This window comes from Marmota monax, unplaced genomic scaffold, assembly GCF_021218885.2.
Source record: "Marmota monax isolate L192 unplaced genomic scaffold, Marmota_monax_Labrador192_F-V1.1 WCK01_AAM20220418_F8-fsc00106, whole genome shotgun sequence".
NCBI classification, from domain to species: domain Eukaryota; kingdom Metazoa; phylum Chordata; class Mammalia; order Rodentia; family Sciuridae; genus Marmota; species Marmota monax.
In genome coordinates, this window is record NW_026695218.1 from 9,847,720 (window position 1) to 9,952,271 (window position 104,552).

Below are 104,552 nucleotides of genomic sequence, written 5' to 3' on the forward strand. Positions count from 1 at the left end.
AGGGGACAGAATGTGTTCAGCCCCTCTGACAATGGAAACCTGATGCATGTGAAGAACCAAAAAGGCCTGCAGGCCTGGAACACAGAGCTACCGGCAGCGCTCCAGGGGAGATGAGCTTGCAGAGAGAGGAGGGGCCAAATACACAGACCCTTACGGAGGAGTTTTGTCTTTATGTTCAAAGCAATAAAAATTTATGGTTATGTTTCAAGCATGGGCATAACTTAATTGCAGTATATTTGGACTACACCTCCTTTATGTCTCTGAGTACATAGCTGGAAGGTTGTGAATTTCCTGTTGCCAAGATCGGCATTCTTCTCCCCGAGGAGGATAAAATAGAGCCAACACACAAAGAAATGCAAAAAGGAGAAACTAAAAACTCTCAGACTGCTCTGAGGTCTTTAGATTGAGGCAAAGCTAGCTTCATCTCTGCTCTTTCTTTGTCTGATGACACAAACTAACAAATTCCTTTGATACTTTCTTTCTTTTTTTTTTTCTTTTTTTTTTTTCCTTTTAACTAGAGATTGACAGGATGAGACACGAGACTCATCTTTTCCTAGAAGGTCTAAAAGAACTCAGCCTGTTTTTATCTTGGACTCATTTTCTCTGGCAATCCCTGAAAAGAATTTTGCCTGCCTTTGCAGGCTGCCCCCCTGTGTGTAGCCTTTCTAGGTTACTTTGTTTTCATGGCGTCTCTTAACAGTGGCTGCCCTTCACTTCAAGTGTACCTCCATGAAGTAATGAAAGGTGAGTGTGGACTTCCAGGACCTTGGTTGGTTTGTGTCTTGCCCTTGGTTGCCAGCTACATTACTCAGTCTTCCATCACTTGACACAATGCCTAAGAAAATCAATTTATAAGGGAATAGTTTATTTCCACTCATGGTTTCAGAGATTTTTGGCCACCAGAATTATCCGTTGCTTGGCACTGTTGCTTTGGGCCTGTGGTGGCACAGTATATTAAGGTAGGAGCATATGGCAGAGGAGGCTGCTCATCTCATGGCAGCTGGGAACACAAACAAGAGAGAGAAGGGGTTAGGGCCTCTTCAAGGGTACACCCCCAATGAACCATTTAGGCCCAAACTCCTAAAAGTTCCACCATTTCCCAGTAGCACCCCAAGACAATCATTAAGCCTTTAACACATGGGTCTTTGAAGGACATTTAAAATCCAAACTATAGCACCAGCCCAACCTACCCTGCTTCCCTCTAATGACTGTGCAACACAGAAGACTCTCTGGCCATCTTTCTCTTCTCCTCTGGTGTTTTTATCTTCATAACTACTTAGGATTTTCCTGTCCTGATTCAGTTTCTATCTCTTTCCCAAACTTTTCTACTGTGCTCATTCAAATTAATTTTGCATGTTAAGTCCTTCCATACCATCAACCTCTCCACTAAATGCTTTCAGTGGAAATATTTCTTCCCTTCCTTCTCTTAACACAAAACTAGATTTTCCCATGGGATCTCCACTTCTAAAATATATTTAAAGTCTGTTGAAACTCTACCCCCACTATGTCATTTCAACATTCTTACCCTTTAATTTCTTTTGTATTCCTTTTTATTTATGTGCTCTATTGGGAAGTTCCATGTTATTTTTGCCTACTGTCCCATTATCTCATCTTTTTTTTTTTTTAAATCTTTCCTGGAAACCACATTTTCTTGACTTTTATCTAACAAAAAAAAAGTGCAGATATTATCTGAAATTTTGTTCTGTTTCTTGCAACAAATCTTTTCTAAAAACATTTTTTCTTTGTTTATTCTGTGTTACAATATTCCTTCAGGTCCTAGAAATTTTTTTTTCCTTGCAGTGCTAGGGATCAAACCAGGGTCTTGCATGTACTAAGCAAATCCTCTATACCATTGAGCTACACCCTCAGTCCCAAGTCTTAGAATTTTTTTTTTAAATAGGATTTACATGGGTCTTTTTTCTCAGTTTACTAATTCCTAAAATAAAAGAGTTTGGGGACTCAGTGTTAGAGTGCCTGCCTAGCATGCACAAGACCCTAGCACTGGAAAAAGAAGGAGGAGGAGGAGGAGGAAGAAGAAGAAGAAGAAGAAGAAGTAGAAGTGGAAGTCTGGTTTTCTCTTAGAAACTGGGTGGGTGGGCTCTCATTAACTCCCCTCACTCTCTATTTGTAGGCAAGAGTTCAAGTACCTCAGGTTGAAGGGTGCTGGGCCTATTCAGTAGTCCAGGTATCTCAGGGGAACCAGGGCCAGGTATAATCAAGAGAGAGGAACTTTGCAAGTATCTTCTGCATTTTTAGTGAAGTTGCTATGCTATGCAACTCCTGGTGGTTCATCAGCCCTACTTAACATCCAGAACAAGTTATCAACATCCATAACTATTGCCACAGCCATGACTGATGATAGGCAGGCAACCCCCTAGCAGCCCAGCAGATCTTCCCTTCCCTCTCCCACATCAAGCCCCATTAAACCAAGCCCACACCTCTTCTATCTGTGAAGAGCTTTTTTTGGTGTGGGGAGGGATAACTAGGGATTCAAGTCAAGGGCACTCAACCACTGAGCCACATCCCCAGCCCTATTTTGTATTTTATTTAGATACAGGGTCTCACTGAGTTGCTTAGAGCCTCACTATTGCTGAGGATGACTTTGAACTCATGATCCTCCTGCCTTAGCCTCCTGAATCACTGGGATTACAGACACCATGTGACCAGCTTGTGAAGAGCTTTTCTGACACTCTAAACTTCTCCACAGAAGCCACTAAATACTTGCTATCTCATTATAGGCCCCTGAGTCTCCAATGCCCCCTGCCACCACTGCCCACAGATCCCACTGGACCACAATGACCATAGGAACTCCTGTCATAAGCAAGAAGGCATGGTGGTTAAGGGTGGCCACAGCTGTGAATCCTGGCTTTGCTACTTGCAAACACATGGCCTTGGGCAAGATATCTAACTTTCCTGTTTCCTCATCTGTAAAATGGGAACATCAACAACAACAATCCCATAGGATTATAATGAGGATTAAATGAATAGATATTTGCAAAGTGGCTAGAATTATGCCTGTCACATAGTAAGCTAGATCTTTTTAAATAAGTAACTTAGACTTTCCATACCACCAGACCTATTTCCTCTATGCTTGGCATTGATCATGGGGTCCATAGTCTTCTCCATCTGTTTTCCTTCTAATTTTTAATTTGAAATGTTTCATGCAAATAGGAATGTATATTGAGACTAATAAAGTCAACACCTATGTGCTTATCAGTCAAACTACTTTTTAAAATATTTGCATAACAGATACATATAGATAGATATAGATAAGTAAATTATAAGAATTAAAAGTGAAATTAGCAATGAGGAGAAATTGTTCTTTTACTTAACTTGGAAAACAAGCAAAACTTCCAAGTCTTGGGCAGGGTGGCAATAGGAAAACACACAAAAGAAGACTTGGGGGTTGGAGCCACAAAGAAAAATACAATAGGAGTGGAGGAAAGAGGACCCAAACCTCATGGCAGGCAGAATGTACAACATCTCCACTGAAGGTAGGAATGGTGGAACACATTACGAACTCTACTCTCCTTGTTTAAGTTAAAGTTGTTTGCTATACTATAATGACTTCTCTTGTTGCCTCAAACTTTCAGTCAACAACTGCCATTCACACAAACTCCATTGGGTGCATGGTATTGCAAGAGAGTGTAGGAACCAAGATGGTACCTAGTAGGATGACAAGGTTTAGAAATGGAAGGGAGAACTCTACACAGAGAAAGAATTCCAGCCAAGGTTAAATAGAGAAATGTAAGCCCCTTAGAGTTCTCAGAGGAGCTGGGAGAAGGTTGTCATATTTCCTGGCACATGTGGATGAAGGTCCAAGACCATTTTATTTCAATCTTAAAGGGCAAAGAGGAGGCTTTTGCAGACATTCAGTGGCCAATAGTGAATTTATATCTTAAACATGTTTGCCAAAGTGGGAAGAAATGATAGAACTTGGCCTCCAATACAGGGTCCATTAGAAAACTAAAGATACTTTCATGTGTTCTCTTAAATCTCTGTCTACTGAATCTGTTCCTCTTAGTTCAGGCAACAGTATCTAGCAAATGTGGGTTGGAATGCATTTATTATGTTCTAGATTATTCATACACAAATTAGGCTGCCTTCATCTTAGCACTTAAAAAAAAGGAATATTCTTTCCATTACTCCTTTATGCAGTTATCAGGCTATGTGAAGGACTTTCCTGGGTTCCAAAGGAATTGAGATCAAAACTAAAATGATTTAATGCCCTCAGAGTTCACAGTCCAGATCTGATGGGGATGAAGAGCTGGGGAAAAATAATGTTATGCCAACAAGTGCTACAGAAAACCAGAGAAATGTGATAGATCTTCCCAAGTAAGAGTATCACAAAAAAAGGCTGGGTCTTGAAGGACAGGTGGGTCTGAGTAGGAGAAAACCTGGTCCATATTGACTTGTTCCACTGTCTCCTTGGCATAAGCACATCATTAACCCATGAGAGCCCCACTTCAAAGAAGCAAGAGCTCAGGATTGTCACTTGAGTTTGCCTAATGTTTAGCAGAACAAAGAATTTACTACCTCTGTGACTTTCCAAACATGGTTTGAACTCCTCCTCCTTTAGTGGTTTGAACAGGGCCAACTAAACTTTACCTTCCACACTCTTTTCTTCTAATCAAACTTCCCAGGATCCTTATCCAACCACATAACTAAGAGACCATTGCCACAGACCTAGGAGATTCAAGCACTGTTCTCCAAAGGAAGAAACTGCCTTGGGGGATGTAGGTCTGTCTTGGAGATCCCTGCTATGCCATCAGAACAGTCCAAGTCCTTGGATATACAATGCCCAGAGCATCTATAATAGAATTGTGACTGCAACCTGCAACCACCTGCCCAGCAAACCAAACCTTATCTACCACCCAGGAAGCCAGCCTGCTGTAAATCAGACTTGTGGGAGGCCAGATTGCTATCTCCAGTGACAACCCAGAAGCTAAACAACAACTTCCATAGCAATCATCTCAAAATGGCCAGGATTTGATTAATAACCAAAAGCTTCCCTAATTTTTGTCTCCACTTCCAATTTAGAACCAACCAGAGAAAGTCAACTATACTCTCCTAATGAATTATATAGGATGCCTTGTTTCTCCTTAGCCGGGCTAGGCTTCCCCAGGCCAACAAGGCAGGCCTAATGCTTTCCCCATTTTCCATTTACAATTCTTTTCCACTCCTCTTCCTGACTTTGAGTCTCTGCTAAAATGCAAGTCATGGTGGCTGACTCTTTATCTAGCAAGTTCAGAATAAATAGCTTTTGCTTTTCTCACTTGATTGGTCTTCAATTATTTCTACAATCCACTAATGTCACATCTCTAGGTTACAGGAGGCCCAAGGTGCCATCAGCCTATGGAGGTTCCAGGGGAGGCTCAGTATTCAGAGACAAATAGGCATGAGGAAACTGGTGCTAATATGCACTCGAGGCCCACATACCTATAACTTGCCTATACTCCAGCCAACTCCTTGGCTACCTACCAACTAGTTCCTTCCTTCTTCCTCAGCCACCACAAACAGCTCACTCTTTGTGGATCTCCAGGGACAATATCTGTCTCTTCCATGTCTGCCTGTCAAGTACATTTTAACTTTATTATTTCCATGCAAATAGTGGAGAAAGCCAACCTTGGCCATGCCCCATAGCTCATGCCCATGAGGAACACACAGCTCCCCTCTGAGTACCTGGAAGTCTTCCCATGCCATGAGGGGTTTTCTGGTGCAGGTGAACCCAGGGGATTTGCTTTCCCTCTTCTGTCCCTCCATTACAAATGTACTCATCTAGCCCTCTGGTAAATACTCTTCCTGGTCCCAGTAAGGAAGAAAGAAAATCATGCTGATCATCCTTCTGGTCATTGTCAACATTATCTAACCCCACCTCCTCTGGTGTTCCATAGAGCTGTCCCTGCAAGTCTACTAAGAGTTTAACTGGAACTTGATGGTCCTACCTCTCTTAGGTTCCTAACCAGAAGCCACAAGCCCAGAAGTCCTAAATCCCAGAAGTGCTGCTGGTAAGATGACAGCTCTTCTCCCCCCTTCAGCACATCTTACATTATTTCAACACAGACCACCTAAATAATAACTCTTCCCAATCCACCATCATGCCCCATGCCCCACCAAGTTATGTTGACTTAATGACATAAGTAAATGTGCATATTTGGACTTTAAAAGTTTCCTGGGCATAGTGGCATGTGCCTGTACTTCCAACTACTCAAGAGACTGAGGCAAGAGAATGGCAAGTTCAAGGCCAGCCTGGACAACTTAGCAAAAGCCTGTCTCAAAATAAAAATCAAAAAAGGTAGAGGATTTGCCTAGCATGCATTAAACCCTGGCTTCAGGCCCCAGTACCAGGAGAAAAAAAGTTGAAAGCAACCTTTTTATATTTCCAGGATCAAATACCTTCAGTGGTCCTGGGCCTGATGGGGAATGAGCTGCTTGTGCTTGGCCTGTCAGATCTGAGCTGTCTTGACTTGATGTGAAGTGCCACTCACATTCTAATATCACCAAGAGAAACTATGTCTAGCCCACTTGTATCATACTTCTCGTTGAACTTTGGTGTATTGTTTATATCTGCATCACATGGTGTTTGAAGTACACAAATATTTATTATTTATAGTAGATGAAATAAATCTTCAACAATTCTATATTTCTCCATAAAGCCCTCTCCTAATCCCTGGTCCTCTCAGGAGACTGGTGTCCTTATTTGGCCCTCTAACTGCCCACTATTTGGGCAGAACTCCTCAATCCTCACCACCTCCACCAAGTCTTTTTAAGACTCTGCTATGATTTGGATGAATGCCTTCCAGAGGCCTGAGTGTTAAAGGCTTGGTTACCTGCTTATGGTGCTAGTGAGAAGTGATGGAAACTTGAAGAGGCGGGGCTTAGTGGGAGGAAGTTAGGTCACTGGGGCATGCCCTTGAAGAGTATAATGGGACCCCAGACCCTTCGCTCCCTTTTTCTTCCCAGATGCCAGAAGTAAACAACTTCCCCTGTCATGAGTTCCCACCATGATATTCTGCCTCACCATAGGACCAAAAGCAATGGGCCAATCAACCATGAACTGAAACCTCCAAAGCTATGACCCAAAATAAACCTTCTCTCCTTTTAAATTTGATTATCTCAGGTGTTTGTTACAGTGACAGAAAGCTAACTAACACACCTTAGAACAAACCTTTCCTCACCTCTAACTCTCCAAAATGTGGCTACCTGGTATATTTCTCAATTAGCAAGGGTTTCTCAGTCTCTTTGGTAAAGGATGTTAAAGGGTGTAAAATTGATGAGAACCATAGATATGGATTAATTCAATTCTGCCCATTTTAGAGATAAATAAACAGTTCCAGAAAAAAAAAAGAAAGCCTAAGACCAGCATATATCCAAAGACTTCAACCAAATTTCCCAAAATGGACTTTCATTATAATGAGAAGCAGAGCCCTTTGAGTTAAGAGTGTGAATGACAGGGTCGGGTGGGGTGGTACATGCCTATAATCTCAGTGACTTGGGAGGCTAAGGTAGGATGATCTCAAGTTCCAGGCCAGCCTTGGCAACTTAGTGAGACCCTCAGCAAATTAAAAACACCATGTCTCAAAAAATATAAAAGGCCTGAGGATGGAGCTCAGTAGTAAAACACCCCTGGAGATTTGGTTCAATCTCCAGTACAAAAAAAAAAAGTGTGTGTGACAGGCTCAGGCCCCTCCTCCCAGACAAACTGAACACTACCCCACAACTGTCCTTCCTTATGGAGGCTCCTCACCACTTCAGCTCCCAAAGCCTGACCCACAGAAGGTTCCATGAATCATTATCATTACCATCATTATTATTTTTATTATGACAACCAAAGTAATAAGAGGGAGAGAGAGGGAAATACAGAATTCCCAGCAACAATAATAATTATTTACCTCATACCTCAGAACCATTAACTACACCCCTGAGACCTAATAACACTGTCTACAATTTACAGAAGAGAAAAGGAAGGAAGGGAAAAGGGAGTGGCTCTGGCACTGAGTTAGCTGAAGGTCAACTTGTCAGAGGTAAGCTGAGAACACACAAAAGAGCTTGTTGCTCAGTCCAAGATTGAACCCGTAGATCAATGTTTCAACAGAACCTATCTGTGTGTCCTACACAATCCCTCAGCTCAGGCTTTCCAAACTCTTTGGACCATTACCCATGGTAAGAGTTGAAGGCTATGGGAAATGACAACACCCAAGACAGGGTATTAACAATCCCTGTGGAGAAAGGCAAAACATTGACCCTTCACAATAAATCTTTCCCCAGTGATAGGACAATCCCTGGGAAGGAGTATTCATCAATTTTAAAATGGCAGTCCCTGGGAAAAGGACAAGCACTGATCCTTTCCCAATAAATTTTTTCCTAGTGTCAGTACAATAGACCCTGGAGGGAAAGAGATAAGCACTGAATGCTGGACCCTCCATCCTTGCCCAATAAAAACATTGCATAAAAACAAGTTTCAGCCGGGCACAGTGCCACATGCTTGTAATCCCAGCAGCTTTGGAGGCTGAGACAGGAGGATTACGGGTTCAAAGCCAGCCTCAGCAATGGCAAGGCACTAAATGACTCAGTGAGACCCTGTCTCTAAATAAAATACAAAATAGGGCTGGGGATGTGGCTCAGTGGTTGAGTGCCCCTGAGTTCAATCCCTAGTACCCCACATCCCCCCCCCAAAAAAAAAACAAGTTTCAAATTCTCACAACTTGTTTATTGAATGCCCAAACTGAAACATTCTGTTAAAGAGATTAAGTCATCTGTCAGTGTAATCTATAAAAACCCAAACCCCTTCTGTAACTGGTGGGCTATTTTCCTACCTAGAAAGTGAGCCCCCCTGATGCCTAACTCTACTGCTGAATAAAAGGCATGACTGATCTATGAACTCGGTTCCCATCCCAGTTATTTGTGCATTTATTATGGTGCCAAAACTGTTTTGGTTATTTTTTCTTACAAGAGTTAATAATTTTACACACCTTTTACACACATACACACACATACACATCTGAGATAAAAGTTTTCACAAAACAATCCTTTTATCCTTACCAGCACAATATACTATTTCAATATTTTCTGTTTCATTCTAGTCTATTCTAGTTTGTTTTTTTAAAGTACTAGTTATAGGCTGGGGCTGTAGCTCAGTGGTAGAGCACTTGCTTAGTACATGTGAGGCACTAGGTTTGATTTTTCAACACCACATAAAAATAAATAAAATAAAGGTATTGTGTCCATCTACTACTAAAAATATTTTTAAAAAATAAACAAAGTACTAGTTATGATCACCTAAATGTATTTCAATGCACATTAATGAGTTATGACTTACAGTTGAAAAAAATATATCTTCAGAGTCAGGCATGGTGCACATACCTATAATTCCAGCAACTCAGAAGGCTGAGGCAGGAGGATCACAAGTTCAAGGCCAGCCTCAGAAATTTAGCAAGATGGCTGGCAAGAGGCACTGACACAATTTTAGACCAGTAAGTTCCATAGGAGCCGGGGAGTATGTATGGGTTTGGGAGTCATCAGATCTCATTTGAGTCCCTTTTCCACTGTTCTAGCTCTGTGACTTTAGACAATTTATTTGACCTTTAAAACCACTTTCTCCTGACAATGTTGAATTTCATATGAGCCCAGTGGTTTTGGAAAACAATAAAGGTTAGAAATTCCTTTGTGTCCCAGAAAAACAGCCTACTGATAGGAACCATATTTTCCCGTGTGACCTAGAGAAGACCCACAGATGCCTCCCTTGATAACTAGGACCAGGCCAGACATAGTCCCTACAAATTCCCATTCTTTGCCTTAAAATGACAAGCTGAACTGCTTGTCCTCATTGATCAATCAGAATAAGGGGCTTGTAAACCATATTTTGGATTGAGATTTTCTTCTCTCTCCAGGCCCTGAACTTGGTCTACTCCTAGCCTGAGCCAGCATACAACCCTCCTTTAAGATCCCTCCCAGACAAAGCTGGCCTCAGAATAAAATCTCCTGTCTCCTCTCTGCTGATCATGCCATCCTTTCATCCCACTTCCCCACACTTGGTTCTTTCTTGCTTTGTTTACTCATCAACAACTGGAAAACTCTTGCCCAGCTTTTGAGGCTTGCAAATCTAATGATGACAGGGTGCTCTCTATTGCAATAGCATCCTTCCTTAGGGCAATAGTCCTCCTTCCTGTTGCAACAATCTTTTGAATTAAAATATCTTCTTACTAAACCTGGATTTGTTTTTATTTGACACTTCCCTGTCAAAAGGATAAAAGTAACACCCACCACCCTGCAGAAAGGATTAGAGATTCCACCCATAGCACCTAGAATATCTATCCCCCAGTATGTGCTCAATTAACAGATGCTACTGTTATCATTATTCAAGGCAATATCCCAGATAAGAAAGATGAGCTCTACTCAGCTCTCAGTGTAGGTCCAGCTCCAGACCCCACTCTTCAACAAGGAGCATTACCGCAATGTGATGGTATTAATAGATGAAAGTGATCACAGGGGACATTTCAAAAGCCGCATGCTTGCCCATCTGCCCAATCCCCTTGGAACTAGACCACCAGTTTCTCCAAGGAAGCTTTGTTCTCTGCCCACCAGAGTTATTGCCAGGTGAGAATAAGAAAAAGAGCTGATTTGGGTGGAACCCTCTCAAGTATTGTTGGGTTTGTTATATATGAATCATAGAATTTCCCACAAGGAGAACTCTGTTGCTTTTTCCGGTGAGCATTGGCTCATATGTTCAGTGATTTGACTCACAATAATAATCCTCTGTGTTAAAAGAGATTTTCTTCTAAGAATCCAAAAATACTATTTATACTTCCCTGAAACTGGCTAGGGGTTACAGATTTGGGTCTCAGATTAGAAACTGAGACCCAAAAGAGGAAAAGTCTCAATTAGAGTCATCAGGCTGGAGAGTCAAACAGGGTTGGGAACAACTTCCAGGCAGGTCCCACCAGGTAATCCCCACCCTCCACCCCTCTCTTCCGTCTGTGACTCTGGTTAAAGTTATTTCTCCACAAGGGGCTTGATTTTTCTCTGTCAATAGCCCCTGTTGACAGATAAAAATCAAAGAGTTCAGCCAACATCCCCTAGTGAGGTCTGTGTTATACTGAAACCAGTGCTAAGGAGAATGCAAAGAACAGCACCCTGGACAGTCTCCAGAGGCTCACCATCTAGGGGGATAAAAATAAAGAAAAGAATAATGGGCTTACTGAAGAGGTGCCAGGCCTGGGTTACCATTTTTTGTGGGGGCACATAGAGTTTGAGGGAAAAAATTGAGAATATATTTTTCAGTCTGCCTAGTCCCCATCATTCTTCACACACAGGTCTTACACCAAGTCAACTTCACTTGCCCATGCTCCCGCCAGGGCAAAAGGTGGGTGAGTTTGAGACCCCTGTTTTCTGAAAGGATAATAAGATCACAATGGGAGGGGTCAGATAACACAACACTTTGGGAGCCCATGGGGGCAGGACCTCCTTGTGTGGCTTTTGAGTCAAGGCTTAAGGAGGATCCCACAGGAGAAGGGAGTTGGGGCAGGGCTGGGGATACACAGGAGCCCAGAGGCTTGAAAAGGGATGAAGACACATTTAAGGGACTATAAGTGGCTGGACATGGGTGGCACATGGTAAGGAAGATCTGGAGAGCTGGTGTGAACAGGCAGGTTATGGGCAGATCCTGATGGGCTTGACGATCCATCCCAAGAAGGCAGAACTTTCCTCTGGAAAGCTGGTGGGGGACTTTGAGTGGACAATGGATGTGGGGGAACTATCAATAACACCATATTTACAGTTTAGAAAACTCATGAAGGTTTGGAGCACAGATGGTCATAGGGTTCAACAAAGGTAGTTTTAATAGTCTTGGAGGGATAAGGGTGCTGGACCCAGGGAATGGCTAATGTCATTCAGGTCCCACTCCAGGAAGAGTGAGTGGTTGCTGAGGTCCATCTGGACACAGAAAGCAACCAGAAGAGTGCCTTCTCATAGCCTAGAAATGGGAAGATAAAGAGCTGGTTCTGGCATCCTGAGAAGAGAAGTAGAACTCCCATTTTCTTAGTCACTGAAGATGCCCATGGAGCATGCGTGTGTGTGTTTTCCTTTTTTATTTTATTTTATTTTATTTTTTTGGAGATGCTGGGGACTGAACCAAGGGCCTTATGAATGCTAGGCAGCACTCTACCAACTGAGCTATATCCCTAGCCCCTCCTTTTTTTAATATTTATTTTTTAGTTTTAGTTGGACACAATACCTTTATTTATTTATTTTTATGTGGTGCTGAGAATTGAACCCAGGGCCTCACACTTGCTAGGCAAGCGCTGTACTATGAGCCACAACCCCAGCCCATGTGTGTTGTGTGTGTGTTGTGTTGTGTTTTCCAATTGTATTCTTCATCTAAGGAACATACTTGGCTAATACAAATCTCAGTCCACAAGCTTCCATATAATTTTATTTTTCTAAGTCTATGAAATTTCTAAATTTGAGCTACCGTCTGCCAGGTAATCTCAATCAATTTAGAAGCCTGCACCAGAGCTACATCTCAGTGACAAGATACTTGGTGGGAGGGTAAATCATATCACCTGCCCACACTGGCTTCTCCAAGGGAAAAGCTCATGCCAGCCACCACAGGATCTGTCCAAGTCTAGCCCTCTGGGCTCTGTGTTTGCTTCAGCTGCCTGGAGATCATTAGGCAGCTCCCCTTCTGGGCCATAGGACAGAGTGCTCCCAGCCTATCTGAGGCCTGTCTGGTTTCAGGTTGCTCTGGGGCAGCTCCGAGGCACATTGAGCCTTGGAAAACCCCTGAGGCTGCCCAAGACCCTCTCTGATCATAAACCTAACCCATTGACATTACCCCTCTGGAGTCTGAGCCTTCCCTGGGACTCCACTGTGGGAAGCCACCCTGAATGAACACACCTTTAAGTCCTGACATAGGGGGCTCTGACCAATTACTACATTTTGTAGTGACTTAGATGTAGTCTCAGCTCAAAAAACAAGGCATGCCTCCAGGTGCAGGCGTCCCTGCTGGGGTTGAGTTACACTCACCTGTTCCCTTGTAATCCTACCCCTTCTGCTTTTTTTTGGATAGAATGTTTGAAGAAACAGCATCCCCCCAAATAAAAGCCCACTTCTGAACATGTTTGCCCTCTCTTTCGCCCGCCTCTCATGACTTTCCCTTATTCTCCTTTTTGGGGAGCTTGAGGCCGGGAGCCAGGGAAAGCCCTCCTGAAGCTTGTGTAAAGGTATTTTGTGTCTGAGTTTTAATTTGCATCACCCCAAATTCACATAAGCTGCCCCAGAGCAACCTGAAACCAGACAGGCCTCAGATAACTTAAGTTCAGCCACCCACGCTGGTCAGGCGCACTTGTTCAAACCTTAACATTTGTATTTTAATTCCAGTCCTCTTCTACTTAACCTTAACCACTGACTACATGCTATGTTTCCCTTTATTTTTGCATAATGACATGAAAACACTTATAAGCAAAGTATCCAAGCATATATATTTTATTACTGCAATGTTTTTTTTAAAAACAACACATAGGGGTTTGGGGTTGTGGCTCAGAGGTAGAGCACTCGCCTAGCACGTACAAAGGCCCTGGGTTCGATCCTCAGCACTACATAAAAATAAATAAACAAAATAAAGGTATTATGTCCAAATATAACTAAAAAATAAAATATTAAAAAAACAACACATAGGAAAAAAAGATTGGAAAGACATAAATCCATATAAATAAATCAATACCATATACCATATAGATGGACATGGAAAAACAATCAGAAAAATCATGGAGCTGCCACATGAACCCTAGACTGCTTATCTTCAGATGATAGGGAAGAAATAAACATTTATCATTTATAAATAGAAGAAAGGAAGGAAGGAAAAGGAAAGGAAGGAAGGATCAAAATACTGTTGGGTATAGTGGTACACACCTGTAATCCCAGCTACCCAGGAGGCTGAGGCAGGAAGATCACAAGTTATAAGCCCAGCCCATAAAGCTTAGCAAATAAAAATTCAAAGTAAAATTTAAAAGAGCCAGAGATTCAGCTCAGTGGTAGAGCACTTACCTAGCATAAATAAAACCCTGGATTCATAGTAGGCTGGGCGTAGTGGCATATGCCTGTAATCCCAATTGCTTGGGAAGCTGACAGGGTAGAAGGTGCTAAGAAGATACATGAGACAGAAGCATACATGATGGAAGGGAGCCAATCAGAAAAGACTTCTCTGATACCAGGATTGCAAGTTCAAAGCCAGCCTCAGAAATTTAGCAAGTCCCTAAGCAAGTTAGCAAGACCCTGTCTCAAAATAAAAAATAAAAAGGGCTGGAATGTCACTCATTGGTTAAATGTCCCTGGGTTCAATCTCTGGTCCAAAACACAAAAACAAAAACAGGGGCTGGGACTATAGCTCAGTGGCAAAGTGCTTGCATTGCATGTGTGAAGCACTGGGTTCGATCCTCAGCACCACATAAAAATAAATAAAGACATTGAGAGTCCATCTAGAACTAAAAACAATATTTAAAAAAAAAAAAAAAACTGGCCCAGCACAATGGCAGACGCCTATAATCCCACCAGCTCAGGAGGCTGAGGAAGGAGGATTGAGAGGTCAAAGCCAGCCTCAGCAAAAGTGAGGCATTAAGCAACTCAGTGAGATCCTGTCTCTAAATAAAATACAAAGAATTAACTGAAAGATTTAACTGTTATCATTGTATTATGTCCCTCCTACACCTGGCAGTGAATGCCTTGTGTGTATCTTGAAGTCAGACTAAAAATAAATAAATGACTGGGTACAGTGGCATATGCCTGTCATCCCAGAAGCTCTCCGGAGGCTAAGGTAGGAGGATAGAGAATTAAAAGCCAGCCTCATCAAAAGTGAGACACTAAGGCTGGGATATAGCTCAGTTGGTAGAGTGCTTGCCTCACATGCACAAGGCCCTGGGTTCAATCCCCAGCACCACAAAAAAAGAAAAAAAATAGGGCTGGGGATATAGCTCAGTGGTTGAGTGTCCCTGAATTTAATCCCCAGTACCCACCCCCTCAAAAAAAACCTGAATTCAATGTCCAGCACTGCAAAAAAAAGTAAAATAGTAGGGTAGTATGGATTTTTACACTTTTATCTATTTATTGTTGCTTTTCTCTGGTTTCCAATTATTTTTAGTAACTTGATTAATTACTTTTTAATGAAATTAATTAGTTTATTCAGTCATTAAACAAATCTTTACTAAAGAGTTAGTATGTGCCAGACACTAAGCAAAGAAATTGGAAACAGCAATGAAAAACACACATGGTCCCTGTCCTCTTTGAGTGCTTAATCTATCAAAGAAAAATCTGGGACAAGTAATGAGCTGTAGTGACAGGTACTGTCACAGTACAAGGTGCTAAGAAAATACATGACAGAGAAGCATACATGATGGAAGGGAGCCAATCAGAAAAGACTTCTCTGATACCATAAAGCAAGTTTCAACAAATCAAAAGACCAAAATTATACAGAGTAGTTTGCTGACCATAATCAAATCACAAAAAAATTACCTAAAAATTACCCATCTGTTTGGAAATTAAAAAATACTTTTCTAAATAACCTATGAATTGAAGAATTTGTAATGGAAATTAGAAAATATTTGAAAAAAAATACTACACATTGAAACGTGGCAATAGCTAAAGCAGTATTAAGAGACATTTATAGAATTAGAATGCATATACTAAAAAGGTAAAAGACTGAATAAAAATAAACAAATACAATTTTTAGCATCTTAAGAATACATTAATGTCTTGCAGTTCACAAACAAATTTTTTAACAAAATGCAAAAAGAATGACCAATGAAGGGGAAAATTACAACTAGGACTACACTTAAATTAAGATTTCTTTCATCAATTCATATTATTTAAAAAGTGAAAAGGCAAGTCACACAATAGAAAAGATATTTGTGACACTTTCAATTGACAAAGAGCTCATTATAAGACTATATAAATATATTCTACAGGCCAAATAAAAGATGACTCAATTGGAAGATATACAAAAACTTAAGCATGGCAAATTATAGCAGCCCAAGCAAATAATAATAATGAAAACTTTAGGGTGGTAAATAGTAGGCTAAAGAGATGTACATAGATTCAAGAGACTTTTATGTGGTATGATATATCACAAAACATTTGCTTTATTTATTTTATAAAATAAACATAAAATAACCATTGAGAGTTTCAAATGTATTTTAATACTTTTTTTAAGATAGAGATAGGAGAGAGAGAGAGAGAGAGAGAGAGAGAGAGAGAGAATTTTTTAATATTTATTTTTTAGTTTTTGGCGGACACAACATCTTTGTATGTGGTGCTGAGGATCGAACCCAGGCCGCACGCATGCCAGGTGAGCGCACTACCGCTTGAGCCACATCCCCAGCCCAATAAGACTATATAAATATATTCTACAGGCCAAATAAAAGATGACTCAATTGGAAGATATGCAAAAACTTAAGCATGGCCAATTATAGCAGCCCAAGCAAATAATAATAATGAAAACTTTAGGGTGGTAAATAGTAGGCTAGAGAGATGTGCATAGATTCAAGAGACTTTTATGTGGTATGATATATCACAAAACATTTGCTTTATTTATTTTTATAAAATAAACATAAAATAACCATTGAAAGTTTCAAATGTATTTTAATACTTTAGGCTTCTAAAAGGTTGAATACCTTGTTCTGCAGAAAATACTGTCCTTTGGGTGAGTGTTGTATTTTCCCCAGCAAGGCTTCCTAATCTACCAAGGAGTATCATAATTTGAAAATGATAACATAAGAAATGCTCATTAAATGATCTCTTTGATCCATAAATATTCATCCAGAATTCTTCAACCAGAGTTGGCTATAGCTAGTTCTTTGGCTGTCACCCACTACTAACCTGAGGATTAGAAAATGTGGCAGCAATGAGCAAAATTCACTCCTCCCCTCATCCCAGCTCTTCAGGTCCCCATTTGTCCCACCCACATCCTAAATATAATAGGGAAGAGCCCTGATCCATCTAGGGCCATTGTCTCTGCTGGAGTGACACTCCAGCAGATCTGCCACTGTTGGGCCTCCCCCAAAGACCTGAGTTCAGTGGAGATCAGAAGTGCAGTAGAGATCAGAAAGAAATCAAGACTACATAACTAAGCACCCCAGATCCTAAAAGAACTCAGACTTGCTTCCAGTGAGTCAGTCAAGGCTACAGCCAGATAATCCTGAAACCTCATTATCTATTCCCAGAGCACCAGTATAATAAATACAATCAGGTATCTGAGCTTCCTAACATGAGATTAAACTCTGCTTTCACCATGCTTCCCATTGATGTCCAAAGCCAACTGGATCAGGAATCACTTTTCATAAAAACTAAAGAGCCATTTATTTGGGGGCTGGGGAGATAGCTCAGTGGTAAAGTGCCTCCTAGCATGCGTGAGGCCCTGAGTTCAATCCCCATCACCATATAAAAAATAAACAACAACAATAAAAATTACATTTTTAAAAAGCCATTCATTTTGCATATACTAGTTTGCATAAACTGACAAAGACATATTACTGGAAGACTTTTTAACTCATTTTAGTATAATTAACTGGGCTCCTACACCTAGAAGTTGCCAGAAATATTTAGTCTGACATTTTAGGAATACGGGGGCAAAGTTTTAGACTATGCCCTAAAGAAGAAAGAAAGAACTTTCCATGGGATTTATAACTTAATATACATTGAGATTCCTATTCCAGCCACTTCTCCAAAACTTCAAAGCTTGTTGGAATTGTTCTGTTTACAACAGCCTCTCAGGCCTGGACAAAAGAGATTTCTTACTTCTACAGTAAGAAATGGATGTCAGCCCATCAGGGTTGGTTGTCTAGCTTGCAACCTTTGGCAAGTGACTTCACCTCTTAGGCCTGAGATTTCTGCCCCTGAGTGGGGGAAAGTGCATAACAAAGTAACCATCCCAGAGAATTGTTGTGGAAATTAAATCAGATAATCCATTAAAAAAAAAAAAAAAAACTTAAAACAACACCTGGCCACTAGCATCATCTGGGTTCCAGCTGCTGCTGGGAGCAGTCTGTAGCCTGATTTTAAGTGGAAAGAATGTCATGGACCCTGAAACATGGATTTCCAGGGGGTTCATTGGCACGTGGGTCTGATGACAAAAGAACAACTTTGGGATGATGGTCTTTTCTTTATTGATGCTAGAAAATCAAACCAAAGACTTCGGCCGCCGGAGGTAAGTACTGCGCTACACCCCAGTCCAAGAACAACTTTCTTTTGGGGGAGGAGAGGGGACTGGGGATTGAACTCAGGGGCACTTGACCACTGAGCCACATCTCCAACCCTGTTTTGTATTTTATTTAGAGACAGGTCTCACTGAGTTGCTTGGCATCTCGCTTTTGCTAACGCTGGCTTTGAACTCTCCATCCTCCTGCCTCAGCCTCCAGAGCTGATGGGATTACAGGGCGCGCGCCACCGTGTGGGCAAGAACAATTTCCTTGAAAGGATCATGGTTGGAACCCATAGGACCTCATTTCCTTTGTGTCCCACTCACCCGCTAGTCTCCTTCCCCGCTCCAGGCACTTCCCCAAGGCTTCAATCTGGTTTGCTCTCTGTTTTGCTCATGACAGCCTACGGAGCCTGGCCTCCGAGACTCTTGTATGCCCAGCGAAGGCCCGCTCCTCAATTCAATCAGATTGAATGCAAAGGCTTTCCTGGGGCACCTGGATTGCCCGTGGGGCCATCTCCTATAGCACTGTTATTCCAATACTACCTGCAACTGTCAACTTCCCCTTCTCCACTGATGCTACCTTCTGCACCCAAGATCCTACCTAGCACAGTGCCCACAATGTGTTTGATAAATGAACGTTTAGGATAGTAAAGATGGGGGGGGGGCAGTGGGGCATGCTAGATAGAACCACTCCAGAGTTCAAAAACAGCCTCCTGTTGCTTTCACATACATGCTTCAACACTGATTGGATATCTGTACCCCCAGCCCTGCCCTTGATGCTAATTTTTTATAATATATATATATATATATATATATATATATATATATATATTTACCTAATTTCACTTCTAGATATTTACCCAAGATTAAAGAAATTCTGTGTCTTGCAAAAGACTTGCTAAGAGATGTTCCTAGTGACTGCTTTATTCATAATAGCTAATAATTGGACAAGACAAAAATGCCTTCCAACAAGGGAAAGGATAAAGTGTGGTTGCCCATTCAAAGTGATACTCCTCGGCAGCAAAAAAGGAACCAAAAACATGGTTCTACTTCAAAAGCATTATGCTAAGTGGGGAAAAAAAAAAAGCTAGACACAATGAGTATATGCTCAATAATCACATACACATGAAGCTTTAGAATGGGAAAAATGTAATCTATAGTAACAGAAAGAGCGGAGTTTGGCAATGGACACGGCTTGTTAAAACTCATCAAGTTGTACACCTAAGATCTGGGTGTTTGTATGTTAATTCCACTTTTTTTTTTTAAGAATTTTAAGGATGGAACGGAAGAAGAAGTAATGGAGGAGAGAAAAAAAGGGGAGGCAGGTGGGCAACCAGCCGCAGCGCGGCGGGCGCACATCCCCGCGGTTGCAGGTGGCTGCTGAGCGCGAGCCTGCGGGAGGCGGACCAGGGACTGTGCGGCGTGCGCAAACGCTGGTGTGCAGTTGCTCCCTTTGGACGCCAGGGGGCAGCACGGGCCTGGGGAGGGCGGGCCGGAGAGCCGGGACGCGGCGGCGAGGGGCGGAACCTGCGCTGAGTCCATGTGGGCGCCGGCACGGCGTTGCGCGGGGTCGCCATGGCGGAGGTGCAGCAGCTCCGGGTGCAGGAGGCGGTGGACTCCATGGTGAAGAGTGTGGAGAGGGAGAACATCCGGAAGATGCAGGTAACAAGGTGGGGGCCGAACTGAGGTCCCCTTTCCCGCGGTCTGATTCCGAGACTCCCTCAGCTGTTGCTCTATGCCCGGCACCGCTGTCCCATCCCTGCAGACCGGGTCTGGGCGCTTCTGGGGTGACCGTGGCGTCCTTCAGCCCGCCTCGCCCTCAGGCAGGGCTTCTGGAGCTTAGGTTTATGGGGTGAAATCCTTGGCCCGGCCACGCGCTAGGCCGTTGTCCACCCAGTTCGACCTGGGTGAGAGGGTTCCACGGGCCAGAGTTAGAAGGCTTGGGTGTGGGGCGTTCGTCCCGCCCCTCCGCCCATCCTCTCTGGCTCTGCCCCTTACGCAGGTGAACAGCCCGAGACCTAGAAAGGACACGGCCAGGATGGAAGGTCAAGTAGAAAAAAATCTCCCGGTCTCCCCAATAGCCAGGTCATGCCCGGTTCTGTTGCCCCGAACCTTGCATCACACAACGCTAGTTTGTGTACTGTTCTGCTTTGACCCCCCCTAAATGTTTTGTGGTTGTTCGTCCCGCCTCCCTCACCGGATTGTGGGTTTCCTTTATACTGTCCCTTGAGTCAAGGATTAATTGGTCGAATGCCATTTGGTGGAAGTAAGATTACTAGGTTGCCGACCTCTGTACCTGTGGGCTACCTGGTTTCACCTGTCCAGTTCTTCCTTCCCTGTCCACTCAGCCATTGGTACCAACAGGTACCAATGAGCTAGCCATAAGAATGCCATGAAACACTGTACTAAGCACAGGATAATTTTCTTGGTCGTTGTTTTAAGGTCCTGATATCTATTCTAATGGAAGGTAAAAGCAGGTTAAGAGGGACATGTAAATACACATGTAACCTCCTAAGCCTTGTATTACTCCTTGATCATCTCTGTCCCTCTGAAGCTTTTCTACCTGACCAGGCTCTGTCCTCTCTCCCCAGGGCCTCATGTTCCGGTGCAGCGCCAGCTGCTGTGAGGACAGCCAGGCTTCCATGCAGCAAGTACACCAGTGCATTGAGCGTTGCCATGCACCTCTGGCTCAAGCCCAGGCCTTGGTGACCAGTGAGTTGGAGAAGTTCCAGGTGAGGAATACCCCAAATAGAGGTGTCTAGTCCTTGATGTACTCTGCAGGAGATAACAAGTGTTTGTTCAGAGCTTTTGGCTTTAGTGTCTTATTTCCGTTTAAATTTGTAATGGTCCTATGGCTAATCAATCTTCCCAGGGTTTGAAATTTTGAAAAGATCCTGAAAGTTGAGTATTAAGTTGAACTATCTTTTTCCATAAAACAATGATGTAAAAAGGAATTACCAGACCTGGTGTGGTGGCACAAGCCTGCAATCCCAGCAGCTCAGGAGGCTGAGGCAGGAGGATCACAATTTCAAAGCCAGCCTCAGCAATTTAGCAAGGACCTAAGCAACTTAAGAAGACACTGTCTCAAAATAAAAAAGGACTGGGGATATGGCTCAGTGGGTTAAGGGCCCCTGGGTAAATCTTCAGGACAAAAAAAAAAAAAGGAGTTGCCAGGGGAGTTTATGACCAAAAGCCCTTATACTTTTTGTTGTAAAGTTTGGAGTGATTTAGACACGTACAGATACTGTGTATGCTATGTAGTATAAAATCTTCTAAAACGTATGTTGATCCATTTTTAAGATAGAATTCCCAGGAAAGTAGAATAAGACAGTCTTTAAAGGTACACGATTAGAGGAAAACCCTGCATTTATTTTGTGAACTTACAAGACCCACCCAAGACTACCCCTGCTTGCCTCACCCAAGGGGCAGTTCTGGTGTCACTGGGAGTGGTCATTTATATGAAGCATTTTTGTTGACTGATGCCTGGCTCAGAAACGCCCCCTGACATTCCTAAGAGAACTGCCTTTTACCTTTTCATTTTATTCCCTTCTTCCATGTATATTTAGAGCCCTCTTCTGAACCAGTCTCTCATAGCCTGAGAGTCCATTCACAGGAAAAAGAATCACACCTAATCAAGCATGATGGCACATGCCTATAGTCCCTGCTACTAAGAAAGGTGAGGGAGGTGGGAGGATCACTTGAACCCAGGAAGGAGTTCAAACCCAGCCAGGGCCAATATAGTGAGAGACCCCACCACCACCACCTCTCAAAATAAATTAGTTTATGTATGGTACATTTTTTACAATTGTGCTATACAAAAACTCTTCAAAATTACTGCCATTATGAAGGGATAATTTCTCCAAGATCATGGAAAACCCTCCAAAGGATTTCTTTGTTCATTTGACAGTTAATTTTATAGATGAGGTCTTTGAAAACTTGGTTCTTGGATTACTATATAACTTTCTCCTTCCATTCTCTTTGTAGTCTTGATTCAGGCAGACTTCCACCTTCCACTGTACCAGAACTGCTCTTGCAGTTTGAGTGCACCTCCTTGGGGATAAATCCAATGATCATTGTGCAGTCCTCATCTTAATCAACCTATCTGCATCATTATGCAGTGACTCCCTCACCTCTCTGAAGCACTTTATCCTTTGGCCATCAGAGCACCTCTCTCCCTTTCCCTCTTTCTTGGCCTCCTTTGCTGGCACTTTCCTTTCCAACCTCTTGAGCGTTGGAAATGCCCAGGCTATACTGGAACCCTGTCTCTTTTTCTAATTTTTTTCTAATTACTTGTCTGGTCTCATTGTTGTAGTATCATCTGTATCGGATAACTCCTACATTCACATCTCAGGACCAGACCTCACTCCTGAACTCCAGATTCATATGTCCAATGGTTTCCTCAACAGGTCCACTTACTGATTTTGTTGGTCTCTCCCCTCACTAAACTGCAAGTTCCATGAGGGCAAGAACTTGTATCTGTTTACTCATTGCTATATTCTACAACATTAGAAAAATGACTGGCCCTCAATAAATATTTGAATTGAATTGAGTGTTCCTCTGTCACAAAAACAGACAATAAAGAATCAAGATGTTTCAAGATAGTACAGCGGTTTCCATATAATTTATCCTCTTGTTCCCCTTCTTTCTAGTAATGTTTGTCTGGATCTTCCTGGTGTGACCTTCTGTTTCACCCAAGACAATCTTAATTAATTGAACTTTGTATCCCTTTAACTGATCCAGATATGAATGCCAAGACTAGCACATGATGAGCACTTAGTAAATGGAACCCAGCCTCTCAGCCTTCTCTTCCTTCTTGCTTTAGGACCGCCTGGCCCGGTGTACCATGCATTGCAACGACAAAGCCAAAGATTCAATAGATGCTGGGAATAAAGAGCTTCAGGTGAAGCGGCAACTGGACAGTTGTGTGACCAAGTGTGTGGATGACCACATGCAACTCATCCCAACTATGACCAAGAAGATGAAAGAGTCTCTCTCATCCATTGGGAAATAAAAGTTCTTGCCAGTGACCATTGGGGCTCAGAGCAGGAATCTATTTTAAAAGGATTGGGAATTTTTAGTCTCTTAAGCAAAGTTTATATGAATGAAGAAACTAAGGATGGCAGCAAGTTTAAGGCATATATCACTTGACTCTAGGACACTGGTTCCTTTGTGTCTTGATCCAAGAAAATGAAATGGGGAAAAAAAAAAAATGGTGCTAAAATTTGAGTGAAAGGATGGGAGAGCCTTTTAGAGCCTAAATTTTACATGGCAAGTGGTTATCCTGACAGTAGAAAGCCAGAGTTCTCTAAGGTACCAGATTCTTACAACACAGGTATCTACAGGATGGCAGGTTCTTCCAGACTGCCAGTGACCTGGTAGAGTTTGAGAAGAGGTGTTTTTTGTTTGTTGCCAACCTCCTGTTTACCAGAAGTAACATACCATTTTCCATAAGCTGTAAAACAAAATCCAGGAGATCACTAATCTAGGAGAGGGAAAAGATTACCAGATCTTTATTTTATTTGGTAGTTTTTTATATACAAGGCATGAAGTGGACTTAAGATGTGAATCTGAGAGGGAGAATAGTTTGAATAAGAACTTGGAAAGCTTCAAGCTTCCTTGTGTATACCCTTTATGGCCATCAAGATACGGATTTCTTGACATTTTTATTGCATCTCTCAGCTGGGAGACCACTGCAAAAACATAAGAGGCAATGTCACATTAAGTATGGGAAGCAGAGACCAGCATTCTGCAGCAAAGTGACAGAATAATCTTTTCCCCTTTAAGAGAGGAATTTTGATTGTGATACATATACTAGTATCTGGAAATAGTAAAACAGTGACTGTTCACTAGCTAAGGGAATTGTGAAGTACTGTCCTTGGGAAAAAAAAAAAAAACAGCTTTTCATAGAACAGAATGCAACAGAAGCCTAAATCCAGCATTGCTTATTTAGTTCCCTGAATTAACAGAGCCTTATGGAGATAATCCCCTGGCAACAGGAAAGTTAAAAAGTAAACAGCTTGGGCTAGGAAAAACTGTGACACCCACTCCCACTTTGAGAGCAAAGGAGGGACAACCCACACAGTAACCTTTACCATTTTTGCCTGGGGCCTTTGCAACATGCAGTATTCCTGCCCCAGCATGGCACCTTAACTTCTGGATAAGGAGCATGTTGTCTTTTTTACAAATTTATTACTTGAAATGATAGTATAGCCTGTCTGTTTGCTCTGTCAAGGCTGTAATATATTTTCCTAGTGGTTTGGCTTTAAAATAAATAGTTTCATTATCTCCCTGTGATGATGTTTCTTTGTATCTGGACAGTGATATTGTCACTTTCTTAGTATGTTTCTTCTCATGTGTGAAATTTTTTAAGATGTATGGAAGAGTGGAAATTAATTATATGTTCAGATGTAGGGCCAATTCACAAAGGGAAGGCTAGGACATGATGACTTGAAATCCATTAATGAAGAAAAGAAACTTAAAAAAAAACATGTCAAGTTTCTAGTTTCAACAGTAACAGCAAGTGATGGAAAAGTTACACTGTTATTACCCTCCAAGAGAAAATTCAGTGCCTAGGATTTTTGAGTACCATCATACATCAAATATATGATGTAATTTGTCTTTACTGAACATTAGGAATGCATTTAACTTTAATCTGGATTTTACTATTTGGGATAACAGCAGAAAACAAATGGGAATCTATTTTTTAGACATACACTTGATGTGGAAAATCAATACTTCCTTAGAGAATATCTACGCTGCACTATGCGTTTCATACATTGGGTCCGTCGTACATTGAATGGAGTTCTGGAGGGAGTGTTAAAAGAATTATTGGGGACTGGGGTTATGACTCAGTGGTAGAGCGCTTGCCTAGCATGCATGAAGCACTAGGTTTGATCCCCAGCACCACATTAAAAAATAAATAAATAAAGGTATTGTATTCATCTACAACTAAAAATATTAATTAAAAAAAGAAGAAATTACTGGGCCATCAATAGGGACCACATTCCAAGGCTCTAGGTTCAAATTCCTGGAGACAGCAGCCTTACTTCTAGATCACTAATTTGGGTGTTACGGGAAGCTTAGGAACACAGCAGGAATTCCTGCCAAAGAACTATCATAGGCCCACTCCTCCAGAGCTCATTTCCATTCGGCATATATAAGGAAAATAAGCAACATGATCCACAAACGTAACAGTGGCCGAGGTTACCCAGAACCAGACACCTGACTTACCTCAACTTTAAAAAAAGGAAAGAATCAAGGCCCCTCCTCCCAGTCAAGGCCAATCGCCGACGACGCAACCGGAAACCGGCGCCTGACCAACGTGCTTGGACTTCCTGTAAGTATCGCGAGGTGAGATGTAAAAATTACTGACAAACGATTGGCTATCGGGCCGGTGACGTCAATCGTAAAACGCAGAGTCTACCGCGGTAGCGTGAAGGAGGCCGCCAATTCCGATTCAAAGCATCTTTGAGCTTGAAGAATAGACAATATGAGCAAAGCTCATCCTCCCGAGCTGAAAAAGTGAGTATGTGTGAGCTCCGCTCGGAAAGGGCCGCTTCCATGCGTGCCCCAAGTTTCTTTAAGTCTTCTCCATTTCCCGCCATTGTGACTGGCGTGTGTATGCCGAACGGGGCCCAAGCCCCTTTCTGTCCATTTCTTATTCGGTCCTGAAGCCCCTCGAGATTCACACCAGGGTCTGGCTTTCGAGCCGGAAGCCCAGGAAATCGAAAAGACAAAAATGCATAACTATTTCTTTGAGCTTTTATTAAGAAATTCCATTCCTTTTTCTTTCTCCTTTTTAAATTTAAGTTCATTTGTAATTCATACATAGAAATCCTACTTACAAGGGCTGGGGTTGTGGCTCAGTGATAGAACACTCGCCCTGGGTTCGAATTCTCAGCACCACATAAATAAATAAAAGTATTGTGTCCATCTACAACTAAAAAATATTTTAAAAAGAAGAAGAAAGAAAGAAATCCTACATATGAATAGGGTACCACGTGCTGTTTCGGTACATTCTTGCCCTGTTGTAATTAAGTTAAACTTGAATGTGGTGCTATATCTTGTTCTGGTGTTAGAATCGTGTGAGAACATTAATTTTTCTAACCAAAAAAGGCTAGTCCTTTGGAGTTTTGTTCTGCGCCTAGTAGAATCACCATAGATGTCTTTAAGTAGTTCCCGGTTTAAAGCTTAACCTCCGCAAAACTTTTTGCCTGAACTTAACGTATGTCCTGTCTACGAAGTACTTGTCTTCTTTATAACCAAGTAGTAATTTATACATCGTTCTTTATCTGCATGTGTTAATTGGATTGCACAGCCATATAATCTGCCTTTTGTATATTCTGTTTTTTAGTGATCCTGAAAAAAAAGATAGACATAAAGAAGCGTTTGTATTTAAATGTACATTTTTATCAAAGCAACTACTGTGTGCAAATCCGTGTGTATTTTAATTGAATTTGTTAAAGAATTATTAGCTGGGGATAAGATTGGAGGTAGAGTGCTTACCTAACATGCGAGGCATTATTAAACCATAAGTTCCAGCATTAAGAAGAATAGAGATTTTTGTGACAACGTTTATTTAAAATAAAAATTATTTTGTTGATGAGCTGATGAATGAAGTCTTGTAGGTATCCGAATTCATCAGAGACTGGTAAAATGGTGATTATTTTTTAGCAAAAGGACTGTTCTCATGTGTAATTTTAGATTTCCTTCCTGTTTCTTAACAAATATTTGAGAATTTCAGAGAATGAAACTAGTTCTCATTCTTAGATGTTATGAATTGTTAAATCCTATCAGATATTCCTGCAAATGAGTAGATTTCTTCTTTCTTTAGTTTCCTGCAGATACTTTCTTCTATTTTTGTATTCTTCTCCTAGCTCATCATTTCTCAGTGATTCTTAAATGGGGCTGAGGAGTTTAGTGCTGCCAGCATCTAGTGGGTCAAGGTTGGGGATGCTGCTAAACATCCCACAAGATATTGGATGGCCTTCAACAACCAAGAAGTATCTGAACCCAAATGTCAGTAATGCTGAGGGTGTAATACCCTAGCCCAGCTAATTGACCCTCCCACATCTTAAAGTTTGCTGCCATGATAAGTCTTGCCAATGATTGACTGTGTTTTAACAACTTACCACTGTCTGCAAAATAAAGTCCAGATTTCATATCTTAGCATTGAGTCCCTCCACCTAAACTCCAAGCATCAAATCTTAACAACCACTGATATTTGAGTGTCTTTTTCTTCAGTCAAATTGAACCGTTTGTGTTGCACACACTTTCTCACTAACTGGGTGACTTTGGGCAATTTACTTAAACTTTCTGAGCCTTGGTTCCCCATCTATAAAATGGTGGTAAACAATATAATTCTCAGCTCCACATAAATAAAGGTATTGTGTTCATCTATAACTAAGAAATATTTTTTTAAAAAAAGAAGAAAGAATCAAGCTCTTGTTATAATTTGCTGCTAAACATAGGTCCTACTAAAATGTATGATTTTATTCATTATACTTAATAAATGTATTTTTATTTGTAAATGTATTTATTCCTGCCTACAGTCAATCCCCATGTGTTATTATTTCTTTGAATTCTTCCATGATACCTTTACATTAAAATTGAATGGGGCTGGGGGCATAGCAGGGTACTTGCCTAGCATGTGCAAGGCCCTGGGCTCAATCCCCAGTACCATTTAAAAAAAAAAAAAGTTGTTTTTTTTTTGTTTGTTTGTTTGTTTGTTTTTCTTTTTAATGGGCCAGGTACCATGCCTGTAATACCAACTACTTGGGAGGGTGAGACACCACACAAGTTAAGACCATGTCTCAAAATAAAAAGGGCTGGGGTTGTAGCGCAGTGGTAGAGCGCTTGCCTAGCATGTGTGAGGCACTAGGTTCAATCCTCAGTACCACATAAACATAAAGTAAAAGGTATGTGTCCATATTCAACTAAAAAAAAAATGTTTTTTTAAATTAAATAAAATAAAAACAAAAATGGCTGGGATCGGGCAGCTCAGTGGTAGAACAACCCTGGCAATCCCCTGTAACACCACCACTCCCCCCAAAAAAATTGAACAAAATTTCATATTTTCTGGCCTTTAACTTAAAGTGGTAGGAATTGATTTGGCTGCATGGCTTAATGTTCACATACTATCCTACTGAGATGGGATTTTTCTTATTTAACTGAAATTTCAAAAGAATACATTTATTGTTTTGTGTTGAGAACTGCCCTTAATACTTAAGCTTAATGTTTTAATATTAACCTATTTTGTCCCAAAGTCCCAGATGTGAAACACCTATAAGAATTTAAATATAAGGGCTGTGGTGTAGTTTGATGGTAGAGAGCTTGCCTAGCATACACAAGGCCCTGGGTTCAATCTCCAGTACTGGGGAAAATAAAACTTAGATATAGCCAGGCATGGTAGTACATACCTATAATTTCCCAGCTACTTGAGAAGCCAAGGCAGGAAGATTACAAGTTAGAGGCCAGCCTGGGCAATTTAGCCAAATCCTACCTCAAATCAAAAGAGCTGGGCAGGCTGGAGTTGTGGCTCAGTGATAGAGTGCGTGTCTAGCACATGTGAGGCACTGGATTCAATCCTCAGCACCACATAAAAATAAATAAATAAAAAGTATTGTGTCCGTCTACAACTAAAAAAATTTAAAAAAAAAGGCTAGGGGTGAAGCTCAGTGGTAAAGTGCCCCTACTTCAATTCCCAGGACTACCCAAGGTGGGGTGGAACTACTTAAATAAGTGCATAGTTATATTGTGATAAAAATATAATTGTAATATGATATTAAGTAATAATATAATCTCTAGAGTTCTGACCTATTTTAATGAACCTCTGTCAATTTCATTGAACAAGTTGTAAAATTGAAATCTTGGGACTTAATAGGTTAAATAAAACAATACTACTTATTATCTCAGGTATAAAATTAAATACTTATTGAATTGGATATAGTTTGATTGCTATTTTGGAAATAACCAGAACATAACCAGATTTTTGTTTTTCTGTTTTGATTATAAAATCCAGTCATTGAAAATTGGGTCAGTGAAGCAACAACATGGTATTGAAACAACAGTAATACTTTTGAAATTCACATTTAAGATTCAATTTAATGTAGATTAATATAGTCTACACATTCTGTTTTATTGTCTTGCAACATCCCAAATTTTGTTATTTTGTATGATGTCTAATTTAGGTAACCTTTTGATCCATCACCCTTTACGATAATATAAGATTTTTACTATTTTAAACTTCTTATTCCAATTGTATAAATTTCAGCAAATTATTGTACATACTTCTGTGCTTGTTTTTGCTTAAAATTTTTGAAACAGTTATATAATTTTTACCCCTTTGTTTTTTTCAGATTTATGGACAAGAAGTTATCATGTAAGTTTGTTGCTTTGTCTTGGTTTTTTTTAATTATTCAGTTGCTTTTTACATGTATCTTTAGTGTCCAGTGTTTGGAGCCACTTGATAAAAATTAAGCACACAGAACCTCTAATTCACATCCATTCATTAAGTAGGTTTATCAAAATGCTAACCAGACAACTTTATTTATCTAATTTCTAATAGCACTTAAGATTTTTGGATAATTTAATATAAACCCTTCCTCACTTTGATAAAATTAACAGAAATTTTCTGTGCTGTAATATTTGAAAATTCAACTCATCAACATTTTTTTCGTTTTAAAACAAGCTACAGGGCTGGGGTTGTGGCTCAGCGGTAGAGCACTGGCCTAGCTCTTATGGGGCCCTGGGTTTGATCCTTAGCACCACATATAAATAAACAAAATAAAGGTATTCTGTCCACCTAACTAAAAAAAAATGTTTTTAAACAAGCCACAAAGGATTTAGACAAGGAGCGCTTACTCTGTTTCTTGGTAATGTATAAGAAAAACAGATTTGTTAAACCTAAATAAAGGAGATGGGGTTGTGGCTCAGGGGTAGAGCACTGCCTAGCAGTGTGAGACACTGGGTTCGATCCTCAGCACCACATAAAGAAATAAAAATATTAAAAAATAAAATAAAAATCTGACCCATGCTATACTTGAAGTACATAGGAATTAAGAGCATTAGGCTTTATAGGTAAGCAGTCTTTAGTTTGATTGAATCTCAGCTGTGACAAACTAACCTTGAAGCTTATTAATTTACAACTTCAGTTCCAGTGCCCTTGGATAAAGTAAAGATATTATTACTGTTGAGGGTTCTTACAAATTAAAATGTAGAATTAAATATAAAATGTTTAGGCCAGTGTTTGACATATAGTAATGATAGTGGGTCAAACATCTCAGCTACCTGTGTCTTATCATACCTGGTTAGTAACGAATGGCTGTTAATGGATGGTTTTATTAAAACTTTTTCCCTTTTTATAGTGAAATTAAATGGTGGCAGACATGTCCAAGGAATATTGCGGGGATTTGATCCCTTCATGAATCTTGTAATAGATGAATGTGTGGAGATGGCAACTAGTGGACAACAGAACAATATTGGAATGGTGGTAAGTAAAGAGAAGACCTCCATTGGAGATTTCATTTTTGCTTTAGAATATGTATTTTGTTCCCTTACAGTAAATTTTGGAGTTAGAGTAGTTGACCCCATAAAAGGCAAATATCAGGGAAGGTTAAGACTTCCCATTTCCTTTTTGGTTTATCGTTCCTGAAAATAAGTTTTCAAGTACACAAAATCTTATAAGGTCCTGTAGCATGAAATAGCTGTTAAAAATCATTTTTTAACTTTATAAGAGAGACCTATAGTCAGTTCTTCAATAAAGTAGTAAAGTAATACTTGAATATGTATATGAATCCCCAAGGCACCTTATTAAAATGCAGAGTCTGATTCAATCGGTGTGGGATAGACCTTGAGATTTTATTTTATTTGTGTAAGTAGTTAACTTTAATTTTCTGATTTATCACACCCAAAATTTAAAAGTAGTCGAGGTAAAAGTTGCAAGGGATAATCATGACAGCCATTCACATGGGAGAAAAGAAGGGTGTGTGTGTGTGTGTTAATTAGACCCTTATTTTAGGGTAAACATTCCTATATTCATTAGGCCAGAGTTATGTGGCTACCAAAGAAAGTTTTGGTGTTGTGTTTTTGTGAATGTTTTGTTTTTATTGGTGCATTATAATTGTATATAGTGATGGGACTCATTTCATATGTGTACATGCACACAATATAACAATGTACTTTGGCCAGTATCATTCCCCAGCACTTTCCCCTTTTACTCTGTAGTCCCTTTCCTCTACTGATCTTTTGATTTTCATGAAATTCCTACCTCCACCACCTTTCTTTTCCTTTTCCTTTCTGGCTTCCATATATAAGAGAAAACACACAACCCTTGGCTTTCAGAGTTTGGCTTATTTTGCTTAATATAATGGTCTCAGGTTCCATCAACTTCCCTGCAAATGACATGATTTCATTTTTCTTTATGGCTAAGTAAAACTCTATTGTGTATACATACCACATTTTCTTTATCCATTCATCTGTTGATGGAAACCTAGGCTGGTTCCATAATTTGCCTATTGTGAATTATGCTGCTATAAATATGGGTATGTATTTCTATGATGATTTAATTCCTTAGGATAAATACCAAGTAGTAGTATAGCTAAGTCATATGGTGGTTCCATGCCTAGTCTTTTGAGAAACCTCCATACTGGTTAAGAAACTTCCATAGTGGTTATACTAATTTACAGTCGAACCACAGATGTAAAAGTGTTCCTTTTTCTCTCATCCTCAGTAGCATTTATTATTGTTTGTATCCTTGAAGACTGCCATTCTGACTGGTATGAGATGAAATTTTAGTGTAGTTTTGATTTGCATTTCCCTAATTGCTGATGTTGAACATTTTTCATATATTTATTGGCCATTTGTATTTCTTCTTTGAGGAGTATCTGTTTAATTCATTTGCCCATTTATTAATTGAGTTATGTGGGGTTTGGGGGGGTTTTGAGTTTTTTATATATTGTAGATACTAATCTTTTGTCAGAAGAGTAGCTAGCAAAGATTTTTCTCATTGTGTATGTTCTCTCTCCACATTATTGTTTCCTTTGCCGTGCAGAGGCTTTTTAACTTGACGCCATCCCATTTACCAACTCTCAGCATTATGTCCTGAGCTTTAGGTGTCCTATTGAGAAGTTTGTTGCCTGTGTCTATATGCTAGAATATTGACCCTATCTTGTCATCTAGGGGTTGCATAGTTTTTGGTCTAAAAGCCTAAATTTCTTGTAAAAGGTGAATATAAAGACCTCCAAAGAACCCAGTGCAATTGCATGTACATGTAATCCCACGGACTCCAAAGACTGAGCAGAAGGATCACAAGCTAGAAGCCAATGTCAGCAACTTAGCGAGATCCCATCTTAAAAATAAAAGGGCTGGGCACTGTGGCGCACATCTGTAATCCCAGGGGTCTCAGTAGGCTAAGGCAGGCAAATCACAAGTTAAAAGCCAGCCTCAGCAACTTAGCGAGATCCTGTCTTAAAATAAAAAAGGGCTGGTGATATGGCTCAGTGGTAGAACATCCCTGGGTTCAATCCCCGGTACCCCAAAACAAAAACGAAATTTGACCTCCAAGAAATAGTAAGGGTTAGCCTTGGTGGGTTGGGTTTTTTCTCTCCCACTTCTTCCCTGTTGTGCTAGGGATTGGACCCCAGGCTATATTTCCAGCTCAGTGGATATATAATGTTTGGTTTTTTCCTGAAAGTTTGAGCACTAGAGGGACAAGGATAGACCCAGCTTTGACAAATTTGCCTGTTTTTTTTTTTTTTTTTTTTTTTTTTTTTAATTGTGGTCCTGGGGGGTTGAACCCAGGGTCTTGAACATGGCTAGACAAGTGCTCTACCACTGAGCTACATCTCTGGTGCTTTTTTAAATTTATTTTTTGAGATAGAGCCTTGCCAGTTTGCCCAAACTGGCCTTGAGTTTGTGGCCTTCCTGCTTCAGCCACCTACACAGCTGAGATTATAGGCATGTACCACCGCTCTTGGCTATGACTTGTTTTTTTTTTTTTAGTCATTGCGAGGTTTATGTTAGTACTTATCTCAGATGTGTTTCCATTATTGCATTTTGAAAAGCAAATCAGTAGACTTGACTGAAAAACAGGTTGCACAACACCCCAAATTTTCCAGCAAATTGATCTCTACCTTTCAGACACATACCCCTAGAGCTTATGTCAAATAAAAATATAGTGGAATTAAAACTACTGAATTTGGGCTGGGGTTGTGACTCAGTGGTAGAGCAATTCCTAGCACATGTGAGGCACTGGGTTCGAACCTCAGCACCACATAAATATAATTAATTAAAATTATGTCCATCTATGCCTAAAAAAATTTTTCTAAAAACATACTGAATTTGCACCCCCATTACCACCCCAAAATTAGGAACTTCCTCCTGCTGAGAGTGAAATCTGAAGGGCTACAATTCTCCCAAGCCTGACAGGTGCCAAAGAAACAGGAGAGCTGAGGCCTGCCCACAGTCCCCTTTTGCTGCCCAGTCCTGTCTAGCACAGGCTAACTAAAAATGCATATATGTTCATTGCACAGCTCCTCTCCTACTTATTTTCAAGGATTTAAAAGGCAATATATGAAATCATGTAAGTTTCTATCTTCCTTCAAAGATGGCTTTGAATAAAACCTATTTTCTTACCAGTTTGACTCCTAATATTTCTGGAGCAGCAATTATTGTAGCCTAGCCTCTTTTCCCCCAGACAGTATTAGAGTCTCTGGGTAACAGAATCATTAACAACCAGGTTCTAATACTCACCAAAAGACTGTCACAGTGGTGCACACTTGTTATGACCTGGTGACTCTGAAGGCTGAGGCAGTAGGATAGCAAGTTGGAAGCTAGCCTGAGCAATTTAATTTAGTAAGACTCTTAAAAAAGGATTGGGGGGTTGGGCTGGGGATGTGGCTCAAGCGGTAGCGCGCTCGCCTGGCATGTGTGCGGCCCGGGTTCGATCCTCAGCACCACATACAAACAAAGATGTTGTGTCCGCTGAAAACTAAAAATAATAAATATTGAAATTCTTAAAAAAAAAAAAAAAGGACTGGGGGTGTAGCTTGTTGATAGAGCACCCCAGTGCCACAGAAAATAAAAAAATACATACTCCCAAGCTTCCTTCTAGCCCTTCTTTAAAAGTTAGGAAATCTTCATTCTAATAGAGGATAGATTATATTTTGCATCTCAACAAATGATTCAGAAACATCTTTGGCATCTAAATTTTGATTCTAATTTGAGAAGGGTTTTGTTTGTTTGTTTCCAGATAATCATGTGCTCATTAGAATTTTATCATATAAGGAATTGAACTTGGATCATGGGTCTTTCTGTCAATTTTCCCCTGAATCTTGCTGGACTTAATTTTCTTTACAGAGAAATTGGTTAAAAACAAGAGTACCTACTTGCTATGTTAGGCAGTCAGCTCTTTTACTTCAAATATTATGTGACCAAAAAAAGTTTTTCTCAGTAGACAGTAATTCTTTTAGCTGAGTCATCACTTTCACACAGTGATGATAATACATCAATTATATTTAATAAATAAACATTTTAAAGAAAATGCAAAAATGGGAGTGAACTTTTGACTTCTAAAGTAGGAAGAAGGGAAACAGGTTAAATTTTTTTTTCCTCAGATATTCTTAACAAAGGAGACAGTTACAATATCTTGTCCAAGTCGGTGACCCATTGTGTTTTCTGAGGGGAAGGGTTGTGTGTGTGTGTGTGTGTGTGTGTGTGCGCGCGCCGCATGCATACTCATGCATATGTGTTTTCATTCTGAGGGGGAGAAGGATAATTACCTAATAAGTCAACTATCCTCTTCTGAAACACCCTCCTCCTCCAAAGCTCTTGGTAGTATCACCTGTCTTATTTTCTTAAGATAGGATGACTTTGCTCCAGGTCCCCCAAAGAATATAGTAAAAATTCTGTGTATTTTGATGCTGCATGGTTCAGGAGCTCTTGCTAAAATTTTGTATGTATGTTTTTGTGTTTGTGTATGTGTGTGTAAGAATTGTGCTGTTGTAGGATCATCTTATTAGACAACTGCCCTGTGAAGAGGCTGCAAGCCAGAGCAACACTTAATAAAAGGAGGGATATTGATTCTGGATCTGATGTTTCTGGTTAATTGGTAGAATTGAGTCTTGAACATATGGCAAAAGAAGAAGGGCAAAGGTGTTCAACAAGTAGCCTATTCCTAAATACTATGTGATGAGGTTCTCAGATCAGAAAATCTTAGTTTTCTAAAATAACCTCTTTATCACCTTCCACTTCTAGGGTAGAAGTGTCAGACATGGACAAATTTATGAGAAAACTGGGAAGGAAGAAAGCTAGTTGTTTTTCATGTTGTGATCATTGTAATATTTTTTCATCATCTGTTGGTCAAAGGGGGATAAAAAAGGATGTGCTCATGGTAGAGCAGTTAACCTAGCACGCTTGAGGCCCTGAGTTCTATTCCCAGCACCATTAAAAAAGAGTCAGGAATTTTAAAAACTAGGTAAACTTACTGTTTAGCTCTCTACATTTCTCTCCCTGACTTACTAAAGTCACAGATTCCTTTAGTCCTCTTTACCGATTTTAGGGCATTGTTCTCTTAAATCCGCTCTTTAATTCTTTGACGTCTTTCACCATACTAGTTGCTATTAATTCCCAGGCTCTGAGACACTGTCTCACACCTGTTGTGTACCCTTCCAGTCTCATGCAGAGCTCGTTTGTTTATTTCACATATATTTTGCCCTATGTTAGAGGTAGTGCACCACAGTCCCTGCTTTCCTAGAATTTACGTTTCAGTGGAGACAATGTCATAGTGTGTGTACAATTAAAGTTACCTGAATGAGGGGAGAAAAGAGCAAGTTTATAACTATTTTCACCTTTGGTAATGGTCTACAAGCATGGCTCCACTTTGAATTTTACTTAGAATGCCTCCTTTTTTTTTTTTTTTTAAAGTTGTCAGTGGACCTTTGTTTTATTCATTAATATATGTGGTGCTGAGAATTGAACCCAGTGCCTCGCACATGGTAGGCAAACAACTCTGCCACTGAGCCAGAACCCCAGCCCAAAATGCCTCTATTTTTAATAAACACTTGGATAATCATATTTTTTATCATCCCACTCCTGTCCTTTCATTCTTCAGTTCTAGTTCACTGATCTGTGATCTACAGATCTTCGTGATCCATAGGGTCCATCAGAGACTTCTTATTTCCAGTCCCTTCCGATTTCCACTTGTTTTTCTATCCCTCTTGAATTTACTTACCACCATTTCATCTATGTTCTCATAAATATCCCCTCTTATCATTATTGATAGCATATTTACTAAGTCAGGCACTGTATTCCTAGGGCCCTTTCTAACTTCCGGCCTCTAAGCACCTTCATTCATATTTACATATGTTGTTGCCAGGACTGTTATTGTCTTTCCTCTAATCATTAAGTTTTATTTTAACTGGCAAACTATTGGTTTGCCGGTTAAATGCCCTCCATTTTAAGATTGGCATTTGAGACCTTTTAAGATTGGATACCAAGTATCTTGGTTTCCACCTTCCTTCATGACTTTCCTGTGACATTCAAATTAAACTCTTTCCTTATTCCCTTATACTTTGTCTTCATCCTCATTCTGTTGAGTATTTACCCTGTCGAAGTTCTACCCACTTTCCTAAGTAGGTCCAGCTGATATTGCACAAATTCCCTCCTAAGTTTTTTCACATATGTATGTACTGACATATATACCCTTCTTTGCCTGTTTTTCCCATTGATTTTTAGATCTGAAGGACAGGACTGTGTATGTTTTGAGTCCTGTAACTTTAAAAGGTGAATTGAATCAGTGGGGATTTGGCATCTCAAAAAGTAATTATTGGCTGGATGCAGTGGCACACGCCTATAATCTCAGCAGCTCAGGAGGCTGAGACAATAGGATCATGAGTTCAAAACCAACCTCAGCAATGACAAAGTGCTAAGGCAACCCGCTCTCTAAATAAAATACAAAATAAGGCTGGAGATGTGGCTCAGTGGTTGGTTGAGTGCCCCTGAGTTCAATATCTGGTACCCCCTGCACCCCCAAAAGAAAAGAAATTATGTATCTCTTCCAAAGGACTTAGTATACTGTTTCATGTCAGGATTAAAAGATTTATTTGGTCGCCCTATGACTTGAAAAAAGTCTCACAAACTGATATGTAATGTGGAGAATCTATTAATGATTTGGTAGAAATTATCTACTGAATGAAATTTACTTTTCTCTTTCCAGGTAATACGAGGAAACAGTATCATCATGTTAGAAGCCTTAGAACGAGTATAAATAACGGCTGTTCAACAGAGAAATCCGTGTCCTCCCTCCAGAAGCCCTGTTTAACTGTGACTTGAAAATTGGGTCATATACACTTTCATATTAAACTTTTTGTTAAATAAACTTCAATAGCAAAAAGCTTTGTCAGATGTTTTGAATGTAGACATAGAATGTTAGCTCCTAACTTTTCTAACGTGAATTTTCATGGTTGAGACTGATTCTAAAAAGTATATTTATACATTAAAATAGGAGAATCTTACTGAGTGTGAAACATTACAAGGATTTTTCTGCATTTTTTAGTGCTGAGGAGAGAGAAAAACAGTCAACCTGAATGCATGAGTGGGGTTACTATGAAACATGTAAACTGGTAACTTATACTCTGACTTTTCCAAATGTAGATTATCCTTTATCCAAATGCTTGGGATCAGAAGTGTTTCAGATTTCAGAATATTTGTACAAACAGTAAGTTATGGGATGAGACCCAAAGCTAGTGTTTGCTGCATTTTGACAGCAGCTAGTCGCATGAGACTGGTATGAGTGCTCCAAAAAAAAAGTTGTAGTATTGCAGATAATGACTGCTCATTCTGTACATCTACATTCTAAGTATAGTGCAACAGAAGTAAAACACAGGACGTAATAATATAGTGGTTTATTTCTTAAACATAATCATTACGTGGAGAAATTTTGAAGAGTAGAAATAGAATTTCAGAGAAAAGCATTCCAGTGTATTGTGCAGCTCTTAGAGTAGAGAAGAGCAGTGAGAATGCTGTCCACAATATATTTATTTAGTTCATGAAATTTTATTTATGGCTCACAAGCTCAAATGAGAGGTTTATTACAGATGGTTGTATTATAAGCCTAACCTTAAACATTCCAAGCAAATGCTTAAGGCCTATTTTTATGATCTGAAAAAAGCCTGAAAATCAGTTAAAACTATGTATACATGAATACATACGGGAATATGTAAGTTTTTTAACACAATGAAGAGTATAGATATAGTATTTCCTATTTATAGAAACTATAAAACAAAAGAACAGCCAAAGGGATCAAACTAAATCACAGTAAAATGAGTTGACAAGAAGTCCAGTATATTCTTTAGCATTTCTGTTTTCACTGCTGGTAATTTTTGCAGCCATACAGAACTAACTTGTAGAACCAGTTCTCCCAAGTGTGGTTCCTAGAACAATAGCATCACCTTAGAACTTAAATAAAAGTTTTTGTATCCCACTACAAATGTGTTGAATAACAAATCATACTTAATTCAGTTGGAGAACCACTGGAGTAGAGTTGTCTTCGTTCCACCCCTACATCATTTCTCCCAGTCTCTTCTGTTAAAAAAAAATAATAATCTCCTGGAATAGCAAAACCTGATAGTATTTTTGTTTTAATAAAATTATTCTTTGGGGCTGGGGATGTGGCTCAAGCGGTAGCGCGCTCGCCTGGCATGCGTGCGGCCCGGGTTCGATCCTCAGCACCACATACAGAGATGTCATGTCCGCCAATAACTAAAAAAAATAAATAAATATTAAAAATTCTCTCTCTCTCTCTCAAAAAAAAAAAAAATTATTCTTTAATGCTGTAGTTACATTAAAACTAGTGGGCCTGGAATAGCAGGCTTTAATAGTAATTTTTCTTCTAGAAAAAAACTATTATTTTTAATACTGTAATTATACTGAATCTACCTAATACTCCTGCTAGAACCTATTTTGGTTTTGAGGAAGCAATTTCAGATGCCCTACTGGAATTTTAGTCAGTAGGTTTGATATGAAACATTTTAAATAGGTATTCTTACAAGAAAAAATATATCCCATTGTAAAACAAGTGTACAAATGATAAAAGTTAAACCGGTTTATATCATTAGTATTTACCAATATTTACAGTAGTCTTCCCTTACCTGTGGTTTCATTTTCCAATTTTTAGTTTACCCTTAGTCAACCACGGTCTGAGTGTACCAAATGGAAAATGACAGAAATAAGTTAAAAATAACATTTGTTATATTATTTTTTTATGATTATTATTAATCTCCTAATGTGCCTAATTTATAAATTAAACTTTATATGTGTATAGATATATAGGAAAAGACTGTCTTTTGCTATGTATACTGTCTACAGTTTCAGGAATCCACTAGGAGTATTCCAACATAATTTCCCTCAGATGGGGGAGGGACTATCAAAGCATATAACAATGTTACATTCACTACAAATAGTCTTCATTAAAACCACAAAAGGAGAAAATAAATGCCTCTTAACATACTTGATAAGAATAAAATTAGAAAAAATATAACCCTTCAACAAATGATAAACTTAATTCCTGCCTCTATCAACTATATCTTGGCAGTTTTTTTCAGATATCAATATTCAGAGACATAGAGGGAAGAAATAATGGTTAAGAGTCAGCATTTTCTCACATCATTTTGCTAAAGTAGCTACTGCCATAATCTGGCACTTAACCTGGTTTCAGTTATTAATGCATAAGCTTTATATGGGTTCTTTTCTACCAGCGACTATGACATTGATTCATGATCTCCATATAGCAGATGTAGAACTGATTCTCAAGTTTGGTTGTGTACAGGAAGCATTAAGCCCTACAGTTGATTCTAACGGGCAGTCAAAGTTGAGAGCCACTGCCACTGAGATTTTAGCAACCAACTTTTCACCTCACATGTTACAGTAACTGATGCATTTAACATTCCAAAACTATCTGAACTTGGTTAAGTTTAGTGTCATTCTAAATGTCCTTCTCTAATGCCAGCTGCTCTAGGTTTATAGAAGTTGCCTCTGCTGTTAGGCTGTCAGTGTTTCTTACTATTAAGATTAATTCTGAAGTTCTCATTGAGATTCCTTGCAATGGATCTGCTCTGATGTTTTGTGTTTCTTACTACTTTTAAGGCACTTTTTAAAAACCCTTTATAGACATTTTAATTCCCCCATCTGTGCTTCTCTAGTTGCACACTAGAAACTTTAAACTGACAAAGTGGTATCCTTAGTCCTCCTTTTAATGACAAGGTGGTATCCTCAATACTTTAACTCCTAATCTCTAGTTGTGAGGGCCTATCAGTAATTTTTAAAAGCTCCTCAAGTGAGAACATTAGAACACAGGTTGTGGTTCAGTGACAGAGTGTTTGCCTAGCATGCCATTTTTTTAATTTTAAGATTATACTATCTATGACTTCTGAATTTTACCCCTAATAAAATCAAAACATAAACAATCAAAAGTCAAGGTTTTAGGCATTTACATCAAGAAGGCATATAAATTACTAAGACCCAACTTCCAGAGTGATTTTATCTGACTATAAAGATTTTATTCAGCTGTGAAGCTCAAATAAACTAGTACCCAACTAAGATGTCTTTTAAGTTCTTCCTCAAATACTCATCTTAAAACACTTTTGATCAAACTCCAGGGTCCCACCCCTGAACCTACTGAATTAGAATCTCAAAGAGAAGCTCTTGAAACCCTTGTTTAACGAACTCCAGGTGATTCTTATACTCAGACGAGCTTGGGCAACACTGCCAATGGATATTGCAAGAAATTTTGGAGATGGATAAAGGCAAGAGTTATCCAAACCTTGTAATTTTCTTGGAACACAACAGGATTACTTTGTAAAATGATGAAAATGGCAAAATATCTGATTCAAAATCATTTCTGCTCAGATTTTGCCTTTTTCTTTTTTCTTTTGCCAGTGGTACTCATGGGGAACCAGGAGAGGAAAAACGAGAATGTTATTTCATAGCTCCGTTTTAAGTTTCTCATAGAGGCCATCTTGGTCAATCATGTCTGCGTTCCCATTCCAGCGGTGATAGGCAAGGAGTGCAGCATTATGGGCTGCAATGGCACTCATTTCCATGGCACTTGCTGCAAACTCTATACCATTGAGGTAATACAGCCGATCGTGGAGTATGATGGAGGGACATTTCTCCGGGGGCTTATAGTGAGGATATGCAAGCCAAGACTTCTTCACAGCATAATCATAGGACAAAAAGAGCTTAAAAATTTGCTGTTTAGTAAGAATTTCTGGGGAAAAAGTCTTCCAAACATATGTTCCATCTGTTGATGGTTGAGGACTGTCCTTTTCTCTTACAGAGGACACAATCCCAACGTTGTTAATAAACAGATCTGAACTATCAGTGGTCAAAACTGTAGACAGGCCAAACTGATCTTTGGCTCTAGAGCTAAATACAGTTGAATTCAATTCTCCCTTAACCAAAGTTGTCACTATATGTTGGTAATACTGATGAAATTCCTCAATTGGAGGATCAAAGTTGAGGAAAGTAATGTTGGACATTTTTTGATTCAATGGAGTGGCCACCAAGACGATGTCATAGAAGTCTGAGTGGGTCTCGGATCCACTTTGGTACACCACTTCATACATCTTTGTGGGATTTCCTAGAAAGAAAAAGGCAGCACACATTTCTTAGTGTTTCTAACATACTGTATTTTATACCATCTAAAAATAATTCTAAAACTTAAATAGTTTCTCTTTAATTCCAAGAAGTTAAAGAGTTTTAGCCCTTAAGCTAACTAAAGGTTCCTTGCAATTTTATTACATTGAGGACAGTTTCCTATTCAGAATCTCAATAAATACAAAATATGGCATTTTTACTCTTGATGAGATTGCTTTTTAAATCCAAAGAGTCATGCCATTGTATTTGAGAACATTTAGGAATATTTCTACATGGTATAACATAAACAATTTAAAATTCTTTTTGAAACAATGAGAGATGCAAAAGGAGTTTTTCTCACTGAACAACCATTTTCTGCAGGGATAATTAGAAATAAAAATTCAAACTCACCTGTCTGCTTGGTCCTTGTTTTCTCTATATACATTACTGAGCCAGATATAAGATTGCTTTTGGAAGCCTGGAGGAGCCGTGAGCAAACAAGTTTATTACCACCTTCTACTGCCCAAAGGCCAGAATCAGCAGCAGTCAGTGACACTGCCCCTGTTGTCAAAAGGGGGGAAAAAAAAAATGTGTTTTCATTCTGACTTTGAAAGAAGCCCAATAACCACTCTCCCTTTCCAATTAAATGTTCTGTTCAGAATGTCTTCTGACACTGCCAAATGGCCCTTTGGGGCAAAATCTTACTCAGTTGAGAACCAATTAACTATTGGAAGCTAAGAACCTTCTCCTAAAAATACACACCTACAAATACATAATTTTGCTAACAATGTCTGAATTTGGGGGGTTTTTTGTTGTTGTTGTTTTGGTACTGGGAATTGAATCCAGTAGGCCTTAACCACTGAGCCACATCCCCAGTCTTTTTAATTTTGAGACAGGGTCTCGCTGAGTTGCTCAGGACTTCACTGAGTTGCTCAAGACCTCGCTAAGTTGCTGAGGATGGCTTTCAACTCGCAATTCTCTCAGCCTTTGGAGCCATTGGAATTATAGGGGTGCACCACCATGCCCAGCAATGTCTGCAATTTTGAGAAAGACAGCCTTCTCCAAACCATGGCCCAAAGTGAGGAACCATCCTAACACCATCAAGTTCTTTTATGAACAATCATGCAACACTTTTTCAAGGCCTGGCTTACCCACAAAGGCATTGATGTCTGTGCTTTGACCATAATTGACCCTCATGACGGGAGCAATCATTTCATTGAGGAATTTCTCAGAGAAGCCTGCTTTCTGCAAAGTTTCATGAAGCGTTCGGTTAAGCAACCCAAGGAAGTCATCTCCTCCTACAGCATGGAGTAATTTTTCTACACTACTGAAGGCATAGTCATGAGACTGGTAGCGGTAGATCCTTGCAAAAAGAAGAAAAATACCATTAAGCACCAAAAAAGATGGGGGACAGGGATATATAAAGATAGAAAAGAACATCATAAAAGTCAAATTAACTTCCATGTTTCCTTCTGGTGAGTTTCTACCTATCCTCTGAGACACGGCTTAGCCATCACCTTCCCCAGCTCTCCCAGAAGCTTTTGGCCCTCCCGCATCCTCCACCTCTTCTGAAGTCCATTGTCCTTTGAACACACTCTTCTTTTTCTGCACTGGGATCACCTTATAAAGAAATGGGGCTGGGCATGCTAACACACACCTATAATCCCAGTGGCCTGGGAGGCTGAGGCAGGAGGATTGCAGATTCAAAGTCAGCCTCAGCAACTTAGCGAGGCTATAAGTAAGCCCTAGTGAGACCCTGTCTCGAAATATAAAAAGGAATGGGGATGTGTCTCAGTGGTAAAGCACCCTTGGGTCCAATCTACCCAAGTCTTGCTTACTAAACAAAAGTCCAGATCATTTAACCTGACATCAAAAAAAGGAATTGCATGCAGGTGTGGTGGCACACACCTGTAATCCCAGCTATTCAGAACACTGAGGCTGGAGAATCACACGTTCAGGCTGGCCTGGGCAACTCAGTGAGACCCTGTTTCAAAAATATAAAGGGCTAGGGATGAAGTTCAGTGGTATATCACCACTGGTTCCAATCCCTAGTACCTTAATTAATTAATTAATTAATTAAAGAAAAAGTAGAAGCAAAAGGCTTTGTCTAAAGATGACATGCAAGTAGAAGGCTTAAAAGCACAACTTGACATTTCTGCCCTCAATCACTCACACATCCTCCACCTGTGCACTTCTGACCCATTCACTGATCTTAACTATCTCTGCATAGTCCCCTCAGGACTGTATAGGCTCTTCCCTCTCTCTGGACTTTCCATTCCAATCACAGAACAGCTACATCTCTTCCAGAGAGCTTGAGTCCTGCCTTCTCTGCAAAGTCTTGCCCAACTTCCCAGTCCACAGGAATGTCACCATCTCCAAAAATCCATAAAATTTAATATCAATGCCACTCCCAGAAAATATCACCTGACATTTCTTTGCACTCCATGGATTTATAAAGAACATTTACACAAATTAACACTTGTAGTAATTCAATGAATGGTTGTTCAGGTTTTGCAAGGGGTATAAAGACAAGAAAGACATGGCTCCTTTCCCTCAAGACAGGGCACACACACACAGATAAATATATGAAATAAAGGAAGAAATAAGAGCCAAGGAAAGATACTTCTCAGTGAACATAAGAGAAAAGCTTTTATATAAAGTTTCTTCTCAAATAATAATAATAATAATAATAATAATAATAATAATAATAATAATAATAATGTTTTTAGAGAGTAAAGGGACAATATTATAAACTTTTTTTTTCTTTCAGTACTGGAGATTGAATCCAGGGGTACTCTACCAATAAGCCACATCCCCAAAGACTTACCAATATTTTTTGACACCAATCTCACTAAGTAGAGGAGGCTGGCCTCAAACTTTCTGACCCTCCACTCAGCCTTCCGAGTAGCTGGGATTAGAGATGTGCACCACTGTGCCTGGCTATATGCATTTCAGTTTTACCTACTAAGAATGTAGTGTACAGGGGCTGGGGATGTATCTCAGTGGTAGAGCACTTGCCTTGCATGCATGAGGCCCTAGGTTCAATCCTCAGCACCACATAAAAATAAATAAAAATAAAGGTATTGTGTCTATCTACAATTTAAAAAAAATTTTAAAAAAAGAATGTAGTGTACAAAATGTAAAATAAGGTTTTATTAGAAAAAAATTATTGGATTCAGTGCCAAAACAGAAATACTAAAACAACATCATCCAACCATATCATTTGAGTTTTAGTTTTAGGAGCTAGGAAAAAACTAATATGAAAACACTGAATTCTTGGTAGAGCACATGACTAGCAAGTGCAAGGCCCTTGGTTTAAATCAAAAGAAAGAAGGAAGGAAGGCAACAAACACTGAGTTCTTCAGAAAAATAACCAACTGAATAGAACGTAAGATGAAGAGTAATCTTTGGCTAATAGCATGACAAAATAATAGCCAATTAAATAACCTATAAGTGGTGCTATTAGTCAATTAAATAATCTGCCAATGAACTTCACCCCCCCTCAATCAAGCCTCCTGAGATAAGTCCATCTGGAGGGTGAGACAAGACCTCAAATATGAACACTGAGAATTGTACCTATTATACAACAGTAAGTGCAACTAAAAAATCAGACATGTAAACAGCTGGTCATTTCTACTGGTAAGATTGCTTATAGTCTTTTTTTTTCCCAAGTGACATTTTTATAACCCTTAATATTTACTTACTTATTCAGTCAACAAATATTTATGAACTTTGAGCCAGGCACTGTTCTAGGTGATGAAAATACAAAGGTCAACATAACATAGATAAAAAGAATCACTAACTTCAGGCAGTTTGTGTTATACTCGAGGAAACAGGTAATAAAATTCAAGAAATTAAAGTAAGTTATTTAATAGATAAGAGGATAAGTATTAAAGAGAAAAATAAATCAAAGAGAAAAGGAATGCATGGGGCAAGCAAGGTTGTAATTGTAAACAAGATGGCCCAAGAAATAAGTCCAGCGGTCAGGGAAGTCTCACTGACAAGGCAACACCTGAACAAAGGTGAGGGAGGGCAGATGCAAGCCATGCAAACATCCGGGGGGTAAATATTCAGGTAGAAGTACAAGTAGTACAAAGGCCAATAACAGAACCTGGTTTCTTGAATAAACAGTGAGGCCAGTGCAGCTGAAGCACAATGACCCAGTAGGACAGGAAACATACATTCAGAAAAGGGGCAAAGGACTTAAAGCACTTCCAGAATGGTTAATGAGGATCTCTGAGAATCAGCTCCTCCATGAGAGCAATGAGTGAGGACACTGGAAAAAACTGTCAGCACTGGGCTGGGAATGTAGCTCAGTGGCAGAGCACTTGCCTAGCATGCATGAGGCCCTAAAATACAAAAATAAAATGTCAACATTTTCAAAGTCGACATTTCTTTTTCAGAACTCAGGAAATAAATCAAACCCTTACCTAACTATAGGGAGTATTTATTCAAGGAAAATGGCTATCTCAATAAAAACGATGAGCTCTGTAGAATTACAATTTGCCTATTCCCATTCCCCTCTTGTCAGCTCTGCAGTAACCTTAAAAAGCAGCAAACTTGCAACAACTATGAAACCACCAAGCTAGAAGCCACTGGAAAAGGCAGAAATGATTTGGAGCTCCTAAAAAAGCATAATCCCCAAAGAAATGTCACTCTTTGACCTATCTGGGAACTCAGGAAAAGCACTATCTTCAGGGCTTGTCTTTATTTGATCTGATTCAGACCTCACTCTGTACAAACCAGCTCCCATCCCAAACTATTTGTCAAAAAAAAAAATCATTGGCAACTATTTAACATCACTGCCGCCTAAGGGTTGTGATACCATTTGGGGCTAATAAGAAGCTGACTAAAAAACTATAAAAAGATACTAGGGAATGAAAATGTTTCCAGGAATCTAGAAAGTCATGTGATTGTGCAAGGCTGTCTGTCCTGGGCCAAGGAAAGTCCTGAGACAGCTTCCATCTATCCGTCAAGTTTTACAGACTTTGAGGCTTAGAGTAAGCAGGAAATTAAGGCTAAAGTAGAGTTTTAAACTATATGCTGGAGCACTGAAAATATACACCAACATACATACTTAAGTGGCCTTATATGACAAAGAATACAGAACTGGTCCCAGAAAGTCAGTAAACAAACCAATAGTAGCAACAACAAGCAGTCTTGGGGTCCAAGAGAATCAACAGTTTCCAGAGCTGCCCACCACGCCCAGTCCAAAGTCTTTAAGTCAACTATCATAAATATGTTCAAGTAACTAAAGGAAATCATGTCTAAAGAACAAAATCAAGTATGAGAATAACATCTCACTCACCAAATATAGAATCTCAACAAAGAGGAAAAAGTGATTAAAAAAAAAAAAAAAAAGAATCAAGCCAGGCACAGTGGCACACATCTGTAATCCCAGCGGCTTAGGAGGCTCAGGCAGGAGGATCACAAATTCAAAGCCAGCCTCAGCAATTTAGTTAGGCACTTAGCTAGACCTTGTCTCCATAAAATACAAAAAAAAAAAAAAAAAAAGGCTGGGGATATGGCTCAGTTATTAAACACCCTGGATTCAATCCCCAGTACCAAAAAAAAAAAAAAAAAAAAAAATCTGGAGTTGAAAAGTATAGTTTACCTGAAATGAAAAACTCACCATAGGGACTAAACAACAGATTTAAAATGGTAGAAGAACCAGTACACTTGAAGACAGATCAACTGAAAGTATAGTTTAAGGAAACGAAAGAAAAAAAAGTTTAAAAAAATAAGCAGCCACAAGACCTATGGGACAACATGAAGTTTACCAACATGCAAACACTGAGAATCCTAGAAGGAGAAAAGGAAAAGAAAGGGACATAAAATTATTCAAAAAAATAAAGGCCCAGCCAGGCACAGTAGCGCACACCTCTAATCCCAGTACCTCAGGAGGCTGAAGCAGGAGGATCACAAGTTTAAGGCCAGCCTCAGCAACTTAGGCCCTTTCTCAAAATAATAAATAAAAAGGGTTGGGGGGATAGCTCAATGGTAAAGCACCCCTAGCTCAGTCCTTGTACCAAAATTAATTCCCAAAACTTCCCAAATTTGATGAAAAACATTAATCTGCATATCCAAGATGTTGAACAAACTCTACCCATAAAAGGGTCCTCAGTTAATCTTAACAACTGACTTCTCACTAGAAACCATGGAAGCCAAAGATACTGGGATGATAGGCTGATATCCTTCAAAATGACAAATAATTAGGGCATTCCCAAGTAAACAAAAAACAGAAAATTCAACACTAGCAGATCTGCCCAACTCTTGTAGGCTGACCAGGAGGCTGGAGGAAAGGGGATTCCCATGAAACGGAGACACAGAATAACCCTGCCTGAGCCTGCAGTTCCTTCCCCTCCCAGCTTAGGGGCTAGGAGCATTTCAAAAGAACCAAACACCTCTCACTTATGTCCCTTCCTCAGTTACATGGCTACACCACTGACCACCCTCTTGAATGTAAAGGGAGAAATTTAGCTGCAGGCACCTCCCAATTCTACCTTGGAGTATTACTACCCAACCAGTGGCAAGCAGCCCAAACAGGTGGAGGTAACACTTTTGTCCTGGTAGAGTGGGCTCTCTGGATGCCAGGTGGAGCACTGATTCTGCTACCACTGCAATCAGAACCAGCCCACTCTCCTCAAGAAGTTCTGAGAAGCTAGTTGGAGGTTCACATTTTACCTGATTGCCTTCGTTGCTGGGATGGCCATCATTGTGGGTAAGCCCTGGTCTATGGCATGAGGAAAATTTGGGAGAGATATCCCATACAGAGCCTCATCCCTTCTCAGTACTGGTACCACGGTTGAACTTTCCTTCTTCTGGTCACTGTTTTCAGCATTGCCTCTGACATCAACCAAAAGCTTGTTTGTTTCTTTGAGTGGAGGTGGGGACCAGGGATTGAACCCAGGGGCATTTAACCAATGAGACACATTTTTTATTTTGAGACATGATTTAAGTTGCTAGGTCCTAGCTAAATTGCAGGATCTGGCCCCAAACTTGTGATCCTCCAGGCTCAGCATCCCGAGCCTCTGGGATTACAGGTATATGCTATCACATCTGTCAAGCTTCTCCTGTTTTGCCAATTACCTGAGTGGGAACTCTCATCTTGGCTCTGCCTAACTCTTCAGACTATAATCAGCCAAGATGTTTAACTACGTGACATCTTCATGGTTTGGGCTATTGTTTTTTATCATCACGGGACTGGTCATCCCGCCCTTGTAGATGCTGCACTACACCCGGGTATACCCGCTGAAACTCTAGCCTGCCTTCCTTGATTACTTCTTCTTCATTGTCATGATGAAAGTGCAACAGATGCAGACATAGGGTCCCAGCCAATGGCGACCCCATCCACAATCACAACCATCATAAGAATAACTGAACAAGTGTCCTAGCTGCCTCCCAGATTAATGCATAAAGCCAAGGAACTAGCCAATCTTGCCCATAGGGTCACTTCGTGCCCTAGAGAGATCTAAGGAGAAGGGGGAAAAAGACTTCTCTGTGTCCTCCCTCCTGCTTTGTCAACGAGTCGCCTTTAAAACAAATTCTAACCAGGCTATCCCCAGGTAGAGAGAAGTCTGGTTATCTACTTTATTAGCTAGTTTTATTTTCCTTGTTCTCTACGTTATCTTTTCTATTGCTTTCAGGACCCTTCCTCAGTTCTGGGAGTAGGGATTACAATTCACATTCCTTATTCTTGAAAATTTGGTCCTGTTTGCCTGTGACTCCCTCACTTCCAGATCTAGGTTGTGCCTTAATGTGGGTCTTATTCTGCCAAAATTGGACCAAGGCTCACTTTTCTAAGCTCCCTGACTTGGGTCAAAAACCAAAGCTAAATATGTACAATATGTCAAAATACACTCTACTGTCATATGTATCTAAAAAAGAATTTTGAAAAAGGAAAAAGTTAAACTGACTCTTATTCCCTCCTGAAAAAAAATGAACTAAACACAGGAGGGTACATAGGACCCTACCTCTGCCAATAAGTGGTGACGACACCAGGACTGCTCAGATGACTATGATGCTACTTCTCTGCCAGCTGTGCCACAGCCACTGGTCCAAGATCTTCCAGATTCCTCTCTCGGGCCTCTTCCCCTTCCTCTTCTCTTCAGCTAGGCTAGCTTATTTGGAGTACAATGGCAACTAGTCCTGATTTTTTACTTATTAAACATTTGGAGTTTTGGTTTTAAAGCCAGAATTACAGCTACCACTGGCACTTCAGGAGAGGACCATTTCAGACAAAAATATACTGCTAATTTTTTTTAATATGTATATTAACAATTAATATATTAAAGAATAAGTAAAGTTTGGCAACAAGTTAAAAAAAAAAAAAGAGGCTGAGATAGAATATTAGGCAAAAGCTTGACTCCACATGAAGAAGACCACTAGTAAAGACATTTACAGAAGTAAATATAAAAGGCAGTTTGAAGGCATATTTGTTTGTAACTTTTATTCTCCTATTTCACTTAAAAGACAACTGCATAAAGCAATGATGATAAAACTGTGCTAATGTGATTATAATAAAGAAAGATAGAATTTGTATAACTACAAAAGGTGGGGGTTACAAAGCCATGATAGAGTGAGTTGATATTAAAATAATAAAGTTATTTTAATTAGTTTATTTTTAACAATCAAGGTTGTCCTAAAATATTGTTAGAGAATAATTCAAAAAATATATAACGAGCCAGACATGGTGGCATATGCCTGAATCTCAGGGGCTCCGGAGGCTGAGGCAAGAGGATCTCAAGTTCAAAGCCAGCCTCAGCAACAGTGAGGCACTAAGCAACTCAGTGAGACCCTATTTCTAAATAAAATACAAAATAGGGCTGGGGATGTGGCTCAGTAGTCTAGTGCCCCTGAAATCAATCCCTGGTGCCCAAAAAATAATAATAATAATTAAAATGGTACTCAAAAAAAAATCTACTTAAAGCAAAAGAAGGCACCAGGCACAGTGATGGACAGCTTTAATCCCAGCAGCTCAGGATTCAAAGTTCAGTCAGTGTACAACAAAAATAAATTAAAAATAAAGACAGAAAATCTAGACCTGTTGGGTCTTCTGTACCATGGTACAAATTTTGGCTGTGACTCTATGAAATAGAGAGCACTGAAGGTTTCTGAGTGAGGAGTAGTATGGAGAATCTTTAGCTAGTATCCTGAAAAGAAGAATGGCACAAGGATACAGCAAGGAGATGTTCAAGAGGTATATTAGTTTCCCTGTTATAATAAACTCGATGGCTTAAAATAACACAAAGGCATGATAGACAAGAACTCCACTAAACTACATCCCAAGCCCTTCACTACTATGCATAACTGGCACATGCTGGCTGAATACCAACATTCTCTTCAACTGTTGTTGTTGCTGCTCTTTGTTTGTTTGGCACCACAGATTGAACCCAAGGACACTTATCACTGGGCCACCTCCCCAGCCCTTTTTATTTTTTACTTTGAGACAGGGTCTCACTAAGTTGCTGAGGCTGGCATCAAACTTGCAATTCTCCTGCCTCAGCCTCTAGTGTTGCTGGGATTACAGGTGTGTACCACCATGCACAGCTCTCCAACTGTTTTACAGAGTATGAGAAAACCATCAAAACAAAACTTACATGATACTGATTCACACAAAGAAAGAGATGTATGATGAACATAAAGATCAGTGTATACAAACAAATGTCAAGGATGGGGGCCATCCTATCCAGTAGTTATATAAGCCCACAGACTAGTGCATTCAAGGAGTGACCCCTATCATTTCCTGTCTTTGCCCTGAAGAAACTGTCTCTTTTCTACTTACTTAAATAAATCCTACTCTTTTTTGGGGGGGGCGGAGTGAGGGGTACTGGGGATTAAACTCAGGGGCATTCAACCACTGAGCCACATCCCCAGCCCTATTTTGTATTTTATTTAAAGACAGGGTCTCACTGAGCTCCCTTTTGCTATAGCTGACTTTGAACTCGAGATCTTCTTGCCTCGGCCTCTGGAGCTGCTGGGAATACAGGTATGTGCTGCAGTTCCCAGATAAATCCTACTCTTCTATGCTTTAAAAAAAAAAAAAAAAAAAGATGGGAGCCATCAGAAATTTGACAAAGGCACCAAAAATATATCTTGGAGAAAAGATAGCCTTTTTATAAGGCTGGGAAAGATGCTAGAAAAACTGGATAGCTATATGTAGAAAAATGAAATTAGACCCCCTTCTCTCTCACCCTGCACAAAATTCATATCTAAATGGATCAAAGACTGAGGAATTAGATCAGAAACTTTACAACTGCTAGAAGAAAATAGGGTCAACACTTCATTACATAAATATAGGCACCAACTACCTTAACAAGACCCCTAAAGCATCAGAAATAAAAATCAAAACTCAATAAGTGAGATGTCATCAAACTAAAAAGGTGCACAGCAAAGAAAACAATTAAGGGCATAAAGAGAGAACTTACAGAATGGGAGAAAATCTGGACCAGCTACTCCTCCAAGAAGGAGGAGTATTTGTATATCCAGAATACACAAAGAACTTAAAAAACTTAACAAAAAGAATTGAATTGGGCTGGGGATGTGGCTCAAGCGGTAGCACGTCCGCCTGGCATGCATGCGGCCCAGGTTCGATCCTCAGCACCACATACAAACAAAGATGTTGTGTCTGCCGAAAAAAACTAAAATAAATAAATAAAGAGACAGAGTTAAAAAAAAAAAAAAAAAAAAGAATTGAATAACCCAATCAATCAATAAAAGAACTAAAGAGAAACTTCTCAAAAGAAGAACACAAATGGCTGATATACGACAAAATGTTCAACATCTCTACCAACCAGGGAAACGCAAATCAAAATTACCTAAGAAGAGCATGGTGGCACACACCTGTAATCCCAGTGGCTCAGGAGGCTAAAACAGGAGGATTGTGAGTTCAAAGCCAGCCTCAGCAAAAGCAAGATGCTAAGCAACTCAGTGAAACCGTGTCTCTCAATAACATACAAAATAGTGCTGGGAATATAACTCAGTGGTCAAGTGCCCTTGAGTTTAATCCCCAGTACAAAAAAAAAAAAAAAACTACACTAAGATTTCATCTGACTTCCATCAAAATGGCAATGATCAAAAATAGGAACAAGAGGGACTGGAATTGTAGCTCAGTGGAAGAGCACTTGCCTAGCATGTGTGAGGCACTGGGTTCAATTCTCAGCACCACATACCAATAAATAAATCAAAGTCCATTAACAACTAAAAAATATTTTTTAAAAATAGGAAAAAGAATAAATTATGGCAAGGTTGTAAGGAGAAAGGAACACTTGGACATTGTTGGTGGGACCACAGACTAGTACAACCACTCTAGAAAGCAGAATGGAGATTCCTCAATAAACTAGGGATAGAACCACCATATGACCAAGCCATCCACTCTTTGGTATTTTCCCAAAAGATCTAAAATCAGCATACTACAGTGACACAGCCACATCAATGTTTATGGCAACCAATTCACAATAGCTAAATTATGGAATCAGCCCAGATGTTGTCAATAGATGAGTGGATTAAGAAACTGTGGAGTGTGTGTGTGTGTGTGTGTGTGTGTGTAGAATGGAATACTGCTCACCATAAAAATGAATGAAATTATGGCATTTGCTGGTGGAAATGAAGGGATAGAAATGAAGACTATTATGCTAAATGAAATAAGCCAAACTCAGGAACTCAAAAGTTGAATGTTTTCTCTCATATACAGAAGCTACAGTAAAATATAGGGAAGGGGAAGGGAAGGACAAGATAATATAAAGAACCAATCAAATATAAATTAATAGATAAGCAAAAGGAAGTCAAGTAGAGTAGAGAAAGGAGAGTGAGAGGGGGAAGGAGGACAGGAGGAAAAAGGAGGGAATCATGAACTGAAATTGATTTCTAGGCATGTATGAGTTTGTCAGAAGGAACCTACTACTATGTATAACTATAAAGCTCTAATTAAAAAAAAAAATTAAGATGGAGGAAGTGCAGCAATACCATAAAGTCTGAGAATCCTCTTTCTATTTTTTTTCTTTGGTGGAGTAGGGGTACTTGGATTGAACTGAGGGGTGTTTAACTACTGTGCTACATCCTCAGTCCTTTGTATTTTTTTCTTTTGAGACAAGGTCTCACTAAGTTGCTGAGGGTCTCACTAAGTTGCTGTGGTTGGCCTTAAACTTGAGATTCTCCTGCCTCAGCCTCCAAAATTGCTGAGATGGGAATTCTTTTTTTTTTTTTTTTTTTTTTTTGGTATTGGGGATTGAACCCAGGGGTGCTTAATCACAGAGCTACATCTCCAGCCCTTTTTATTTTGAGACAGAGTTTTACTAAATTGCTGAAGCTGGTCTTGAACTTGGCAATCCTCTTGCCTTGGCCTCCTGAGTCACTGGGATTACAGGCATGTACCACCGCACCCAGCTGAGATGGGAATTCTTTTCAAAATCCAAAACAGTACAATCTAGGAGCTATAGAAGCTCAGCAGTAGAATAATTGCCTGACATACTCAAAGCCCTGGGTTTGATCCCTAGCACTTGAAGAATCAGAGAGAGAGGAAGGAAATAAAGAAAAGACTAAAAAAGAAAGTATCACCTGCATTCTTGCTACCCAAGAATACTGTCATTTAATACTGACATTTAAATTCTTAGGGCACAAGCCTGATACTCTACTTCAGACTGTTGGTTCAATGAAATATCATATCACTATTAAAACTCATTCAAGGGGCCAGAAATATAGCTCAATCTGCCTAGCATATGCAAGGCCCTGAATTCAATCCCTGGGAGGGAGGGAGGGAAGGAAGGAAGGAAGGAAGGAAGGCAGGCAGGCAGAAAGAAAGATAGAAAGGGAATGAATGAAAAGAGAAAAAAAAAAAAAAAAAACTTCATTTAAGCTTAAATGAGTTTTCTTATAGCTTTTCAATCATCTACACACCAGCACAGTGCTGACACTAAGACTCTAATTCAGACTACCTGGTAACTCAGCTCCACCACTTACCAGGTGGGTGAACTTGTACACTTAAAACCTCTGGATGCCTCCACCTTCTATATCTATAGAAAGAAGCCAATAATAGTACCTACCTGAGAAAGTTGCCATGAGAATTCAAACAGTTGACTTTCATAGAGCACCTAAGAGTGACAACACTAAAGAAGCATTTGTGAAGTACATTTCAGAAGCAAATAACAAACTACAACTTCAATTCCCAATAGGATCAATGCATGTTTTCTACAAAACAGTGTGCCTAAGAATCTTACAAACGGGGCTTGCAGTTAGATACAGGACTGTTCCTAAAAGTCTTAAATCAGATGGAAAGGGGAGAAAAATTACCTCATGAACTTGTCCAACACATCTTCAACCCACATGTGCATTCGGAGTGACTGAAATCCATAGCGCCAAACTAGTTTAATCATGTTCATTATAAACCAGCTGCTCTCCTCAAACACCAGAGTCTGTCCATCATACACCCCCAGTAGGCCACCCGAAGCCTGAACAGTGGAGAGACCTGCAAAAATAGAGAAAGGACAGCTAAGTCAGTGGTTTCCAGGCTAATCAAATGAAAGAAAACAATCCAGAGGATGTCCCAGGAACACTGTGAATTTGGGGCTTTCGTCAATTCTCAGGAGATACATTAAAGGAGCTCTATTCAGAAGAGCATGATACACTAACACTCACTGCACTGTCCAAAAGCAGATTCCCTAAAGGATGGGTCAGAAGATCATGCAGATGTATCTTCATTAGACTGGCTGTTCTTAGTCACAGAGACAGAAGCACAGGAAGCACCCACAGGGGAGGCACAAGGTAACCAAAGAGAAGAGGCATTCCCATTCCAATTTGAATCTTCTTTTGCAAAACTGGATTTTTCAGGTAAGTGGAAGGAGGCCAAAATTTCACAATATTTCCTAAAGAAAGTGCCTGCAGAGGCCTGCCAGACTTCCTCCACAACCTGTCCAGCACCTCTGCTTGGCAAGGCAGCAGTGAAATATCCTGAGCAGTGAGCACATGTCAGCACCCATAGCTGTGTGAATGACCTTAAGCCAGGCACTCCAAGCCACTGGGTCTCATTTCCTCAGCTGTAACATGAGTACTCTAAGGTCTCTGCTAGCTCAAAACATTCTCTGATTCTTCGCACAAACTGAGAGGTTTAAGAATTGACAACAGCAGCTGGGCAGGGTGACACATGCCTGTAATCCCAATAGCTGGAGAGGCTGAGGCAGGAGGATCGCATGTTCAAAGCCAGTCTCAGCAAAAAAGCGAGACACTAAGCAACTCAGTGAGACCCTCTCTAAATAAAATACAAAATGCGGAGGGGAAATGGCTCAATGATCAAGTGCCCCTGAGTTCAATACCCAGTAACTACCCCCATCCAAAAAAAAGAATTGACAACAACAGCCATCTTCTCAACCGCATGGCTGTAATTCCAGATAACAGAAGATACAGATAACTAGTCTCCCATTACAGGAGAATGACTCCTAAAACAGCACCAACTGCTATCTGGACAGTAAGGGAAACTATTTCACCAACTTCTTTGTAAATGACAATAAACAAGGCAGAAAAGTTTCAGTTCTCCCTATGATAAAAATATCCAGGGTTGGTCATACTGAATTCTGCTTAGCTCTAAGACCAAAATTACATACCCAGGTCTTTGACAAAACGCTTCATGTGCAGATTTAAAGGATGTATGACAGAACCTCCTGCCTCATATTCTTGCCCTTCCACAGTCAGGGTGGCTAAACGGCCCCCCACCTCTTCTCTTTCAAACAGGTCAATCTTCACATCTTTCCCAAATTTCTGCCGCAGATAATACGCTGATGAAGTGCCACCAATTCCAGCTCCAATAATTGCTATGAGAGGAAAGAAAGAAGTTTTTTTGTTTTTCTTTTTTTCTTACCAGTGTGGGTTTTGTTTTGCCTTCAAAAGGTCACAAGCTAATAACAGAGGTTATGCAAGGCTACTGTCAACAATTTAGGGAAGCCTGAAGGGGAAGGTTCTGTTGAAAGAACTCCCAGAATGTGGACAGAGGCTGCTCCCAGTCAAATGCAGATTAAGTTACAAACTGACATCAATTCAATTCTTTTCCAGATGCCCAAAGATTCTCACAGGTCTGTGGAGGCACCAGTGGGCCTGCAAGCCCCTTTTCCGTGTCCCAACTCATGGATGCATTTTAAATAAAGGGGCCGCCATTTTTGCCTAGCTTTGTTCTTTGTCTCAAGGGTAGACTCAGTGTAGACAGGTTAAGGATTCGGAATAACAGAGCTTTAATTGGTGGGTAAAGGGACCAGAAGTAAAAAACCAAGACGACTGAAACAAACAGAATAGATTATTTCGGCAGCTGCAGCAACCCTAGGCAAAGAAAATGAGCAATCCCAGGGCCTCAGAGCAGGCCGACCTCAGCAAAGTGGAGAGGGTGAGAGGGGGTTTCAGCCTAACAAGGGAAGCAGACAGGGTCAGCTTGTTTGCACTGCTCCCTGTGCTGTGTCTGGGCGAGCCTGAAATCTGCTTGGCAAGAGCAGCCAGGCGTTCCAGGACCGGTCAAAAGACTGGCCTCCCGAAAGGGCAGCATAAAGGAAGGCAGAAATAAGGAGCCTATCCTCCCCAGAGCCCCAGGCCTCCAAGACTAGGGCTGCAGGGACGCTTGGTCCCCATCACAGCCCATGCTTCAAGTGGGCATCTCTCCAAGCCCAGGAAGCGCAAGCCGTCTTTAGGAAGACGGAAAGCTGACCAGAAGTGTGAATCGTCAAGGAGCGACCTGCCCGCCCTGCCTGAATCCTGGCTTTCGGACCTGGGCGCACTACGCTCCAGAGCCCTCCCGCGCCGCCCCCTTCTGGCCTACCGATCTTCTCCGGTGGAGCCCGCAGCTCGGCGCTACCGAGGCACCCCCAGCTGCACAGCAGCAGCCACAGCCACAGCAGCGACAAGCCGAGCTCCCCGGCGACGTGCCCCATGGCCTTCCCCAGCGCAGCAACCGGCCTCCAGTTCCCCGCAGTCCCCACGCCGCGGCGCGTCTGCGCGCTCACTCGCCCCGCCCCTAGACTGCCAGGCCCTCCGAGCCCCGCCCGGCTCCTCCCCGGCCACGCCCCTGACAGGCCACGCCCCTGCCCAGTCCCTCGCTTCCCAAATCCACCCCAACTCCCTATCCTAGGCCACTCAGTCCCCCAAGCGCGCTACTCTTCTCGGAAACCCACCCTCCTTCAGAAAAGATCCAAGGCAAGGTTAGAAGCTTGCCCCATCTGTTCTCCCTCCCGATAAAACACCTTTCTTCGCTAGTGCGCTCTCTCGTCCCCTGGATCACACCATCACAGAGAACGCACACAGCTGTCAGAAACTGGCCAGGGGTGCAACAAATGCTTATTGAATGATCATTTTATTCCAGGGCCTCATGAGACAAATGGGTAAATGGTACTGGGTGAAAAGAAAAATAAGACTGGCGATGGGGCAGTGCAAGGTGGAGGTAGCACAATATAGTGACAGAAATGAATAAAAGTAGTGTATCTGTAAAAGACCAGAATGTGCATCTCAAAATATGCCTCTTTGGCATAAAGATTATTTAAAACTGAAGGCAACTGTAAAAATGTAGGTACAAGAAAAGCTCTCTGTCCCACCAAAATTGCCTAAAAGTAGGACACAAATTTTCAAACACAAAGGTGTCTCTTCTTCCCTCTCTACCTGGAAGGATAAGAGTTACTTTCTGAAGACAAATTTAGATCTTAAAAAAAAAAATTATAGGAAACCATTAGTCTGGACAGAGTTCCTGCAATAGGTCCAATAAACCAAACCAAACCAAATGGAGTCACTCATGCTAAAGTTCCTTGCCACCAAGCTGAAACTATGTTATCTGACCGGACTTCCAAGAAATCAGGAGAGATATAACACAGCTAAATTTTCAAACAGGCTGGTTATAGCAGACAAGAGAAAGAAGTTCTCTTTGCTTTAATCTTTCAAAGAGAAGTAACTTTGAAATGACTAATATGCTTTTTGTCCTCTGTTTCTGCTTTCCTCAGCCCTTTTCTGTCTATAAAGCCAACCTCCTCTGCTCAGCTCATTGGATATTCATTCTATTTTACAGAATGAGGCATTTCCCAACTCTAGAATCACAAATAAAAGCCAATGGAAGGGGCTGGGATTGTGGCTCAGAGTGAGAGCGCTCGCCTCGCACGTGTGAGGCACTGGGTTAGATCTTCAGCACCATTTAGAAATAAAGGTATATTTTTAAAAAGCCAATGGAAACCTTTAAATTTGTCATAATTTTGTCTTTTGGCAGGCTTTAATCAGCCATGACCAGAGGAATCTATATCTAACTTTATCCAAGAGCTTTTCTCTACCATTTATTTGCCTTCCCACAATTTGCTGCCCCTAGAGACTCAAAAATCCTTTTCCTTGTCTTGTCATTTCTTTAAAAATGTACTGTTCTTAGGGGCTGGGGGTTGTGGCTCAGTGGTGGAGCACTTGCCTGTCATGTGAGAGGCACTGGGTTTGATCCTCAGCACCATATAAAATAAATAAATAAATAAGGGTATTGTGTCCATCTACAATTAAAAAATACTTTTTAAAAAAATTTACTGTTCTTCACTGAAGATGCTATAAACCTGAATTCAAAGTCACCTCTTAGATATTTACTCATTTCTCTGGGTATCTTCTACATATACATGTGGTAAACGTTTTGTTTATTCTTCTCTTGTTAATCTGTCTTTTGTTACAGGGATCTGTACCAACCAAGGAGAAGGACACCAATCAGAAGGATAGAGGAAAAATTATTTTTTTCTTCTCCTACATACTGATGTTGTTAACACAAGAAGACCAGGATGAACGCAAACTTCACAGATCAGATCAGCACTTTATTCAGGAACAAAGTTTAACACAGGAACAGGGGATGCAGGGATGAAATGATGCCGTGGTGGGACCCACTTTCCTAGTGGAAAATGAGCCCCTGAAATAGGAAGGGACTGGACTTATATAGGTTATCCTGAGAGGTGGTCTAGTGAGCATACCAGTTTTCTTGGGCACCCAGGAATTTGGGGTTTGTTCTATAAGTGAAGGGGTCAGTTTGAGTGCTGAGAAATTTGAGCTCTTGGGTCAGGGGTCTGTGCTCCACATCTGGAGAGGATTTACTCCAAGGAAGGTCAGTGCCCCTGAGAGGCTATCACCTCAGTGTGAGGAGACACCTCTTTCCTGCCTGCAATTAGCATCAGAGAAGCATTTGTCTTGGGAAATGAAAGCTGTCAACGCATGGCTTTCTTTTTACTCCCTTTTTCTCAGGCCACATTATTTGGGGGATTCTTCATTTTCCATCTATTAGATGCCATTCAGTAGAACACTATGCATTCATTAATAAGAATGTCTGGTCTATAACTATTTTCCCAATACTATTAGTTCAGGAAAACCGGTGGCTGAGTGATGGTTATAAAATGAGCCCATTTCTATTATTACAATACTTTTACCCAAAGAAACAAACTAACTGACAACTATAAGAGCATAAAGATGGGTTGGGATTGTGGCTCAGTGATAGAACGCTTACCTAGAATGCATGAGGCACTGGGTTCCATCCTTGGTGCCACATAAAAATAAAAACTAATAAAATAAAGGTATTGTGTCCATCTACAACTAAAAAAATGAACAAAAAGAATGGACTGGATGGGAGGAATCTGAGTTGTATACAAAGAAAAGTTGAGCTTAGCTTAGACACAGAGTAGAAAATTCAGAGCAAAAAGCATTTATCCATTAAACAAATGTTGTGTTCCATTCTAAATGGTCTAGATATTTTTGAAAATCAGACTCTTTAAAAGCTAAAAGCTTGGGGTTGGAGTTGTAGCTCAGTGGTAGAACGCTTGCCTCGTACGTGTGAGGCACTGTGCTCAATTCCCAGTACCACATATAAATAAGCAAATAAAAGGTCATCAACAAGTAAAAAGAGGGGGCTGGGGATATAGCTCAGTTGGTAGAGTGCTTGTCTCGTATGCACAAGACCCTGGGTTCAATCCCCAGCACCACAAAAAAAAAAAAAAAAATTCCTCTAATGAAGTTGATATCCCAGTGGGAATGTGGGGGTAGTAATTAGAGTAAATAAGTAAATAGGTAAAAGATCTAATATAGAGACTAGGGTGAGAGGAATGGGAAATGGGTTGCAAGTTTTAAATAGGATGGTCAGGGTTAGCCTCATTGAGTAGGTAGCACTTTAGCAAAAATTTGTAGGATATAAGAGAAGATAAGAGATGCCTTGCAGATTTGAGGGTCAACAAGGAGGCTAGGCTGGAGAAGTCCCTGGGGCTAAGTAAGGGAAATAAGTATAGTGCCCAGGGTTAAGCAACAGATTCCAGTTCTTCAAACAATGGTCCAAGCCTAACAGGATTGACTACCATAGCAACTCATCTAGTCAAAGAAGCCAACAAGGAGTATTTGCTGGGTAGTACTGCAGAAGAAAAAGCAATAGTTCAACAGTGGCTGGAGTACAGGGTCATGGAGTAGATAGACACCCCCAGTTAAGAGGATATCCACACTCTGTTGAAGGATCTGAATTTGTATCTTGAAGATAAAGTCTACCTTACAGGATATAACTTTAACTTAGCAGATATTCTACTGTACTATGGACTTCATCGCTTTATAGTTGACCTGACAGCTCAAGAAAAGGAGAAAGATCTCAATGTGTCTCGCTAGTTTTGTCACATTTAGCATTACCCAGGCGTCAGGCAACATCTGTCTAGTGTTGTCTTCATCAAGAACAGACTATACACTAACTCCCACTAGAAGGCACCATGCCACACACGGCGTGATTAAAATGTTTTAAATGGAAAGTGCATCTGGACCATAGTACTAATGTAAATTGATATGCTGTCATTGTTTATTTGTTGGTAGAATTTTTGAAGTGTAAAACTGTGTCTGAATGTTTTTATTTGTTCTTTAGTTGAAGTTTTGCAAATTTTGATGTAAAAAAATTCAACTGCTGTCCCCGCAAAAATCAAGTGAAATCAAGTTATAAATTACCTGGTTTTTAAAAGATTAAATTTATTTTAATAAAAGTTGCAAATCAGTGGCTTAGTCTTTAATACAAAAAGGCAGTACTTTCAATGGTTGATGTACTTGGCTATTTATTAACCTCTCTTTCATATTTTAAAATTCTTTTTCCTATGGATATTTACCATACTTTGTTTATTAAAAACTGTGATAACTTATCCCAAGGATTGAGAAAGGGAAGACAGATGTATTTGATTTAAATATTTATGTGAGCTAGTAAACGTGGCTGAAAAACTCAAAAAAAAAAAAAAAACAAGGAGGCTAATGGAATAGAATAAGGAGGACAGGGTGGAGGTGTTAATGGAAGAGATATAGGTATTAAGGAAATAAACACAGATTTAAGAACATAACAATATCAAGATTTTTCAATATCATTTTTACTACATCTTTTTTTTTTTTAGAATTTTAATATTTATTTATTTTCTTAGTTTTCGGTGGACACAACATCTTTATTTGTATGTGGTGCTGAGGATCGAAGCTGGGCCAGACGCATGCCAGGCGAGTGTGCTACCGCTGGAGCCACATCCCCAGCCCTTTTCACTACATCTTGATATTACAAAGAAAGAAACTAAACCGTCTTTTACTTTCCATTTTCAAAATTATATTATTCCTATAATACTTCAGAGCATTAAATACAATATGCCCTCAATAAATGTTTATTAGTTAATTAGAACTGGCCATGTAATCGACTGTGGCCCAAGGGTTGTATTTGGAAACTGATCTCTGATACTGAAACCTTGTGAAAGAATTGACTGAATGGGCATTAGATTTAATTTTGCAAATTAGAAAATTTGCAAAATGGGAGGCAGAAGGCTTTTTCATTCTGCACCCTTGCCCTTTCAAAATAATACTTTTTTTTTTTAATATTTATTTATTTATTTATTTTAAAGTTGTAGTTGGACACAATATCTTTATTTATTTATTTTTATGTGGTATTGGAGTTTGAACCCAGGGCCTCGCCTGTGCTAGGCAAGCGCTCTACCACTGAGCCACAACCCCAGCCCCAAAAATAATATTTATTAAGGAAATTCCAAAAGGTTAAAAAAAAAAAAAGAATCATGGGGGAAAATGTTACCACATACCTAAAGGAAAACTATAAGGTAATGTAACATTTAGTAGATGAACACAATACCTTTATTTTATTTTTATGTGGTGCTGAGGATTGAACCCAATGCTTCACACGTGCTAGGTAAGTGCTCTGCTAACCTAGCTACCACCCCAACCCGGTAAGGTAACATTTAGTCAAAGGAATGTTGTCCATAAACATAGTCTAGGAAGCTAAACACTGAAGAGATTCTCTCCTTGACCAAACTTTAACCAGGCCCTCTTCTGAGCACTTTTTTTTTTTTTTTCCTACTTGGCTTCAATTTTGGCCTACAAAGACATTGTAACATTGTTTCAAGTAACTCAAAGCCATAATCCTACCTCTGAAAGTACCTGCCTGAAAAAACTAAAGACGGCTAAGAATTTACTGCTTGTTTCAACCAACATCTGAAGATAGGGCTTATTGTCTCCCAGCCTCCATGTGAGGTTAGGAAGGTAATTTAAATGTAGTTAACAAACTCAGTCAAGAGTCAGTTAATCAGCATGATTGGTTGCACGTGGGCCAAACCTTACTCGCTACATTTAAAAAATTGTCACCACCCTACCCTATAATTTGATATCCTACTCACCCCCTTCTCTAGTCCCTCATTCTTCCTTTAAAAGTAGTCAGGCATAGTGATGAGTGGTTAATGTTTAAATTATATATATTTTATTTTAGGCAAAGTAGAAAATTCAGAAGCAATATAAATGGAACATTCGGACTGGAGTTTGGTTCAGTGGTAGAGCACTTGTCTAGCATATGTGAGGCCTGGGTTTCATCGACTGCCAACTCTGCAAAAAGAAAAAGAAAAAAGATAAACAAACATGTGATTACATAAAATCTATCCATTTTCAGATGTCAGAGGATAGCATTTTAAAGTAAAATAATAAACAATAATGCATAAGAAAAGTATTTACCATTAATAATAAAAGAGAATTTAATATAACAAGCATACAAAAAGCTCTACAAATTGATAAGAAGAGGTAAACTGCTTCATCTCTCAGCTTTCAGATTCCTCGTCCAAACACTTATAACTAAATATTAAGTTGGTTACTGGATCAGCCTGAGCTATCTTAAAGAGGTACATGAGGCTCTGCTTTGATGGGAATGGACCATGTGGGAATTATATCATACTAAAAAACAAAAGCTCATTCTAGAGTTTGGCAGGCCCATATCCACAGTAACTCGGAGAAAGCTCCTGAGCATTACTTTCGTGCATTTTCTTCTGAGACATTTTCTAGAAAGATGTGTATGTTATTCCTCTGTTTGCAGGGAGAAAATTAAAGGCCTAGAGACAGGAAGAGATGGAAACAGGCTGGAGCAGAACAAGAGTTAACTGAGGAAACATCTGAAGTCATGAGTTCTTGAACCCTAGTCCCCTCTCCATCCTCTCTTTCCTCAAGGAGGCCCTCTGACCTTAGTGGTGAACAGTTTGCTATACTGCATCTTAAGAACCCGCATGGCAATCTGAAAGGTGGCTTTCAGCTCCAGCAGCTCCAGCTTGATAGGTCCCAAGCAAAAAATGCTAGGGAGCAACAGGTCTAGCCAAAGCAGTCTCATAGATATAAGTCACTCATTTCAAGCCAATGGTTACCCTCCTCAAACCCCCTAGCACTGAACATGCCTAAAGATTAAGAGTTGGTCTATAGCAACAGTTGTCACGGAGCATTTAAAACTCATGATTTTCACCTTCTAAATTTTGGCCAAGAGACTGAGGCAGGAAGATCACAAGTTAGAGACCAGCCTCAGCAACTTAACTAGAACCCCCTCAATTAGGCAAGGCCCTGTCTTAAAATAAAAAACGAAAGGGGGCTGGAAGTAGAGCTCAGTGGTGGAGTGCTTGCCTCATACATAGGAGGACTTGGGTTCAATCCTCAGGACTGCATAAAAATAAATAAAGTAAAGGTATTGTGTCCATCTACAATTAAAAATATATATATTTTTTAAAAGGGGCCAGGTCAGGTGGCAGCCGCCTATAATCCCAGTGACTGGAGAGACTGAGGCAGGAGGAATATAAATTCTAGGCCAGCCTCAGTAATTTAGCAAGGCCCTCAGCAACTTAGCAAGACCTTGTCTCAAAAAAAAAAAAAAACCAAAATAAAAAAGGGTAGGGATGTGGCTCAGTGGTAAAGCCCCTCTGGATTCAACCCCCAGTAGCAAAATAATAATAATGATAATAATTAATTAAAACAACTAGGGATGTAGTTTGGTATAGAACATCCCTGAGTTCAATCCCCAGTACTTAAAAATAAATAGATTTGAGCTAGGCGCAGTGGCGCATGTCTATAATTGTTGAGAGCCACAGCCCAAGGGGCCCCAGCAAACTTCCAGCTACCAGCAAATTTCCAGCTGCCAGCTGATGATTGGCTCACAGTGGCCCCAGCAAACTTCTAGCTGCCAACTGATTGGCTCCTCTGCAGTGATGCTCATTGGGCTGTTTCCCCGCCCTTTCAGACCATGGAGCTGCTCATTGGGGGACTTTTTTTGGCTCTGCCACCGAGACCCAGCCAATCAGCCTCTAGAGCAGGAGGAGTGGGGGAGGTTGAGAGGTTTGTGGGAAGGCGGTGGTGGCAGTTGGGCTCTGAAGGTTTTTCCTGAGGAGCTGTGTGGTTTGGTGTGTGTTTTCTAAAAATAAAGTTCGTTTCTTTTGACAAGTGGCTCCTGAATTGTGCCCAGCCAGACTGCTGCATATAATCCCAGTGGCTTGGGAGGCTGAGGCAGGAGGATCCTGAGTTCAAAGCCAGCCTCAGCAAAAGCAAGGTGCCAAGCAACTCAGTAAGAACCTGACTCTAATAAAAATACAAGATAGGGCTGGGGATATGCCTCAGTAGTCAAGTGCCCCAGAGCTCAATCCTGGTACCAAAATAAGTAAATAAATAACTAAGTAGATTTTTGGCAAAGTTTAACAGCCAAATGAGGATGCTAATTAAAGATTGCTTCCCCCCCCCCCAGCCCCAGAGGGAAAAAAAAAGGTAAGAAGTAGTAAGAAAAGGATTGTGGTCAATATTATAAGCATATAAACAGCTCTATAAAGTGATAAGAAAAGGTAAACAACTTCATAAATATAGACTAAGTATATGAATAGGCAACTCATAAAAGAGTAACTGTCAATGGTAAAAATATAGAGAAAGAAAGAAAAGAAAGGAAGGAAGGAAGGAAGGAAGGAAGGAAGGAAGGAAGGAAGGAGAAAGAAAAAGATGCTCAAGGGCTGGGGTTGTGGCTCAGTAGTGGAGCACTTGCCTAGCACATGTGAGGCTCTGGGTTTGATCCTCAGCACCACATAAAAAAACACATAAAATAAAGGTATTGTGTCCAACTACAACTAAAAAACAAATATTAAAAAAAAAAAAAAAAAAGATGCTCAACCCTTTAGGCAAATGCAAGCTAAAACAAGGAGATGCCATTTTTTATCTAACATATTGGAAAAAATTAGTAAGAATAATAACATCTTTTTTTTTTTTAAAGAGAGAGAGAGAGAATTTTAATTTTTTTTTTTTTTTAGTTTTCGGCGGACACAACATCTTTGTATGTGGTGCTGAGGATCAAACCCGGGCCGCATGCATGCCAGGCAAGCACACTACCGCTTAAGCCACATCCCCAGCCCTAATAACATCTTAATGCAGAAGAAAATGGAGCAAGTTTGGTGAAGGACTCAGGGACTTTCAATTATTGTTGGTAGAAATGTGAATGATTGTAACCTTTATCTAAATTATATATACATTAATATATATTAATTCTGCAATCTCATGTTTGGGAATCTATCCTACAGAAATAAAAGAATCAATTTATAAGGATATATGAACCAGGATTGCAACACCATTTGTAATAGAAAAAAGGTAGAGTAACTTGAAGGTCTATCAACACCAATTATGGTAATTTATTCAATTTACCTTTGAATAAGTTGTGCACATTCATTCTACGGACTATTTTGCCACAACTAAAGTTGGGACTGGGAGTATAACTCAATGGTAGTATGTTTAATATGCCCAAGGTCCTAGATTCCAGTCCTTGTATGCACATACAAAAAAATCTGTATTCATCAAACTGGATAATACTATGATGTAAGCTTAAGTGAAAAAAGTTACAAAGTATATACCATGTATTTTGAAATAACTAAAAATCCTAAGTACTTACATATATGTGTATCTGGATACATATAGAGAAAGATGTAGAAGCTTACAGACTAATTTGTGAATATTAGTTCTTAAAGAGGGAAGAATAAGGAAATTTTTAATCTTTTCTTTATAATATCTATATTATTTCATTTGTGATGGTGAACAAGTAGTACTTTTATAACTTTTATAACAAGTAGTACTTTTATAACATTTTAAAAAATGACTGTATTAGCCTGGTACAGTGGTGCACACCTGTAATCCCAGCACTTTGGGAGGCTGAGACAGGAGAATCATGAGTTCAAAGCCAGCCTCAGAAATTTAGTGAAGCCCTAAACAACTCAGTGAGACCCTCTCTCTAAATAAAATACAAAAAAAAAAAAAAGAGTTGGGGATGTGGTTCAGTGTTTGAGTGCCCCTGAGTTCAATTCCAAGTTCCAAAACAAGCAAAAAATCTACAGTACTAAAAGAACATTGCAAAGGGACTTGGGATATAGCTCAGTGCAAGGCCCTGGATTCAATCCCCAGCACTGTAAAAAAATATATATATAATAATACAAACAAAAACAGTTCAAAATATTTGGGGAGGAAAAAAAAAAAAAAGGAAAGGTGCCAAAGAGGAAACTGATAGATACAATATATATGAACCCTGAAAGCATAATACTAAGTGAAAGAAACCAGTTTCAAGGGAACACATAGTGTGCAATTCCATTTCTATGAAATGCCCAGAATAGGTAGATCCAGAAGTGATTGTTAATTGGAAAAAGTTTCATTTGGAAGAATGAAAATGTTCTAAAAATGATTGTAGAAATGGTTAAACATCTCTATGAATAAACTAAAAAGACTACTTTAAATGGGTGTCTCAAAAATGTGTTTAAAAATACTGTCCACTATAACATCTGCCTCATCCTCAAGAAATAAATCTTGGTATCTTTTAATATAATCTGAAGAATGCATCAGGGACTCTCAAGGCAATTCCAAAAATGGAAATCAGAAATGTATCATAGTTCTAAAAGAACTATTTTGAAGAGGATCTAGTTTTTGGATGTGTAAATTCTCCTATGTTTATAAAATATTTCATATAACTTATAAAATTCATTATGAAATGCATAACGAATGCACTGAATCACTTTTAGAGCCCTAATTTTCCTTCCTTCTAAAAGAGTACTTAAATTTATGTATCTTCTGATTCACTTACCTTATGATTCTTGTGACCAATTTGCTACAGAAACCACTTCTTAAATGCTTTTCAATGTACATTGAATACACCACGGAAAGGCAAAATAAAAAATAAAGCGTCTGAAAATATTTTTTCAAGTCTCAAATAATTGGTTAGCACCAACAAGGCAAATTCTTCTTACTGAAACACTTACGTTTTTAAGTAAAAAAAAATTAAAATTGAATATTTTTTCTGTATAGAAAAAGTAGAAACATCCATCCAACTGAACTGCAATAAGATAATTCGTTTCTCATAGCAATGAAAAAAATAGCAGATATGAACTATCAAACCATCAGTACACTTTTATTTTCAAATTAAAATAACAATTGTGCATCTTTGAATGGGAATGTGTGCTTGCATTTTTCACCTAGGAGACTCTGGCGAGTGCTTTCATCAACAGCGCCGCTGGTGTAGTGGTATCATGCAAGATTCCCATTCTTGCGACCCGGGTTCGATTCCCGGGCGGCGCAGGCACTTCTTTTGCTCAAAAATGTCTTAAAAGAATCTTCATAAATCTTTCCTGTAGTGAAAATACTTAGAATTTTTAATTACCCTGAAGATCTCCATTTCATTATAATTCACCGATGAAACATTCGGATCTGGAGCTCACCGACAGTTTACGAAAGTTTTGAAATAGTTAAGCTGTGCGCCTGCGCAATCCGAGCCATCACGAGTCGGGTGAAAGAGCGGCTGCGCAACAAGTGAACCTACGGATTGAGGTGTAGCCCCGCGCCGCGAGGGTGAGAGTGCAGGGTTATTCTGCGCCTGCGCGGTCTGGGTCACTTCGCTGGCTGCTCCTAGGCGCCCGGCTCGCCGCCATCTTGAATCGGGGCTTCATTGTTCGCGCTGTGCGGGGCATATCGGCGTAATTACCGCGGAAGAAGACGGCGAAGTAACCTCCGCTCAGCCGAGAAACCCCGCCATCCCGCAGCCATAGCCGTTCATACGATTTGGGAAGTAGTGAAGGGCAGGGAGCTGGACCCAGAGGCGCCGCCGCGACAGCAGCAGCCATGGAGGACGAGATGCCCAAGACTCTGTGAGTCTGGAGCAACGATGAGGGAGGCGGGATGGTGGTCGTCCCGGAGGGAGGCCTCGGCCCTGCGTCGCTCCCCAGCCTATTGTCTCCGTGGACGCCGCGATATCGTGGTTCCTCTCTCCTTAGCACACACCTGGATGTTTAGAGCCAAGACTCGGGCTGTGAGAGGACGAAGTGGAGGGACTGGGGGTCGACCCTCAGAATTAATCCCTTCGCCTTAACTGCACCAGCGCGCGGCCTTTGGCCTCGCCGCCCGCCCTCTGGGGTCCTTAGACCTGGAGAAAAGACTTTTTCATTCAAACCTCTCTTTAGAACTCGGCGGACCCTCCTGTAGTCCCATGCTTGCTTTCTTCTCTCTTTTTTTTCCCCCGCCCCCCCCCTTGTAATTAACCTCTTTATATCTTTTCAGACTTCCCTTTACATTTTATTTTTCTCCTGAAACTCTTCCTTTCGTTTTCTTCTCGTTGGTAGGAATTTTTCCCCCCCATCTTGAGGCTGAGGTAAACTTTATTCTCGCAGTTGCCAACTGGAAAAAAGCCAAATATCTTTCTTTAACCTCTCTTTGGCTTTTCTTCTATAGCACCCCCGACCCTCGACCAAAAAGCCTAACCGGACCACCCAAGGATTTTGAAACTGCTTTAAAAAAAAAAAAATGGAAATCTCACCCGGAGGAATATATCTACTGAGGGGAAGTGGATTTAATACATCTTTATAATCGCTTGCTACTCTGGTGATTGACATGTTGCCGATCAAGCAGGCAGTTTTTATGAAGCAACAGTTGATTATATAACGTATTTAGGCAAGAAGTTTTTAGTATTAAGTGATCCGAGCTGGGGATATTTTCTTTGTCGTGTAGTTTCCCCCCCCCCCCCCGCATTCTTTGTTTTCAGAATATTAATTGGATGAGCGATCCTGCCTTTGTTGCATTTCTCCAGGGGGGGAAAAAAAGGAAAAGCTCAATGAGATGTGTTTTGGATTTTTACTTTATTGTGTGAATTTGAGGTTTACAACATAATGTTTAATATGAAATACACAGAGCAAATTGGTTGCCCCAGTAAAGCCGACTTAACATATTTATCATCTCACATAGTTAACTTTTCAGTGAGTTCCTGGCGTGGCTTTTTGTTTTACTGTTGGATACTGGCAGTTTGAGAGCTCAATGCATTAAAAATACAATTTTAGGTTTCTTTTCACAACTCTAGATATTAAAGTTCTGAACTAGAGTGTAGTTTTTTTCACCAAAAATTTTTTTGAATTCTAAATTGATATTTCTAATATATATGGGAAATGTTGTTACATTTTACATTTCTTTTTAAAACTTTTTATTTTTTATTTATTTTATTTTATTTTTTTGCAGTGCTCAGGATTGTACCCAGAACCTTGCACATACTAGGCAAATGCTCTACTACTCAGCTAAATCCCCAGACTTATTTTCTTAATAGATTAAATATTCTGCTAGTTTATGTGTATCTTTTTATAAGGATGCAGCAATTAGGGAATGGACTTTGCTTTTGGAAAGTTTGTATCTACAGAAGAACACTCCCTAAAAACATACTAGACTTTTTTTCCTCTTACATCTTAGCTAGAAGCATGATAGCCACATATTGGGTTAAGCACTGCTCATATTTTATAATGCCTTTACATTTAAGATTCTTACATTATTTTGAAATGTTTTAATTTCAGAAACTGCCAGGAATATATGGGAACTTAACCTTTTTAGTACATTGATTTGGGAATATCAAATAATGAAGACAACTTCAGCATTCTCAGGCCAGTCTACAAAAGAAGGTAGTTAAATAGTACTAGACTGGGGACAGGGGACTAATCATTGCAGGAGAAATAATAGAGTTTTATTAATTCACAGAGAGTCATTGAATGCTTAGTATGTGCCAGGCTCTGTGCTAAGTGCTTTAAATGCTCTTTTAATACTCATCTGAACATTAAAATAATTTATTCCATTTTGTAGCCAGAAAAAGCAAAATTAGAGTCTAATTAACTCACCCAAGATCATATACCTTTTTATTCCTCATCCTGCAATTCGACTGTCTTCAGCTCTTAACCATTACACTAATGACTGATTTTGCCTTGAACCTCTCATTAGAACACCCCATTTAAGAATTTTTTTTTTGCTCGAAGTAGTCCTATTATCTTCTCACTTGCTTCTGTCTCCCTCAGCCAAAATCTCTCATTTTTCCAGTTACACCAATCTTGGTTAAATATGGGTAGGTACTAATTCCTAAGTTTTCCCAGCAGTATTCTTACTTTTAATGTTTGCTTTCATGACTCTGGAACTTATAATATTATGTCAGGGGCTTTTAATATGTTCTTGGCACAGCATCTGGTCCATGGTAAGTGATTAATAGATTTGTTTTAAAATGTGGTACAGTTCAAGAAGAGAATCAAGATTTTACTCATTTGAGAATAAAATAGTCTGAATTCTAATACAACCTGTGTTCCTAAGTGGCTTAGAGGAAGTATCCACTTGCCACATCTCAGTGGTCAGCATCACCGTGTTAAATTTGACATTGCCAGTATATATCTTTCTGTCAGCAGTACTTTGGAAACACATTGTAAGAAAAACATTCTTAAAGATTTTCCTGCAAGACTATTTTGAGGAGTGTTCAAAGTAATTAGTAATTCAGACATTTGTAGTGAGTGGATGGGTTATATTTACATACTATTATTCTTATGTGTAAATTTGAAATTGTCCATAATGAAAAATAAAAATATGTGTATAGTGAATCTGAATTGGCCTTGGTCACTTTGAAAACTTTAAATTTGTAAAATAAAAGCGGCACACTAAACTAGAAAAACATTGCTGGTGTTAATTCCTTTAGATCCAGGCACTTTAATGTCCTCTGAGTGATTTACTCTCAAATGCATTTTGATATAGCTGTACAGTTACTGTGTGGCTTTGACATTGTTAATAATGTAGGTCTCTTTAAAATCCCTCAGCTAAATAATTGCTGTCTAATTATTACTAATGAGGGCCTTGTCTTTCCATCACCCCATGCATCTTTCTTATTTCTACCCCACTCTTCTCCAAACACTTTTGTAGAAGGAAATAGCAACTCTTTTTTGTTGAGTTCAGTTGGCTTATTCATTCTTAACTAGTAAGGTGAGACTGAAGGAAAGTTTGACTAAAATGAGACTTTTAGTTATTGGATAATACATTGTTTCTGAAGAATGGCCATGCATCCTTGTAATCCCAGCAACTCAGGAGGTCAAGGCAGGAGGATTCCAAGTTTGAGGTCAACCTCAGTAATTTAGCAAGACCCTGTCTCAAAAAACTAGAAGGGCTGGGGATGTGGTTCAGACAAAAAAAAAAAAAAATTGACAATGTGCTACAAACATATCAGTAATATTTGAGAATGTAACTCGTGGCTATCACTGTTCTAGGAACTGGAAACACATAGATCTTTTTAGAACTTACATAAATAATTGTTAGGTAGTAATTAAGTTCTATAGAGAAAAATAATGCAAGATAGGGAAGATAGAGTGGAAATTATAGAGAACAGTAGGAAAAGTCACCGTGAGGGGAGAACTGAAGAAGGTGAGGGAGAACTATGCATATATCTGAGGAAGGGGCACTGCAGAAAGAGCTGGTGGCCCATGGTGAGGCATGCTTGTTGCAGAGACTGAAGAGATAGGAGAGAATTAGGAAATGTGGTTAGAATGATGTGAGGGGAGAAGGGGTTATTAGGGGAGGTAGAAGAGAACAGATCATGTAGGGCCCTGTGAGGGCTATGTCTTGGAAAAAAAGAGTGATAAGGGAGGCAATAAGAGGATTTTAAGCAGGGGAGTGATATAATCTGTTTTAACCATTGAAAGGGCAGAGTCAAGTAGACTAGTATAGTTCAGTTGAGTGACCAAATGGTGACTTAAAAAGTAGTGCTAGTAGAAGTGATGAAAAGTAGAAGGATTTTGGATATGTCTTGAAAATCTAGCGGCAGAGATTATCAGTGGATTGGATGTGTTATGTGAGAATGACACCAACAGTAAGTGGATTTATTTAGAAGTGTATATCAATCAATCTAAAATGTTTGCTACATAAGTAAAAATGAATGCCATTTTGAGAGCATGGATATCCCTTAAGATGTCTTCAATTTTAATATTAGATACATTTGTTCAATCTGGTTTATGTGTATGGCCACACAAACCAACTGAAAGAATTACTAGCTAATAAATAAGATAGCTTCTGCAATGTGTAAAGACTATCCTTTGTGAAGTGTACATAATTGTTTAATAATAGGTTAGGATGCTGACGTGGTGTATATACACACATTACAGGTTTGTTTGGGCTTTTTTAGAGAGAAATTTTTTTTAATATTTTTTAGTTTTCGGTGAACACAACATTTTATTTTTATGTGGTGCTGAGGTTCGAACCCAGCGCCCCACGCATACCAAGCGAGTGCGTTGCTGCTTGAGCCACATCCCCAGCCCATCTACAGGTTCTTAATTAGAAAATAATTGTTTCCCCTGTTAATTTAGTAACTCGGGCAAAATAATTTTGTAGCAAATTGCAAATGTTCTGAAGTCATCTAGAGAGTATAGTTATTCAGCAAATATTTATAGAGTACATAGCAATGTTCCAGTCAGTGTTCTATATAGTATATATCCAGTCTGAATTTTTAAAATCTGTACTCTTATGGAATTTATCATGAAGTTAAAACTTACTTATCCATGCTTTTTTACTCATTTTCACGGGGATTTCTTTATTAAATTCTCCATTTTAATGATTGTGGCTAGAAACAAACCCATTCTGCTTTGTACATTTTCTTTGTAGGTTAATTGTCTAGAGCTTGTATTAATAAAAAATGAATATTTTAAGTGTTCTTGGATTCCAGTTTTGTAACTATTCAACTTAGTTACCAACTTCAACAATGTGTACTAAGATAATATGAAATTCTATCCCTGGCAGAGCTGTCATGTGGTCACTAGTAGCAGTGATGACTTTTTCTATTGGTTCTACTTCTCAGGTATTATTTATTTTGAGAAATTAAAAAACCTACAGAAAAGTAACACAAATTGTACATTGAAGACTTAACATGCCTTTCAGGTGGAATTAGCAATTTTGATATTTAACCATTTATGGGGGGTTTTGTTTTTGTTTGGGGGGTATTTTTGCAGAAACATTTGAATTAATTGCAGACATCATGACACTTTGTGTTTAAATACTTTATTTCCTAAGCATGAGGACATTCTGTTACATAATCACAGTATAATTCTTCACCTTAAGGAGATTACATTAGTACAATATTTGTGTGTTGCTGGAAATTGAACCCAGATTCTCTGGTGCTAAGCATGTGCTCTTCAACTAAATTACATCCCCAGATATATTACCTCCAGATATAATATTAGCTAATGTTTATTTTATATTCATATTTATCCAGCTGCCCAAAAAGACATGATATGGTTGGGTGTGGTTTGTCCCTGAAAGATTCATATTCAGGAATTTAGATCCTTAATGTGGCAGTGTTAAGTGGTGAAACCTTTTAAGAGGTGGGGCCTAGTGAAAGGTGATTAGGTCATGGGGGCATTGCCTTGGAAAGGAATTTTAAATGTAGTTCTTATAAGACTGGGTTGTAGCAAGACCAACCCACTTGCTGGGCCCCTTTCTATTTCACAGTGTTGTGATGCAGCTGGGGCTTTTTTGGTCACATGCCATTGCCATGATATCTGAACTTTCCAACCACCAGAATGTGAATCAAATAAACCTTTTCTTTAAAAGTTACTCAGCCTCAGGTATTTTGTTACAGTAACATAAAATGGCATTTTTAAATTGATTACCTTAACAAATACTTCTGTCTCCATTTTCCAGTTCTGCACAGGATTGGTACATTATCCCAGGGGTGATACAGTAAATAACAATATGAGATACTTAAATCTGTGGTGTTAGTGAGAAGTCCATGGAATAGCTAAAAAAGACATTTAAATGTTATTCAAAAAAATAAGGTCAAGGGTGTAGCTTAGTCATTGAGCACTTGCCTACTATGCTTAAAGCCCTTGGTTGGATCCCTAATGTGGCAAAATAAATAACATTGGTATGGTATACATCAAAAAAAGTAAACATTTGAAAAATAAAAACTAGATAAAATGAAATTGTACATTTGTTTAGTAGTTCAGTAGACATCGTGATAGGTGACCTTGGTTTGCAACTGCTTTAGTAGAATTTTTTTTTTTTTTTTAAGGTATAGTTGGACACAGTGTCTTTTATTTTATTTACTTATTTTATGTGGTGCTGAGGATCGAACTTAGGGCCTCTCCTGTGCTAGGCAAGCACTTTACTGCTGAGCTACAACCCCAGCCCCAGTACAAATTTTTATATAAAGATTAAGTATATGTAGCAAGGGAGTACTTTAACTATGAAAGGAGCTTATTAAAAAATATATTGGACACTCTTAAGAATTTGTAGGAAGGTCATGGAACTTGGCTTAGAAAAGAGAGACAACTATTAGGCACAGTCATAATCAAATGACAGACCATCCCAGAAAGGATCCTGCTTCTACAAACACTGAAGATCAGACACCACAGTTTGTACTAGCACTGCTCCATTGTGCCACCAAAACATTTTCTTCGATCTTTTCTTTTTAAGGTCTCTCTGTGAAGTCTGTTAAGCACTGGTATTTTTAATACACCTAACCTCCATCATATTCAAATGGTCCAGCTGCAAGGAGGTCTACAAAACCTATTTGTCATTTTCAGCTTCTGTAGAGAATAGGACTCTGCCATAAGGTAAAGATATTTGGTAGCCAAAAGAAAAAAAAAAATCCTCTATACATAAAACTTAAAGCCATATTTCAGAGAATCCTTTTTTTTAAGAAACCAAATAGTAAGGAAAAACTAAAGAAACTTTCATATATAAAAATGAGAATGAACTGTAAAACATTTTGCAAGATATAAGAAAACCTCCCAGTGTCTCAGGAGGCTGAGGCAGTAGAATCACAAGTTCAAAGCCAGCCTCAGCAATGGCTAAGCAACTCAGTGAGACCCTTACTCTAACTAAAAAATACAAAATAGGGCTGGGGATGTGGCTCAGTGCTTGAATGCCCCTGAGTTCACTCTCTGGTGTGTGTGTGCGCACACACACATACATATATATATGTATAATTTGTTTTCCATTGAAAGTATGTATAAAAAGATAAAAAAGGGTTGTTTTTATTTTGATTTGTGGTACTGGGATTGACCCAGGGACAGTTTACCACTGAACCATATCCCCAGCCCTTTTTATTTTTTATTTTGAGATAAGGTTGCTGAATTGCTTAGGGCCTAACTAAGTTGCTGAGGCTGTTCTTGAATTTGCAGTCCTGCCTAAGCCTCCCAGGACACTGGGATTACAGGCATGCAATACTGTGCCCCACTAGTGTGTATTAAAAGGATCTGCAGATTTCGTATTTTTAGGCTTTGAGCAAATATACTTGTAATAGCATTGTTTATAAAAATTTGAGGTATTAGTGACTGACATATTGGTAAAAAGTTAAAGATTACTATAATGGGTTTTATTTTTTTGCACAAAGATTTTGTCATTGATTAATATGAAAATATATTGTTACCTATAGTCTATTGTAATGATGTCCAAGATTGAGAGCAAGTTTTGTGTACAGCTTCCTCAAAAGAGAATAAACAGCTATGTGTGGGATGAATTGATGGAGGCTCCTGGAGATTATTACAGGCTACATTAAGCAAGTAAACATAAAGACAATACAAACTGTGTGGGTATGTGTGTGTAGCTGCATACCCCCCAAAAAGTGTTTTGGTACTGGGGATTGAACCTGGGGTGCTTAACCACTGAGCTACATCTCCAGCCCTTTTCAATTTTGAGACAGGGTATTGCCAAGTTGCTGAGGCTAGTATCACACTTGTGAACCTCCTGCTTCAGCTTCCAGAATGATGGAGATTACAGGCATGCTACACTGCCTGGCCAGTGTTTCTTTTAAACCAGCTTGTTCTTACTGCTAATTATTACCTATCTTCAAATCAAGTATCAGAAAATATTTGAATTTAGACAATTTTGCAAAGAGTAAGTGATAAGATTAAAGTTCTAAAAACTACCCAGTTGTCAATAGATCTCTGCCTTTGGCAAAGTAGATCTAAAGTTCCAGAAGATCCATTTTTTCATTTAGACTTAATTGCAGTTTTGTGGATTTTTTATCAGCACAAAAGTTAGGTGAGAATACATACAGGCAGAAATGGTTTTGGAATTCTCACAGTCTCACCTAGCTTCCCTTAATATTAACATTTTACATAATCATTCTACAATTTTCAAAAATAAGAAATTAACATTGGTGGATGCAAAGTTGTTAATTACAAGTTTTATTCCACCTCGCCCAGTGTTTTTGCTCCAATAATCTTTTTTTGTTTTCCAGAATCCAATGCAAGATAATACATTACATTTAGTCAAGTCTCTTATACCTTTTGAATCTGTGAGGAGATACCTTGTATGAACTGAAAGTTTCAAAATACTGTTTCTTCAGTGTACAGTGACTGCTTTCTGAAAATGGTTTGTTGATTAGAAGTGAATCAACTAGCCAGATGTAATGGTACACATCTGTGATCCCAGGAACTCAGGAGGTTGAGGCAGGAGGATCACAAGTTCAAGGATATCCTCAGCAACTTACTGAGACACTGCTCAAAATAAATAAGGGCTGGGGATATGAAGGTCAGTCTTATAACACCTCTGGGTTCAGTCCCCAGTGCCTCAGGAGAAAAAAAAAACGAAGATGAATCACTGAAATTAGCTTACACTCAAGAAGAGAGGATTGAGGTGCATTTCCTAGAGAGAGATATATCAAGAGAATTTGTGGTCAGAAGATAAAAATCACCAGTTAACTGGTTAAAGCCATAATATTTTTTGAGAGACTTTGAGGCTATGCAAGTGTTTTTCCTTAAAATTCACCAACTAATTTTAGTTTTCACGAGTGGATCTTGCATGTAGCAATTATTACTGTAGAGGTGTGTTTTTTTTAAATATTTATTTTTTTAGTTTTTCGGTGGACACAACATCTTTGTTTGTGGTGCTGAGGATCGAACCTGGGCCGCACACATGCCAGGCGAGCATGCTACCACTTGAGCCACATCCCCAGTCCTACTGTAGAGTTTTAATGGTGATTTTTTTCCCCTCTCATTTCTTCTATATTTATTAGCATTCTGCAAGAACAAGCTCTTTTTCTCCTATCTAGGATCCAGTCAAGGATTATTAATTATATTTTGTTGTCACTATATACCGTGTAAGTCTATAGTCCTATTTTTTTTTTTTAATTAGGGCTATCATGGATCTTTGTTGTTTTAGTGCTGGGGAGTGAACCAGGGCCTCACACATGCCAGATAGGATTTAAAAAAAATTTTTTTTTAAATTTATATATGACAGCAGAATGCATTATAATTCATATTACACATATAGAGCACAAATTTTTCATATCTCTGGTTGTATACAAAGTATATTCACACCAATTTGTGTCTTCATACATGTACTTTGGATAATGATGTCCATCACATTCCACCTCATTTCTAACCCTATGCCCTCTCCCTTCCCCTCCCATTCCTCTGCCCTATCTAGAGTTTGTCTATTCCTCCTATGCTCCCCCTCCCTACCCCACTAACTCCATCCATTTACCTGCAAATGCTATGATTTTATTCTCTTATTGCTGAGTAATATTCCATTGTGTATATTGTAGATGGACATAATACCTTTATTTTATTTATTTATTTTTATGTGGTACTGAGGACCGAACCCAGGGCCTCAGTCATGCCAGGCTGAGCTAACAACCCCAGCCCCTAAGCCCGATCTCTTAACTCTGAGCTACACCCCAGATGCAGGACAATTTCTTGAAGAGATCAAGTTGTCTTATAAAATGTCTAACATCTAGATTTTTGTGATTATCTCTATATGCCCAATATCCTATAAACTTAAATCAAATTTTTAAGCTTGATCAGATTAGGTTAAACTTCTTTGATATGAATACTCCATAAGTGATATTGTTAATACATGTTATACAGTTTCTCATTGCCCATCTATAAGGTGAATTAAATTTTGATTACTGGGTCATAATGGTGATAGCCAAAGCACTAATTTTTAAGGTAGGGTTTTCCCTTTGCAATTATTTAAATAATCCATGATAACTTTGGCACACTGATTATCCATTTATACACAAACCTTTCACCTAGTTATTTTAGTATAAATGAATGAACTTACTGATTTTATTATAGCTTATATATTGTTAATTTAATATCATCCTGTATTTCTTAATTAGAATTCTGTAAATAAGAGCTTCCCCTCATTTTCTCTCTCTCTCTCTCTCTCTCTCTCTCTCTCCCCCTCCCCCCCCAACCCAGATGCTATACCACTGAGCTATATCTCCAGCCCTACTCTCTCTTTTTTTAAATGCCATTATTCTACCTGATCTTTAAATGTTGTTTGTTCTTTAAAATTAAACACTTCTCCCTTTAACCTGTTCGAATAGTTTTATTCTAGTAGGCACTCAATATGTTTGTTGGGACAGTAGAAAGAAGAAATGGAATCCATGCTTTGTGGACATGTATAGGCGTTTATTTTTCTAAGGGAGAGTCTAGTTTTCAAGTTCTCTGAAGCGTACCTGGTGAAAGAACTCTACAGTTATTAAACGCTACTGTATTTTATCGTGTCAGAAGTAGTAAATGTGTAATATGCCTAGAGGTAATCTCATTTGAAAAGTCCATTTTGAGAACTTATTTATAAACCCTTTATAAAGATTATGTGGACTTGTAGTGCCCTGTTTATATTAATTAAGTTCATTGGTCATCAACTCAAATTATCTGGAACCTTGTTGTACTGCCTTTTATTTTTCTTCCACTGATCAGTGATGTTTAGTGAAAGCTTCCCATCTGTTTGTGAACTCTACCACACCTGAGAAACAACTTTCTCATGATTTTTATAAAATTTTTTCATTGCATATTCAAAGTCTACATAATTAAACAATGTTATAGAAATAAATATGAATTAAAAATTGGAAGAAAACAAATGATTTCTGTATTAATATAGAAAAAGCTGGACGTGGTGGCACGTGCTTGTAATCCCATTGATTTGAGAGACTGAAGCAGGAGGATCACAAGTTCAAGGCCAGCCTTAGCAACCTTAGCAAGACACTCCCCCCCCCCCTCAAAATAAAAACTAAAAAGGGCTGGGGTGGAGCTAAGTAGGGGAATACCCTTGGGTTAAACCCCCAGTAACATCAAAAAAGGAAAAATTACAATATGTCCCAGGATTGATTGCATAAAATATTTTATACATCTAATAATGATTCATTTTAAGAGTTTCAAAAACAACTTCCTAAGTAAGGTATGCCTAGAAACTTAAAGGGCAACAAATTTAATTTGCAAAACCTTAACCAAAAAAATAGACATAGTGGTGTACATAGTGGTGTACATCTGTAATCTCAGCTACTCTGAAGTCTGAGACCAGAGGATTTGCTAAATTTGAGGTCAGCCTGGGCGTCTTAATAAGAGAAACTGTCTCAAAATAATAAAGGGCTGGGGGTGTAGCTCAGTGGCAGAGCACTTGCCTAGCATGTGTGAGGCCCTGGGTTCAATCCCCACTGCTGCCAAAATAAATATATGCATACACTCACACGCTATCTTCCATTCTACTAGCAGTGTCTAATATATTTGCACATACTATATTTTGAATCCATATGAGTTTTTTTTGAAATGTTGGCAAACATTTACAAGGTAATTCCTAATAGTATAGTGTAAGGCAAAGATTTGCCATCTCCCAGCATTCATATTACAGTAAGCAACTTTAGGAACTGATGCAAAAGAAGCAAATCTGAAATGATGAATTGCTCTTCTTTGTGTTTCAGATATGTTGGTAACCTTTCCAGAGATGTAACAGAAGCTCTGATTCTCCAACTCTTCAGCCAGATTGGACCTTGTAAAAACTGCAAAATGATTATGGATGTAAGGGTATTTTACTTAAGTTAACTTTCTTCTTTTTGACATACTTGTTAAAACCATTACTTCAAAGACTTCTTAGTTTATGTCTAAATTCATAGGGATTTTAGCATATTTATAATAAATCTGTCTTAGCAATGGATTTTAATTTATTTGCTAAATAAAGGAAGAGAACAGAACTACTAATCATTCCTAGAGCAGATAACTATATGTGGGTATGTATATATGTATCTAGGTTTTTGTTTTCAAATGCATTGAAGTATCAGAATTAATTATTGTTCAGTTAATCTACAATTTAAGTTATAATTAGACTAGAAACGGGGTTAAAAAAAATAATATGCATTTAGTACAGTGAAAGTGTTTTTGTTCTGTGCCAGGGATTGAACGTGTTTAACCACTGAGCAACATCCTCAGCCTTTATTTATTTATTTATTTGTAGTTGTAGATAGATAGCACACTTTTATTTTATTTGCCTATTTTTGTATGCAGTACTAAGGATTGAACTCAGTGCCTCGCACATGCTAGATAAGTAGTCTGCCACTCAGCCCCAGCCCCTCCAGCCCCTTTTTATATTTTATTTTAGAAACAGGGTCTTGCCAAGTTGCTTAGGGCCTCACTAAATTGCTACAATTGGCTTTGAACTCTCTATTCTCCTGTATCAGCCTCCCAAGTTGCTGGGACTGCAGGCATATGCCACCACACCTGGCTGAAAGTGTTTTTAATTTTATTTTTGAGGGTCAAGTTTTTCTCAGATTTAGGCAGTTCAAAATTAGGTAATTCCTATCCATCAGACCTTAATAGGTAGAGAAAACAATAGAATTTATTCATATAATTGGTATTAACCTTGAATGATAATATGTATAGAAAAACAAATTTTTAAAAATTTGATGAGGAATTTTATATTCCTGAGTATACATGCTGAAAATGTATATATGCTTAGCTTATTTTTACTTGAAAAGTTTTTTTTGTTTTTTTTTTTTTTTCTGGATACAAATTAGCATGCATGGGCTGGGATTGTGGCTCATTGGTAGAACATTCACCTAGCGTGTGAGGCACTGGGTTCAATCTTCAGCACCACATAAAAATAAAATAAAGGTATTGTGTCCATCTACAACTAAAAATTAAATATTAAAAAAATTAGCATGCATGATCTTTTCCATCTGTTTGCTCTAATCTTAATTGCAAGCTACTTTTTTTAACCACATTCTTATACTTGAGAACATTGATCTTTGTAATAGAATTCTCATTAAGTTTATCATTAGTTTCAATTACATAATTTTTATATTCTCTAATTTTTTTAACACAAAGTGTAGTCCCAGTATATTGAATTATGTGTTTGCCACTTTTGAATTTTGAATCAGTTCTGCTTAGATTACAGAAAGAAATAAATGAACTATTAAATTGTTTAGCATTTTACACTGATAGGTCTAAAATATTAGAATTTTTCTTTTTTTTTCTGCTTTAATTTATAATAAAACTACATATTTCGTTTGGGTGTAGCTCAACTTGGGTGTAGCATGTTTACCTAGCATGCTCAAGGCCCTGAGTTTAGTCCCTAGCATCCCAACAAAGGTAAAAACAAAGCATCCAAGTTATCTTATCCCAGTACCAGCAAAGAATAAGAGAATTTTTTTATATTAAAGCATTTTGGTTTTATTTGTTGTTATTAGATTTTTATTCTACTTCTGTCATCACAGTGAGAAGTAAAATTTAAGATCTTTATTTATATATTTTTATGTGGTGCTGAGGATCAAACCCAATGCCTCACATATGCAAGGCAGGCTCTCTACCACTGAGCTATAGCCCCAGCCCACAGTGAGCAAATTTATATGATACTAATCTAGTTGAGATTACAATTTTCTTTTTTTTTTTTGATGGGAGTGGATTTTTAAAAGCTTTCTAAATAGTCAAAATATCTGTGTCAGAAAGTCCACGTTCTAAAACTTCTAGCTGAGTACAGTGGCATGTGCCTGTAATCCAGCTATTTGGGAAGCTAAGACAGAAGGATCTCAATTTGGAGCCCAGCCTTGGCAGCTTAGCAAAACCCTGTCTCAAAATAAAAAATAAAAAGGGCTAATCCCTGAAGTCTATAGTCAATCTCCGGTACCACAAATATACATACATATGTACATACATAAATCCCATTCTTAAACTTTACTTACCAGAGAACTTCTTTAGTTTCCAGAGCCTATTTACCTATATTTTAGAAGCAGGTCTAAGAAGTTGGCTAAGAATTTCAGCAAGTTAGAAGCAGTAAGGGGATGTATACAGTTATAGCAATTAAACTAATATATAACCAACAGGATTAAAAATTATAAAATGGAAAAAGACTACTTGGGAGGCTGAGGCAGGAAGATCAGAAGTTCTAGGCCAGCCTGTCATCCTAATAAGACCGTAATTCAAAATAAATAATTTTTAAAAAAGAGATGGAGATATAGTTTAGTTTAGTAGTATTGTGCTAGTCTAGCAAGCATCAGGCCCTGGGTTCAGCATCTAGTACCACAATTTTCCCCCAAAAAAAGAAATCAAAGAAGAATTTGAGAATGTTAATGAAACTCTGTACCTTAAAGAAATTGTTATGTGTTTATGGGGGCAAATAAACATATATAGTATTAGTAAATATTAATAAATAGAGTTAGTAACTATTTTCACTTAGTACACTTAGTCATTATTAAAAGAAAGCTACAGCATTGTAGTATAGCCTAAGAAGATAACTTCTTATAAAAATTGTTTTTTTAAAGTGTTAACTTTTTAATCTAAAAATTTACTTTTGGAGTGTACCATTCATTTTCCATAGCCTGAGAAGTATATAAAACTTAATTTATAAGAAAAATATCTTGCTAGGGGACTGGGGTTGTGGCTCAGTGGTAGAGTACTTGCCTAGCATGCCTGAGGCACTGGGTTCAATCCCCAGCACCACATAAAAATAAACAAATAAAATAAAGGTATTGTGTCCATCTACAACTAAAATTGATATTTGAAAAAAGAAAAGAAAAATATCTTGCTAGTGTGGTGGTGTACACACATAATTCCAGCGGCTCCGGAGGCTGAGGCAGGAGAATTTCGAGTTCAAAGCCAGCCTCAGCAATGATTAGGAGTCGAGCAACTCAATGAAACCCTGTCTCTGAATAAAATACAAAATAGGGCAGAGGATGTGGCCCAGTGGTCAAGTGCCCCTGAGTTCAATCCCTGGTACCTGCCTTCCCCACTCCCCCCCCAAAAAAAAAAAATCTGTACATAGTTTTAAGATAATGGGAGAATAAAGCTTAAATTTGACTTGTGTATTTGTTCTCAAACAGACAGCTGGAAACGATCCATATTGTTTTGTGGAGTTTCATGAACATCGTCATGCAGCTGCAGCACTTGCTGCTATGAATGGGCGGAAGATAATGGGTAAGGTAAGCTGTCATAATTCAAAAAGGTGACTTGTGCTGGTAAATTTTAAGTTATATGGTTTCATTTCCATTTTAGAAACATGTTCACTTTATCATAAAAAGTCATTCACATTTAATATTAAAATGGTAGGATAAAGCTTTTAGAGGGGAGAGGCCTGTGTTTATGTTGGTATCATGGTGCTTGAACATAAGTGCTAAAATATTTTTGAATTACTAAAGCTTGGAAGAAACTAAGGGAAAACATACATTGATACTATTTGTTTAAAAAAAAAAAGGTTATTTGAATGTTAACAGAAATGTATAAAGATTAGGATTTGTTAAAGTTATTGGCATAAGTGTAAGTCAAAAGATGAGCATTAAAACTTGACTTGAGCTGGGGATGTGGCTCAAGCGGTAGCGCGCTCGCCTGGCATGCGTGCGACCCGGGTTCGATCCTCAGCACCACATACAAACAAAGATGTTGTGTCCACCGATAACTAAAAAATAAATATTAAAAAAAAAAAAAAAAAACTTGAGAGGCTGGGGTTGTGGCTCAGTGGTGGAGCATTTGCCTTGCATGAGGCACTAGGTTCAATTCGCAACACCACATATAAATAAATAGATAGATAGATAGATAGATGTCCATTGACAACTTGAAAAATATTAAAAAAAAAAAAAAAAAAACACTTCGCCAGAACTGGTGTTCAATGTTTCATCTCAGACATATCTTTCTTATGTATTCATAGATACAAATCTGATTTTGAGCTTTGTTTTTATGGAATATAAATGTAGAAATTTTTTTTTTTTTTAGGAAGTCAAAGTGAATTGGGCAACTACTCCCAGCAGTCAAAAGAAAGATACAAGCAGTAAGTATATTTTATACTCTTTGAAAATTTGTTTTTGTTATACCCAGTAGTTTTATTGTAAAACATATAAACATACATGTTTGCAGTAATGTTTTGATCGTTATCCTAAGATATGATTTAATGTGTTTGTGTTAATAAATTTAAGAACAAATCTAATCTTTGTCATCAGGTAGTACCGTTGTCAGCACACAGCGTTCACAAGGTAATTGTATCTTCTTAAACATAAAATGAAATCTCTTGAAAGGGTATTCACTAACCACCTGAATTTTTTTTGTCTGATATGGGAGGGGGAGGGATTAGGTAGTAATCTCTTTGTTATGTCTCTTTGGCAATATTTTCCCCCTTCCTCCCAGCATTGACCAAGTGTGACTTGTCCACTACTGTGGTGCTAGTTCAAGGAATTCTCTTGGTAGCAGCTGATGTTTTAGAAATACTTTCACCAACTAAAAGACAAGATACCCTGCTTCCTTGAGGTCACCTGGGCTTCATATACAGATCTTCCAAGTGTTTGAGTTGCTCCTGAAACTTTACGGAAGAGCAACCCAATATGTTGCTTGAGGCCTACCACATAGGGGTAATTTTTCTTTCCAAATATTCTTTATCAAAATTATATATTTATACATATGTGACCATTTTAAAGTATTCAAAAATTTTGCATTTTTTGTGTTTCTTGAGAATTGTCTTTTTTAGAAAAGTTTCACATATAGGATGGTTATTTCTCTCCAATGCTTTTTTAATGGTTCTGATATAAAGTGAAGGGATTACTGTTTTCATTCTGTTGCCTTCAGTCTTAGTTCACTTGCACATGGATTCACATAAACTGAATGGTGTAATGTCTGGGCAACCAAAACTGTTGGCTTTTGAGAAAACTGTCAAATACTTTAACATCAAACTGTTGCAATGCAAGGTATTTCTTTGATTGTTCTTCACAAAATATGGTTAAACCAAGTATATGATGTAGCTAACTTCAGTAAATTGTCTTAACTGAGGCCAATCTAGTCTATATAAATTAATACCACTGTTTTAATTTGTAAAGCCTTCATATAGTGGTAAAATGAATAAAAGTAAATAATTCCTTTCAGAATGTTAACTAAGTCTTTAAATTTTTATAGTACTGAAGCTTGTTATATATTATTAGTTTATTCTCTTAGACCAGTATAATTGACTATAAATAGAAATATAACTGCAGTTTTCAGTTAGCTATATCATAGTCTTTTTAGAAGAATCTTTCCTATATTGTTACCTCGATGTAATATGTTTAAAATTGATAGGCTTTTTATAGAGATAGGATAGTTTTTTTAAATACTTTATTATAATCCATAAATTATATTAAGATTGCTTTATTGTATAAATTTTGGTCCTTTTTAAATTCTAAAGTTCTATTTTTCTTTTCACTTCCCCTTCTATCCCCTTATAAGATCATTTCCATGTCTTTGTTGGTGATCTCAGTCCAGAAATTACAACTGAAGATATAAAAGCAGCTTTTGCACCATTTGGAAGAATATCGTAAGTAGCAGAAGATAAATAAAATGTTTTTAGTTAGAAACAATTTAAAAGTAATAAAAATAATTCTATTGTGAATTTGGGACATTAATTTTTAACTCTTGAGTTATAGTATATTATATTGTTTAGAGACCATTCAAGACTTTAAGAGCAAAAAATTGTTTTTCCATTAATAAATCTTTGATCTCTATCTTAAACTATTTTTTCAAAGATTTTAAGCATTAGTTTTTAAGAGACATTTGCATTGTACATATTATAGATTCTTATAGGTGTCTTGCTGGCTTGATAATAATCTGTAGTAACTTAGATTTATGATTAAGGAATTATTTGGGCACTTCTATGATACCATGCATTTTGTGTTAATGTAATTTAACAAAAAGAATTTTTAACAATTGTATCTAAAAGCAGCTATTAAGTTTATCTCCGAAGTATTTACCCTCTTTTTTAACTGTTAACAATAATAGTGCCTTTATAGTATTTTATAAGGCACTATCTTGCTTGCATTTAATATTAATTATACATTTTAGGCCCATATATATCTCAATCAAGGTAGCATTCATCATAGAAGAATTTTAATATTTTGAAAAGCATGCCATATTAGCATAAGAATAGCAAAATTTTTTAATAGTACCTTTTAAGGAGTAATGGTTGAATTTGGAAAGAAATTTTTTTAGGATTTCTAGTGCTTCAGTATTGTTTCAGATAGAAGAATAAGTAAAAGGAAGTTCTCGCTTTGGTTTGTATTGAGCAGACCAAGAGAGAAATAAGGAGGTGAGGAGACGGCAAAATAAATGCCAGTAGCATTGCTGATGAATTTGGGGAGTTTTCATTTGAAGAGTTATAGTTCATTAGTATGGCCAACTTTTTAAGGCAGTCACAGATTAGGGCTTATAAATGGACTCTTGTTAGTGTTGACATATTTCTTTTAATTTCTTAATAGTTCCTCTCAGTCTGTCTAAGGGTTTCAGTAGTGGTTAGCTTGCTTTCAAAAATCTAGACTTGCAGGGCCTTAACCTTTGGCATCTCAAGGACTCTCTAAATTCCTTGCAGAATTGTGTTTGTTTTCATTTTGGTGTGGAGAATATAAATGTCATCCTATCTTCAGAGTAGTCACAGGATCATAAAAGGATTAAGAACCTTGGTCTAGGTCTTTGCTACTGCTTTTTCAGGGAAACCTTTCAGAGAGAAATAAGTAACAGTTAAGTATATTTGGAAACTGATATTTCCTGAAGCTTTAAAAAGAAAAACCTTGATCTAACATTGCAAATAGATTAAGTAGCTGTTTTGTTAAATGCTTTGATTTTGATTGAAGCAGGTTTTCCAAAAATGAGAATTTTAGTTTGGGATTAAATAAAGATTATTTTTAAAATTTGGTGAGTTTAGATTCAATAACCTTTTAACAGTTTCATGATTTTTTAAATTATGGATCAGTAATTTCGTTTTGTTAAATATGTTGGCATCATATTTTCAGTCTGCAGATTTTCTTTTGGTCCCACAATTACTGATGTGTACATTAGTTGTTTTCTTGGTAAGGCCTTTCTTTAATGTTATAATTTTATATTGAGGTATTATGTAATGTCTGAGTTTTAGGCTATATAAGGAGTTAGTTTTCCTAAACTTAAAAGACAACTGGCAGCATATTTTCCTGACTTTTCTTTCTTTCTTTCTTTCTTTCTTTTTTAATTTTTGGTGGTGGTTGTTGTTAAGAGATAAGTAATAACTATATGTTGAAGGGTTCTCATGATAAGTATTTAAAATAGGGAGCCTTTAACAGTGCTTTATTTTCTAGAAGGTATATAATAAACAGTGGCCTATTAAAAATTTAGTATAAGAAATATAATACTTCCCTAATTTACAGAACTTAAACTCCTCATGTTTCTTGAGTTTAGGGTAATATAGCATATTTTGGTATAGAAGTGAATCACATACCAAATTAAATGCAAGTGTACCATATAGGTAATTTAATAAGTTAATTTTACATTTTGTAAAGTGACTTGCTTTAGTTTTCCCTTTTCACCAGCACTTCTTGTCATTTTGACTACACTTAATAAATCAATTTCTATATTGAGCTAAAATATGCTTATGTATACTTGAATATGAAATTACATTGCATGGCTTTCTGACTTGGGTTTTTGTTATAAAAGTGCCTGTTTTGTTCATGTGTCCTGAGAGAGCAAGCATTGTGACATACCTGGCTAAATTAAAAGCAGATTGTGAAGCACAATATGAGTCCAATTTTTTGAGGTATGGAGTTTTAGCTATCATGGCTGGGTTTTTACTCAATCTCAAATAATAGGGCTCTGGTTATTTTGCAGAGTGTCTCTGAAGAATGGACAGAATTGCCCTGGCTAACTACAAGCTACGGTTCACAGTGGATAAATGTTGGCGTGCTTTTTTACTTTCTGACTTTTTTAAAATTTTGCTTTTATATCTTATAGTTTCCAATCAATCTTAATATGAATGCTATTATAAAATTCAGTATAAAATCTTCTTGTATATTTTAAAACTGAAGTGTATCTAGTATTCTTCTTCAATGATTTAACATTTCTCAAATTATGAAGTTCTCAAAATTTACCATTCCCCAAAGTGGGGGGTATAAATTGATCCGAGAAAATGAAATAATTTAGTTAGTTTAAGGAATATACAACTTTTTAATTCTTTTATTTCCAGTTCTCTATTTTAATTTTTTATGATTAGGTAGAATATGGTATCAAATAGCAAATTATAAGTTGCATGGTTAAAGAAAGCCAATATTTAATGTGCCTGGAAACTTATAAGTGGTTAAATAATTCATGTGAATAGCTACTTTTACAATGTCTAATATTTAAAAGTTTAAAAAACATTTTGAAATGGGAGGCAATTTCTGAATAATATATACAAATATTTAAGAAGTTATTGATTTGCATGTTTATAACATAAAGCCTCACATGCTAATACATGTAAATTTGTAGATTAAAAGGTAAATTTACATTAAAGGTTTACTTTAATGAAGGTGAAACCTGAAAATGAGTTGTATATAAAATTTTCATTTTTTATCTAGAAGACAGTTTGCAAACCTAAACTTCTGGTTGTTTCTGTTTTCAGAGATGCCCGAGTGGTAAAAGATATGGCAACAGGAAAGTCTAAAGGATATGGCTTTGTCTCCTTTTTCAACAAATGGGTGAGCTCAATTAGAAGTGCATGTGCAGTGCTTTAAGAGTAAAGGATGTAAAAAGTTTATTTTTCTTACATCTTTTATTTTGCCAATAATTAGTACCCTCACTAGAAGATATCTTCTTTCTCCTTTCTGATTATTTAGTCAACATTTATTTAACATGTGATGCATACAAAGTACTGATACAGTGTTTCAGAATATACATAGTAAAGATATTTAAATTATCAGTCAAAAGTAGATGTTTAAAATCTCTGTTATGGGGACTGGGGACAGCTTAGCATGTTCCAGACCCTGAGTTCAATCCCCAAGCACCTAAATAGAAGGAAGGAAGGCAGAAAGAAAAATCTTGTTATTCCCCTTTTATATTTCCAGAGTAATTAAAAAGTAAGTAATAAAATTCTCTGATGGTTGAGAACCTCTTTAAAAAAATGATACATTGTATTGAAACTTCTCATATTTTCCTTTCATTCTACAAATATTTACTGAACCCCAATTTGCATTAATTTGAAATTTCTTGTTTTTGTAGAGACAAGGAAGGGTAGCGTACTCGTTATAGAAAGATTTCTATAGGTATTATTAGCTGGAAAGCTAATTTTCATTAAAAGGAAAGGGACTTGTATTAAATTGTGTTTGGGGTTTTTTTTTGTTTTCCCTTGTGGGGATAAAAAAGTCTTTTAGCAGGGTTTTGGGTCTGGGGGTAGTTGTTGAGAAACAGGCAGATGAAGTAATACACTGTACATTGTGTTGTAGTTATTAATGTTGTAAGTATGTTATCAATTCAAATAATTAAGTGCTTAAAACTTTTTAATATAACTAAAGGTCAGAGCAGTTAAATGAAGTAGGATCACACTTGCAAAACTACAGGGATACATGTGGGAGAATTTATTTTATTTTTAATTTTATTTATTTATATTTATTTTAGTTGTTGAGGCACCTTTATTTTTTATTTATATGCAGTGCTGAGAATTGAACCCAGTGCCTCACACATTTAAGGCAAGCGCTCTACCACTGAGCCCCAACCCCAGCCCAGGAGAATTTATATGTACAAATCTTTCAGCATATACTACATTTGCATTAAACTTTGAATTTTATTGTTCACCATTATATTAAGACAGGTAGTTGCCTGAGATGAATACAAAGCAATGTATTTTCTGTATTAGAGTACCTTAGAATGAACCATTAAAAGTTAAAAAATAAAAATAAAAAGTTTTTCAAACTTGACATGTTGGTGCACACCTATAATCCCAGGATGATGTCAAGTTCAAGGCCAGCCTGGGCAACTTAGTAAGACTCTGTCTCAAAAAAAAAATTGTTTTTTTCTAGTTCCTTTGACTACTTACATTGACCTTATGTCTGATTATTCCTATGAACTTTTACCGTCTAGATATGTACTTTAACTACTTATGATCATTTGCCCCAAATTTACTGTCCAAATTAGAAATATGCTTTAAAAGCCTAGATATGGCTAGCAAGGCCAAAAAAGAGAATATAAAATGTCCTGCAATTATAATTCAGTCATTCTCAGAACAACTTATGCCTTCTGATCAGATGATCAGGTGTTTGTGTCAATGTATTGTATAGTATAGCTGTCGTCTTCACTATATGAAATATAACTGTCTTCTAAAAAAAGAAAAATCTGTGAAGAAAGTAGGTAAGCTTATAGTATTGGAAAGAACCCATATATTAGAAGAAAAGTTAGAAATTGTAAAGCATCTTGACAAGTGAAAAGAAACAAGATCAGTAATGTACGTGTCCCATCTATCAATTATAAGATATTTTTCCTATAAGGTGAGAAAATAAAAATAATTATGAAGCATAGTTTTACTTTATTGTTAGTCACAGTATAATATTTTGGAAAGATAAACAATTTATATGATGGATTAATAGCCACAATTAATTTGAGTTCCTTAGGGTATTGATTCATAGGTTTTGAAGGTGGTTAATACAATGTAGGGAAATGAAGTTGCAGGTTTGGGTGGGCTAGAACTCATTTTTCCCATTTGAGAATATGGAATGTAAGTTTCTCCTATTTAAAAAATCACTAGTGCGGGGCTGGGGGTGTGGCTCAAGCGGTAGCGCGCTCGCCTGGCATGCATGCAGCCCAGGTTCGATCCTCAGCACCACATACAGACAAAGATGTTGTGTCCGCCAAATACTAAAAAATAAATATTAAAATTCTCTCTCTCTCTCTCTCCTCTCTCTTAAAAAAAAAAAAAAATCACTAGTGAATGCATATTTAGTCAGAACTAGAATCAAATGGTCTTTGTTTAGATGAGTCACAGACATCTTAAACTTATAAGCAGAACTCTTCATTTATCCCTCAAACCTGTTCCCCACCTCCCTCCTAGTCTGTTCTCATTTTAGTTAAAGCTGGCACTGTCCTTCCAACTTCTGAAGCAGGAACCTAGGAATTATCTTAGATTTGTCCCCTTTTGCTTACTGTGTCCTTCCCAGTACCCCATTTTGTTGGCCTTTCTTTTAGATTATAGCCACAGCTACTGGCCAACAGCATTTTTAAAAATCTGCAATGTTGAAGTAGTCTCAAAGTGTCCTTTTCCTTTTAATATCCATTTCCCTAAACCATTCTTCTAGCACTAAGAATGCCCTTAAAACATGGATCAAGCTGGTATGGTGACATATGCCTGTAATCGCAATGGCTCAGGAGGCTGAAGCAGGAGGATCTCAAGTTCAAAGCCAGCCTCAGCAACTTAATGAGACCTTAAGCAATTTAGCAAGACCCTTTCTCAAAATAAAAAATATATTTTATACTTATAATAGCCTCAGCCTCTTGGTTTAATCCCTGCTACCAAAGAAAACAGATTAGATCATGATGCTCTTTCTTAAAGTTTTTCAGTTCTCTGGCACTTTCCCTTTTTACGCACTAGATTCTGTTGAAACTAATCTTCCACATGTTTTTGTGACACAGACCAAACTCTTTCCTGCCTTAGAACTGGCAGTGCTTTTCCATCTACTGGGGCTTACTTCCCCTTTATTTTGACTTGGCTATCTTCTGCTCTTCACAGTCTCAGATTATGGCATTTTAAAAAGCACTTTCCTGCCGGGCTTGGTGGCACACACCTATAATCCCAGTGGCTCGGGAGGCTGAGGCAGGAGAATCACGAATTCAAAGCCAGCCTCAGTAAAAAGTGAGCGCTAAGCAACTCAGTGAGACCTTGTCTCTAAATAAAATACAGAATAGGGCTGGGATGTGGCTCAGTGGTCAAATACTCCTGAGTTCAATCCCAGGACCCAAAAAAAAGCATTTTCCTACTCATGCTGTCTAAAATAGATCCCCATGCACATATTATTTATCTTAGTATTTTGTTCCTGTCATGGTACCTACCACAATTTATAATTGCTTTTTGTCCTCCTACCACAGTGTATCCCCAGCTCTTAACCTAGTACCTAGAACTCCATATTTACTTTTAGATGAATGAGAAACCCAATACTATCATTAATAAGTTTGTTGGGATTGTGTAAAATAAAATTTTTATTTATATTAGGTTGAGTTTTTGCATAAAGTTGATGATAGCTAACCTTATTATTAGGGGATTGGGACTCGGACTTTTTCAGATAATTAATGTTACCAAAGTCTGATATCCAAAAAAGATAATTAAAAGGCACCATTGCTCTGTGTGTGTGTGTGTGTGTGTGTGTGTGTGTGAGTGATACCAGAGATTGAACCCAGGGGAGCTAAACCACTGAACTATATCCCCAGCCCTATTTATTTTTTATTTTGAGGCAGGGTCTCTCTAAGTTGCTGAGGCTGCCCTTGAATGTGGGGGCTTCTCTTGCCTCAGCCTCCCCAGCCTCTGACATTACAGGTGTGCGCCACTGCGCCCAGTTTAGCACCATTGCATTTTTTGGTGGGGGATTAAACTCAGGGGCACTCAACCACTGAGCCACATCCCTAGTCTTATTTTGTTTATTATTTAGAGACAGGGTCTCACTGAGTTGCTTAGTGACTCACCATTGCCGAGACTGGCTTTGAACATGCAGCCTCCCAAGCTGCTGGGATTACCTAGGCATGCGTCACCGTGCCTAGCATCACCATTGCATTTTTAGAAAGCTGTCATATATTGTTTGTTTAATAAAGTACCTTCACTAAAAAACACTAACAAAAAGCACAAAGTTATGACTACCGCCAAAAGTTGTTTACTATCTACTAATGGCATCTTCTTTGTCATTTCTAATATTGTGCGGAACAGGATGCCGAAAACGCTATTCAACAGATGGGTGGCCAATGGCTTGGTGGACGACAAATCAGAACTAACTGGGCAACCCGAAAGCCTCCAGCTCCAAAGAGTACATATGAGTGTAGGTGTATTGGAGAAGAAAAGGAAATGTGGAATTTTGGAGAAAAATACACTAGATTGTAAATGTTAGAGCTGTTCCCGGAGACTTATTGCAGAAATAGATGAGAAGCAAATCAAGACTACTGTTCAAAAATGTACTTAGTTTTCATTTTTGTAATTTTTAAATAGTAAATGATATTCAATCTCTAATGTCAAGTCTCCTATTACATAGAGAATAATGGCTAATTTTTTAGACATTCTTGGGGGAGGTTTAATCCTAATGTCAAATGTAATGTGTGTTCTCTAAGCATTTTGATCAAATATTGCTATTATAGTAGTGTAGTTAATGCTGCTTTTGTCCTTCTGAACATTTATTTAATGAATTGAAAATGTAAAACTTTTTCCTTCTCCAGCAAACACTAAACAGCTATCATATGATGAGGTTGTAAATCAGTCTAGTCCAAGCAACTGTACTGTTTACTGTGGAGGTGTTACTTCTGGACTAACAGGTATGGGAGCTTTACCTATGTGCTATCTGGAAATTAATCTTTAAGCTAAGAAGCTTAATATTTTTAGGATTTTACTATAACTGAGTGTGGTTTCTTTTGTTTTTTTGTCTAACAGAACAACTAATGCGTCAGACTTTTTCACCATTTGGGCAAATAATGGAAATTCGAGTCTTTCCAGATAAAGGATATTCATTTGTGAGGTAGGGATGGTTTTTGTGAAAACTTTCCCCCCTCAAATAATTTCTGAACATTTAACAATGGTTTCTTAAGAATTTACCTCATTTATAAAGACATGGAAATTTCTCTAGCATACAGCATTTTTGCTCCTGTATGTTTTATTCTCCCTTCTTCCAACACAAGGCCAATAAAACATATCCTCTATTTAGAAAAGTTTCTCCAGAACTAAAAGATCTTTGAAAGAAATGGCAAAGAAAACCAACCAACTGCTTGTTCTACCTTAAGATCATCTTGATCTTTTTTCCCCTGCCAAACGGCTATCGAGTTTATTTGCCTTGATTTTAAAAATAGGTCTTATTCTTAAATTCAATTTAAAAGAATTTTTATTGATTCTTAATATTGTTTTCAATAGGTTTAATTCCCATGAAAGTGCCGCACATGCAATTGTTTCTGTTAATGGTACTACTATTGAAGGTCATGTTGTGAAATGCTATTGGGGCAAAGAAACTCTTGATATGATAAATCCTGTGCAACAGGTAAGAGGGTCCTGAACTTTGGGAAGTAATTGCTGGGTTAATATTAGTAAGGTTATTTTAAAATGAGAATTGTTGATAATCTTTGTTAATAAGTTTCTAGTTCAATTCATAATATATAAGAGCTCTTTCTATATGTATTATAGTTCCAGAGTGGTGTTTTCATGGATTGCAGTGCTGACATGATGAGTGTAACTGCCTCAATTGTCTCATGCTCACACAGTGAATTTTAAAATGCTATGACAAACCTAACAGGGCATTAAGTTTTTCTAGGCAACTTTAAACTTGATCTCATAAAGATTTTTTTGAGGAAGTTATAAGTGGAGCAGAGAGGTGGGAGTAAGAAAATCCTAAACTATATAGATTTCTTCATTTAAGTAAATAATTTACCAAACACTTAAACATTATATTAAGTTTATTGTTGGGGCATTATCACTGCCTTATAGACTATAGAAAATGATGTAGAGTTGCAACAGGAGAACCTAAGGGTTTTTTTGTTTGTTACCGGGGATTGAATTCAGGGGCACTTAATCACTGAGCCACATCCCCAGCCCTTTTTTGTATTTTATTTAGAGACAGGGTCTGACTGAGTAGCTTAGCTCCTTCCTAAGTTGCTGAGGCTGGCTTTGAATTCTGGATCCTCCTGCTTTAGCATCCCTGACTGCTGAGATTACAGGCATGGGCCATGCCATTCGGCCCTAAGGGTTTTTTGTTGTTTTGTTTTGTTTTAGTAATCACTAAATTATTGTTTATCCTGTCATTTTAATTATAAAATGTTTTATATATGTTTTGTTAAGTATTTGTGGTATATCAAGAGCTGCATATATACAAATAATTTTAAATAATACTAAATTATCTCTTATAATTTTACCTAATAGCAGAATCAAATTGGATATCCACAAGCTTATGGCCAGTGGGGCCAGTGGTATGGAAACGCACAACAGATTGGCCAGTATATGCCTAATGGATGGCAAGTACCTGCATATGGAATGTATGGCCAGGCATGGAACCAGCAGGGATTTAAGTAAGCATGTTTGACCTTTTGCTTTATTAACATTAGAAAATGTCCAAAAGAAATTTTAAGTAATTAGTAGGCAATGTGGCCCCCTGTGCAAAGCACAACTGTAGCCTTTGAAGGACTTACTTTTAGAATAGTAATTTATGGTTTGGTTTGATACTGGAGATTGAACCCAGGAGCACTTTACCAGTGAGCTACATCCCCAGAACTTTTTATTTTTTGAGACAGGGAGGGTGTCACTAAGTTGCCCAGGCTGTCCTCAAACTTGGAATCCTCCTGCTTCAGCTTCTTGAGTGTCTTGACAGTAAACACATGTGCTACTATGCCTGCCTAATTTATAGTTTTAAATAATTACCTTTAAAAATTTGCCTAGAAGGCTGGGGATGTAGCCCAGTGGTAGAGCATTTGCCTAGCATGTGCAGGCCTTGGGTTCAATCCCCAGTACTGCCCGGGGCGGGGGATGTTTTTTTGTTTGTCTGGGTTTTTTTTTTTTTTTTTCCTCCTCCTTCTTCTTGTTGATTTTTCCTAGAAACTTGTTGCCTTGAAGTATAATCAGAGTCATACAAATTCTGCTAATGTTTGGTAAAAAAATCAACTAATTTTTTTAGTGAGGGAAAAAAGTGCTTAATAGTTGTTAAGCCTTTCAGATGACTAATGGTCACTTAGCCATTCTTAGATGCACATTTTTTCAACCCAAGAGTAAAGTATTTGTTTGCATTTAGTGAACTTCTCTCCACATGGCTTTTAGCTACCAAGGACATAGTCACACAAAAAAAATCTCCTCAGCTCTTCTAGAGAGGAATTTGGACTTGATGATGATGATGACTGGCTACTTTGAGAACTTTCTCTTTCCCAGAAATGTAGTAGCTAAATTGCACCACATCACTGGTGGCAGCAGTTCCAGGCTTGTTTTGGCAGCACTTTATCTGCTCACTGACCAACGTTCACATTTTATTAAGTCTGACAGCTTGGTTTATTAAGTCTGACAGTTTTTGGTAATACCTCATACCATCTTTCGAAAGTAACCAAGTGCTATTTGTCAGAATTGATTCTATGGTAATAATACACGCCACCAGCATTATCCTGGCCTCCCAGGTACTTTTGGTTCTTGCCACTGCACCCCTGGCTGTGCTCACTTGGCCCTGAAGTTTCTTCAGTCCCTGGTCATCTTCTTTCTAATAGCATATCAGCAACTGAAACAAAAGAGTAGTATAGGGGCTGGGGTTGTAGTTCAGTGGCTGAGTGTTCGCCTCACATGCGTGAGGCACTGGGTTTGATCCTCAGCACCACATACAATGTTGAAAAATTTATGAGTAACACATGCTCATACTTATTTTAATTTCTTTAAGTAATATAAATGCTAGTTTTTTTGTTTTATCTTGTTGGGTGCTGGGGATTGTACCTAGGGTCTTGTACATGTGAGGTAAGCTTTTTACCACTGAGCCACTTCCCCAGCCCTAAATGCTAGTATTTATTATACCAAATGATGGAGTTTCTTTCAGGTAGTATCTTACTCAGTTTAAGTACAACTCAGAGGGAGAATATACAGATTTTTTACTTTACTTTTGCGTTTACTTTCTCTGGCTTTACAGTTACTTTTATATTTGGGTTTAAGAAAAAGTATGTTTTCCCTTTCCATGTTGTGATTTGTTCTTAGCATTGCATTGTTTTAACTGGTAGATGTCCCTTCTCTTCTGCTTCTTTCACCTTCTCTACCAGTCAGACACAGTCTTCTGCACCTTGGATGGGACCAAATTACGGAGTACAGCCACCTCAAGGACAGAATGGCAGCATGTTGCCTAATCAGCCAGCGGGGTATCGAGTGGCAGGGTATGAAACCCAGTGAAAAAGGACTCTAGAATATAAAGCCAGTGGCTTGAGGCTACAGGGAGTGTAGTAAAGCCGTTGTTTACTTAAAAGATTTATCAAATCAGTCAGTGCATATATCAGATACAATGTATTTATTTAAAAGATTCATTTTTTAATCATGAAATTACTTATCATCCACATTGTTTTTAAAAAGAAACAAGATGCTGGATGTCTGCCAATTTTTGCCTTCATTACCTTTTTTGATAAAGTTTCTCAGATCCTTGTTTCAAATACAAATGCAGGGATTGCTGCCACTTTTTAAAAATTAAGAGGCAGAAAATTGCACAGTGTTGAACATTTTTCCACTAAAGTAGTGTGCAGTTCTAGTTTGCATTCCTGATATGATTTAAAACATGTAATGTAAAGATGGTTTTAAAAAAAGAAAGAAAGAAAAACCAAAACTGTGCAAAGTCTAGAAGTTCTTTGTTATCTTCAGCTTGTGCACAATTCTGTTTTAGATTAAAAAAATAATAGGCATTGTTTGAGCTGTCCCATCTTCACTGTTACCCCTTGGGGTTTTTAAATATAAATTATTAGTTTACATCATTTTTGTATTTACATTTTTTCACAAATTTGTCTTGCCTTATTAAAGTTCTGTAGAATATAGTTAAATGGGAAAAAATGATGTTCACTTAGATTGAAAACTTTTCTCAGATGGATTGATAATTGCATTCATCTTGTGTTTTATATGAGAAGGTGCCTCAAGAATTCCGTTGGATTTGTTTAAAAGGATTTTTATCTTCTGTGATAAACTTTGCTGTGTACCAGGAACTGTAAAAACAAAAACTTGTTACTCAAGAAAAATCTCTGAAATGTGATAAGTTCTTATGCCATGTAACTTTCATGTGTCAACTTATACATTTACATGTATTATTTCATTATGTAAAATGTTTTAGCAGTTTAATATTTTGCACAGTTACAAACTTTGTATGTCATTTCCTTTTTAAAGGCATCATGCAGAGTTGACATGAGATTTATAAGGTTTTAGGTTGTTTGCATGTGAATATCAAATACATACTTTGGTAGTCTTTGAATACAAAATCATCTCTTGTTTTTCAAGAACTTTGAGACACAAAGTTGTATGTAAAGGAATATAATTTGCCATTTTCTAGTTAGATTTACTTAAAAAGAGTAAATCAACTTAATATGTACAAATGATAGCTGTGAAACTATAGAATATCCTTACGTCAGGCTTGGGGTTCATTATAAACTCCAAAAATAGCCTGAAGGACCAGCCGGGCAAAGCATTTTTTAAATGTTCAGAGGCCAAAAGATAAATAAAAACAAACAAAAGAAAAAAAAAAAAAGAAAAGAAAACCTTAAAATCCTACCTCCTTAAACAGCCTTCAAAGAAGAGAATCCTCAGTGCAATCACTATTTTGATTCTTTGGGTACCTGTTTTATTGGAGTTACCAATTTTATTATTTTGGTGTGGCTCCAAGCATTAAGAGGTTTAATCTTTGATGGCATTGTTCTAGTTTTGAAATTTCTAGTACATTTCAGAGTCTCTTAGAAGAGTTGTGGGAGATGTGATTTTTGTTTTGTTTTCAGTGAAGGTCACAAATCCTCCTTGACTTACAGAGAGGAAGGGTCCCCAGTGTATGTGTTTAAATGGTTGGTGGTTTTTAAGATTCTCCGAGAGCTCCCAGTATTTTATTTAGGAACCAAAAAGGCCTGTGAAGTCAAATGAGTTTCCTGGCCTGTATCTTCCAGGTAGGACAAATGACTCTAAGCTGGTCTCTAAGCCAATAATACTTTGTAAACCAGAGCCCAGGAAAGACAGCTTGTAAGTGTATAGTTTTCTGGAGCTCAATTCTATGCAGTTGTACTGATGTTTCATTAAATCACTGTGTATTTTTAAGTGTTGATAATACATTAAAAGTTGCTTTATGGAAGATGAGTAAATTTTTTAAATACTTGGAAATGTTATTTCCTTGTTAACTTCTACAGATCAGGGCATGCAACCAAAAGCAGCTTAAATACTCAAAATAAAATATCAGGAAGCTATTTTTAGATTCTTCTGGCTTATGTTTCTATTTTAGGAGCCTCATTTTTCTCTTATTAAAAAGTACTTTCCTATACACTCATGGACTGCAGGGTAAATTGTTTGGGCATAAGTAATTTAATCTGAACACAAGTGTAGCTTTCTTCTCATTTTGACTATCTCAAGTAGTAACAGTTTTTATTTGCCAGTATATTTTCTTACTGTACAAGCTTTCAACTGTACATTGACTACTTTTTGAGGAGAAAGAGATACCCAGTATTCAGAATGAAAAGGTCACTACTGAACAAATTCATATTTCAGAAACATTGCTAACTTTGGTTTAAACCTTAGTGTTAAAACAAGTCATTTAAAGATTTTTCAGTCTAAAAAATCATACTGGAATTAGTATCAGGTAAGGAAATTAAAATTTTTAATAATTTCATTCTCTGCAATATGAATTCAGACTTTCTGGTACTGTAAAGAACCTGAAATGATTCACTCTTAATGGGTCATTTTAATCCAGAATTCTTTACCCTGTTTGGATATTAAAGTTCCTTTATGTTTTCTATAACCTGTGGGATCTTCTTGGCAGTGATTATTGTGTGTGAGAATTTTTTTCTTTTTGGTCTAGCTGATTGTTATATTCACTCATTCAGATGTTTATATATTTTAATTCTTATTCCAAAAACCGTGGTTTGCATTGGGTTAGCTGTTTAATACCACAAAGAATTTGCATTTTGCAGTTTTAACTAAATGTGAAACTAGGGTCTCATTTTCCTTGTTAATATTGTCTCCTGTTGAAAATGAGATTCACATTTTAGTTTTTATTCTCCTGTTTTATTCCTGTGATTGGTCATCTTCCTTATGTATGCATTAGAGTCCCATTTAAAAAGGCAATCGAAAAGGACTAGATTGCACTTACAAAAGGAGTAACTAAATTCACTAATAAGTGAATTAGGAAAAAAAAAAGTGTTTGGAGCTGGGGTTGTGGCTCAGTAGAGCGCTCACTTAGCGCATGTGAGGCCCTGGGTTCGATCCTCAGCACCACATAAAAATAAATAAATAAAGGTATTGGGTCCAACCACAACTAAAAAAATAAATATTTTTAAAAAATGTATTTATAGAAAATAAAAAAGCAAACCTCTTAAATGATTTTTAGAAACATTTATGCCTTTATAGTGGCTTATTCCTATTACATCTTATTTCAACCACTCCATTTTGACTGCTGTGTTTAGGATTTAAAGACCATAACTCCAAAACTCTGAATTTTAATTTAAAAGCTTTAATAAAATGATTGAGTATGTTCCATTTGAATAGGATTTTTCTCCTTTCATTTGGAGACTTTAATTCACATAGATATCATATAAGGAATTAACCAAATATAAAGTCTATAAAGTATTTATAGTGGATTACCTTGAGTACCCTTTAGTTATTAAAAATTTCTGTTTTATTCAGTCATCTGCAGCACTGGATTTGGAACTGAGATTTTTACCAAGATTGACCAGTAATAATGATTTCTGAAATGGGAGGCTAATGTTACTCTGATAAGAATTCAACTGAAAAAAGGAAACAGTACACTTCCTTACTAGGCCATGCTGTACAGAAAAGGAACATTTACTGTATAAATTCATATTCCCTAGCATCTTATCTTTCTTCAGCTCTAGAATATATATATCCATCAGGCAAGATGTTGGAGGATCCTTCTGTGAGAAAAACTGAATGACTACCAAAAGGCAGGCACTGACATTTGAAAGTCTCCACCAAAACAAAAACAAAAATTGGCCATTAGTCATCCTACTTTGAATTGTGCCAGTCAGAAATACTAAAAGATAAGGAAATGGGCTGGGGCAAAGCATTTGCCTTGATCCTCAGCACCACATAAAAATAAATAAAACATACTGGGGGCTGGGGATCTGGCTCAAGCGGTAGCGTGCTTGCCTGGCATGCGTGCGGCCCGGGTTCAATCCTCAGCACCACATACAAACAAAGATGTGTGTCTGCCGAAAACTAAAAAATAAATATTAAAAAAATTCTCTCTCTCAAAAAAAAAAAAGTCTTTGAAGAGAAATCAAAAGCAAAGAGAAGTACTTGCTTTGGCAGCACATACTAACATTGGAAAAACACAGAAATTAGTATGGTCCCTGCACAAGAATGACAGGCAAATTTGTAAAGCATTCCAATTCTTTTGAGATTATTATGTTAAGTGAAATTAGCCAAACTCAGAAGATCAAGAGTCTTATGTTTTCTCTAATATGTGGAAACTAAAGGGAAAGGATAAGAAAGGTGGAGGAGGGGGAAAGCTCATGAAAATATCTAAGATAGATAAGTAGAACAGAGGAAAGGGATCAGAGGAGAGAGAAGAGGGAAAGGGGAAATACTGGGGGGTGGTATTGAGCAAATCATGGTTGTGTGCATGTATGAATATGCAACCACAAATCCCACTATTATGTACAGATATAATCGCCAGTTTTTTTTAAAATGGAGAAAAAAAGCAAAGGGGAAAAAAAAAAGTTGGACCAATTTAGGAGACTTAGTATACAACTAATCAGACTCCAGGAAGAGAACTTGATATTGTGAGTGGAATTTGAAATTTTTTCCTGATGAAATGATAGGTTTGGGGATCATAAAAAAGCTATTATTGAATTAAAAACCTGTACCACTAAGAAATTTTGGAACATTCTAAAAGTTGTGAAATGGAAAAAGGACAGAATAATACTGGACTTTGATTCTCAACAGCAACATTGAAAACTAGGGGTCAATAGGATATTGCCTCCAAAAATTTTTATGAATTAGCCTGGCATGGTGATGCACACCTATAATCCTAAGCACTGAGGAGGCTAAGGTAAGATGATAAGTTCAAGGCCAGCTTGGGCAACTTGACAACTTTTTTTTCATCTCAAAATGAAAAAAAAAAAACAAAACACTGTGGATATATATAGTTCAGTGGTAGGTCCAGTATGGGGAAAAAAGAAAGTATGATGGAGTGTCTAGAGATGGGATTCAGCACAGGAATGGATAAAGGGAAGTGCTAGGATGATGGCTTTGAAACCACTTGGCAGCCAGTCTACACTGATGGTCAGAGGCGTAGACCTGGTTATTAGGTTGAACTGTGTAGAGTCAGATAATGGAACATTTTTATAGCAGTATGGGGGATGTAAAAAAAACTTAACATGTACTGGTCATAATAAGGGAAACTCTGAAATGGGATCAATTAAAAAAAAAGTTCTATTGACAAAGGTCTGTGAATTAAGATGCATATAATAATAGAAAGGTAATACTAAACTGATGAATCAAAAGTGCTGGGGGCTGAGGAAATCGCTCAGTTGGTAGAGTGCTTGCCTAGCATGCACAAAGCCCTGGGTTCAGTCCCCAGCACCACACACACACACAAAGCATATTCTAAGTATGGAGACAAACCAGTGGGGCGAAAGACTCTCCTTTAATTTTCTCATTTGCAAAATGGAATTAGTATTATCTGTTCCATAGAGAAGCAGAGAATTAAGACAGCACATAGTGAGGCCCTAAGCAATTTAGCAAGACCCTGTCTAAATAAAATACTTTAAAAGGGGCTGGAGATGTGGTTTAGTGGTTAAGCAATCCCTGGTATCCCCCCCCCAAAAAAAAAAAAAAACCACTGGGTTTAATCACTAGTATCAAAAGAAAAAACCAAAAATGTTTAAAAGCTCTACACAGCAAAGAAAACAAGAATGTGAAGAGAGAACCTACAGAATGGGAGAAAATCTTTATTAGGTACTCTTCTGACAGGATTAAATCAAGAATGTAGAAAGAGCTTAAACAGACACTTCTCAAAAGAAGAAATACAAATAATCAACAAACATGAAAAATGTCCAACATCATTAGAAATTGGGGAAATTCAAATCAAAAATACCCTGAGATTTCATCTCATACCAGTCAGAAGGGCAGTCTTCAAGAATACAAACAATAGGGGCTCAGGATGTGGCTCAACTGATTGCATGCTTGCCTGGCATGCATGAGGCACTGGGTTCGATCCTCAGCACCACATAAAAATAAAATAAAGATATTGTGTCCATCTAAAACTAAGAAATAAATATTTTAAAAATTATTTTTTAAAAAAAGAATACAAACAATA

General features: G+C 38.2%; 4 protein-coding genes, 2 non-coding genes and 2 pseudogenes across 24 annotated transcripts; 7 read left to right on the forward strand and 1 right to left on the reverse strand.

Annotated features, from left to right (window-relative positions):
* Positions 1-14,862: 14,862 nt before the first annotated feature.
* Positions 14,863-14,935, forward strand: Trnav-cac (transfer RNA valine (anticodon CAC)). Its single transcript has one exon. It is a non-coding gene; the product is annotated as a tRNA-Val (tRNA).
* Positions 14,936-19,695: 4,760 nt separating this feature from the next.
* On the forward strand, positions 19,696-24,472 carry Fam136a (family with sequence similarity 136 member A). Of its 2 annotated transcripts, none has more exons than XM_046432235.2 (3): positions 19,696-19,849; positions 20,779-20,919; positions 23,010-24,472. In XM_046432235.2, exons 1-3 carry the CDS (start codon positions 19,763-19,765, stop codon positions 23,196-23,198), a joined length of 417 nt encoding a protein of 138 aa, XP_046288191.1. In that variant the 5' UTR covers positions 19,696-19,762; the 3' UTR covers positions 23,199-24,472. The 2 variants fall into 2 exon arrangements, with proteins under 2 accessions (XP_046288191.1, XP_046288192.1); XM_046432236.2 differs by having other exon boundaries at positions 19,742-19,857.
* Positions 24,473-25,557: 1,085 nt separating this feature from the next.
* On the forward strand, positions 25,558-38,984 carry Snrpg (small nuclear ribonucleoprotein polypeptide G). Its single transcript, XM_046432239.2, has 4 exons — positions 25,558-25,708; positions 29,545-29,567; positions 30,553-30,677; positions 37,401-38,984. The coding sequence occupies exons 1-4, from the start codon at positions 25,677-25,679 to the stop codon at positions 37,449-37,451; spliced, it is 231 nt and encodes a 76-aa protein (XP_046288195.1). The 5' UTR covers positions 25,558-25,676; the 3' UTR covers positions 37,452-38,984.
* Positions 38,220-57,779, reverse strand: Pcyox1 (prenylcysteine oxidase 1). Its single transcript, XM_046432238.2, has 6 exons — positions 57,609-57,779; positions 56,413-56,619; positions 55,106-55,280; positions 42,970-43,181; positions 42,230-42,379; positions 38,220-41,822 (listed from the first exon to the last, which is right to left on the reverse strand). Exons 1-6 carry the CDS (start codon positions 57,718-57,720, stop codon positions 41,164-41,166), a joined length of 1,515 nt encoding a protein of 504 aa, XP_046288194.1. The 5' UTR covers positions 57,721-57,779; the 3' UTR covers positions 38,220-41,163.
* Positions 57,780-58,205: 426 nt separating this feature from the next.
* LOC124084849 (eukaryotic translation elongation factor 1 epsilon-1-like) lies at positions 58,206-61,597 on the forward strand (annotated as a pseudogene).
* Positions 61,598-68,597: 7,000 nt separating this feature from the next.
* Trnag-ccc (transfer RNA glycine (anticodon CCC)) lies at positions 68,598-68,668 on the forward strand. Its single transcript has one exon. It is a non-coding gene; the product is annotated as a tRNA-Gly (tRNA).
* Positions 68,669-68,926: 258 nt separating this feature from the next.
* On the forward strand, positions 68,927-101,012 carry Tia1 (TIA1 cytotoxic granule associated RNA binding protein). Of its 18 annotated transcripts, none has more exons than XM_058575070.1 (13): positions 68,947-69,234; positions 81,069-81,171; positions 84,459-84,557; positions 85,345-85,399; positions 85,569-85,601; positions 86,818-86,905; positions 89,987-90,062; positions 94,265-94,373; positions 94,765-94,860; positions 94,976-95,060; positions 95,450-95,573; positions 96,452-96,594; positions 98,312-101,012. In XM_058575070.1, the coding sequence occupies exons 1-13, from the start codon at positions 69,209-69,211 to the stop codon at positions 98,445-98,447; spliced, it is 1,173 nt and encodes a 390-aa protein (XP_058431053.1). In that variant the 5' UTR covers positions 68,947-69,208; the 3' UTR covers positions 98,448-101,012. The 18 variants fall into 18 exon arrangements, 15 of the variants coding, with proteins under 15 accessions (XP_058431062.1, XP_058431053.1, XP_058431052.1 ...); XM_058575069.1 differs by having other exon boundaries at positions 68,952-69,234; positions 96,449-96,594; XM_058575071.1 differs by having other exon boundaries at positions 68,954-69,234; positions 81,069-81,165; positions 96,449-96,594.
* A 1,516-nt stretch (positions 101,013-102,528) lies between these two features.
* Positions 102,529-102,627, forward strand: LOC124084953 (U6 spliceosomal RNA; annotated as a pseudogene).
* Positions 102,628-104,552: the final 1,925 nt, after the last annotated feature.

Coding starts and splice junctions, on each gene's coding strand:
- Fam136a (XM_046432235.2), top strand. CDS start 19,763: ATGGCGGAGGTGCAGCAGCTCCGGGTGCAGGAGGCGGTGGACTCCATG. Junction 19,850..20,778: donor AGAACATCCGGAAGATGCAG/GTAACAAGGTGG, acceptor CTCTCTCCCCAG/GGCCTCATGTTCCGGTGCAG. Junction 20,920..23,009: donor GTGAGTTGGAGAAGTTCCAG/GTGAGGAATACC, acceptor TTCTTGCTTTAG/GACCGCCTGGCCCGGTGTAC.
- Snrpg (XM_046432239.2), top strand. CDS start 25,677: ATGAGCAAAGCTCATCCTCCCGAGCTGAAAAA. Junction 29,568..30,552: donor TATGGACAAGAAGTTATCAT/GTAAGTTTGTTG, acceptor CCCTTTTTATAG/TGAAATTAAATGGTGGCAGA. Junction 30,678..37,400: donor AGAACAATATTGGAATGGTG/GTAAGTAAAGAG, acceptor TTCTCTTTCCAG/GTAATACGAGGAAACAGTAT.
- Pcyox1 (XM_046432238.2), bottom strand. CDS start 57,720: ATGGGGCACGTCGCCGGGGAGCTCGGCTTGTCGCTGCTGTGGCTGTGG. Junction 43,182..55,105: donor GTGTTGGACAAGTTCATGAG/GTAATTTTTCTC, acceptor TCTTTTTGCAAG/GATCTACCGCTACCAGTCTC. Junction 41,823..42,229: donor AACAAGGACCAAGCAGACAG/GTGAGTTTGAAT, acceptor TTTTCTTTCTAG/GAAATCCCACAAAGATGTAT.
- Tia1 (XM_058575069.1), top strand. CDS start 69,209: ATGGAGGACGAGATGCCCAAGACTCT. Junction 85,400..85,568: donor TCAAAAGAAAGATACAAGCA/GTAAGTATATTT, acceptor CTTTGTCATCAG/GTAGTACCGTTGTCAGCACA. Junction 94,861..94,975: donor TGTTACTTCTGGACTAACAG/GTATGGGAGCTT, acceptor TTTGTCTAACAG/AACAACTAATGCGTCAGACT.